Source organism: Phocoena phocoena, chromosome 10 (assembly GCF_963924675.1).
Source record: "Phocoena phocoena chromosome 10, mPhoPho1.1, whole genome shotgun sequence".
NCBI classification, from domain to species: Eukaryota; Metazoa; Chordata; class Mammalia; order Artiodactyla; family Phocoenidae; genus Phocoena; species Phocoena phocoena.
The window spans coordinates 72827344-72965491 of NC_089228.1; the positions used below are offsets into that span (position 1 = coordinate 72827344).

Below are 138148 nucleotides of genomic sequence, written 5' to 3' on the forward strand. Positions count from 1 at the left end.
GGAAAAGACTTTGGAGGTCATTTATTCCCCTCTCCTCCATTACATAAAAAGGCACGGAGCAAGGTGGGGCACGGGCACTGGAAATGAGAGGGGAACGGCCCGTTTTTGCCACATACTTTTCTTTCCTTTCTCCTTCCGCCAAAGGTTGTTTGCTTCTGTCCCCGCGGCCCACCCCCCCCATCCAGTATGTACCTCCTCCCTCCCCAAAAAACCAGAAACAGATAAAAATGGGGGCCATTTTATTAGAGTCCAGGGATATCAACTTTGGGCAGCAGCTGAGGGCAGCTTCACGTAACTCTTCATGGGGGGCAGTGGCCGGATCTTTCGGCCAGCCCAGCCCCCCTTGCGGTGCCATCGCCCACTGTTGGGCCTCTTTCCCAGCCAGCGGTTCCGCCCGGCTTTGCCGATGACCCGTTTGTTATGATCAACGTTGGATACTCGGCCCACTGTTGCTATGCACGTTTCCAGCACCTGACAGAGAAAGCAGATGGAGGGGAATGCACCATGGGGGGAAAAAGCCTGACATTGTTGAGCGCATGGACTCTTGGGAGACTTCTTACACTCAAGGAGGGAAGGGAGAGGAGAGGGGGAAAGCAAAACATAATTGAACCTGAGTGCAGGTCCTACAGTAGTTGAAAACAGAAGGCACTGTTCCCTACTCCATCATGGTGCCAGCCTGACAAGGCACGCCTAGTCACATGGCAGAAAAGGACAGACCCAGCTCGAGGCAGTTCTCAACATAAAACACCTGGGAGCTATCCTGGACAGGTTAGGTACGTTCCAAAAATTCCTCCCTCGCTGATCCCTCCCACCTGCACCCCCCACACACCTGCATCTGCCTCTTAGAGGGCAGCTGGATGATGGCTGTCCCATTCACCTTCCGTAGCAGCACACCACAGGTCCCTGGGAAAGGGAGAAACAGCTTTGCAACCCTCCACAGAGCAGGAGGTGGGGGGCAGATTTCCAAGGGACCACACCCCACACACTCTGAGGAGGAGAAACACTGAAGCAGGATGCATGTAAGGTTTTAGGTCAAAACACAAGCACCTCTTCAGCCTCGTTTTTCCTTCTTTTTCTCTGCCATTGGACCAGATGTGGGCCCATGGGTTCAGAGAGTTGCAACCTCAGGTACCCCTTGGCCTTCCAAACTGCAAGATCCCAAGCAGCTCCTTTCTTCATACCTGCGGCTCGGATATACTGGGCCCCCCGGCCTGGCTCACTCTCCACATTGTTGATGAGGGTCCCCACTGGCAAGGCCCCAAGAGGGTGTGCATCCCCTTCCCGAGCAGCAACTAAAAGACAGAATTTCATCAGCACCAGAACCCTTGCAGCCTCCCAGGCCACACACATCTGGCGGCCATCTCTCACCTGCCATTCGGCCTATGTGGTCAGAGTTCAGGATTGTATCTCCAGCTTGCATGTTTTCTGTGGCAATGATCCAGCGCTTCCGGTTGCCCCCAGCAACCAGAGCTATGTCTGCTGACCTGTTCAGAGTGAGGCACAGGTAAGCAGACCATCTAGGCAGCCTCACATCTCCTGAAAAGCCACAGAGCAGTCATTCAGCCATACCACCACCTCACATCCCAAACTTGCCTACAGGGATCATAGCGGACAGTGATGACCTTCTCCTCAAAGGGTCCTGGCTTGGATTGCTGCTCGGGCCGGAACCGCAGAAAGTCAATCATTCGATAACGTTGCTTGTGGCCCCCACCAATACCGTGCACTTGGATTCGGCCTGTGGTCAGGACAGTGCAGGGACATGACCCCGGTCAGACAAGTCAGTTCCCAGCACTGGGAACAGACCCATCCTAGGCAGAGAGAAGCGCTCCCCAACATTATGACACAAGCAGAAAATGATAAAAATTTGCATAGCACAATGGGGTCAGGGTGAACACCTACATGGAGCTTGGTAAAAACATAATTATGATATTGAAATTGTATAAAACATCCAGATAAAATCTCTACAAATTACTGAATTCAGTAAGTTTACTGAGAGCCATGTAACTCGTGTTCAATTTCAACTATTGTCAATTTTTGAAGGGTGTGAAGAGAAATGTCATATAACTTCCTGAGTATGTCCAGTTTTCTTCAACTACCTACATTATCTTTAGAAGCACAGACCACTTGTTTGTTGCTTTGTATTCTACTCTCCCACTCTTACACACATACTACATGCAGAAGGAGTCCAATAAATGCTTTTTAATTACATTCCTCTGCCTGTATCAAAATACAGGCCTAGGATCCTACCATGTTTTTGCCCTTTACTGCTGAAATCTTCTTGTCCTTGCTCCCACCTGTGTGGTTTCGGCCCCCAGACTTCCTCATCTTCACTGGCATAACGGTATACTTGGTACGACTCTTCCAGGACACAAACTTAGCACTAAGGGCCACAGAGGTAAGGACTGGGCGGCAGGGAAGCAACATCGAGGGAGAGGGCAGCGGAAGGAGGACATTGTTTGTCACCTAGAGATAAACAGAAATCTCTTTCACTGGAAAGCTAATTGAAGGAAAAGCTTCAGAGAACCAAGGGAGGGGGCACAAAGTTTAGCTTGTAGCCTCCTTCCTCCTGGAAGTCCCAGACCAGCTATCCAAAAACTCCACCCATCACAGCTTGCACAAATACCATTTCGGAATGTTCATCTAGGTGTATGTGTGTTGATCACCTCGCCTCATCTGATCCTCTCACCTCTCAAGTATTTCTTCAATGGAATGTTCTCCCCTTGGTGCATCTTCTTCCAAATTTGGCTCAAAACTCTTCTTCTCTAAGAAACTTTTCCTTCCCTAAACAACTCCCTTCTCCAGGGCTGGTAACTTCCATACACCCACGTACCACCATTGGCATCAATGCCTTCTGCCCATTTTGCTGCATGTTTCTGAGAGTTTTTCAGATATGAATGGAGGGGAGAGATCATTTATGTCTTGTTCCCTGCTGAATTCCCAGGCTGGTTTGGTTTTGAATTTTTAAGTATGCATCTGCCAAATTCTACCATAAGTCTGAAAGGTCTGGGGAGGTAAGACTTAACTTCTCTTTTCTGTAACTCACCAGTCGCCCACTAGGAACCTTGAGATATCTTCATGTTAGGCTCCTATTCTTGGTATCTTGCCCTGAATTCTCTAATCTCAGTAGTAACTCATTCTTAATGGTTATAATAATGGTTAAGAGCCTAGGCTTTGAAGCCAGATTACCTAGCTCCAATGGTTGGTGTATGACCTTCGACTACTTATGTTTTCTCATATGTAAAATGGGAATATAATAACTAATTTTTAAAGTGATTGAAAGGAATTCATTTATTTAAAACGTCTATTACTTATGCTTGGCTTATGAGAGACAATAAATGTTAGTTATTATTGAAACCTGTACATTTGTCTGTAAAGCACTTTCACCTCCAGTATCTTGTGTGAGGAATCCAGGGACCCTGTGAGATAGCAACACTTACAGAGGAGAAAGCTGAGGCTGAGAGTGACTTATCCAAGGTCACAGGCCGGCGTGACTCCTAACCAGACTCACATCCCCCACCTCGCTTCTCCTGGAGCCCCCTCTCCGGGTGCCCGAACGGAAACAGCCACATTCCCGGGTAAGGTGGATTACCTGGGCGGCCAGAAGCAGGCTTGGGCCGGGGACGTTGGCAATCCGGGGCGTCAGGCTCAGACAGCCAAGAGCGCGGGTCAGTGCCCGCAGGGCCATGAGTTGGGCCAGGCTCGGCTGGGCTCAGCACGCCACCATTACCTTTAGCCAGGCCGTCTGGTGCTATTGGATGACTCTAACAGGTCCCCGTTCTGTCGCTCCTTAATGACGTTAAAAGGGGCGGTCAGAGAACCCGAGACAAAGCTGGACACACACCTCTTACGCTCCCTGCTCGCGGTAGAGCCAATCCCCGGGTGGCTCTTAGGTCGCGTGACTGTGGAACAGGCCCCGCCCCTTTGAGCCGTCAAAACAATTGCCTCGAGCGGCAGCCATGATGGATTTAAAGGCGCAGTACCGGCAAGAGCGGCAGCCAGACCGACGGACTGCGGGTGAGTCTTTGAGGGTACCTATGGGGCTGAGAGTTGAGGTCCCGCTACCTCTTTCCTGCACTCCCAGACAAATGAACAAATGAGCCCCTCCGACCGAACTTACACAACTCCAGTCAGCCTTAAAAACTCCGCCCCCCCCCGCGATTCTTCCCGCCCCTCGGCGTCCAGACAGAGGGACAGACGGCCTGCCCCGCCCCCTGCGCTACAGACTGACTCAGTGACCTCGGGATTGACAGTCCCGTGTCCTCGTCCGTGACGCGGACCTCGGCCGTCCATCCGCACCACCTCCCGTCACCCCTGCCCATCTCACTCTATCCCCACCCTGGGCCTCAGGGCAGGTCGACAGCCTGGGACACTTCTCCACCGCATTCCCAGGCCCGAGAGACCAGCTCCCAGCGCCGCGTTTCCCTGTGATCCCCCAGCCGCTCGGCAGACTTGCCGTTCTTCCCTGCATCATCGGGCGTCTGGGAGGTACCCTAAGGTGACTCCTCTCAGAGCCTGTTAGTATGTGATCATGATAGACACAAAACCATAGAAATGACTGGGCTAGGAGTGACCAGGTCTTCCTCCTCACCCTTTCCCAGACACGCCCCTTGCCGCAGGTCTCAGATCAAATCTCACTCCCTTCTTGGGAGAAAATAGCTCCCCAGGCTTGGGGTGGAAGGTTGGCTTGGGGAAGGAGGAGGGACATTGGTAGTCTTTGAAGACCTGTAGGCAGGGGAGGGAGGGCGTTTGTCCTGGGTGGGGCTCCATGCCAGGTCCTCTGGGTGGCTGTGAAGCGGTGAGAGAAGGGGTGGGAACTCTGGGCTTCTGGACTTTGGGCAGGGCAGAGCCTTCTGAGTTCCTGGCTGTTTAAACAGAGTTTCTTCTGAGCTCCTGCCTGAACACCACATCCAAGGGCTATATACAGGTAAGAAAACTTCAAAGATGAGAAACAAGGCCCTTTTGAGGAAGTAGGAAGACTGCCTGAGACCTGGGGTTTCAGGCTTGTGGGGAAAGAGGCAGAGCTGACCAGGTTTGGAGATGCTGGGCTTAGCCCCGTGGGTGATGCAACCTGAAGACTTTGAGCCTCTAGGCCCCTCTCATCTGGGTCTTGTGATGAAGGCTCCTCTCCTTTTCTTCTCCCTCTCTTTCTTGGTTTAACTTTGAAAACTATTCCTTCCCCTTTTTTGAAAACTCTGCAGTATTTTCTGCATACCTCTGGTCTGCTTTAACTCCATTCCCTTTGCAGCTCTCTGAGACACCCTCTGTGTTCCCTATAGTGCTGTCTCTCCTCTCTTGATTCCTTTTCCTAACCCAAGCTCACTCTCCAGCTCCTTTTCTATTGTGTTCCTTAGCTCTAAATCCCTCTGCTACTTCTCAGCACCTTTGTTCTTTCTACAGTTTTTCGTTCAAGTCAATTTGTCTCCCTCTCTCTTTCCCACGACCTTAGCTTTGTGTCTAGTGTCATCACAGGCTGCCTCCCCACTGGTCACTCTCTCTCTCCAATTAAACCACAGGGTCCCCCCGCTACTGGTTCTCGTCCCTTCATTTGGCTCCCTCCCGCCCAAGGCGCTCAGCCACTCTTTCCAATCTTTACCCCGCCTGAGCTCTGTTGTTTCTCTGTAGCCCAGGCAAGGTCCCCCAGCCAGGATGTCGGGCCTGGTATTGGGACAGCGAGATGAGACTGCAGGGCATCGGCTCAGCCAGGAGGAGATCCTGGGGAGCACTCGTCTGGTGAGCCAAGGGCTGGAGGCCCTCCACAGTGAACACCAGGCTGTGCTGCAAAGCCTCTCCCAAACCATCGAGTGTCTGCAGCAGGGAGGCCATGAAGAAGGGCTGGTGCATGAGAAGGCCCGGCAGCTGCGCCGTTCCATGGAAAACATCGAGCTGGGGCTGAGTGAGGCCCAGGTGAGGGGGAGGAGGTGGCGCCACGTGGCCCAGGGTAGATGGAGGAGCAGTTGTCTGATTAGGGCTTTGAGGTCACTCGGGATCCCCTTGTCCTAGTAATTGCTTGCATTCATTCACCCAGTAAATATGTATTAAGCTTCTACCATGTGCTAGGCACTACTCTCCTGGACACTAGAGACACATCACTGAACAAGAACAGCATAAACCTTTGCCATCTTGGAGCTTACATTCTAGCTGGGGGAGGCAGACAATACACGAATAAATAAGTGATTCAGTATGCCACAATGATAACTGTTAAGATTAAAAGGATAAAAATAAAGCAAGGAAGGGGACTGGGGCGTATGGGGAGAGGATACAGTTTGAGATAGGGTGGTCAATAAAAGCCTCATTGAAAAGGCACCATTTGAGCAAAGATTTGAAGATGAGGGAGTGAGTCCTACAGTAAATGGGGGAAGAGCATCCTAAACAGAGTGGACGGCAAGTGCAAAGGCCCCGGCCTGGAGCCTTCCCGATGAGTTCACTGAGAGGCCAATGTGGCTGCAGGACAGTGAACGAGGGCAAGCAAAATAGAAAATGAAGTTGGAGAGCTGGTGGAGGCAGGGGACAGATCCTGTGGAACTGTAGGCCATTGTAAGGACTTGGCTTCCACTTTGAGTGAGACGGAAGCTATTGGAATGTTTTGAGTGGAGAAGTGATGTGGTTTAACGTTTTAAAAGGATCATTTGGCTGCAGGGTTGAGACCAGACTCTAGGGTAACAAGGGCGGAAACAGGGAGGCCAGTGAGGAGGCAAGTCTCATAATCCAGGTGGGACTTGATGGTGGCTTGGCCCAGGGCGGTAGCTCTGGAGGTGGTGAGAAATTGAATTCAGGGTATGTTTTGAAGGTAGAGTCATCACCACCCACCCCTTCCTCCTGGCCCCTGCCAGTCTTGCCGGCTTCTCTCCCGCCTATCCCTCAACACTCCTATCCAGAGCCCGGCGCTCACAGGATTGCCCACCTAGGTGATGCTGGCTTTGGCCAACCACCTGAGCACCGTGGAGTCGGAGAAACAGAAGCTGCGGGCTCAGGTCCGGCGGCTGTGCCAGGAGAACCAGTGGCTCCGGGACGAGCTGGCGGGCACCCAGCAGCGGCTGCAGCGCAGCGAACAGGCCGTGGCTCAGCTGGAGGAGGAAAAGAAGCACCTAGAGTTCCTGGGACAGCTGCGTCAGTATGATGAGGATGGGCACACCGCGGTGAGCATGTGCAGGCGAGGCCAGCTGGGGGGCGGACAGCTTTGGGGTGGGAGGTATCACCACAAACGTGTGGGCAGTTGCTCCATCATCCATAAGGGCCAGCAGCCCTGCCCAGCCTGCCCCCACCTGGCAGAATTCAGGTCCTGACACCAACTCCAGATGACAGCAAGGGAGAAACAAGAGTCACTCATTCAGTCAACATTTGATCAAATGACTACTATATGTCAGGCGCAGTGCACTCTGTTGGGGATGCAAAGTAAACAAGGCAGAGTTCCTGCTCTGACAATAATAGGTTTTTTGCGGGGGGGACAGATAGGCATTTGGACAATTCCAATTCAGAATCCTGAGCTCTGCAATTAGGGAAAGCACAGCCCAGTTGAGCAAGTCCTAAAATTTGCTCTCAAAATGTGTGGAATTTAACCCTCACTCAACAGGCATTTGTATATCTCTGTGCCTTAGGCAATGCAAGAAGATGTGTGGCAGGTAGATGTAAGGAACTACAAAAGAGAGTTTCTGCCTTCTTGAGCTTATAGTGTAGCTGTAGGAACAAGGCTTACATGTGAGAACACGTATGTGACAACACAAACAGCAAGTGCCCAGTGCTGGAGGAGTGGTTCAGTCAGTGTGGGAGGGATCCCAAGGAGATAGGTTCCTGGGGGCTGGAATGGTCTGAAAGATTCACAGAAGAGGCGGGGAACAGAGATGGGCAAGATTTAGGTTGGATTTTTAAATTTTTATTTAATTTATTTATTTATTTGGTTTAGGAATTGGGATGGATTTTGGTCGTCTATGAGGGAGAGGGAGGAGCTTTCTAGACCTGTGTGTGTGTGTCTGTGTGTGTGTCTGTGTGTGTGTGTGAGATAGATTCATAGATAAGGCACCAGGGCTGGAAAGGGGTCTGACTCAGGGAAAGTGGGATGATTTATATGGGACACATTGGTGAATCTGGGCAGGAGAGTTGAAAGTGTTTGTACAAGGCTGCAGTGCCTGGTGGGGTGAAGCATTTTTGCCTGGTGTGAAAGGTTATTCAGTGAGGATCGGGCACTACATACAGAGTGAGTGGTGGCAGATAAGGGTGTCAGGCTGAGCTAGACACTTTGGGTACGTGTCAATAAGACAGGACACACCCCTGCCCTCAGGAGAGACAGGACAGACATGTAATCAGTGTAAACACACAGGGATCAACACTGGACTATAATTACAAGAGTTGAGGGGGAGAGAGGTGGAGGGTGAGGGTGCTTAGGAAGGAAGGAAGCTCTCTGGATGTGAAGGAAGAGAAAGTCATGACATTTTGGCCGAAACATCTCTTGTTTTTGTTTTGTTGTTATTTTTTGTTTTTTGGGCTGTGCCGTGCGGCATGCGGCATCTTAGTTCCTGGACCAGGGATCGTACCTGTGCCCCCTGCAGTGGAAGCATGGCGTCTTAAACACTGGACCGCCAGGGAAGTCCCCATCTCTCATTTTTTATGAACAAGAGAGGCCTAAGCTTGGCGGGACAGATGCTGGCCTTCCCAGGGGCAGGGACATGAACAAGGGACTAGGCCCCACCTGTCAATGATTTCATGGTTTAGAGGGGGCTTGAAGAGGCTGCTGAGGCTATCTTGGCCCAGACATGCTGCTTCTTCCCTTCCAGGAGGAGAAGGAAGGTGATGCCTCCAAGGATTCCCTGGATGACCTCTTCCCCAATGAGGAGGAAGAGGACCCCAGCAATGGCTGTGAGTCTGCCTCTGGAGTTGGAGGGTGAAGGGGGGGCGTCAGGAGGCTGGTCGCAGCTGTGGCCTACCCTGAACACAGGATGCTCACCACCCAGGAATAGGTTTTCCACTTCCTCTGGAGATGGGCCAGGGACCAGTACTTTGATTTCCTCAGCTTCCCCCTTATTCATCAATATGTGTTAAGGACTTAGCCTATGTCAGGCACTGTGCTGGGCACCAGGGAGACGAAGATGAGCACAACACAGGTCTTGCCAGTAAGGAGCTCACAGTCGAGTGGAAGAGTGACCCTGGAGGGGAAGAGTATGAGCTCCTCAAGGGAAAGGACCAGGTCTTTCTTAACTTTGTATTCCTGGCAGCCCATGCCTCATGCTTATTGAGTAGTTTGTTGAATGAATGAATGACTGGGTGAACAAATGGGATTGTGATGGGCACGGGGCAAGGGAATGGTCAAAAGAGTAGCAGCTGAGGCAGGTCTATGCAGGGAGCCTGGTGGGGGGTAGGCACAGGCACGGAACAAGTCTTGGAGTGGGGTGGGGAGGGCAGACAGCAAAGGGAGAGGCAGCGTCATCTGAGGAAGTCTCCTGTCTTTTTCTGCGACGGTGTAGTGTCCCGTGGCCCGGGTGCCCAGCACAGTGGCTATGAGATCCCGGCAAGGTTGCGGACACTGCACAACTTGGTGATCCAGTATGCAGCCCAGGGTCGCTATGAGGTAGCTGTGCCACTCTGCAAGCAGGCACTGGAGGACCTGGAGCGCACGTCCGGCCGCGGCCACCCCGACGTGGCCACTATGCTCAACATCCTAGCTCTGGTGTATCGGTGAGTACGGCGTCCTCCTCGCGCGAACCTGCCTCCACGTTCCTGCCTTGATCCGCCTTTGGCTCTCATTCCTCCTCTCCACAGGGAACCTCTTCTCCCTCCCACCTGGGGGCTTTCTTCTATACCAGACTCTTATTCTTTCATACCTGAGCCCTTGGCCTCAGAGAATACTCATCCCTCAGGTTTTTTGCTTCTCTCATCTCTCCTCTGGGGAGGGTCTCCTTCTCTGTTTCTGTCTCTTGCATCTTATGCCTTATGGCCTTCTCTGGGCATGGCAACTCTCAGCGTGTGTCAGTGAACCCCTCTCACTGCTCCCACCAGGCTTCCTGTCTCCTCATGGGGGGGGCCCCAATCCCTAAATGTACCTCAATTGTCCCAAAGGGAAGGAAGTAAGGAAATGGCTTAGGGCCAGAGTTCGGGCTAACCCCTTGCCACTTTTGTCCTCTTACAGGGACCAGAATAAGTATAAGGAAGCTGCCCTCCTGCTGAATGATGCCCTCAGCATCCGGGAGAGCACCTTGGGCCGGGACCACCCTGCTGTCAGTATTCCTTGCCCTCCTTCCCCTGTGCTCTCTCAGCTTGTTCATCTGCTTCCCTCAGCCCACTCCCTGGGGCTTCTCAGGAGGGAGGCATGAAGACTCATTTCTCCCAGGCACTGTCTGCTGATCCCAGTGGTCTCAACTCTCTGAGACCCAATGACTCCTTATAATGAATATTTTCCTAAAACTTAACTCGTAGATAATGTAACCAACCTACCCGTATAATTTCCTCAAAAGTTGAATGATACCCTATTAATGTAAAAGAGAAACAAGGAAGGTAATTTATAATAAAATAATATGTATAATACATCACAGTAAGATGAAAATGCAAAACAATAACAGTTGTGTTGAGTACAACAATGTTAGAAGACATAATATAGTAGTCTGATATATAATGACTGAATAACTTTAGATTTAGAAGAAGTAAAACCGGTAAATCATTCTACATAAAAGTACGTATTAGAAAAATGACAGAGCAGAAGAATTGGCGCATGTAAGATTAAAATCCAGTGTTAGAATAAGTAATAATGGACCAGATTTATTTGTCTGTGATAAGAGAGAGAGAGAAATAACCTCAAGTAGGGATAGCATGCCAAGACAAATGCTAGATTTGTCAAAGTGGAGACAATGAGAAATAAGATATTTTTGAAAATGAGCTGACTGTGGAAAAAGAATTCCCTGTGTGATGATGCATGATAGGCAGCGATGATGTATCTCAGAAAACATAACTCCTGTCTTGATATCCCACCAAGCATCAAAGCTTACATTCAGCGTTTGAAAGTCTGGCAGGACATTCAAAAGTTGCCTGAGCTGTCCCACACAGGCAGTACATCTGTAGCATCCTTGCCTCCCCAAAGGCCCCCGATATTTATGGCAACCAAAAAAACCCCTGCCTCCAGAAATGTCTAAAAGTCTATTTAGAGGGTGATACCACCCCCATGGAGAACCTCAGAGCCACGGGGGTCAGTACTTCCCCCTCCGCCGCCTCTGGTTCGGGTGGCAGAGTCTGCTTCTCTGGGCGTTGTGCAGTGCGGGGCCCTGCTGTTCAAGGTCCTTTGCATCCGGTTTCTGATGGGGGCAGGCCTGTCTTCCTAGGTGGCTGCCACACTCAACAATCTGGCTGTGCTCTATGGCAAGAGGGGCAAATACAAGGAGGCGGAGCCGCTGTGCCAGCGGGCCCTGGAGATTCGAGAAAAGGTGCCTGTGCCCTCTGCCTGTTCTTCCCTGTTGTGGTGACCCTTCGTCCACCCTCTCTCTTCTGATCTACCTTGCCCCTCACTTCTTTTCGTCTCACCCCCCATCTCTGCCTTATTCCCTGTTCCATCATTCCCTTCCCCCTGCTCCCTGCATGGGCCCGTGCACACACACACAAGCACACACATAGTCACAGCCATCTGTCTGTCCTTTGTACTCCTCCAGGTCCTGGGCACCAACCACCCAGATGTGGCGAAGCAGCTGAACAACCTGGCCCTGTTGTGCCAAAACCAGGGCAAGTATGAGGCTGTGGAGCGCTATTACCGGCGGGCACTGGCCATCTATGAGGGGCAGCTGGGGCCGGACAACCCTAATGTAGCCCGGACCAAGAACAACCTGGTGAGGGCAAAGGTGGTGGGAGGAGGGAAGGGGAAGCATCATAGTCTGTTACACTGACCTCATCGCCTTTGTGCCCAGCTCTGGGGCTGCCTTTGGGGCTGAGGGGTCTGCTTCCTTCCCGTGGGAAGGCAGAAGTTCCGTAGCCTCTTGGGCGTGGAGTGGAGTGGGAACACCCTGGACCCTGCAGCTAGACAAAGAGGTGTGAGGTGGATCTCTGGGGAAAGTCATAAAGAGACCAAGAAGTGGAAATCCCAGGCCTGGCCGAGACCTTATCTCTACTCTACCTCTTGCTCCTGTGTTTTTGCCTTCCTGCCCCCAGGCTTCCTGTTACCTGAAACAAGGGAAGTATGCTGAGGCTGAGACACTCTACAAAGAGATCCTGACCCGTGCCCATGTGCAGGAGTTTGGGTCTGTGGATGGTGAGTGGTGAGGGCCTGGGCAGGGAGATGCAGGGAGGAAAGGAAATGCAGACCAAAGGTTGGGGGGTTGACCACAGTGGTTCCCAAGGGGGAGCCAGACCCCTTTAGTCCAGCCCTGTCGGCCTCTGGGTCCTGGCTCCCCCGTACTGTCCAGCTCCATTCTCTAACCACGCCACCCCATCCCATGTATCACCCCCAGACGACCACAAGCCCATCTGGATGCATGCAGAGGAGCGGGAGGAAATGAGCAAAGTGAGTGGGGGGCCCAGCCTGGGGAGCCCGAGGCTACCAGGGCCTCTGACTTACTCCTGCCCCAGCCCAGCTCCTCATTTCCCATCCAAGCACCAGCCCCAGGTGCATGGTGCCTTCCCCAGCCCAGCTTGCACCCCGGCCCTGTGCCAGCTTGTACCCAAGCGTCTCGGTACTCTCATCTCTGGCTTCACCTCCCCCTCTGTCCTCCTGCAGAGCCGGCACCGTGAGGGCAGTACGCCCTACGCCGAGTATGGAGGCTGGTACAAGGCCTGCAAAGTGAGCAGGTGAGCTGCGGGTGAACAGCCGGCTTGGCCTCCGGTGCCCTCCATCCAAGCCCGGCTTCCGGCTTCCTGGACCTTCCCCTTCTTCCCTTGGACCTTCCCTCGGCCTTAGCTCTGCTCCCTCTCTCTCCTGCTTGTTTTCTGAGTCCATCTTCTTTTCCTTCCCTGGTCTCCCCTGTCACAGCCCCACAGTAAACACGACCCTGAGAAACCTCGGAGCTCTGTACAGGCGCCAGGGAAAGCTGGAGGCAGCTGAGACCCTGGAGGAATGTGCCCTGCGTTCCCGGAAACAGGTCAGAGACCAAGAGGGGAAGGAGGTCTGCAAGGTAGGGCCCTGGGGACAGGATGGAGGACCACTGAGGCTGCTTGTGACTCTCTGAAGGGTAAGAGGAGAGGCTGAGGAGGAAGACAGGACAGGCAGATGAGACTCTTTTGTGACTGTGGTTGTTTTTTAAGTGTGTTCTTACCCCCTACCTGCCCTTTGTGGTCAGGACTCCAAGTTCAAGGTTCACTTCACTAAATGGAACTGTTATGGGAAGCCCTGCCTTTTGATAATGTGAAGAATCTTCTGAGGCGGGGCACGGGCAGTGTGGGTGAGAGGGTTGTGGTTGAGGGGAACCCTGAATCGGAGTTTCTCAAATTGAGGGTCTTGACTCAGTGGGTCCTGAAATCAATTCAGTGTGGGCCTCGGCTAAAGATGGATATGTATCTTTATGTAGGAACGCATTGCAAATAGAAAAGGTGAGTGTCTCCTTTCCAGTATGTGTGTACCGGGAAGTCTCAAAGAAAAATGTTTTCTTTGTTGCGGCTGATGGTGAGAAAAAGTTTGGAAGCCCCGTCCTGAGGAGTTCAGAAGTGGGAAGTCCCAGCTCCTTCCTTTTCCTTCCAGGGCACTGACCCTATCAGCCAGACCAAGGTGGCTGAGCTGCTTGGGGAGGGTGACAGTGGAAGGACCTCCCAGGAGGGCCTTGGTGGCAGTGTGAAATTCGAGGGAGGTGAAGATGCCTCAGTGGCTGTGGAGTGGTCAGGGGTAAGTCTGATCGTCGCCCCTTGATCTCTCCTGCCTCTCCTGCTGGTGGTGGTGAGAGGCTCTGAGCCTGTAGGATGCGTGTAGGATGTGCGTGTCGGAGGGGATGTTGTCCCCATCCCAGTTCAGTTAGCCCATCCCTCTCAGGGGTCTCTCTGCAAGCCAGCTGTTGACCAGGCTCTTGTTTTCAGTCGCTGGGCTTTTGCGGGGAGCGGGAGGTGTGCAGAATAAATGGCAGGAGTAGACTCAGAGGCCAGTCTGCCTGGGATCCCTTTAGCTTCTGTTCCCCATCCCTCTCTGCCAGGATGGCAGTGGGGCCCTGCAGAGGAGCGGCTCTCTGGGCAAGATCCGAGATGTGCTTCGTAGGAGCAGCGAACTCCTGGTGAGGAAGCTCCAGGGGATCGAGCCCCGGCCCTCCAGGTACACACTGAGACTGAGGTATGGCAGAGTAGGCAGGTGAGCCCTGGCCTCCAACTCCACTTGGCCCTTCACCTCTGGAGGAGAAGAATCTTGGAGAGAAACATGGAGGAGGTCACTGGGGTGGCTGTGGAGAGAGAGTGTGGGAAAAATGGGTGCCCCAGTGCGGGGACAACAGTACCTGAGAAGATGCTGGTGACTGATGAAGACAAGAGGGTGCGTGTATGTGTGCTGGGGCGGGGGGGGCGGGGTCAGATGGTGGGGAGGCAATGATCTGAGTGTGTGTGGGGTGCCCAAGAGTCCCAAGCGTTAGGGCCACCCATGGGAAAAGAGGCCTCGATTCTTTCTTTTCCATTGTAGCGGCAACATGAAGCGGGCAGCCTCCTTGAACTATCTGAACCAACCAAGTGCAGCACCCCTCCAGGTGAGAGCAGTGCTCGTGAGTGTATTGGTGGGTGAGAAAGAAAGGATAAGCCCAGTGGGGAGAGGGGAGAGTCGAGAGTCATCTGGGATGAAGGCTTTGCCAGGGAATTGGAGGTGGGCAGACAGGAATCCAGCCGCTTGTTGGGGGTGGTGACCGCCAAGGGACAGTTTTGGGCCAGAGATAGTAGCAGATAAATTAATCAGGAGGGGAACAGGAATGAATGTTCTCTAAATGGGTACTTTGGAATTATGAATAATACAGGAATGATTTGGGGATACTAATTGCTCTCTTCCTGTAGCCACCATACTCCTCACCTTGGGGACTCAGCAGTAGATGAGAAGGGAAAAAGAAAAAAAAAAGCATTAACTCATCTCCATTTGAGAAAACAGCAATGACATTTTTTTTTTTTGAGAAGAGTTCTCTGCTTTATTTCATTAGCGACGTCAGTGAGAAATTATGCAAAGGATGTATTGATGAGAATTAGTCTCTATAGGGTTACCCCGAAGCACTTTTACATCACGATATTGTAGAGATCGTACAAAGACTGTACAAGTTATATTACAAGAAATGAGTCTCTGTTAAAGAAGTAGCAATGACATTTTAATGGGAAATGACCACCTGTATCAACACATTCAAAGTATATGCCAATATTCATGTGGTTCTTCCAGGTATTTTCTCCACCAGACTGTGGCCTTCTGGGAAATCGTAGCAAAGACTAAACAAAGCCCAGAGCTTGGGGTTGAGGTTACAGGCTCCATCCTAGGTCCAGAGAGAGACTGCAGCCGTGAGATGGATAAGACTCCAGGGGACAGTCTTTGGGAGGCTGAGGTCCCTGGGCTGATGGCATGCTATTGTCTATTTCAGGTCTCCCGAGGCCTCAGTGCCAGCAGTATGGACCTCTCTTCAAGCAGCTGACATTCATCCCACCCCCCCCCCAGGTCTGCTGGGTCCCCCACACAGTCCTCACAGCATTCCCTATTGCTCCTGGCTCTTCCAGCCCCAAGGTGGGACAGTGAAGGGGGAGCAGTTAACCAGAAGATTGCTGCTGCCCTTAGGGTCTCAGCTCCCTCCTCAGGAATCCCCCTCAGGAAGGACCCTCAGGACATCCTCTCCCCACCCTGTGGTCCTCTAGAGTAGCTAGCTCTACTACTAGGGGCCCCAGAGTGGGTAAGGAGCAGGCCTGCACCTCAGAGATGCAGCCTGCTGCTGGCTTTTCTGTCAGAGGGTTTGGGGCTGGCCAGCCAACCTGCCTTGCCCTGGCCTCTCTTGTTCCCTCTGCTGCCTCACTTCAGGTCCGTGTATTTCACTTTACCTAAATAAAAGAATCAGGTAACCATTCAGCCACTTGAGTCCTAACTGAAGAGGGTAGGAAGCAAGGGTGGTGTTGGGGCCCCTCACAGAAGGGTGAGGGGCAGTGATGGATGGGGCAATAGGAGGAACGTTGCTTCTTGGATCTCTCCTCTCTTCCTTCCCCTGTTTGTATCCTCTCCAGCAGGGCCTGCAGGCAGGCGTCTGGGGGATGGGGGGAGGCCCACAACCCAAGGAGAAGGTGCTGTGGACTGCGTTGTCAGGGACATGTGGCGGCCATGTGGCAGGACCCTGGAGTCCTGGCGCCACTGCTCCTGGCCTGTGAGGCCCTCTGTGGTGGCCCCTCCTCCTCCCAGCTGCTTGGGGGAAGGGAGGTCTAAGCAGGCCTGGGGGGCCCTCTGGAGCCAGAGGGGGATGAGGCACTTACTATCCATACCCTCTCGGCATATCCTGGAGGCCCAGCAGCAGCTGGGGCCCATCTTCCAAAGCTTGACTCCTCCTGACCCGCCTCCTACACCCCTTGCTGCTTTCACAACAAAGAAAGAATGTGGGGGTGGTGGCGCTGGGGGTGGGGGGCGCCTGGAACAAGGGCTGTACTGGGCCTCCCCACAGCTGGAGACTTGGCCATGCCCTGACACAGCCCAGACTGCCTGGAGATGGACTTGGGATGAATTTGTCAGTTTAACAGCCTTCAGCCTGGTGTTCAGAGAGCCCAGTCTCTCTCTACCTTTGGGTTCAGATTGGTCCAGAGCCAAACCAGACCCTAGCCGTGCACTGGTCCTCCTCTTCTCCAGGCTACTTCTCTCCTGGGGCGCCACAGTATCTCCAGTTTACCTTGCTTGGGGACACCAAGGACACCCTTCTGTTCTGGATCTCCCTCCGAATTTCAGGTTGCTGAGAAGTGAGCCAGAGCCCACCCTTTCCCCTCCCACCCGGAGAATTTGGGGGAACCGTTGGTCACAGCCCTCAGGAAAGCCCAGAAACCACGATCTTCCCCAGGAGCCACGGAATCACAAAAGTCACTTTAGGTCCCCTGAGTCCCTGCACACTAGGTGGTAGGCACAGCATCCGCTCCCCTATCTCTCTCAGGTCCCCACACTCCCCCGGGGCCTCCTTCTCTCTGTCCCCCATCCGTCTCCAGACCCCTCCCCCAAGTAGGAGCTCCTCCCCACAACGGCGGGGAGGGGGGCGTCGAGGGGCGTCGCGGGGCGGGGCTTGGCAGCGGCGGCGGCGGCGGCGGCGGCGGCGACGGCGGCGGCGCGCGACGGCTCGGACGGAGGTACCGGGCGCGCGCGGCTGCAGCTCGGGACGCCTCGGGCTCTGACTCTGGTTGCGGCTGCTGCAGCGGTACCCGCGCTCCGGTGCGCTCGGCCTCCTGAGCCCGCCGGGGAGCGCTGACCGCTAGCCCGCCGTGCACCCGCCCGCCCCCTTTCCCGGGCCCGCCGGGATGGGAGCCGCGCGCGGAACCCCGAGCAGCCCTCGCCGGCTGCCTCTGCTCAGTGTCCTGCTGCTGCCGCTGCTGGGCGGTGAGTCCCGGCGAGCTGGGGGAGCGCGGGAGCCCCTAGGGCCAAAGGGGGCGCCGTGGAGGTGGGCTTGGACAACTGGAGCAGGGGAGACACACGGGCGTAGGGCAGGGGCTCGCTGGGCGGGGACGAGGTCCCGGCGGCCGGGAGATGGCGAAGCCCCCGCTTACTCGGCCGGGCCCCTCTCGTCCCCGCGCCCGCGAGGACGCGTTTCCAGCCTCCCAGGAGTTTTCCCTGCCCGAGCCGGAGAGTTTGCTCGGGAACTGCCGGGAGTTGCCGGCTCCCGGGCTCCAGTGGGGCGTTTCTTTGCGGGGGAGAAACGGCGCCGCCCCCCCACTTAGGGGGTGCAGCGCGGTGGCTGAGGGTGGGGGAGATGGAGTCCCCCCGGCAGGCTCAGCCTAGGTGAGGGAGGCCGGCCTGTGGCCGGATGCGGGACCGACCGGCGCGCGGAGCGGGGAGCTTTGTTACCTATGCCGGCCCGACGCTCCCGGCTTCCCTCCTCCAAGTTCCTGGGCCAGGCTGGGACCCAGACGGCCCTGCTGGTGAGGGCGGAAGAAGGGAAAGAAGAGTGAGGGTCCGTCCCATCTCCTCCAGCTCCCGGCCCCAGCCCTGAGCCCACTCCCTCCCAGGGTCGGATCTGGGAGCTGAGAGTCCCAGGCTGTCTCGGTGACTCATGTGTGAAGGCCGCTGCCAAAATCGGGCATGGCCGGCCTGCAAAGGTGCGGACGGGGTTGGTTCTGCTCCTTCCTGGATTTCCATCCTCTCTCTCCCTAGCAAGGAAAGAAAATCTCTCTTTCTACGGGCAGAAAGGCAAAAAGAGTTCATTCCGTCTTCTTGGAGGGCCTCAGCATTTTGATGAGGGTGTGGCCCCTATCTCTAGGGCAGACTGGACCCGAACCCTCCCCTCGCTTTATTTCCTGGCTTGGTCACACCTGAGAGTCACCACCGAGGTGTTGAAGTGCTTTAGAGGAAAGCCCCAAGCTACCCGCGCACCCCAAACACTCTGGACTGGAAGTATGCCCCTCGCACCCCGTGCCCCCTTCCAAAACCCACGATCTTTGGTGATGATCCTGGCAGCAGCCCTCTCTGGGGCAACTCTGCCCAAGAGACCTGGTCCAAGCTTATCACTTTCCTCCTCTTTTGAAGAGTGGCCATGGGGAGGGTGGGGGTAGAGAATTGCCTTTTCTGACATCTCCCTGGCCTGCCAGCTGTTGAGGGGTTTGGTGCTGATGGAATGGAACATCTCCCACATCCCTAGTTGTAAAAGGAGAGGTAATTGTAACCCAGGACCGAGAGGTAAGAACAAGTTCCTGGGATTCGGAGGAGGTGTTTCTGGAGCTGCCCCGTGTTCCTTCTGATGTGTGGGGTGGTAATGCTCACGGCAGAACCCACATCTGCTCCGGGAGGAAGTATGGAAGTTTTTTGCACAGCCAGCATAGGGGGCCCAGCCATATGGGCCGGTAGCCCAAGCTCACAGGCTTCCTAGGTCTGCAGGCTGTTTGGGTTTTGGTGTGTGGGGTGCCAGATACGGCTGCCCTCACTGCTGGCGTTTAGAGTTCTGGGGAAGATTCTGGTGGAGACGGGGCTCTTGTTCAACAAATGCTAAATTCCTAGATTCCTTCCGTGAGAAGACGACTCTGACTTAAGCGATGTTAATCCGGTGACTGGTGTTTAGCAAAGGGGTGGGTTCTGGTGGGGGGAGTTAGGGCAGGCTGAGGGCTGGGGACTGGAGGTCTGGAATCTCCTCTGGGGGTGGGGAGATGTCTTGTGCTCAACAAAGGAACATTTTAATGAGAGCCTTAAATCAGTTCCATCAAATGTGTCTTAGTGTGGAACCTGCCCATGCGCTGTAAACAGTTTCAGTCGAGGCTGAGGCGCTTGCTGTCTGTCTTCTGGTGAAATCCGGGGGCTCAACTCACCCCTGGATGGCATGACTTCAGTGGGCAATGATTTTTCAATAGAAAACAGTAGATTTTTCCGTCTCATTGTGTAATTAGCTGGATTTGTAGTGAGACCCCGCTGCTAATAAGGCAGGAGTAGGGGACCTAGGCCGGCTAGGTTTGTGGATTAGGCCATTTTGAAGTTTGGGTAATTATGCTGTAAATGGCTGAGGAACTTTCCGAACTTTGAGATCCCCGTTGTGATAAACATGGTGGAGGAGGAGGAAAGGGCTTGACGTTTGAAACCTGGGATTCTTCGCCTCACCGCTGGAATGGTTGGTTGGGGTCACCACCCATCCCTCTTCCCACCCCCGACTCTGGGTTCTTTCCTCCAGGATCTTGTTTCTTTGGGGAAATTGAATTGTCATGTCCTGAGATGGCTTCCGCAGCCTGTAATTCAGCCCTTTTATCAGTGATGGGCTTTCTCAGACGTTGGGAAGTATGGCGGGAGGGCTAGAGTAATTTCTGCTCATCACTTGCCAAAGGATCTAGTCAGACTCCTGGCGTTCAGAGCAGGGCTGAGTGGTGGAGAGAGCCCAGGCCATCGGGACGAAGTGTTTGCCAAAACAGCAACTCAAGGTTCTTTGACAGGCCCTGGCAGATTTCTTCACCTCACAGTTTGCCTCCTCTGTAAAGGGACTTACTTCCTGGAGTTGTGCTGAGGATCAAATGTAATGAAGTATATAAAGGGCCCCTTTCTTGTTCTTCCCTCTCTGGTGGTGTGCTGCCAGCATACCTTTCCAGCTTTACAGTCACCCCCAACAATAAACATGTTCCACTCACTGGAACCCTCCATTCCAGCCCAACTAGTCTCTTTCCCATCCCCTAAAACGTACGGGGTTTCGCAGACCTTTCTTTTCTCTCTGGCCGGTCTCCTGGTATATGCCGCCTTCCCCATCTCTTTTGCCCAGCCCCACCTCCACTTCCTTCCTGAAGCTGTCCCATCTCTCCTACCAGAAGGTGGATGTCTGGAGAACCTCTGGACTCTTAGGCCATCTTCCATATTTTTGCCCCACTTGGATTTTAACTTACTGAAGGGATTTAACTTACTGTAGAATTCATTATGGTGGTATCTTATTTATAGTAGATCCTTATCTAGGTTTATTAAAAAGTGAATGAAGCATTTGGGTACAGGGCAGAGTGACCAATGGCAAAGGTAAACAGCCCCTTTGCCTGCTAGGCAGTGGGGGGGTCTTTTGTGCCCTTTCCCACTTCTCTGGGTTGGGGTTGCCTGTCCCCTCTCCTTGTGCCTCTTCTACTGTGACCCAGTCAAGGGACCAGATCTTCCTTCCCTGTCTTCCTTCCCTGTCTTCCCTGTCTCTGGGCTGTCTGTCCTCTGCGGCGGTTTTCTGAGTTTTGATGTGGCAGGGCTTCTGGCTTTCTCTAAGAGTGCTGGGCATGGGCATCCACCTCTGCATATGGAGCTGACCTGCCTGGAAAGGCCACAGCTTAACCACCATGAGCTATATAGGGGCCTAGATTATCTACAACTTTGCCACTCAGAACGAGGGCCAGGGACTTCCCTGGTGGCGCAGTGGTTAAGAATCCGCCTGCGAATGCAGGAGACACAAGTTTGAGCCCTGCTCCGGGAAGATCCCACATGCCGCGGAGCAACTAAGCCCGTGCACCACAACTACTGAGCCTGTGCTCTAGAGCCCGCAGCCACAACTACTGAACCCGCGTGCTTAGAGCCCGTGCTCGGCAACAGGAGAAGCCACTGCAATGAGAAGCCCGTGCACCGCAACGAAGAGTAGCCCCCGCTCACCGCAACGAGAGAAAAGCCCGCGCAGCAACGAAGACCCAACGCAGCCAAAAAATAAATATAAAATAAATAAATAAATAAAATTATTTTTAAAAACCCCCAAAAAAACCCAAGTGCCAAAGACCAGCCTCATCAGCATTCCTCTGAGAGCATGAATCGGAGTTCCAGACTGCATTTTAACAAGCTCCCCAGGTGACTGCACCCAAGGTTCCAGAAGTCCTGCTCTAAGCATCCTTCCTTATATAGAAACTCGAGGTACAGAGCTTTCCCGTTGCAACAGTACGAATCAGGAGCCCTAGATCTTGCACAGTATTTGAAGACTTAGCTTAAATAACTTTTAGTTCATGTGAACTCTCCGCTGTGATATTATACACTTAAAAATGACCTCACTTCGGGTTGAATTTGAATTAGATTTTGTCAGGAAACTTGTCCATTAAAGGTGTGACTCCAGAGGATTTGCAACACTAAGGGTGGAGCTCTGTTCCTCTGGGAGCTTTTCCTAGAGGAGCTTGTGTCTCAATTTATAAAGAGAGCCAGTGGAGAAATTGGATTTGTTAGGAAGAAGTTTGGTCTGTGGACGACTTTTCAGGAATACGTTTGGTTCTTAAAGGGAGGCAATGTCTCCACTGGGCTGCAACAGTTGTAGTTGTTAAAGTTTTGGAGGATTTCATATTTTGGAGTGGGGCGGGTTTGGGTGAGTTGTGTGTTTTTAAGCCAGTACAGCTTCTGTGAGACTCATCTGGGAGGGAGGGTGGCCAGTTCAGACTCTAATATTTGAGCCAAGAGCAGTGTGGGACCAGGGATTCAGTCTTTGGTGTGTTCCTGATGGAGGAAAGGGTCATTAAACCAGGCTGGGTATCCTTGGCCTGCGTCCCTTAGCCTCCCTCGGCTCTCCCTAACCTCAGTACATGCCTCTCTGCTCTGTTGCCCGGCAGAGCCATGTGGTGGGACCACGGTTGCTGGCGTGGGCTCTGGCCTTGCCCTCGGGCTGCCGGCCTGCCTCTCTCCTTGAGTCCTGCGCTGCCCCCCACCCCCCAGCTGTCTGGTCCTTTGTCCCGAGGGTATGGGGGTTCTACCCTGTGGCTGAGGTAGAGTCTGGCCTTGGGGTTCTTGGCGTTCACTGCTCAGTGCACGGTCAGCCCCGCCGAGCCCCTGGCGCTTTGGTGGAGCTGGCGCAGGAGCTGCGGCAGCTAATCAGTGGTTTGAGGAAGCCCTCTGTAGTCTGTCACTTTTTCCATCCTCTTTTCTTCTCTGAGTTCAGGCCACTTCCCTCCCAGTAATGCTACACAGCGGCAGTGGGGCAGGGAGGAAGCTGTGCTGGAAGGGCTGACCTACGCGGGCGCCTTCCCCCTCTCGCAGCTTGGTTTGGAGTCCCGGAGCTCTTGTGTCCCTGTGTGCATTAACTGAGTGAACGCACAGGTGAGTGGAATGCAATCTACCGGCTGTCCTGCAGATCCTACATTCCCTGCCAGAAACTTAGACCCTGATGTGCAGGACATGAACTGGCTGGCTTTGGTGTGTATGTAACTTCTGATAACTGGGTCCTGAGTCTTTGGGGTAGGGTTTGTGAGTCACACATTAAGAAGACGTGGATTTGTGTTTCTCAAATACGTGGTCCAGAGACCATTGGGGAATATAGTGGGAGGGCAGGTAGCCAGAGGTACTGGTTAAAATTTGAGACGCCTGAGCCTTAACTGCAGGTCTGCCCGTCAGAATCGTTGGGGAAGGAGCCAGAACGTGTAGTTTATTTTCCCATTTGTTAGATTACATTGTATTGTTTGAATAGCCAGTCCTCTCACATAGTTCTAGTCTCAAAAGGAAACTGCATTTTAAAAGAGTTTCCCAGCAGATTCCTATCTACTCTCAAGTTTGAGAACCACTGTGTAGCCATAAGGAGAATTTGTCTGTCTAAAGTGGCGGTGTGGTGATGAGAAAGGTATTAATGCTGAGAGGTTGAGGATGGGCTCAATTCAAAGCTTTTGCGTGTCTTCTTTGGGTGAAGCTGTTTCAGGTGGCGCAGGAGGCAGGAAGGAGACAAGATGATGAGAATCAGATGAAGTATAATGGGAGGCAACACTTGGTAAAGTGCTAAATAGATGGAATAACATTCCAGAATGTATAGGAAGGTGAGTCCATGTTGCAGGAGCAACTGGGGGCAGTGGGAGGGCTTCAGAGAGGAGAAAGGATTCACTTTGCTAGTAGCTGTAGTCTGTGGTGACTGATCAGAATGATGGAAAGGCATTGGATCAAGAGTCTGAAAACTTGGGTGGCTCTCTGCTGATACCACACACGATAAAGGAAGAGAAGTGACGTCTATTGGCTCATTGCTGCTGGTCACACGACCCTGAACTGTTTAATTAACCTTTCCGAGCCTCAGTTTTCTCCTCTGCAAAATGCAAATGATGCTGACCCCTGCCTTGCTCGCCCCTGGGAAGTTAGGGTGTAGCAGTCGCAGCTGTGAAGGTGGTTGACTGGGGGAAGCAGCCCCTCTGGCCAGCCCTGCTGTCTCTTCCCAGAGACGGTCCTGACCTTCTGTCTCCCTTTAAGGTGTCAGCCTTTAATTCCAGTCTCGTCTCTCTAGAATGGTTTGCGAGGGCTTAACCTGGTCACTCTTGACCGATAGCTTTAGAAAAGGTTTTCTCATTCTAAAGCATAGATTTTCTAAACGGGTCTCAGTATTCCAACAGCAGCTCGGAAATGTGGGCACAGCCACTTCGCGTTTCCTGGTAGGAACTCTTCCTCCCTCTATCCCGGTGGCAGATTCTCCCCAGGGTGATGAATGCTGGTTCAGGGCCACCTCCCTCGGCCTGCTGAGGTTCTTCCAGGGAGTGAGTAGGAAAGTGTGCTTCTTGCAGCCGAGGCGGACTTTTATAATACCCAAGGGAGGGTGTTTATCATCACAGGATGGCTGTGGGGGTCTCCCCCGTCAGTTACTCTGTATAACTTGCAGGAACTCCTCCTATGAGAACCATGGGGAGGTTCCCGAGGTGCGGTGTGGTCTCCCTATGAGGGGCTTAAGGTGGCCAGAGTGGGCGCTGGCATGCACCGCTTCTCCTCCAGGAGACACTGACTCTTTTGTCCCCTTCTTGGGTTGGTGGTGATGGTGGTGGGGCAACGAGGAGAATGCTTGTCTGCTCTTGGGACTTCTGGGATGTCCTAGCAGCTAGCTCATAAGATGCCTTTGTGCAAATTAGAAATAGGCACCCTTCCTCCAAGTGACTGCAGCCCTGCACCAGGACACAGGGCTTTGGCTAGTGGAGCACAGACAGTATTTCAGTATTACCCCCTTGGCCAGGCATTTGAGCAGTGCACAACCTGTACGGTCGTACATGGCTGTGCCATTGGAATGAGAGCCTTGCAACTAGTTGCTCTTTGCTTCCCAGTTGGTAGGCCAAGATGATTTTGGCGACCTCTATTCTAATAATATGTTTCATAGGAGCCCTTTTCACTACTGTTCTCCTGTCTCCTGTGGTAGGGGTGTGGGGCACTACTGCTCATAACATACACTAGGAGAAGCCTGGGAGGCTGGGCCCCCAGTGCTGTACCCATTCCACAGTATATGTCTGTGGCTGCTGAGGTCTCGGCCTGTTTCTGGGCTCCTTTCCCCGCCAGAGGATTTTGCTGCCCTGCAGATTCAGGCATCTAGCCTGATGTGATCACTGATGTAGAAGACTGGCTGTCTTCAGGAAAGAAATGCTGCTCACAGTTTATTTCCCATTTCATTAAGGAGCTTCATGCTTACTTCTCTCCTGTGTCCTCTCTCTCTTGGGACCCCGGGGCCTCCCACAGCCCCAGGTAAAGTGTGTGGGCATTCCTGATTCAGAGGAATTCCTGCAGTAGAAGTGGTGTCACTTCAGTGGAAAGGATGGGTCCTAGGTCTTGCTGGACTTTAGTTCTGGGTACCCTACGGGTGTTCCTCCCTCTTGGCCTGAGGAGACATTGTGAGGAGCACTGGGTTGGGACTTGGGAGATGTGGACCCTGCTTCCACATTTGCCCCAGATTGCTCGTGTGACCTTGGGCAAATCCCACCTACCTCAACTTGAGAAGCCCTTGGAGGACCTTGCCTGTGGTGACCGTTGAGGCCAGCGCAGCCTTACCATCCACAACCCCCAGCTGTGCTTCTGCCACACCTTGTAAGGTTGTCCTCCTCGCCCTCAGTGCTGGGAGAGCACTTGCGTCTGAGGACTGCGTTTTATCCTGGAGTGTCTAGTGCATGGGCACAGATGCGTCTGGACTCGATCAGCTGGAATTAGGGTGTCATTCCCTGGGTGCCAAAGGGAATGAAACGTTTGGGGAGGGAGTTCTTACGAGAAAAAAAAAAACACGAGAGTTTTTATCTGAGTATGGGAAAGCAGCAGTCTTTACCTGGTTCGTTTCAGTCTCAGTATTTGAGGAACCAGTGTCCGGGTGGGGAACCCCTTTTCTTCTTTTGCACAGAAGGGAGGACAACTGGAGGGAGGCTTGGAGTTGGGAAGAGGGGTTGGGTGTGCTTTGGGAGAGCCTCGTCCGTGATAACCGACAGCTGTACTCAGCTTTGCAGTTTACAGAATGCTTTCACTTGCACTGACTTTCCATCCTGTCAAGCCACAGAGGCAGGATGAGGGTGGTTGGGTTTTGTTTGTTTGTTTGTTTCCGGAGGAGTGGGGGTGGGAGGCATTTGACAGGTAAAGAAACTGAGGCACAAAATACGATCCGCTCAGGACTGCAGAGCTGGTAAGTAATAGAGCTGTTTCCGTGCTCTCATATGTCCTTGTATGTATGTCATCACTAGAGGCTATGAAATGTTGCACTTACGCCTTGGAACCAGGTAAATATTGGGGAGTGGATTTTGCAGCCGAGATAACTCTCTGGGTGGGCTTAGAGGCAACCCTGCTAGAGTCAGAGGGAGTGTGTCCATAACTTAAACCTGGAGAGATCTTTTGGGACACAGCATTCAGGATTGCTCATTTTTCTCCCCCCCCCACCCCTTTTTGGTTACAACAGTCAGGTTAAAGTTTTCAATGGCCCATTCAGAGGTTTGTATACGTCTTAAAGTTTTTAGTGTTATGATCAGACTATATGTAATCTAGAAGTCCAGAACACTATGCCTGCATCCCCAAGATTTGAGCTTTTCTCATGAACCCATGAGTCCTGAGTCTCTTCCACCTGGTGCTTCTGGAAGGTCATGGGCAGTTACAGGCCCGGGCTTGCAGGTGTGCCGCCACATTCCAGACCGGTGTGCCTGCTGAGAGTTGCATACTGGGTTATGCTACGGTGGAGACTACGTAGGTGGTAACAGAATCATCTCTGCTCTCAGTTTACTGCCTCTAACGTCTTTTGTATAGATAGATGTGCCCGTGCCCTGGCACATAGTAGGGGCATGATGGATGTAGGTTTCCTTCCATTTCTGACTTTGGAGGCAAGTCTTAATTCTCAAGAGGTTTCGGAAGAGGTTGAACAATGACCTCGACATCCTGAGAGACGTAAGTTCTTTGGTGCCAGGTGTATCTCCCTTTGGCTCAGCCGTTGACCGCGCTTGGCAATCCCGCTAAGTTTGTTCTTCCGCTTCTGAAGTTCTCAGGTTGCAACACGGGAACTTACGCTCTATCATGGAGGGTGCAAAGCGACACTTCAGTGTTCTGATTCTTTTGTAGCTCATCTATTAAAAAAACCCACAAAGATGAGCTGTTTCCCAGCTGGGAGAAGAAAGAGTAGGCTCCTTCAGGCTGGCAGTTCCATTGAGAGGTGGTGTGCTAGGATGGCATTTGTGATCCCAAGTTCACTTCCAGCCACCTGAATAACAAAACAAATCACAGACAAAGAAAACGGTTGTCTTACAGTCTTGGGGGGGGTGGCGCGGGGAAAGGAAATGCTGTTGGTCTTGGAGCTGCAGCTACAAAGAGCAAATCATTCTGTTTGGTTAATTTAGCAGATTAAACCAATTGTTAAACTGACCAATTTAAAAAATGCCCAACTTGCCAGCAGTTTTGTAGCCTGTGATCTGGGCTCCTCCTCTACCGTAGGGGTTCGGGCCTCCTGCAGGAGGAGCTTGGAGGGGAGGGGGGAATGCTGTGCCTTGGAACAGCCCTGGGGGCCTGGAGGAAGATCTCTGTCTTTTCTTCCCCCCACCCCACCAAAAAAAAACCCTCCTTAAAACAAAAGGCTTTTATTTAGTAAACACCCACATGGCACCCAGCCCAATGCAGTGTCGCAAGGGGGATGGGTGGGGAGTTTGCCTCTTTATTTCTGTGTAAGAGGTTGGGGTGTTGTCAGCTGCTTCTCAGCCTCCGTGCCTTCCCTTACTCTCTTTGCCTTTGTTTCGAGGGCCTTTTGAAGATGGTCCGAGAGGTCCGCTGAGCTGGCCTGCTCTGTCTCTGGTGAGTCTCTACTTGAGCCTCCCCATGAGACTCACTTTCCCAGGCCCCCCGAATTTGCCACTGGCGACCCAGAAAGGGGGCAGGAGAGCCTGGGCCCAGCCGGGCCTGGGCTTGGGTGGCACCTCCCTCGGTCCCCTTCCCACCCGGCGGGGATCAAAGCAGCCTCCTCAGGGAGCAGGGAAATGCCTCTCCCAATAGCCCCACCAGTGAGTAAACAGCCAGGGCCTCTTGCAGCTTTTGAAGCGCGGAGCTTCGGCCCAGAGGAATGCAGAACATTTCATTTTAGGAGTGGACTTAGGTTTCCAGCGCTCTTGGTATTTGCAAATTTGAAACAAATGCCCTCATTTAGCAGCAGGCAGGCTGGGCAGTAAACGGGGGCTGTTTAAGGGCGTTTATGACGGTCACAGGTATTTGTGGGAAGAGGAACCCCAGCAAGTTTGGGAGAGGACAGAGGGTTTATGGTTAGGTGGGTTGTACAAAGGCCCCAGCCAGGTCTCCGGTGGAGGGTTGTTGTTAGGTGGGCTTTGCCATAAAAAGCATTGCTGCCTCCTGCCCCCCAGGAAGTATCTCCTTCTGGCAGACAAAGGGGTTTGGGATGGTGTTTAATCCCCAGGGTTGATGCTCAGGGCCTTGCCCCTCTCACTTGGCTGCCAAAGTATCAGATTTCCAATGAACCCTTCCTTCTCCCACTCCCAGAGCTTGAAAGGCTCATTAAATGTGCTTTATGTATAACAAGTTGGCTGAGAGCTTCCCCCCTTCATTTCCAGCCAGTTTTGTGAGGAAGGAGCTAGGAAAACCTGTTTTCCTTTTGTTGTTTTCGGAGGTAGGATCTGTGAAGGTGCAATTGCAAAAAGACCCTAATTTCAGGAATGAGCAAGGGTTGTTTGCCCTTGAAGGGGCGGGGCAGCTTAACCAAGGCTGGTCTGTCTGAGGCCTGGCTGCCCCGCGCCAGCCCCCATGCCCCCCGCCCCGACCCCGGAAATTCAGAAATCTGTTCAGGAACTGAGTTCTGGCTTTGCAGCTTGCTCCCCGAGAGACCTTAGTTCACTTCGCCTCTCTGAGCCTCAGTTTCTTCTTTTGTAAGATGGGGATGGTAATACCCATCCCATTAGAGGTCTCGTGAGAATTAAATGAGCTAGTACTGTATTTCACGAACTCTAAGATGCTCTCTCTCCCCCTCCCCAGTTTCACTTCTTTGGTTGTGAGATAATTATGTAATGTTGTGTCTTAGTTTAACTGGTACCATTTCCTTTTTCTGGAACATAAATAATGGTGCATCTTAAAATCAGTGACATCTTTGAAATTCAGTGTATGCAAAGGACTTGTCTGTCCTATTGTGAATACTTGATAAAAGGTAGTTAGAATGTGATTTAGTTACAGACCTGTTTTTGCTTCCTGTCTATTAGTAACTTCCAATTGAAGCTGTCTTCCTTTTAGTCTGGCACATAAATAACAAAGGATGTTTAAGACAGAAGGCCTCGTGCTAGGTAATGTGGGAGGGGAGGTCGGGGAACTTCTAAATCCTTAAAAAGCAAGCTATACCCAGAAGATGAGGTAGCTGTCCCTAAGAGGGCAAACAGTCTCTTGTGGAAAGAAAATACCTCTCTTACGGTAGAGTCTCTAGTTATTTATTTATTTATTTAGCCACACCACCTGGCATATGAGATCCCATTTCCCCAACCAGGGGTTGAACCTGGGCCTGGGCGGGGAATTCCCCTAGAGTCTCCATTTAAAAAGGCTAAGTTGAGGGACTTCCCTGGTGGTCCAGTGGGTAAGACTCCATGCTCCCAGTGCAGGGGGCCCGGGTTCCATCCCTGGTCGAGGAATAGATCCCGCATGCATGCTGCAACTAAAAAAAAAAAAAAAAGATCCCGCATGCTGAAGCTAAGACCCAGCACAGCCAAATAAATAAAATATTAAAAAAAATTAAAAAGGCTGAGCGGGGAATTCCCTGGCGGTCCAGTGGTTAGGACTTGCCGCTTTTACTGCTGGCACCAGGGTTTGATCCCTGGTCAGGGAACTAAGATCCCACAAGCCATGCGGCCAAAAAAAAAAAAAGACATAAAAAGGCTGAGCTATTCCATGGGAGAGACTGGAGACTCACTCCAGGAATGGATTGTCTGGTAGGCAAACTGAGACAGAACCAGAAGAGGGTAATGAACAAGGCAAGGACACAGAGAAGCACCAAAGAGGAGGGGACACAGTAAATGCCAGGTGCTCAGAGGATGAAGACCTGAGGGGGGCATGTGGGAGACCCACAGCGGGTGGTAGCATGGACTTCCGCTCACAGCCGTACAGTTGCGTGGGGTTGATCTAAGCTTTGTGGAGACAGCTGGTGCTAATCATTCTGCTTGGTGCTACCCGAGCATTGGCTGGGTGGTGCCGTTCCCCCTCAGGACACAAGTGGCCCAAAGGCTGGGGAGTTCTTCCTTTGCTTGAGTTTTGGTTCATCTGATAGTGGGATGGATTGGCTGTCAGGTTGGGATTTGGATGGCACATGAAAAGACAAAAATATGTCCCTTTTGTGTATGTGTTAGTGGATATCGAGAGCAAAGCTTTTTTTCTTTTTTAGTAGATTGCTGTGTAGATATGTGTTTTAGGCACCTCACCTTACAGGAGTTTCAGAATGCATTCTTTCTGTGTGGTTGCCCAAAACTTTAACCCTTGGTAGGTGTGCCCAGCTAGGAAAGGGGCTGATTAAGGGCTCGCCTGGAGGGCAAGAACTCAGAAGTCCCAGGGTCTAGAGACTCAGCCCCTCCATGGAGTCAGTGCTCTTCTTTACTTCCTTTGGGAATGTTTTGAAGGAGAATAAAGTGTTGCAGATGATGTGCCTTGAACAATCAGGAAGAAGGGCATTGAGGTTAAGAAAATTCCAGTGCTCTTTTCAGGGCGTTTTTGATGATATAAAAATGTATTTTGGTAAAACTCTGAAACTTCTGGGGAAGCTGATCTTCCCATCGTCTGTCCTGGGAGGCAGGGGTTCTTTTCAAACCAGGTCAACAAATTCTTTGAAGCCCTTTTTGTATCTCAAGCACCCAGAGCACTACCCGCGGGGCCCTCCATTGTCCTAAGTGTAACTAGTTGTCCAGTTTGAGAAGCCTTGAGAGGACCTGCCTGGACCTCTCTGGGGCTCCTGCCAGCTGCTGGCCTTGAGGGTGACGGCTGTGGCAGCTGCGTTAACAGCCGTCTGTTCTGGGCCAGGCCGCTGCCTCAGCCTTGGGGAGAGGTGTTGATCAGGCTGATGGGGCAACAAATCCCCCTGAGCCCCAGGTTGGAAGTACATTAGTTAAACGTTGCTCTCAGACTCCTGACAAATTGCTTTCAGTTTTTGCTGCCAAAAGAGAACTCTGAAAACGCGGTGTAAATTGGGTTGACACTGTCTCTGTTTTTGTTGCTTCCATGAGGTTGGTGGAGGAGGGCGCCAGTCCAAGGGAGCTTTTCAGGTTCCTCTGGTACCTGACATCAGGTGAAGAGGAGGAGGGGGTGGGCATGGGGGGTGAAGTGCCCTTGAATGCAGGAAGTGTGGTGACTGGACAGGCCTTTGAGGTGCCTGGGACTAGCCTCTTTCATTAGATCAAAGAAATACCTTTTGTTTTTCTGCTCACACTTTCCTCTGCCCTGGAGCCAGAGTTGTAAAGAGGTGGAGTTGTGAGGGTCTGCATCTGGTAGTTGGGGTGGTAGGTGGAGGCGGGGCAGCTGGGGGGGTGTCTTCCCTCCCGCTGTGCACTTCCTGCATCCTGCTCCCACTGTCCTGGTGTGCAGGGGTCTGCCTGGGCTAGCCTGGGCACCCCGGGCTGTGTTGGGCTGCCCTCCCGGTAGGGCCCCACCTGAGCTGGGCTATAAGCTGGAGGAACCAGGCGCACAGAGATGGATTTCACTGCAGGCTAAGTGTTTTGTTGCTGAATCATTTGCATTCATTAAAAGTAGCGAAGGGTGGGCTTCCCTGGTGGCGCAGTGGTTGAGAGTCTGCCTGCCGATGCAGGGGACACGGGTTCGTGCCCCCGTCCGGGAAGATCCCACATGCCGTGGAGCGGCTGGGCCCGTGAGCCATGGCCGCTGAGCCTGCGCGTCCGGAGCCTGTGCTCCACAACGGGAGAGGCCACAACAGTGAGAGGCCCGCGTACCGCAAAAAAAAAAAAAAAAAAGTAGCGAAGGGTGAGTGATATTGGAGGCTGCTGCCTTAGAGCCTCATTAAGAATTCTTGGGGCCGGGAGTGGATGGGCGTAGCTCATTCAGAGCTTACTTAACTTCTGACTGCCTTGGGCATGGGCCAGCTGCTAAAATATGAAAAATGTCTGCCCAGAAGCCCCCAGAGCTTGGCCAGACTGCCCTGGCCAAAGAAAACATACACTTACAATTCATTATTTAGCCTCCTCCTGCGAGTTTGCTCGTGTCTCTTCCTCCCCTGGGACCTTGCTGAGTTGGGGGCACAAGCGGGGGCAGGAAGGCTCCTACGTATTTTAAGGGGAAGCTTAGCCTAAAGCAAGTGCTGTCTACCTTGACCCCACCCACCCCCTGTTCCCTACTGATGGACTTTAGGCTGTCTCTGAGGGTTTGCTCTTGTAAACAGTGCCACCACAAATATCCTTGTATCTATCTGTACCCTTGTGCTTGTGTACCTGAAGGGTAAATTCCCAGAAGTGGAGCTGCTCTGTCAATGAATAGGAATATATCACAACTGGGTACAGCATTCTGTATTTATGTTATTTTTCTGGGGAGGGTGTTTATAGCTTTCATCAAATTTCTGAATCCCTGCTGTACAGTGGGCCTGTGAAAATCGCACGGTTTAAAGTGTGAAAACTAGTAAGCACGGTTCAGATGTGAGACATTGCTGGGGTGACTGGAGAATTTATCATCCAACCTGGGGCATTGTTAATAATTATGCGAAGACAACCAGCATAAGCCAGGGTTGTTCCAGGTAACTTGGGAGGATGGTAGCCCTTTGCCCACCAAGATCTTTTCCCCTGATCTCTGGGACCGTGTATGTTCTCTCTTCTACACCGTGGAGCTCTGAATTACCTGCTCCATTTTCTTTTCCATTCTGGCAGCTGTGTTCTTCTTGTTGCTTCCAACTTGATGATGAGCTTGGTAGGGTGGGTCCAGTTCCTGACCTTTGTTCTCCCAGATGCTCAGTGGTTGTTCAAGTTGTTCTTGGATTCCCAAGACCAGAATTTGAGTCCTGGAAGTACTGTAACTTCTGAATTCCATTTCTCTTCTTTTCTTTTTTTAAAAAATATTTATTTATTTATTTGGTTGCACCGGCTCTTAGTTGCAGCAGGCAGGCTCCTTAGTTGTGGCATGCATGTGGGATCTAGTTCCCTGACCGGGGATCGAACCCGGGGCCCCTGCATTGGGAGCGTGGAGTCTTAGCCACTGTGCCACCAGGGAAGTCCCTGAATTCCATTTCTTAATCTGCAGGATGACGATGATAATATCCACCTCACAGAGCTATGGTGAGGGTCTAATGAGGGAACGTTCGTGCAGGGGTGTTGCGGTGTGGCCTTTGTTTGTGGGAGGCAGGCTTCAGGGACACACATATTGACATGTGTTGTCACTCCTTATTGACATAGACTTGGGAGCCCTTGAGCATTGCTGGCTGTAGATTTGTGTTTTCCACTTCTCCAGTTATTACCATCCCTTTAATTGCTCTCGTATCTATTCCCTCCCCTTTTATCCTATTGTCTGTGGCTTTGCCATTTCTCCCTTGGAATACTGCTGGAAAAAAGAAGTGAGTTTTTGAAGGCAGCATCTTTTTTTCCCTCTCAAAAATGTCAAGAAGTCATGCACTTCATGAAACCTAAGATAAAAACATCCAGTGAGTCGCAACAGACTGAGATAAAAAGGAAGCTGACCGAGAAGGATGAAGAAGTAATAAGACGACTGGCTGAGATAATGAAGGAGTATGAGGAGACAAAAAATGCAATAGCAGAATTCCGTTTCCAGTATTCACTTTAAGGAGCTGAATCAGCACTTCAGTTAATCTAATCAATGTCATGCAGTTGAGGAGCTCTCAGATTCCAGAGGAAAATGTACAGTGAGATGAAAACGATGAAAAAATGTGATAATTAGAGAAATAGATTCAAGATTTTAAAAAGGAATAAACAAAGGATATACAAGTAGAATTAAAAAGCAGATCCTAAGAGGCAAATAAAACACAATACATAAAACAAAGGAAGAATTGTAGTATTAAAACATAAACCAGATAAAAGCAGAGGTAAATATAGCAGTTAGTATGATAAACTTCAGTGGAATATGTCTCCCACAGAGGTAAGACAAAATTAAGGTTGAGTTAGAAAAGTTTCATGTTCTTTACACGAGACAAACCTAAAATACAGACAGAATTCATTTTATGCTTTTTTTAACTTTAGACCAACAGCTTAATTTATTTCACTTATTATTTAGGAAAGAATTTTAAGGTTATTAATTCTCTTCTGAGTACAGCTTTGAAATTAATAAATTTGAAATGAAAAAATATAGAATTGGTAAGTTCCATTCTTCAGAAAAAACAAAAGAAACAAAACTTTGGCCAATGCAGTCAAGAAAAGGAGAGAAATGGTCAATAAGCAAAGCAAGAAAGGAAAAAGAAGCTTTAACCTCATTCCTGGCCTCACAACAATTTCTTGAGGCCAATTTCAACATACTAGGTACCTGGTAGATTCTGGGGACTTAGAGCAGGGAATGAGATGGAACTTACCATTTAGTGGAGAGGGCTTATGAAAATGTGTACTAATAATGACAGTTGTGGTAATTGCCATGGAAAAGATTTTTTAAGTTACAGAGGGTTACCATGTTCAATGCTGTGCTGAGAAATCGATGCTAGGAGAGTATAAATTATTGAAATGTAATGAGCCATTGGGATGACTAACTAGACCAGTAACTATTAAAAGCAATTGAAAGATAGTGAGAAAATAAACCAAACACCCCCCACCAAACTGTTGTATCAGAGGGCCTTGAGGGGAAATTTTGAAAAATGTAGAAAATCGAGCCTTTTAGTGCTTTATAGGCAGTCACAGAGCCAAGGAACAGATGGATGGCCACCCCGTGCATGTCACAGAGTTGATATGACCTTGATCCCAAATGCTGACTGACAGTGCGGAAGAGGAAAATACACTACTTAGAAATATTGGTATGAAAGTCTAAAGAAAATATTGGCAAATACTATGTTAAAGATAATGTACCATAAATAATTAGGATTTACTCCAAAAATGGCATGGATGGTTTATTTTAATGTAATTCATCAAAATAAGAAGTCAAAGGAGTCACAAAGTTATCTCAGTAGATGTGAAAATGACATTAGATACAAATTAACATCCATTCCTGTTTTTTTTTCATCTTAAACAGCAGCTAACGTATTTTAAAATGAAATTATAGGGACTTCCCTGATGGCACAGTGGTTAAGAATCCGCCTGCCAATGCAGGGGACACGGGTTTGAGCCCTGGTCCGGGAAGATCCCACATGCGGCGGAGTGACTAAGCCCGTGTGCCACAGCTGTTGAGCCTGCGCTCAAGAGCCCGCAAGCCACAACTACTGAGCCCGCGTGCTGCAACTACTGAAGCCCATGCGCCTAGAGCCTGTACTCCGAAACAAGAGAAGTCACGGCAGTGAGAAGCCCGCACACTGAAACGAAGAGTAGCCCCCGCTCGCCGCAACTAGGGAAAGCCCGCGTGCAGCAGCAAAGACCCAACGCAGCCAAAAAAATAATAAATAAATTTAAAAAAATGAAATTTTAATGCTATTCTCTTTAAAGAAGTCACTACATTAAAATAATAAAGTCTCTACTATTTAACATTATTCTGGAAATTGTAGCTGAGATAATACTGTAAGAAAACGAAAGTCAAAGTTAATGCTCATTGCAGGTGGTGCCATTATTTTTACATGTGAAACCCAAGTATCAACTGAAAACCATTAGAATCAGTAAGAGTTGAGTCACTTGGCCAAATACAAAACTACACAAAACCCAGAAGTTTCACTAGTTATCAGCAAGTAACCTTTTCGAAAATACAATGGAAATGTTTATCCCATTCACAAAATCAACAACAATAAGAAAACCCATAAAATACGCAGGCGTAAAGCAATAGAATGGAAACTGTATGTTGAAGGAGTCAGTAAATAACACACTTCTTTCCTCTGAATTTTAAACCAGTGGATGTAGGGAGGAAAGAAAGACAGACAGGAATTAGACAGATGGAAATTAGTGTATCACCTTTATTACAGATAAAGGCTAGGTTGAGGAACAAGGCTGTAATCTCAACAGGATAAGCTTGTCTGATTCATCCCTGAATTAGGGTGTGTGTGTGTGTGTGTGTGTGTGTCTGCAGGGGGTATATTCCCCCTCCCCCAAGTGGGCAGGAGAGGAAGGATCAGAGCCAAACATACCCGGGGAGACATCACGCCTCCCTGGAACTTCTGGGAGGAGATGGAGTGAGACTCCAGTGGTACCCCCTCCACTGAAATGGGGAAGAGTTATTCCTCCTTAAAACTTCCTTTGCTCTCTGAGCTCACCAGGGCTTAATCGTTGAAGGCCCTGGACTTCTAGGAGGTGTGGGTGCCTGGGGTGTGGCTCTTCCTTTCAAGGAAAGGGCACAGCTGTCAGCTGTTCCTGCTTCCACCTTCACTAACCACACTGCTCCTTTGTGGGTGCTTCCAGGACACCTGGAGAACAGAGTAGATTTCCCCCTATAAGGCTCTCGAAGCAAAACAGGACAGTATTTAAATGAATTCCAAGACAGCTTTGCACCCAAGGGTGAAAATTCACTTCCTATCTATTTCCAAGCCCAAATTATGTGCAAACACATTTTCTTCTGAGTAGTTAAGTAACATTTGAGAACAGGAAGCCTCACTGCCCTGTTCACTGCTGTATTCCCAACACTTAGAACAATGCCTGGCACTTAGTAGGCATTCAGTAACTTATTGACCATTCTCAGGGGGGAAAAGTGTAACATGAAATGCAGAGAAGGCCTTATATTAGTGATCTTATTGATTACAAATTAATAAGAAAAAGATAACAGTAAAAATAAACAAGGAAAAAAGTAGACAAGGAAGTTGAACCAGCTAACCAGCGAACATACAAAAGATGGCTTTATGTTGTTAAGAACAGACTAAATGTCTTAAATGAGTAGCAGAATAAAGCAAAGTATTATTTTACGTCTCTCAAACTGGCAAAGATTAATAAGTATCAGTGTTGGTAAGGAAGCATAAATCGGTACAGCCTTTTTAAAGAGCAATTTGTCATTTATCAAAGCCCTGAAATTGTGTTCTCTTTGGTCCAGGGGGAGTCCTGTTTCTAGGAAGTCATACTACAAGAAACATTCTCATTACCAATGTGCATAGGTGCCTGTACAGAGAGATTCAGCTGGGGCATTGTTTGTAATGGCAAAAAATTGAAAACCATCTGAATGTCCATGATTAGGGTGTTAGACAAATAGATTTTGGGTGAAATAATATACGGTGGTTGAAATGAATGGGCCAGAACCATGTGAACAGACACGGAAAAATACCTGTGGTTAGCTGTAGGGCAAAAAAAGCAGTTTGCAGAATAGCAGGTGTTAATAGGTTGAATGGTGTCTCCTAAAAGGATATGTTCAAGTCCTAAGTAAGCCCTGGGACCTGTGACCATGACTTTATTTGGAAATACGGCCTTTGTAGATGTAATCAAGTAAAGAGATGTCATTAAGGTGGGCTCTAATCCTATGTGACTGGTGATGTCCTTACAAGAAGAGAAGAGGCACAGATGCGCACAGAGGGAAGAAGGTCACGTGATGACGGAGGCAGAGTTTGGTGTGATGCAGCCACAAGCCAAGGAGTGCCAGGGATTGCCTGCAACCACCAGAAGCTGGGAGAGAGGCATGGAACAGACTCTTCCTAGAGCCTCCAGAAGGAACCAGCCCTGCCGACACCTTGATTTGGCACCTCTGGCCTCCAGAACTGTGAGAGAATAAGCTTCTGTTGTTTTAAGCCACCCAGCTGTGGTGATTTGTTACAGCAGCCCTAGGAAACTAATAGACCAGGTATGACGTTATCTCATAATCATGCCTTCTGTGAATGTACCATGACAAAGAGCTTCTTCAGTCCATTTTCTAACCTAACAGCCACCTCCTTGGAAACAGGGACTCACTGTATTGGTGACTTTTTTTTTGTCCGGGGACAGCCTAAGCAGGGTAAACTTGGATTTCACCTCCTTTGCCTTCTCCACCCCTCACAAACCAGTGTCCTAGTGGCCTTTTGCTGTGTTCCCCCTCATCATCCCTTAAACTCTGAGCATCCGGAATTACCCTGAGTTCGTGTTTTGTTTTTGTGCTTCTTTTTCTATTTGCCAAGCCCCGTTCCTTCTTTTTTTTTTTTTTTTTAAAATTTTTTTATTTTTTGGCCACTCTGTGTGGCATGTGGGATATTAGTTCCTTGACCAGGGATTGAACCCGTGCCCCCTGCATTGTAATTACAGAATCTTAACCACTGGACCGCCGGGGAAGTCCCCAAGCCCCGTTCCTTCTTAAAATCTTGTTTTGAAGAGCCTTCTTCCAGGATGCTTCTCTGCCCCCTTATACCCTCACTCTGAGTTAAAAGCCTGCCTTGTGTACCCACCCATCGTGCACCCACCCATCATGCTGTGTGATAATGTGGTAAAGCCTAGTGATCATGATAGGTTTTCCTTTGGAGCCAGATGACCTGGGATTTGAATCCTGCATTTGTCACTTACTAGCTATGTTACCTTGAGCAAGTGGCTTTACCTTTCTGTGCCTCAGTTTCCTCATCTGCATAACGGGGGTCGTAGTACCTACCTCACTGGGTGGTTGTAAGCATTAACAATGGGGTTAAAGCTCTCGCAATAGTGGCTGGCACGCAATAAGTGGCCAGTAAGCCTTCGCTATTGTAATTATATGTTTACTTGTCTGACTCCCCCACTAAACAGAGATACTTAAAGGCAGTAATTGTATTTTTCTCTCTCCATCCCCAGTGTCTTGCAGAGTACTTGGCACATGGTAGGCATTAAATAAATGTTTGTTGAATTAATAATGATAATTAATGTAATTGCCGACCAGGATCCCATATTGGGCTCAACTCTGTTTGGATTCACATCATGCAGGGGCCAGTGAACCCACCACAGATCAGCTGGTATTTCCCAACCTCCTCCAATGGGCAAGGCGTCCACAGTGGAGGGGATGGAAGAGTGGGCGTCCAGCCCCTGACCTCAGGGAGCTGAGGATCTGGTGGAGAAGAAGGTGGAAGTGCACGAAACATTAACAACAGCAATATTAGGTCTTAACCGTTTGCGGGAGCAACAGAAGAATGTGCATTCACAGTTAACTATTTCAGCCCTTGTTTTCCAAATTCTTTCTCGAGAGCTTCTCTTTTTAAAATAAATTTATTTATGTATTTTGGGCTACTTTGGGTCTTCGTTGCTGTGTGTGGGCTTTCTCCAGTTGGGGCGAGCGGGGGCTCCTCTTTGTCGTGGTGCGTGGGCTTCTCATTGTGGTGGCGTCCCTTGTTGCAGAGTGTGGGGTCTAGCCGCGCGGGCTTCAGTAGTTGTGGCACACGGGCTCAGTAGTTGTGGCTCACGGACTCTAGAGCGCAGGCTCGGTAGTTGTGGTGCAGGGGCTTAGTTGCTCCGTGACATGTGAGATCTTCCCGGAGCAGGGCTTGAACCCTTGTCCCCTGCATTAGCAGGCAGATTCTTAACCACTGCGCCACCAGGGAAGTCCCATAGAGAGCTTCTTTTTAATAATGAAACATAGATCTGGAGGCTTTGTCAGGGTCAGATTTGATTATTTTTTTCCAGGTATACTTTCTCAGTAGGCACGTAACATCTGGTTGTCTCTCTGGAATTAGCAGCCGTCAATAATCATTGCTAGATCCAGTATTTCATTAGGGGCTATAAAATGGTGATATTCTGTTTATCAGCTGGAGACTTCTATAAAGATAAACCGCCCCTTATTAACTGTTTGGTTACCCTGAGGTATAGCTGTTCACGAAAGGGAGAGTAAATGCTTCTTGACCAGTTTTTAAAATAATGAGCCTCTCGCCAGGTGTCCTCGAGTGAGTGACATCGTCTTTAAACCCTGCGTGGCAATCCCTGACGCACTGCCGTGATGTCCAGGGAAGACAGGGCAACCTGGAAGTCCAACTACTTCCTTAAGATCATCCAACTTCTGAATGATTATCCGAACTGCTTCACTGTGGGAGCAGACAATGTGGGCTCCAGGCAGATGCAGCAGATCCGCGTGTCCCTCCGCGGGAAGGCTGTGGTGCTGATGGGCAAGAACACGATGATGGACAAGGTGATCCGAGGGCATCTGGGAAACAACCCAGCTTTGGAGAAACCGTTGCCTCACATCCAGGGGAACGTGGGCTTTGTGTTCACCAAGGAGGACCTCACTGAGATCAGGAACGTGATGCTGGCCAATGACATGCCGCCTGCCGCCCTGCAAAGTCACTGTGCTGGTCCAGAACACTGATCTGGGCCCTGAGAAGACCTCCTTCTTCCAGGCTTTAGGCAATACACTAAAATCTCCATGGGCACCATCGAAATCCTGAGTGATGTGCAGCTGATTAAGATTGGAGACAAATTGGGAGCCAGTGAAGCCCCGTTGCTGAACATCTCCCCCTTCTCCTTTGGGCCGGTCATCCAGCAGGTGTTTGACAATGGCAGCATCTGTAACCCTGAAGGGCTCGACATCACAGAGGAAACTCTGCATTCTCGCTTCCTGGAGGGTGTCCGCAATGTTGCCAGCGTATGTCTGCAGATTGGTTACCCAGCTGTTGCATCTGTACCGCCTTCTATCATCAGTGGGTACAGGTGGGTCCTGGCTTTGTCTGTGGAGACTGATTACACCTTCCCACTTGCTGAAAAGGTCAAGGCCTTCTTGGGTGATCCGTCTGCACTTGTGGCTGCTGCCACCACTGTTGCTCCTGCTGCTGCTGCTGCTGCAGCCCCAGCCAAGGTTGAAGCAAAGGAAGAGTCGGAGGAGTCGGACGAGTATATGGGATTTGGTCTCTTTGACTAATCGCCAAAAGACAGCCGACTCAGCTGGCTTTATTTGTGAAACAAGGAAATAAACGCTTACGTCTCTTACCAAAAAATAAAATAAAATAAAATAAAATAATGAGTTGGTTTTCTAGCATCCTTCAAAGGTGACCAATGGAGGATTTGGGGCTCTTTTTTTTTAATTTTAAAAACATTTTTTTAATTTTTTAAATCTTATGATTTGGCATTACCGGTGTCTTTTTAAAAATTTTTTATTGGAGTATAGTTGATTTACAATGTTGTGTTAGTTTTAGGAGTACAGCAAAGTGAATCAGTTATACATATACATATATCCATTCTTTTTTTAGATTCTTTTCCCATGTAGGCTGTTACACAGTACTGAGTAGACTTCTCTGTGCTATACAGTAGGTTCTCATTAGTTATCTATTTTATATATAGTAGTGTGTATATGTCAATACCAATCTCCCAATTTATCCCTCCCCTCTGGGCTCTTATTTTTTTGGCGGTACGCGGGCCTCTCACCATTGTGGCCTCTCCCATTGCGGAGCACAGGCTCCGGACGCGCGGGCTCAGCGGCCATGGCTCATGGGCCCAGCCGCTCCGTGGAATGTGGGATCTTCCCGGACTGGGGCACGAACCCGTGTCCCCTGCATCGGCAGGCGGACTCTCAACCACTGTGCCACCAGGGAAGCCCTGGGCTCTTTTTTTTTAAACATCATTATGAACTCACAGATTTTAAACTTACCAGTGTGTTAAGGCCCTGTGGTTCTTACCCTTATGAAGATTAAAATGTCCCTTCTTGGCCTCGCGGGAGCCTCTTCAAGCTGGCCCTGAACCTTTTGATGCAGCCCTGCTTGTCTTTGCTCATTTCCTCGTATGATAAGATGTTCCAGGTTCATTTGGCACATTTCCTGCCCAGACCTGGAATCAGGTACTTCTCCAAGGAAGAAGGGCATGAATTTTTTAGGATACTGGTACAATATTACCAAACCACTTTCCAGAAGGACATTATTATCATTTACACTCCCATCTTCAAGGCATGAGGACCATTTTCTCCATATACTCAACCAGTGTTGAGTGTTATTTTAAAAACTTGGCATTCATTTGATAGGGCAGAATGATTTGCATTTCTTATTTGCATTTATGTTCCAATTTGCATTCATTAGGTTACTGGTACATTGGAATGTTTTCTTATCTTTATTAATCATTTATATTTGTTTTGAGAAGGCTTGCTGTTTTGACCATGTTACTATTAGAATTTTAGTAGTTATTATGATTGATTTGTAACTGTGTATCAAGGCTAGCAGCCCCTTTTCTGTCGATTGCTAGAAACCATTTTCCTAATCGGTCATTTACCATTGAGAGTTGATTACAGCTTCTATTTTATGTAGTCAGATATTTTCCTTTATAAAGCATTTTCCAGTCCTCTCTCATTGGGGACTTCCGGGATCAGAAAGCTGAGTCCTAAGAGTTATCTCCAGGCATTAGTTGGCACCCAAACATTCACTGTGCTGTCCTCACCTAACTACCATTGGGTCCCTTGAGGCCAGAGGCCTGCCTCCTTCCAACATGGTCTGGATCCATATTTTCACCCAGACAGACTCGCTCTGACTCTTCTTCATATTGAAGGTGGGGGAGTGACTGAATCGATGAGCAACTGCTAATCTGGGCACTGCCTGGAGGTTGCCGGGGCAGTGGGCCAGGGAGCGCAGAGGTCCCAGCAGTCAGCTGTTTCCCTGTGGAGACCCGCTTAAGTGACCCGCCAGCTCCAAGGCTCCATGGGGCAGCTGTGGGACAAAGTTTTGGACCCCAGGGTCTGTTCAGAACCTATACACCCACATGGCAGAGACTGAGTGGGCGGCGAGTCAAACAGGGCAGTCAGCAGCTGCAGATGGTCTGCGTGAGAGGGATGCCGACCAAGGCCTACACTGGGTAAGAGGTGGTTGTCATGGGACAGAGGCCCTTAAAAGATGAAAAAAAAAAATCTTGAACATAATAATGACGAGCAAGAATGGCTAAGAGCCCAAACTCTTATGATACTTAATACGTGCCAGGCACTGTTCCAAACACGCTACATTGGTTAACATGTGAATTTACTTTTCGCAAGCCTAGGAGGTAGATACTGTTATTAGCACCATTTTATAGCTACAGAAACGGAGACACCGAGAGGATAAACAGCTTGCCCAAGGTCATATGCTCGGTAAGTGGGAGAGGAGAATTGAAGTGCAGACAGTCTGACTCCGGGCTCTGAGCTCTTGTCGCACCTCGGTCCTGCCTGTACACTGTGAGCCAGGGCTTTAAAGTGGTGCAGCTCTTCAGACTTCCCAGGGGGCATTCCGTCCCTGCAGGATAAGGAGCAGCTGGCTTTACAGATGGGGAAACTGAGGCCAGAAGGACAGAGTGATTTGCTCAGAGCCGTCTGTGCAAGTCAGATGCAGGTCTTTCTGTAGGTGACACTCATTTGGCATCAAAGTCAAACTCTTTGAACCTCCTAGGGACAGAATTGCTCTTAGACAGGTACAGACAGTGGTTGCTTTTTCCCTTTGAGAGGGCTGACCCCTCCGGGGTCTGGTGAACAGGGGGCGTCTTACTTAGGACTTTGCTGGGCTCCTGAGGGCTGTGGAGGCGGGCCTGCTCTCCGGATCTCATGGTCTGAGCCCAGCCTGTGGCCGTTTCTGGAAGTTGACGTCTTTGCCCTTGTGTGAGGAGCAACAGAGTGTGTTCCAAGAGCACCAGGACCGCTGGGTCAGGGGTTCTGGAAAAGTTGGGTAGAATGTGCCCTGCTGTCTTCTTGCTCCTGGCCTAATGGCTCAGACCATTTTTAGATGTCAGGAAGTGTAACAATATGGTACATTTATCTTGGTGAATAATGGATGAGCGCAGGGAAGGTACTGTATTTTTCCTGGTTAATTATTTACCAGGAGCCTCTAATTCGAGGCTTTCCGCTATGAGTGGTCTGAATCTAGAGTCCCTCCTGACTCCTCTCACTCCCCCGGTCTCCCAGCTACAGGTTTGCTGTAACCTTCCGTGTCTAGTGTTACATCGGGCAGCCCCGTGGCCTGTACCCAGGGACTCTCTTGAGTTTGGAGTCCCTGTGGCCACTGGGTTGGGTGGCAGGAGGGAGTGGGGAGGACCCTCCCTACTAGAGATGCAGGGAAAGCCCTGTGGGGGGTTTACTTGGCCGGGGGTCGGGGGGGGGGAAGCTGGGGTCAATGTGGGGCTGGGGGCTGCTCTACAGGCGTGGGGAGCCTTTTGTGTGCTTACATGTGTGTGTGCACATATGTGTGCTCTGGGTCTTTGTTTTTCTTGTCCCTTTCTCTGGGTCTCTCTAGGACTGTATGTTACTCTCTGTCTCTCAGTTTGTCCGGGTCTCTCTGTTGTCTCTCTGTCCCCGTCCCTCCCCACTCCCTCCCTTCCTCTGCTCCTCCCTCCCTTCCCCCCGCCCACACCATCAATCTCCCTCCAGCCCCCTTTTTCTCATCTTCCTGTCTCCCTCTGTCTTTCTCCATCAGTGTCTGCTTCTCTCTCTCTCTCTCTCTCTCTCTCTCTCTCTCTCTCTCTCTCTGCGTGACTTTAGAGGCCTGTAAGAGGCACCTCCTGGGATGGAGGGGCAGCCAGTTCCAGACTTAAGTGAAGCCAGATCTTGGTACCTTCCAGACCCTGACTTCAAGATCGACAGAGTAGGCATAAAATAAACTTTAGGTCTTTGTCATTTTTTTGGCTATTCAGTTATTGCATCAGCCACTCCTAGGGGCTTTTTTTTTCTTCAGCTATTTGTGTGTGCTTTATGTTTTATAACACCACCCCGCCCCCCGGCCCCCAAAAGTCAGTTATCCCTAGGCTTTAAGCATCTGGTAATGTGTTGCAAGTTTTTGGTGCTTTTAAAAATAACTTACAAGGAATTGTTTCTGTCTGTTATTCATCAGATTGTATTTTTTTCATCTGTTGTTACTGATTTGGAGATTGAAATACATATTTTGCCATCTTTAGCCAGAATGCTTTTTCAGAACAGCTGATTTTTCAAAAACGACTCTCTTTTGGTTATGTTCTTTTAAACAATAAAGGAGCAAATCATCAGTGATGCAGTTAAGAAATAAAAGAATAAAATTGGTTTTGTCTTACTAGGGAGTTTATATTTTAAGCTGTAAAGTGAAGTTTATAAGGAGTCTGATGCTTTGACTCTAATTAAGCAGCTGGCCTGCCTTCCCCTCCCCCTCTCTGTCCCCTGACCACGCCCTCCCCCAACTGGGCAAGCATCAGTTACATCTGAGTGATGTCGGAGCAGTGACCATGGCCACGGTAGTCGATCCCCACCTCCAGATAGCTTCCCCCTCCGACATTTTTCCAGCCACACGTGGTAGCAGAGGTGGCTGAGGGGAGAGCCTTTGATGGCAGCAGCAGGTCTACCTTCAGAAGAAGGCAGCGGACACTGTGCAAAATCCTGTCCCGTCTCCCCCCACCCCCCGCAGCAGCCTAGAGGCGAGGAGGGCACCCTTGCCTCTTGAAGACACTGGCTCTTCCATACCGCCTCCTTCAGTCGGGATTCTTCTCTTTGTGTTTCAGATTGAGGCTTAAAGCCTGGAGCAACCCTTTCCCTGGAGAGAAGGGTTGGTTTCCAGAAGCAGCTGTTGGTCAGACAGGTGGAGAAGGAAAGAAAGGAAGGCTGGGAGAGGGGCACTTGGAGGACCGTGTGTGGCTCCGACTCCTGGGCCCTGCCTTGTGCCCTGGCCCCGAGGGGATGGCCAGGCTGCCGAGGGCCACGTTCATCTCCTGCACATGTGTTTGGCATCCCCGCGTGTCATCGGGTGTGTGGTACAGGCAGCCCATTGCTCCAGGCCCTGGGTGGCTCGTGCTTTCCACATCACACATAGCAAAGCGATGTCCTCACATTCCCCACTCTTGTCTGCTCCAGGAAGTGGTTTGCAGAGCACTTCTAAATATAAAAGTATGAGACTGCCTCTTTTTCTTATCCCTTTGGAACCAGCTGAGGACCAACCTCTTTAGTCACTTTTGGGGTTTGGTAGGAGGAGGAAGGGGCACGGGAGAAGCTGTGGGGGTGCGCCTGCATGCGTGTTTCCCCAGGCTCTGCTGATACCCATATGCGTGCCGGGGCACAGCGTGAGGCTAGGTGCAGTGCTGGAGGCCCGGGCAGGGTGCCGGGGCAGACAAGAGAGGAGGGTGTAGGCTCAAAGACTGATTTTCAAACTGTGGGCAGCTATGTTCAGCCACTTAACTTGTTTTCAAAAATTTCATTTGCTTCTTGCTCCCCCAGACCCAACAGTATGTTCTTCTACTGGGGAAAACAGCAGGATGTAGGTGATGGCCCCAGGGAAGGCACTTCAAAACATAGTGCTAAATGGAATAAAGTGAGAGGCAGAATGAGAGATCATGCAAGATCATTTATATGGGTTAAAAATAGCTGCGCTCCAAACATCACCACATTTGACCAAAGCACATACAAAGAGAGGACCTACCTTAAACAGGACAGAATGGTTGTTGGGGGGACTTGGATAAAAGGGAGTAAAGTGAAAGAAATGAAGAGCAGCTAGCGTGGCAGCGTGGAAAGAACACAGATGTGGGAGCCAGACAGATCCAGGGGCAGTTCCCGACCCTGCCATTACTGGGATAGCCTTGACCCCAGTTTCCTCCTCTGTGAAATGAGGCTGGTCCGTGTGGAGGGTTCTTTGGATGAGAAATAATGCGTCCACGTAATAAGGGCCGGCAAGAAACAGACGGTCAGAGTAGCTAAGGCAGCGCTGACTGATGGAACTTTTTGTGGGGACAGAACTGTTCTGCATCGGCGCTGTGCAGTATGGTGGCCGCTAGCCACGTGCGGCTCCCGAGCACTAACAATATGGCTAGTGGAACAGAGGCAATGAGTTTTCAGTTTTGTCTCATTTTAATTAAGTTACATTTGAATAGCTCCATGTGGCTAGTGGCTGCCGTATTGGACAGAACAGGCCGAAGAGATGTTTTACTGTCTTCAGGAGCCAGGGAGGATTTTCCCTCATTGAGCGCAGTTGAGGCCACTCCACCTAAAGGGCAGGGAATCGTGTTCTCCCTGCATAGGGAGTTTAGGGTGTGTGCCTCAGAGACGAGTAAAAAGAGCTCAGAAAACAGAGTCTCCCAGAGTTTTCTGAGCCTGTCTTGAAAATTAATAAATGAAGTCAGGTCCAACCAGTCCCCAGACTGTCATTTAGTTTGCCCTCTGCTTGCACCAGAAAGACCGTGGGAAGCTCACCCCCGGGCTCACCCTGGCACTGTTCTTGCTGTGGTGTCCCTGGGCCCCTCCCCACTGCACGTGGGAGGAAGACCTGGTTGGGGCCTGGGTCTGGGCCCGCCTGATGAATGGCTGTGGAACCTGCAGCGAGTCCGTTTCCATCTTTGGATGATGAGGGCGGACTCTTTGAGCACACTATCTGAGCATCCCAAAAGTCTTCCTGGGCCTGAGCTCCTGGATCATTTCCCAGTCTCGTGGTCCAGCAGCCCCACTGCCTTCCCGCAATGTAGAGTATTTCTGCAGGCCGCTCACTGGCATCTTCAGGAGACAGCTGGCTGCTGTCTCTCTCTCTCCTTGGAGCTGAGAATGGGCATAGAAGGTGCCCATTCAAGCTCACCTTGAGCTTGCAGTCTAGCTTGGAAGATATGGCTCTTGGTCACAGCACAGGCGGGCATATCAGGGGTGTCACGGGCAGTGAGCTGGCAGTGCAAGTGTGTGGCCGAGGCAGAGGCGTGATCTCCTGGGGAGGCAGGATGCAAGCTGAGCCTCAGGAATGGGAGTAGCTCATCAGCAGTGACGCTGGGTCCCAGTTTGCGACTCCCAGCTGCCTCTAACTGCACACCTGCCATTTATAGCATCACTTTTAATCCCTCCCGGGGCTGGCCCTACATGTGGTGTGTGGGCTTTAGGGGCCGGCTGTGCAGCTGGAGGCTGGGGGGCAGGAAGGGGACTCTGGGGAGTGAGCCCTTTGTTTCTGTAACTGCCTCTCAGGCTCAGTGCCAGCGAATCCAGGACTAGGTCTTGGTGACTGTCCAGTCACATCCTTTCAGTTCTCTAATTTTACATATAATAAAACTACCTGGTGTCGGGTGGTGGTGGTTGGTCAGGGTCGCCCTGCTTGTGAGGGATTGTATTGAGACTAGAACCCAGGCCTCTCTACCCCATGTTCCTTCTGCCCGACCACACCACGTCACTCTGGCTGAGCTTTTAATTTATTGCCGCTTCCTTGGAGACATCGCAGCCATCTGAGGGTTACTAAGGGCGAGAGATGTGTCCTAGGTGTGGCCCTCTGAGCCCCAGCAGAAGACAGGCTGGTTCGAGGATCAGGTGGCGTGGCTGCTGGCTGAGGAGCTTCTTAAAGCACATCTCCCAGCCCATGTATCTGCCCCTCTGGGCTCGGATGCCACGAGATACTGGACACGAGGACCCGCTTCTGCCGTCAGAGGTTGATCTTCCCCCTCCAGGGCCTCCCAGGAGTGGGCGGGGCAAGGCTGAGTTGTGGTTTTCATCTAAGGTAGAAGAGCTGGCCCGCTAGGTTGTTTCTGTGCTAATCCCTGGTGATTTTGTTCTGTTTCTCTAATCCGGACGTGGGAGCCTCTCCAGATATTTACAGTTAAATCCCAGGACAGGAAAACTCAGCTGGGTCCCTGGCTCTGCTCCCTCCCGCGTGGCTCCAAGCGAGGGCTGTGATGGCTTGTGGAGGGCTGCGGGGCTGCTGTCAGCGAACCTGGGGCCTTCTGTAGATACTCGGGAGATGGGGCCAAGGTGGGGGCAGCTAGAACTTTGTGCTCTGCCTCTGGGTCTCTGAGTCAGCTGTGGTGGATTTTCAGCAACCCTCTGAACCCTGATTTTCTGGGGCTTAACATCATACAGGGTTGTTGGTGCTAAAACCACATGTAGTATATTGGTGGTGGACTGGTGGTGGGGAGGGGGACATTCCAGATCCCCAGATTCACAAACCCCACTGCAGCATTTTGTGTTCCTGCCGGCCCAGGTGAACTGGGGAGGTGACTGGGCTTGCTGTTCATGCAAACGACTTGTTCTTACAGAGACTGAGATTTGTCCCTCAAAAAAATGACGCACGCCTATGAGACGTGGACCCTTGGAGTGTCCCAGGGCAGCTGAAAGTGCACCAGTTAGACCCTGAAGGCCAAAGTCCTGTGGTGCATTGGCCCCTTGGGGAGGAGAAGTGGGGCAGGGACCCTGGTACCCCTGGGGCCTCTCATTTGGTGTCCTTAGAGTTTCCACATGGAGGGGACCTGTGAGCAGGGCCATCCTCGTGTGGGTGAGGAGGCCTGGGGCTGCTCTCTTTCCTGGAACAGAGCATTTGTGCCTCTTGGGTTGAGGGCCGTCTCTCCTGGCCTGTGTCCTGATGCTGTCACCCCACATGGGACACAGGAAGTTGGCAAACCTCTCCCTCAGGGGACCATATGCCCAATAGGAGCTGTCTTGGCCTGTGCTCTCGAGGCCATCCGGGAGGCAGGGTGTCCCCACAGGGACGTGGGCCCGGGAACCAAGGACTGAGTCTCGGGTATGGAGGAGTCAGCTTCCTGCCTGTGGCTCGTTGGCCTCGTGCGTGAGAAAGGTCACAGTCACTCGTGATTACACACATCCGTGCAGAATGCCCATGCCCGGGCCACCCAGGGTCATCTTGGTACCTCTGCCTGGTCCCAAGGCAGCTGTCCGAAGGATGGAATTTCTTTAGTAGGAGGGAGAGAAGGTAGATGGAATCAACTGGTCAGGTTTGGCAGGTTCTGGGACCTGTACAGATTCAGGGGTTGTCTTTCCAAGACCAAGAGGACTGGTCTCTGGGAGACAGGTAGTTGAGTGGCCCAGATGGTTACTTGGACCGAAGTAGCTGAAATTATCGGAGCAGAAAAACTTCCTGCTGCTCTCTGCTCTCCACCAAATCATGTTTACACATGTGTGTGCGCAGACGCACACGTATATACACGTGGGTCGACTGGGCCTGGAGCCCAGAGAGCATCAAGGAAGGTGGGCACCAGACCAGCCGCTTGCTGGTGAGTGGGGGGCGGGAGTTGGGCTGCTGCCCACACAGCCCTTTCTCAGGGGGCTGGGGCCAGGGCGCAGGCAGAGTGAGTGTCTGCATGTAGATGGCTGTCGAGGAGCCAAGGAAATAGCTTGGAAAATGTCCTTATTGGGTATTTGCAGCGCCAGCTCTGTTGGGGTCGTGCCTGATGTGGGCAGATGACTCTGCCTGCCGGTCACGGTGCCAGTGCTTCCTGAGCCCACCATGCCCTCTCTGTGCTTCGGGCTTTGCATTTATGAACCCACTTAGCCTCACACAGCCCCTGAGTGGTAGGCTTGGGGTCCTCATTTCATGTCAAGGGAGAGGCCAGCAGAGGTGGCATTGCTAGGGAGCGGCAGGGCCACTGGCTGCTGCTATGCTGAGCGGCTTCCTTGAGGAGCACGTGGGCCAGGTGTTCCGTGAGGGTGTAGAAGGTGTCATGCACGGAGGTCCGGACTCTGAAAGGGGGGAGGCTTTGGGAAGCCCAGGACCGGTGTGCTTCCAGAGCGGGCCTTCCCCGGACCACAGCCCTGGGGGCATCCTCAAGTCAGGAGGTGCAGGGACAGGGATGTGCTGGGGACTGTGCCACCTCGAGGCAGGTACCACCTCGATCCCCAGAGCCTTCCTCCTTCCCTGTCATTCAGCTGAAGCTTCTGAAGAGTCCCTCACTTCCCAGCCCCTCCCTGTCTGGAGTCTGGCATATCTGCCAGGGGCTCCTCGGCCTGCCCGTTTCCCCTCAAACAAAACAACAGACCAGCCTGTCCTGCAGACCATGCAGATGGCCAGACTGGGCGCAGTAAACGTGGGTGCCACAGCACTGGGCCAGGCTCCTGTGTGAGAAGCCTGGTGGCCAGGGGTGTGCGCTCAGAGCAGGGGCCGGGGTCTTAGAGGAGGCCTGGTGGCTGCCCTCCCTGCCTTTTGTTACATCTAAAGTCTGCCCCAGCCAAGCACTAACCAGGACCTGCTGTGAGCTGACGTCAGGACAGAGGGCCCCACGGGGCCGGCTTTGATGTTTCCCAGGCCCTGTCTTGGGGGTGCGGCGGGGGCTCTGAGTGGCAGTCTGGGAATGCAGCGTCTCACCACAGCTCCTGCAGCTCCAGCCCCGGGACAGGACGGGATGCTGGAGGCTGAGCTGGGGTCCCTCTGAGTCATGCCATCTCTTCTCCCAGCTTAGGTTTCTGTGGCAAGTGGTCTGTGGTTCCTGCAACCCCACAGCCCCTTTCCCTCCATCCTACCCCCCACCTGATTATCCCTTTCCCATCTGGGGTCTGAGATGGTGCTGGGCCTTGCCTGGGGGGAGCTTTCTAATATCCCTAAAACTCGAGTCCTTGGGCAGGATGGGTGATAGTGGTGAGGATCACGGTAGCCGCCCGCCGAGCGAGCTCATCCAAGGCACTTCACATGTGTTACTGCGTTTTCAAGTCACGACAGCCTCATGGGAGAGGCAGAGGAAGCTGGGGCACGGTCTGTGTTCCTTACCCAAGGTCAGGCACACCGAGTGTGATGGTCAGGATTGAGTCAGACCTGACTGCAAATGCTTAACTAACGCTGCTGTGTATGGACAAGACTCCTGGCCCCCACTGTGTCTGGAGAAGCTGAGCTGGGAAGTGGGGAGTCGTCTACACTTTGAGGCGGATGATCTCTCTCTGGTCTTTGATGAGCATCTTTAGTTCCGGGTCGAGGGTCCCAAGATTTGGGTGAGTCACATTTGCAGAGGCCTGCTGAGGCCTCGGTGCGAGGCTGCCCATCTGTGTCAGGAGTGGGGGTCGGGAAGTGTTCCGGACGCCCCTGTGTCCGCCAGCTCTTGCCCCACACTTCCTCTGAGGTCACCTCAGTTCAGCTAGTGTTCGCTGAGTGCCTTTGTGAGCCTGGCGTTGTCTGCAGGAGGTGTGTCTATCTTTCTACCTGGCTGTGGGGAGTGAGACCCATTCTGAGATCAGATACTTCCAGGATTGGTCTTGAGTTCCTGGGCGGGGCTGGGAAGAGGGTGGGGTATGGAGTTGGCCTCCTTGGGTCATGGTCCTGGCTCTGCCACCAATTAGCTGTTTGATCTTGGGCAAATCCCTTCATCTCTCTGGACCTCAGTTGACCCACCCGTCTGTACTACACAGGGGTTGTACCACGTTGCTCAGCGGGGGCAGGACCGCACTCCTGTGTAGAGATTGGAACTGAGCGGGGTTGTTTGGATTGTTAGGGTGACTGGGTGCAGATTTGCTAACTTGCACAGTGGGTGGGGTAGCCCAGCGTGGTGGAGAATTGTCCCATCCAAAGAGCCAGCAGGAACCCAATGAGAAGTAATGCGGGAGCTCCCAGCCCCTTCCAGCTCTGTGTGTCTTGTGGGCCGGCCCCTCTGGAATGCTGGGAAGCGGACCAACATCGGGTCAGCCCCTCCTCTGGACCCAGCCCTGGGGGATCCTGAACTTGTCTTGAAACTGACTTTATGAGGAGACAGGTTCTTGTGCCCTAAAGAACCAAACCCCCCTCCCCCTGCTCCGCCCAGGGACTGGGAAGGGTGCTCTTTGGGCCAAGATCAGTCTCCAGTGGTTTGGGATGGGATGGGCAGGACCCCATTAGCCTCTTCCTTCCTGCCCTTGCTGGGCCCAGTTTGGCCAGAGGCAGAGCCTGCTTCTTCACATAGCAGCCCCAGGTGGCCTGTTCCTTCTTCCTGGAGGGGTAGCACATCCTCCTCTGTGCCATCACCGCCCGCCCCCCCTGTGCAAGCTGGTGTCCCGGGCTCTGCAGCTCCGGGCCTCTGCAGGGCGCCCACATGGACCAGGAACAAAGCCCGGTGTATTATTCCTTCTTGGTAACTATGCTACCTGCCTGGCCCTGCCCTCCGCCTCCCCAGCCCATCTGCCACTCTGCACAGGCTCTTCACTTTCCCCTTTGTTTGGCTATAGTTCCACATTTGATTGCAGGGTCCCTTCCTCCGAGGGTGCCCCCCTGACCCCTGCCAGAGCTGAACTGTAGTCATGCAGGAGGAGGAGTGGATTCCGGTGAAAACCTGGGGCCACTTAGCTCACCTCTCACTTAGCACAGAAGAGCCAGCCTTGGCCACAGACGGATCCTTAAGGATGGAGAGAAGGACGTGGGGGTGGCCCTGGCATGTCTTTGGGAATAATGCCAGTTCAAGAGAATATTGGAGAGAAGGACGTGGGGGTGGCCCTGGCATGTCTTTGGGAATAATGCCAGTTCAAGAGAATATTGGCTTCTCCTGTGATGGGATGGGTTCTCCCAAAGACGCCCCTGGGGAATGCTGGGTTGCAGAGCGGTCTGTGGATGGGATTCAAAGCCGCCTCCCTGACCTGTGGCCACCTCTGATGCTGGACCCTCAGCGGGTATGTGAGTGCCAGTAATCCTTCCAAGAAGCTCTTTGGATCATGATTTAACTTTGCTCAGTGTCCTGCATTCTGAAGATGGTGGGAGGGTTGCTTGCTAATGTTCCCCGCTCCTTGGTCTGGCATTTCCTATGATCTGGTCCCGTAGCTCCAAGGCCCTCTGCCTCTAGGGAGTGTCCCATGTGGCGTTAATCCCCTCCTTCCCCTAGCCCTTGGGGCTCCCTCCCTCTTCGGTGTTCTAGAGGCACCGACTGCCCACATCATTCATTTGGCACTAGCTTTGCCTTATCCTGGGTCCGCCTCCAGACTAGCGTCCTGGAGGGTACTGCATCTTTGTATCCTGCGGAGCGCCCAGCACAGTGTAAACGTTCCTCAGTGGACACTTGGCAATTGTAGTCTCATGATCCTTCTCACTTGCACTTACTGGATGTCTCCTGTGCACAGGACAGTGGGTGACCTGTGTTAGAACAGTGGCTGCAGCTCCCCCTGACCCTGCCTCTCCCGTGTTCTCCATCTGCAGGTGCCCAGGCAACCATTGTCTTCATCAAGGAGCCATCCTCCCAGGATGCGCTGCAGGGGCGCCGGGCGCTGCTCCGCTGTGAGGTCGAGGCCCCAGGCCCAGTGCACGTGTACTGGCTGCTGGATGGGGCCCCTGTCCGGGACACCGAGCGGCGCTTCGCCCAGGGCAGCAGCCTGAGCTTCGCAGCTGTGGACCGGCTGCAGGACTCGGGAGCCTTCCAGTGCGTGGCTCGGGATGATGCCACCGGGGAGGAGGCCCACAGTGCCAATGCCTCCTTCAACATCAAATGTGAGAGCCAGGAGCTGTGCCCGCCCTCCCTCTAGACCCTCAACTCCTGAGCCCTGTGGGACTCCTCCTTTGCCTCAGCTTCTCCCATTTCCAGTTGAATGGGGCAGGGAGAATGCAGTTGGGGTCAGCTCTCTGCTTGTGTGGATAAGAGGAAGTTAAAAAGTTTTAATTTTTCCAGAATTTATTTTTTTTCCCCTTCAAGTCTTGAACCCATTGACCTGCCAGATACTTTTGCAAATGGCAGGAGCAGTGAGGCAGTGTGCCCCAGTGTCTCTTGGCTCCAGAGCCTCCAGGTTCCATCGTTTCCTGCTTGTCCTCCTCCTCTGCTTTCTCACCCTTGCTCTGCCCCGCCCCTCACTCTGCAACCATGGCCTCTGCTCCAGGGATTGAGTCCGGTCCTGTGGTCCTGAAGCATCCAGCCTCGGAAGCCGAGATCCAGCCACAGACCCAGGTCATGTTGCGTTGTCACATTGACGGGCACCCTCGGTAAGGAGACATTGAGAGTGGGGAGGGAAAGGATTATTCTGGACTGATGTCAAGAGCTGTCTCCCCAAACTGTGGACTCTGCCACCGCCCCTGCCCCATGCTGCTCCACACTGGGCCCTGGTCACCAGAGAAGGGGCAGCATTGGGCTGTGGAGTGATCCTGGATTCTGGGAGCTGAGAAATCTAGAATCTCAGCCAGATTCTGCCCCTGAATTGTGTGCCTTTGTGCAAGTCACGGTCCCTCTCCAGGCCTCAGTTTCCCCATTTGTAAACTGAGGGGTCTAGCCCTGACCCTCTGATTCTGGCCCTCCCTGCCGGCCACCTGAGACCCCCCCTGCCCCCCCTGCTACTGACCCCCTCGGCCCCTCAGGCCCACCTACCAGTGGTTCCAAGATGGGAGCGCCCTGTCTGATGGTCAGAGCAACCACACGGTCAGCAGTAAGGAGAAGAACCTGACCCTCCGGCCAGCCGGCCCTGAGCACAGTGGCGTCTACTCCTGCTGTGCCCACAATGCCTTTGGCCAGGCCTGCAGCAGTCAGAACTTCACCTTGAGCATTGCTGGTGAGCCTGGGGTGGGGATGGAGAAGGTGAGTTGGGGATGGGGGAGGGGCCTCCCCACCTTGCCTGCTCATGTGTCTGTGCCTCCCTCACCCCAGATGAGAGCTTTGCCAGGGTGGTACTGGCCCCCCAGGACGTGGTAGTGGCAAGGAATGAGGAGGCCATGTTCCACTGTCAGTTCTCAGCCCACCCGCCCCCGAGCCTGCAGTGGGTCTTTGAGGATGAGACTCCCATCACTAACCGCAGCCGGTAAGGCATCTGGCAGCAGCTTTGCAGTATATGGTGGTAGAAGTTGTGTATGGTTCTCTAAAAGGGAATGAAGTTCTTATCACAGATATCATAGATCTATACATGTATTACTTCGAGTTTCCAGCAGATGGCAGTAGAATGTCTTCCTGTTACAAAATGATTCCAACAAAGGGAAGGGTCTCCGGGAAGGGCATCTTTTTCCAGTTCCCACGGACACACTGTGTGAGCCAGCGATGGCTCTGCTACTTTCTCCCCTCCCCTTCTGCCCACGTGGGTCCTCTGGGATGGAGGGTAGAGACCCAAGGATGGAGCGACACAGGGGACCTCGGGGATCACAGTCTGCACAGGAAGGTCCTGGAGGGCAAGGATACCTTACTCACACACATGCACGCACACGCACATTTTTTGGAAGAAGCGAACATTACCAGAAGGTGCCAGGAGGTGTCAGGCCCTCTATAGGGACTTCTGTCCTCATCCAGGCCCTATGAGAGCAGAGACCATACCACCTGTGTGGTGCCAGGTGTGGCCATGGTCCTTTGGAGGTGTGGCTCCCTAGGCTGTGGGCTGGGATCCCGCCTGGCTGCAGCCCTGAGGACATCATCAGTAGTCCATCTGGTGCGTCTGAGGGACTTCTGGTGCTGGAGTTGCTGCTTTACCAGCAGGCGTATCTTGACTCTGTCTCCACATTGATTGCTTGCTGCCTCCCACTTGCACTGCTGCTCGCCTGGCTGCCCCAAAGCTGCGTCTCTTGTAATTAGGATACACGCCTCCACATACACGCGAACAAGCGCACGCACACACGTGCACACACAGGCACACACACACGCACCAGAGTGGCGTGTTGGCTTCCTTCTCTCTTCCCTGTTCCTGGTTGATTCCTTCCTGCATATCTGACCTGTGCAGGATGGGGTTCCCCTGGCTGCCCTCCAGAAGGAGGCCTGTGGGCCACTCCTTTCAAAGAGCACTCTCTCCCCTCCACAGCCCCCCGCACGTCCGCAGAGCCACGGTGTTTGCCAACGGGTCCCTGCTGCTGACCCAGGTCCGGCCGCGCAACGCAGGGGTCTACCGCTGTGTAGGCCAGGGCCAGAGGGGCCCTCCTGTCATCCTGGAGGCCACTCTCCACCTGGCAGGTAGGTCCCTGGGTCTGGGGTGCCGAGGTGGGAGCCGCCTTCAACGTTGTGGGCATGTAGAGATTTAGGCTTCTGTTTCCACTCAGAGCAGCTTGGAGGGCAGAGGGAGGAAGAGGATGCTGGGGTTGGAAGAGGAAATGCTGAAGGTCACGGGGAGGGCTCGTGCTGGAAAGGGCAAGGCTTGCTGCGGGAGAATGTCAGGTACCCTGGGCCCCACAGTAACCAGGCTGTCTGCTCCCATCCCTGCAGGGATTGAAGATATGCCACCATTTGAGCCACGGGTGTTCACGGCTGGCAGCGAGGAGCGTGTGGCCTGCCCGCCCCCCCAGGGTCTGCCGGAGCCCAGTGTGTGGTGGGAGCACGCGGGAGCCCGTCTGCCTGCCCACGGCAGAGTCTACCAGCAGGGCCATGAGCTGGTATTTGCCAGCACTGCCGAGAGCGATGCTGGTGTCTATACCTGCCATGCAGCCAACCTGGCTGGTTGGCGGAGACAGGATGTCAACATCACCGTGGCCAGTGAGCACCTTTGCCCTGAAGGGCGAGGCGAGGAGGGGAGCCCAGGTCCCAGGAGGTCTTGGGCTCTGGGTGTGATGGATAGAGGCTTCCCTGGTGCTCACCTGAGGCCCTGCCTCAGCTCTGAGCCCTGCCGGCTTGGGAACCAGTCAGCCATTGGGAGGTGATATTGGAGTGGACAGTGGCGAGTCAGGCCCAGAGGTTGCGGTGCCAGAAAAGTGGTCCTCTGGCTGCAGAGGACAAAGCAACGGAGTGGGAGTCTTGAGACCCAGGTCCCACTCCGTCCCCAGTGCATGGAATGACCATGGCTAGAAAGTCACCTGCCTTGCCAGGGGTCAGTTTCCTCATCCATAAAATAGGGCTTAATAACTCACTACCTTCCCTACTAGATGGCCAGAAAGATCAGTGAAGTAGATAAAAAAGATTTTTCCTTTTCTTTTTGGGGAAGGTGATGTGTCAGAGTTATAGGTAGTAATTATTTTATTTGTTGTTGTACTTTTAAATTTCTACAGTGAACATATGACTTGTGAAATGAATGATAAAGACCTGTATACCCTTGCTACAGGCATAGAGATTTACTTATTTACACCATGCCTGTGTCAAGCGTTTATGATAATTTCAAAGGATATCCGAGGCAAATTCACACACACACGTACCATTTTGCAACCTGCCTCTTCCATGTACCTCTACATCTTTCCAAGTAGGTAAATTACAAAAATTCAAAAAGATTTCACACATGAAAAGAGCTTTGTACACTTGTAAGTTGTGACGGTATTATTCCCATTAAGATACTAAAACCTAGGAGACATGCACTTTCGTGCTCAGGTACCTGGTTCGGGTGGGAAGCTGCAGCATCCAGGTAACACGCACTCAGGACACTTCCACAGCGACGTGCAGACAAATGCAAGCAGCCATGATCAGCCTTTCTCCAGTCGGGGTCTGTTGTTCACCTGTTTCATTGGGGACACTTTTTTTTTTTTATTATTATTTTTAAATTTTGCGTTTTATTTATTTATTTATTTTTAATTATTTTTCGGCTGCGTTGGATCTTTGTTACTTCGTTGCTGTTTGCGGGCTTTCTCTAGCTGCAGAGAGCAGGGGCTACTCTTCATTGTGGTGTGCAGGCTTCTCATTGTGGTGACTTCTCTTGTTGCAGGGCACAGGCTCTAGGCATGCGGGCTTCAGTAGTGTGGCACGTGGGCTCAGTAGTTGTGGCTCATGGGCTTAGTTGTTCCGTGGCATGTGGCATCTTCCTGGACCAGGATCGAACCCATGTCCCCTGCATTGGCAGGCGGATTCTTAACCACTGCGCCACCAGGGAAGTCCTGGGGATGCTTTTAAAAATACAGAATCTGGGACCACACTCCACATCTCCTGCCCCCGGCCTCTCTGGGGGTGGGCCCAGACAAAGAGCGTTCAGCACATGCTCCGAGTGAGGCATATGCTTGCTGGAGGTGGGAGTGCTGGCTTTGATCAGTCTGTTGACAGGCACCAACAGTGTCCTGTGCCTGCACTGCTGCCTGAGAAGAAGACCTGTGGAATTAGAGAGAGTGCGTGACGCACGCAGGGCTGGACTGGTGCGAAGGGGTAGTGGGTGCAGTTCGGAGGAGGGAGGACTCCATCCCTGCATTCCATCAACAGATTTATCGAGTGCCTTCTTTGTGCTAGGCACTGCTCCCAGTACTGGGAATGCAGCAATGAACAAAGCAGACAAAAATCCTTCCCCTTGTGGAGTTTGTACTCTAATAGCAACAAAGCAAGCAAGGAAAACAATTGAATGAACAAATATATGATTTTAGGTGGCAGCAGGGCCATGAAGAAAAATAAAATAGGGTAAGTGACAAAGAGATGGCATGAGGGCCAGGGGGAGTTTAGAGAAGACTTCTTTAGAAGGTGGTATTTGAGCTGATGCTTAAATTAAAGAGGGAACCACGTGGACGGGCCCTGAGCAAGAAATGGGCTTGTAAATTGAAGGGATAGCAGTAGCCTGTGTGGCTTGTGTTGAATAAGTGATGGTGAGTGTGGTTGAGGTTGTCTGAGAGGCAGAGATTGGATCATATGAAGCTTTGTAAGAAAACGGTAAGGACTTTGGTTTGTAGTACAAGTGTACCAGTTAGCTACTGCTGTGTAACAAACCAGTCCAAAACTTGAAGCAGTAGCCACTGATTTGCTCATGATTGATTCTGTGGGTATGGTTCAGCTCCATGTGCTGTTGGCGGCAGCTGATACGTCAGCTGGTGGCTGGCTGTTCCCTGATGTCCTCCCTCAGGTGCCTCGCTCAGTCTGGCAGTTGAGGGAAGATATCGACCAGGGTGCCTTGGTTCCCTTCCACACAGCCACTCCAACAGACTAGCTCAGGCTTCTCACGTGGAGGCTGGGTTCCAAGAGTGCAAAAGTGGATGCTGCAAGCCTTCTCAAGGCATTAGCTTAGACATTGTCCACTATATTCTATTGGACAGGGCAAGTCTCAGGCCACCCAGATTCCAGGCAGTAGAGAAACAGACCCTGCCTCTTGATGGGAAAGTGGCAACGCCACATTACAAAGAGAAGCAAGAGATGGGAGGACTGTTTAAAGCCATCTTTGCTAAGTCTGCCCCACCAAGTCAGAGGATGAGAAGTCCTTGCAGGGACTGAGTGTGAGAGTGACATTTTCAAAAGGTGACTCTGGCTATTCTGAGAAGACTAGACTGTTAGGGGCAAGAGTCTAAACAGGAAAGCAGTTAATAGATGACTGTAATCATCTAGGGGAGGTGTTTAAGGGGCTTGAACAGAGGTGGTAGCAGTGGAGGTGGGAGGTGGTGAAATTCAGGATACATTTTAGAGCTGAGGTAGATGAGGTTTGTATAGAATGAATGTGATGGTGGGGGGAGCCGTAGAGAGAGAAGTCAACTAAGTTTTTGCCTTATACAGTTGGCTGGATAGTGGTGCTATTTACTGAGATAGAGAAAACTGTGATGAGCAGGTTTGGGGAGAAATTGAGCATTCTCTTTTGCATGTATAAAGCCTGGAGTGCCTATTAGATATCCAATTGGAAATGCCGGTAGGATTTGCAGGTCTGAAGTTCATTGGGGGGAGGTCAGGAGCCAGGCTGTGTATTTGGGACTCATCCACTTGGATAGTACTGAAGGCCGTGGACTGGATGAGATCATTCAGGGGATGAGCATGGCTAAAACGGAACAGAGATTCAGGGACCGAGCCTCGGAACGTTATGGTGTAATAAAGAAAGCAAGGATTTGGGAGTCACGCAGACCAGAGTTTTCAATCCTCTCTCTATCATGGATTAATAAATCACCATTACTTCTTCGAACCTCTGTTGTCTTATCTATAAAATGGGTATAAAAATAAATACCTTGGGGGTATATTGTGATCATTAGCTAGGATAATGTTCAAAAGGTACCGGCACATGGGCCTTCACTGAGGGGTCACGGCTGCAGTTATCGCCGGAGCAGACAAGGGTTTCTAAACTCAGGGCCGGGGTTGTGGGGGAGGGTATTAGAATTTCTTGGGATTGGATCTGTTGGTTTTGCAGATGTGTTGGTCAACCTTCTGTTTCCTCCCTGTCCCTCTAAGCTGTGCCCACGTGGCTGGAGAAGCCCCAAGACAGCCAGCTGGAGGAGGGCAAGCCAGGCTACTTGCATTGCCTGACCCAGGCCACACCCAAACCCACAGTCTCCTGGTACAGAAACCAGATGCTCATCTCGGAGGTGAGAACGGGGATTACTGCTGGGGGTGGGGGCAGGGACACAGAGTCCTCTATGCTCACCTCCAAGGCTCGCTTCCCCCCACCCCGAGGCTGTCCCCCAGGGAGATGATGGTGGGGGGCAGGCCGAGACCCGCTCTCAGGCACATCTCCTGTGCTGCAGGACTCGCGGTTCGAGGTCTTCAAGAACGGGACCTTGCGCATCAACAGCGTGGAGGTGTACGACGGGACGTGGTACCGCTGCGTGAGCAGCACCCCCGCTGGCAGCATCGAGGCCCAGGCCCGCGTCCAAGTGCTGGGTGAGCTGGCGCCTGGCCTCCTGGGCGGGAGAGGACCAGGGAGGGAGCAGCAGCGTCCAGAATCTTCAGGCCTGCCGCCTCAATTCCTCCCCTTTTCTCCTACTGAAACAGAAAAGCTCAAGTTCACACCACCGCCCCGGCCGCAGCAGTGCATGGAGTTTGACAAGGAGGCCACGGTTCCCTGCTCAGCCACAGGCCGAGAGAAGCCCACTATTAAGTGGGTCCGGGCAGGTGGGTACTGTGTGAGCATGGGGTGGGGGGCAGCAGGCAGTCCACTGGTCAGATGTATGCCTGTCTGAGGACCAGCTGAGTGCCCGAAACTTTGGGATAGACAAGAAATGTAGGGGCCGATTTATGGTCCAGTTAGAAAAAAAAAAAGCCAGACACAAAAGAGGTCAGGTTACAGCATTAGACAACATAAGACGACTCAAGGCAACAAATGATTGGATCGGTCCAGACAGGGCCGTAAAGTCCTTTCCCTCTTTTCAAAATAGTCATCCTTTCCAATGTAAAGGTAATCCTTTAGAAAATTTTGGCAGAAAATAATGCAGAATCCCACCATCAGTCACCTCTGGGTGTGTACCTTTTTCTGTGTACATCTTTTTGTTTTTACATAGCAGTTTTACTGTACATATAATTTTCACTTATTATACTTCCATGAGTTGAGTCATGCTTACTATAGAAATGGAAGATGCAGATAACTGTATGTAATTTTATCTTTTTTTACTTAACATTATCAAGCATTTCCCCGTGGTTTTGTACATAAACATTGGTTTTGATGATTGCAATAATATTCCAATGATTGGATTCACTGTAATTTACTTAAATATCCCCTAAATGTTGGACATTTGGGTTGTTAACCACCCTCCCTTCCTCCCTCCCTTTCTCTGCCTCTTTCTGTCTCTCTCTCTCTCTCTCTCTCTCTGTCTTTTTATTGCTGCAATAAACATCTTGAGGCAGAGTTTTTTCTGGACTTGGGTTTATTTCCTTTGGGAAAGATTCCCAGAAATGGAATAATTATGTATAAAAGGGTATGCACATTTTTACAACCCTTGATGCGAATGGCCAAATTGTTTTTTAAAAGGTTTTTACATTCCCATTAACAGTGAGAGAGAGGGGGGTTGTAGATTCTGAGCAGCAAGTGGGCTGTCTCTGCTCAGGTGTCTGGGGGAGCTGTCTCTGGGGGGTGGGACTCAGAATGGGCGGGACGATGGCAAAGAGCAGGAATGGGTTCTAGGAGTGGAGAGTGACAGGCAGTGAGGGTGAGAGCAAGGCAAATTCCAAGCCCAACCAGAAGTCCAGTTTGGTGGAAGTGGAACGTTACACAGGGCAGTAGAAGGACGTGAGACTGAAAAATTAGAAAAGGAGTAAGTAACAGGGACTCCCAATGCCTGGCTCAGGCGTTTAGATCTTGTCTGTGAATAGCCAGGAGCGATGGCGTGTTTTTCATTAGAGGTGAGTGACTGAGGGCGTTGCTGGCCACTCATGGGACTCTGGTCCATCCCACCATTCCCCAATGTTGCCTCTGTAGATGGGAGCAGCCTTCCAGAGTGGGTGACGGACAACGCTGGGACCTTGCACTTCTCCAGGGTGACCCGCAATGATGCTGGCAACTACACTTGCATCGCCTCCAATGGGCTGCAGGGCCAGATCCGTGCCCACGTCCAGCTCACCGTGGCAGGTGCGACCGTGCAGGGGGCTGGGGCTGGGGCTGGCGGGCCCTGTGGGGCAGCTGCCTGCACCCCGCCAGCCCCTTTGCTCAGTGCTCCCTGCCCCTCACCGGGCTCTTCCCATCCAGTGTTCATCACCTTCAAGGTGGAGCCGGAGCGCACGACCGTGTACCAGGGCCACACGGCCCTGCTGCGGTGCGAGGCCCAGGGGGACCCCAAGCCACTCATTCAGTGGAAGGGCAAAGACCGTATCCTGGACCCCACCAAGCTGGGACCCAGGTAGGCTGTCTCCCTCCCACACCCACCCTGCCTCTCCTGCAGCCCAGTCTCCCTGGAGCTGGCCTGGTGGGCAACGCTGTGACTTCTCTCCTGGCAGGATGCACATCTTCCAGAACGGCTCCCTGGTGATCCACGATGTTGCCCCCGAGGACTCGGGCCGCTACACCTGCATCGCGGGCAACAGCTGCAACATCAAGCACACGGAGGCCCCCCTCTATGTCGTGGGTATGGGACCCGGAGGGGTGTCCTGCACAGGAAGTGGGGGCACCTCACTTCTTTCTCATCCTTGTGCTCATCGGCCCCTGTACACAGAAGGCACGAAACCATTTTTGCGGTGGGCGCGGGCATTCAGCTGTGTCCCCTCCACCAGGCCACCTCACCGTCAGTCTCAGGTTCCTTGCCTGGACCTGGGCTCTCCCTTAAACAGTCCACGGCTAGTGGGTGTGTGCCTGTTCCGGGGAAGTCGGGATGGTGCCCTTGTCCTAAAATGCTTCCTCCCAGGTCTCCCTACAGGTCCCTGGGTGGGCAGGGAGGGGATCAGGCCAGGAGGCAGCGGCACAAGTTTCCTTTACCCTAGAGGCCCAGAGAGGATGGTGTGTCAGGGGAAACAACCTGACTAGGGTCAGGGACTTGGGGTTTGGGTCTGGCCTCTCTTGTTAACCACCTCTGTGCCCTTGCAGGTGTTATTTCCTCCCCAGGGGCTTTTTTCTCTGTCTGTAAGGTGGGCGTGGTTTAAATGAGCGGTTTCAAACTTTTTTTGGTTTAGCAGCAGAACTGGTTTTCTAGACAAAGTTTTATGTGGAACTTTAAATGAGTAAGGTGAAGTGACAGCCTCCTTGGTTGAAGCCACTGGGTGTGTGTGAGAGTTGGGGAATCCTGCATGGCCTCCCCCTTGGGCCTCTCTCCCTCCAGACACCTCTTTCTCCATGGGACCCGAGGCCACTGAAAGCCCCTAGACTAGAAGATCCCTTCTGCAAATACGTTTCTCTTTTTTTAATATTTTTTTTTTTTGGCCATGCTGCACATGAAAGATTTTAGTTCCCTGACCAGGGATTGAACCCATGCCCCCTGCAGTGGAAGTGCAGAGCCCTAACCACTGGACCGCCAGGGAAGTCCCTACCAATACTTTTCTAGAAGAACCACTCTGTGCTGGGCGATGGCTGGGATTCTAAACCAAAAGTTCCCAGATGCAGCTCTTCAGAGCCTGACTCATGATGTTAAGTCATTAAGGAAGCTTGTTAGCAAACAGTGTGGGTTTGTGGTGGGGCCGACAGATGTGCCTCTTAGGTGTGTCCCTGGCCTCGTGTCCAGATGCAGAGCCAGCTTGGGAATCACTGGCCTCAACTCCTGCACAGCTCCCTCTGGCCTTGGTGGGGCCCTGAGGACCTGGCCCTTGATGCCATTGCTGGTGGTGACCCTCCCTGGGTCGCTCTGGCTTGGTCAGGCCAAGTGTCTGGGAGGTTGTCTTATGTGTGCAATAGGGAGCGGCCAGTAGAGAAGTAGGGCTGGGCTTGCTTCAGCAGCCCCTGCTCACACCTATCTGTATGTCTCTCAGACAAGCCGGTGCTGGAGGAGTCGGAGGGCCTGGGCAGCCCTCCACCTTACAAGATGATCCAGACTATCGGGCTGTCGGTGGGCGCCGCTGTGGCCTACATCATTGCCGTGCTGGGCCTCATGTTCTACTGCAAGAAGCGCTGCAAGGCCAAGCGGCTTCAGAAGCAGCCGGAGGGCGAGGAGCCAGAGATGGAGTGCCTCAACGGTGAGGGGCCCTGGAGGAGGGAGGCCCAGGAAGAGGGAGGCGGTGCTGTGCGCAGGTGCTGAGCGCCCTCCCGTGGCCACGGAGGACAGCGCTGTGGCGCTGGAGGGAACTGCTGGAGCCAGAGCAGAGCCGCTCCGCACCGCCCCCCTCCCCTTCCCCCGCCGCCCCCCTGCCCCAATCCCAGCTGGAAGCCTGGAGTTGGCCGATTCCCTGGGCCTTGGCTTCTGCGCAACCTGGCTTACATCTTGCTCATTGGAGCCTCTTGGGCCAGCCTCCTACGTTTCCCTGCCTTCTCCCTGCAGTTCGAAACCACAGACATAATTTAAGTATATGTGTTCATGTTTCTTTGCACACCTTGTCTCCCCCCATTAGTCTCTGAGTTTCCCCAGGGGCGATCTGTCTGCCTGTTTCCCTCCTCCTGCCATTCTCTCCTCCGACTGGGAGCCCCCTGGGGACATTGCTGGGTCTCCCCTCTCAGTTTAGGAGTTCAGGAGCAGGGCCTGGGTTTCCCTTGTTGTGATTTTCCCTTTGTGCCTGTAGGAGACCCTATGAAAGCAAAAACCCTTATGTCACCATGCTGTCCAGGGACCATTGACTCAGATAAGACTTGTGCAGTTTTTTCCATTTCGAAAGTTGTAATCGGCTGTGTCAATAAGTGGTCATACCCTGAGGGATGCCTGTCTCCCTCGCCCCAGCCCCATCAGTTCATCGGTTGGATTGTGTGTGGATTTTGTGTGGGACCCCAGGATTGGACCCCTTTGGTGGAAGTGGGAGATTGTGGAAAAGGACTACAGTCCCCGCCATGGTGGCCAGAGTGTCAGGTCTTATCCTGACACCCTCCCTGCCCCTTCTTCCCAGGCGGGCCTCTGCAGAACGGACAGCCCTCAGCAGAGATCCAAGAGGAAGTGGCCTTGACCAGCTTGGGCTCCAGCTCCGCGGCCACCAACAAACGCCACAGCACAAGTGACAAGATGCACTTCCCTCGGGCCAGCCTGCAGCCCATCACCACACTGGGTGTGTTGCCTTGGCCATCATCACCCCTGCTTAACTACAGGCTCTGGTCTGTCTTGGGGCTGTGCTAGGGCTGGTGGCTCTGGAGTCCCTGAGGCCCAGAACATCAGAAATGGAGGGAGCTTTGGAGAGGCCCGGTCCAGTGTGTCCCCCACCTGTTGTCCACACCCCACCTCCACAGATTTTGTCATTCCTGTGTATTATTCACTTGATGTTTTATTTAGATTGACTCTCCCTCACCTTTAAAAAGAAATCAACTAAAGTTAGCTTTGTTTTAGGAATAACTCTGAGAAGTTACGGATCTGTGCTAGTTAAATGTTTTCTGAGCATAGGTTAGAATGTAGAACTAAGATCTGTTTATGGTGAATGACCTAAAATTCTCATACAGACCACCCTCTAGAAAGTACTATTAATCTGACCCCTTTATTTCACTGTTAGCATCTGCCAAGCCCAGGGCAGAAGGGGAAGTGGTTTGCTCGGGGTCACCCACACAGCTGGGGCCACCTGGCGGTCCAGGTGGGTGGGGCAGAGAGACTCCCTGCTGTGTGACACAGGCCAGGTGCCTCCCAAGTCAGGGGCTTTCTCTGCCCCGGGGAAGGCTGCTGGCCGACTCAGACGTGTGCCCGCAGGGAAGAGCGAGTTTGGGGAGGTGTTCCTGGCAAAGGCGCAGGGCTTGGAGGAGGGGGTGCCAGAGACCCTGGTGCTTGTGAAGAGCCTGCAGAGCCGGGACGAGCAGCAGCAGCTGGACTTCCGGAGGGAGTTCGAGATGTTTGGGAAGCTGAACCACGCCAACGTGGTGAGGCTGCTGGGACTGTGCCGGGAGGCCGAGCCCCACTACATGGTGCTGGAGTATGTGGACCTGGTATGCTGCTGGCCGGGGCCCTGCTTGTCTCGGGCTGGGCAGTGCTCTGACCTGGGGGGGCGGGGGGCACCGTGGGAACCTGCTGTCACCACCTTGAGATGCTCAGCCTCCTGTCCCCCCAGCTCTCCGACACCCACCTTTCGTTGACCCGCACCCCGTCTGCCAGCCCCAGGTCTCGGGGTGGGGCCCAGGCCCAGGTTCTTCCCTCTTCTCCCTCTGCCCGCTGCCTGGATGACTCTCGTTTTCTTTGGTTTGTCTTTTTTTTTTTTCCTCCCCAGGGCTTGTCAGCCCTTGAGAATAAACATGTCAGAAACTGGCTTTCCTTCTTTCCCTGCAGCCCGCACCACTTGAGGGACAGTGTTAACCCAGCCACTAGCCTTCTCTTTCCACCCTGCTTGGCACGCCCAGCTCCACCCCTCACCCTTCATTCCCTCGCCCATCTAGGCCTAATCCCCCTGGTCTTCGAGCTGCTACTTGTCAAACTCCCCAGCTCGGGGCAGGAAGGGGGCGGAGTGACCCTCGTCTTTCCTTTAGTGAGTGCTCGTGAGCACTTTGTGCATGTTTTTGCCGCTTATGTCCCCTCTTCGTTATGTCTGGAGGACACAGCCTTCCTGTCTGGGGTCCGTGAAGACCCCATGAAGACGGAGGGTTGGGGGCTGTGGGGTTTTCCTCTCCTGGCTCCCTCAGGGCAGGGGCTTCCTCACCTGCCCATCTGGGGCCTCCCCTGAGGGTCGCAATGACCGTTCTTCTCCCTTTCCGACGTGAGAGCTTCTAGGAGGCACTTCCTATAGTTTTTAATTCCCACTGGACACTTCCCATGGGATGGGGTCTGGGCTGGGGATTGGGCATTCAGGTCGGAGCTCCTCAACCCCCCCACCCACCCACCATCCCCCCGGGGCGGGTACCTTGTGAGCACCTGCTGGGTTGGATGTTTTGGAGATACCGGCTGGACTCTGACTTGACAGAGACGCTTGGCTTTTCCTCAGGGAGACCTCAAACAGTTCCTGAGGATTTCCAAGAGCAAAGATGAAAAGTTGAAGTCGCAGCCCCTCAGCACAAAGCAGAAGGTGAGGACGGGAGCGGGTCGAGGCCCCCATGGTGGGCCAGGACCCGGGGCAGTTACCTAACAGCAGTGCACTGGTTGAATGCATCCTGTGGGCCAGGCCCCGTGTAAGTACTTACCTCAGCGATCACGGTGATCCTCTGCGATACATGTCGCTGTCCGAGTTGTGGGTGAAGACGCCAAGGTTTAGAGAGATTAGGTGACTTGTCCCAGTCATGGAGCCTGTGAGTGCCTTTGTGTGGCCATGTTGCTTTCCGAGAGAAGAGCTGCCCTTCACCTTGGCCGCTGGAGCAGGATTTCTGTCACCTGCCTTGGATGCTGAGCTGGAGGAACAGCAGGCAGCTGGCGTCTAGGGGCCTTCGGGGCTGGGCGTGGCCCTGAGCGTCTTTCTTCATTCTCTGCGTGTGAACTGGCCTCCTGACATGTGCCCCTGCCTCCATCTCCGAGAATCCACAGGATTGTCTGCTATGGCTGTATATGGAAAGCCACAGGACAGGACGTGCTTCTCCAGCTGGGTGGGATGTCAAGACCCCAGAGCTCACAAATCAGGGCACGCGTGGATCCAGTGAATCTGGCATGATGGGCCCTTGGGGATGCAAAATTGAGACTGTGCATGTCCTTGGGGCACTTAGGATCTAGTGGGAGAGCTTGGGTAAGTGAGTATGGCGTGTGCCTTACAGACTTCAGGTAAGACACAGAAAGCAAGTGAGAGACATAAAATAAGAGACGTTGAAGACGTCCACGTCCTTTAGGTGGACAGACAGTGTGGTTAACAAAGAAGGTCTCCTGGTAGAGAAAGGCATTCGAGTTCAAGTCTCAAGGACAAGAAGTAGGTGAATGGTGGGAAGAAGAGGAGTTTAGGTATGTTGCTTTGGCTGGGACAGGGGCGTAGGCAGGTGACAGGAAGTTATTTCCATCACGTGATCCGAGGGACTCTCTTTGGCTGAGAGTCGTCGCCACTGTTGCTGAAGATCTCTCCACACTTTTTTGCCCAAGTGTCTTGAACTGGATGGGGAAAATTCGGTAAGTTGGGTTTCATACTCTCTAAGGACAATATTCTGCATTGGGTGGTGGGGGAAGGGCATTGCTTTAAAAAAAAATTGGAGATTTATGGACCGTACCTCAGACTTGCGGAATCTGTGAGAGTGGGGTCTGAGGATCTGCATTTTTTTTTTTTTTGCGGTACGCGGGCCTCTCACTGTTGTGGCCTCTCCCGTTGGGGAGCACAGGCTCCGGATGCGCAGGCTCAGCGGCCATGGCTCACGGGCCCAGCCGCTCCGCGGCATGTGGGCTCTTCCCGGACCGGGGCACGAACCCGTGTCGCCTGCATCGGCAGGCAGACTCTCAACCACTGCGCCGCCAGGGAAGCCTGGATCCGCATTTTTTAAACAAGCTCTCCAGCTGATTCTTAAGCTCATTAAGGTTCAAGGAGCCCAGGAGTAGGATAGTGGCTTTGTAATGGTTTTGGTTAAAGTCCCCTATAAGAAATGCATTTTAGGGCTTCCCTGGTGTCGCAGTGGTTAAGAATCCTCCTGCCAATGCAGGGGACATGGGTTTGTGCCCTGGTCCAGGAAGATCCCACATGCCACAGAGCAACTAAGCCCGTATACCACAACTAGCGAGCCTGCGCTCTAGAGCCCGCGAGCCACAACTACTGAAGTCCTTGTGCCTAGAGCCTGTGCTCCGCAACCAGAGAAGCCACCACAATGAGAAGCCCGCATACCGCAACAAAGAGTGGCCCCTGCTCGCCGCAACTAGAGAAAGCCCGCACGCAGCAACGAAGACTCCAACGCAGCCAAAAATAATAAATAAATAAAACAAATAAATTTATTTTAAAAAATGCATTTTACATCATGGCCCAGCAAACACACACATACACACACATGCAACTAAAATGAATCTTTCACAACCCTGTATTTGATGCACTTAATATTTCCTATCCTATCCTTTTTTTTTTTTTAACCCACTAAATTGGTTTTGAGACCCATATGGGTCTCGATCAGTAGTTTGAAAAACACTTCTTTGGGGGGATTCCATGAAAATGAAAATTCTTAGGAAAGCTATATTAAAATTTGTAGATGCTTTCTGGCGCTAATAATTTAGTGAGCTGCTGTGCCACTTTATATTCCTAGGGTTCTGGGGGAATAGAAGGAGAAAACTTTCAGGTTGTTTTTGTTTTTTTTGTTTTTTTTTTTTTTTTTTTGCGGTACGCGGGCCTCTCACTGCTGTGGCCTCTCCCGTTGCGGAGCACAGGCTCCGGACGCACAGGCTCAGCGGCCATGGCTCACGGGCCCAGCCGCTCCGCGGCATGTGGGATCTTCCCGGACCGGGGCACGAACCCTTGTACCCTGTATCAGCAGGCGGTCTCTCAACCACTGCGCCACCAGGGAAGCCCAACGTTCAGTTTTTAAAGGGAGGTGGAGTGGTAAGCAGGGTGCTCCCTGGCCAGCTAGAGCTGGAATGAGGGTGCTGTGCCTGGACGGGGAGGAGCCTCAGGAGGATTCCAGGATAGCTGTGGGATCGTGATAGCAATCAAAGACACAGGCCCTGGGTGGTGGCATAATTGTAGGTGATGCTTGTTAGAGTAGCTGATAAGATAATGGAGATTTTGAAGTTGGAGCACTGTAACCTGTGATTTCTCCATGGATCACCTGCAAGCTAATGATGGGACCAGGAGCAGGGGCAGCTTAGCACACCTGGTGGACAACGCTTTGCTTTAAGCAGTCAGATGCCGGATAGGAAGCAGCAGCCTGTTTGGGAAGAGCAGGGAAGCGTCACGGTGGCTTAGCCAGAACTCGGGCGAGCCCCCAGGGTGTTAAAGTTGGAAAGGAGGGGTGGATCTGGTCTTTACCAAAGTGCAGGTGTTTATAACAGCATTTGAAAATTAATCCCGTGGCCATCTGATGGCGGCTTGCCCAGCAGTAAGGAAACACTTAACTGGCTTGGGTTAACAGAATTCCCTTTTACTGTCTTCGCTTAGCCAGTATTTCCAGAAGCACTGCTTCTCTGGAAAGATAGCAAGTTAGTCACTGGGCCAAGACCTCTGTCTTCTATTCCCATGACTAGCAGCAGATTGTTTAGCTTGTGAGCCAGAGCAGAGAGGGCAGGCTGAGGGGAAAGCCAAGTCTGATGAGGGCTTGTTACAAAAGCCTTTGTCTGCCCCTTACAGACAAGGGGGCAAGGCTGGACAATGCCCTGGCGTTTCGGTTTTTTTTTTGTTTTTTTTTTTGTTTTTGCGGTAGGCGGGCCTCTCACTGTTGTGGCCTCTCCCGTTGTGGAGCACAGGCTCCGGACGTGCAGGCTCCGGACGTGCAGGCTCAGCAGCCATGGCTCACGGGCGCAGCCGCTTCGCGGCATGTGGGATCCTCCAGGACCGGGGCACGAACCCGCATCCCCTGCATTGGCAGGCAGACTCTCAACCACTGCGCCATCAGGGAAGCCCCTGCCCTGGCGTTTTGAAGACTGAAGTAGAGTGTGTCCGTTTATAACGCCTTTTACCACCAGTGCCACTTGGGGCTTCCTGAGGATGGCAGCCTGGGAGCTCTTTTGGGAGCATGACCTCTACTTTTCTTTGGAGATCCAGTGCCTGGCTCTGCACCCAGGGACGGCTCAGTAATCCTGGTGGACCTGTTCACCTGACCTCTTCTCATTGGCTCATGCATTTGGTTGGAAGCTCTCCGGAGATTTTGTGGCTTCACTTTTGATAAAGAAAATGCACCAAAAAGATGAGATTTCCCCTAACTCTTGGTAGTGGCCCGCGTTCAGCCCGTCTGCATATGCAGTGTCAGTCGATATATTGGATATGTAATGGGTCCAGACTGGTTGTGGTTGGGATCAGTGCTGCCTAATAGAACTTCCCAAGGTGGTGGAAACATTCCATACCTGTGCTGTCCAGTGCAGTGGTCACCAGCCCCACGTGGCTACTGAGTACTTAGCATGTGGCTAGAGAGACGGAGGAGCTGAATTTTTTATTTTATTAAGTTTTAATTAACTGAAATAGCCACATGGGTCTAGGGGGCTACTGTTTTGGACAGCGCAGGTGTAGACCATTGTTTTTAAACTTTTTTTGACTGAGACCCACAGTAGCAAAAAAAAAAAAAAAGAAAGAAAAGAGAGCACATTTTACATCACAATGCAACACAGACGTGCATATTTATTTTAAATATTCTAAAGTATCACTTTTTTAAAATTAATTAATTATTTTTGGTTGCGTTGGGTCTTTGTTGCTGCGTGCGGGCTTTCTCTAGTTGTGATGAGTGGTGGCTGCTCTTCATTGCGGTGCACGGGCTTCTCATTGCGGTGGCTTCTCTAGTTGCAGAGCACAGGCTCTAGGCGCATGGGCTCCAGTAGTTGTGGCACGTGGGTTCAGTAGTTGTGGCACACGGACTTAGTTGCTCCTTGGTATGTGGAATCTTCCCGGAGCAGGGCTTGAACCGTTGTCCCCTGCATTAGCAGGTGGATTCTTAACCACTGCGCCACCAGGGAAGTCCCAGAAGTGTATATTTAAAAAATGAAAAAAGTTCCATGAATGATAGTTATCCTTTCCACGTCTGATACACTCTGATATTTTCTATTCCTTTAAAAAAAAATGCTGGTTAAGATTCACTAAATGGGTTTTATGCCATACTAGTAGGTTGTGACCACAATTAGCAACTCTCCAGTGGAGGCAGTGGGACCTGCAGGGATCTCACTGGTCAGAGCACACAGACTGAGAAGATCTGTTTTTGGAATGACCCCTCTCCCAGTGTTTGGACTCAGCTCCTCTCCTGGCCTTTCCGTGACCCTGGGACCCAGGCCGGTGAAGCTGCTCGGAGCCAGCCAGGGATGCCGAAGGGCCAGTCCACAGCCAGCACCCCACCCCTGGGGTCACTGATGGCAGACAGCCCTTCCTGTGCCCCCATCCACAGTGAGGTGACCCAGGAAAGGCGGCTGCAGTGTTGAAGAAAGAGCCAGGCTTTGGCATTTGGCAGGGACTGTGGGCAAAGCTGAGGAGGAGCCCACCTCACAGAGAGCAAGAAGGGGAGCGGCTAGCTTGGCTCAGGGCCCGGGCACACAGTAAGGTGCACAACAAGTGTTCCCACCCCGTTCTCTCTGACCGCTTGGTCTCCTCCTTGCCCTGGGTAATGTGGGAGCAGCCCTTCTACCCCTCACATTCACCTTTGTTCCTTTTTGAAATTCAGGGACATAGAATCAGATAAACCATAATCTTGGTTAATCGGTGACATACTGTCATTGGTCCACACACAGGCTGCTTTTACTTACTTATTGTTATTTTTTTAATGTGTTTATTGACATGTGTATGTATGTGTGTATGTTTGTTTTCATTTTGATATTTCAAACTTAAAAGACTGTAAGAATGGTTCAAGGAGCTCCTACAAAACCTTTAGCCAGATTCGGTTGTTTACATTTTGCCCCATTTGCTTTATTATTCTCTGTGTCTGTATATTATTATTATTATGCATTTTTCTGAGCCACTGGAGGTAGGTTAGAGGCCAACTTTTGACCTTTTGCAATCAGATGTGTGGCAAATGATACCTTGTCGGGGCTTGATTAGTATTTTCTTGATCACCCATGATACTGATCATTAGCCACGTTTGTCTCTCCGTGATTTAGTATGTAGTGGGTGGCTTCTCCCTTATGGATCCTGAAAGTGAGTCTGTGTGCTGGAAGAAATACACAGCTGGCCAGTAACTTGTTAAATAACCTTCCACGCGGACCTCTTTGCATTTCTGTTTGCCTTGTTTTTATATACAAGGAAATGCTACATGTCCTATGTCCCTTGGTGTCACTCCCAAGGATTGGATAAGGTGACAGAGGCATAGGGACCATTGGTCTTTACAGACACTCTCCTGGTGCTCTGATTTTACCTCTGTTTGGCCTGGCTCACCTTCCCCCAATTGGTGGCACCCTTCCGCAGGTAAAATTCTTACCTCCCTTCTAGACTGCCTTCTCACCAGGAGCCCAGTCTTGCCATCCCTATTATATTCCATCAGCACCTAGTTGTATGTGGTGTATAGTAGATGCTCAATTGATATTCGTTCAGTGCATTGGTGTATATTTCTTAAATGTTAATATTTCTTAATTATAATTACATTTAATATGTTATATAATATATTATATGTAATACATTCACATGGCTCAAACACTTTTAAAAGGTATCAGTGAAAAATCTCCCCAACTCTCTTAAACTTTGGAAAATAGTATTGCATTATTTTGTAATGCTAGATCTACTCACAGTCCACGACCCCCCACGAGATATCTTACAGAAACTCATGCATGTATACACTCATAAGAACATTCATAACAGCACTTTTTTTTTTTTTTAAAGAGAGAGGGAGGGAGGGAGGAAGAGAGAGGTCATGCTCTTATTTATTTATTTATTTGGTTGTGCCGGGTCTTAGTTGTGGCTGGTGGGCTCCTTAATTGTGGCTTGTGGGCTCCTTAGTTGAGGCTTGCCAGCTCCTTAGTTGTGGCACGTGGGTTCCTTAGTTGTGGCATGCATGTAGGATCTAGTTCCCTGACCAGGGATCGAACCCGGGCCCCCTGCATTGGGAACTCGGAGTCTAACCACTGTGCCACCAGGGAAGTACCCAGCACTGTTCTTTTTTTTTTTTTTTAATTTTATTTTTTGCTGCGTTGAGTCTTTGTTGCTGCATGCGGGCTTTTCTCTGGTTGTGGCGAGCGGGGGCTACTCTTCGTTGAGGTGCGTGGGCTTCTCATTGTGGTGGGTTCTCTTGTTGTGGAGCACGGGCTCTAGGCGCTTCAGTAGTTGTGGCACATGGGCTCAGTAGTTGCCCAGCACTGTTCTTAATAGCGAAAATCTGGCGGGGGGCGGGGGAAACAAATTTCCACTGACATTAGAAGGAATAAATTATGATGTGTTTTTTTTTTTTTTTTTTTTTTTTTTTTATGATGTGTTTATGATGAGAAAGAACTCAGTACAATGATATCCCAAAAAAAAGGTTGAACCTTGCAATGTTAAGTGACAGAATCAAGGCACAAAGGAATATACGTGTTTGTATGCTTGCAGCCTTATCTGGTTCTAAAACAGGCAAAATGGAATTGTATTGTTTGTTTAGGAACATACGCATCAGCGGTAAAACTGTAAAGAACAGACAAGACATTATTTTCATACAAGTCAGGATAGTGATTACCTCTTGAGGAGAGAGGAGAATTTGTGATGGGGAAGGAGCCAGTGAGGAGCTTCTGGGGGCCTATCATTGGTTTCTTTTTTTAACTTGGTGACTGTTACCTGGGTGTGGGCGTTATAGTTATTCGTGAAAGTAGACATATTTTATGAACTTTTCTATATGTAGTTCACACCAAAATATAAACCAAAAGTTTCCCTGCCTTTTCTCTCTGGCCTCCAGCTACCCTTCTCAGAGGCAACCAGTGTGTGTGTGTGTGTGTGTGTGTGTGTGTGTGTGTGTGTGTGTGTGTCTCTATCTACCTTCGCTCACACATATATTTTATATATAGATATATATGGTTGTTTATTTTGTTTTTTATGAAATGCAACTAGTAGGAAATATGTAACTTTGAAGTAAAAAAAAAAAAAGAGGAGCAGCCCATAAAGATGTGAGCTATACTTACTGCCCAGTTATTTTTCACTCAGCAGGTGGTCACTATGTGGTCTCCCTACCCCACCTGCCACTCACTTAATCTAGCACCTGCTGTGCATGGGAGTGGGGCCGAAAACTTTATTTCATTCAGTTCAGTTCTCCAACAACCCAGGAGGTGCAGGTCCTGTTATTCCCATTTTACAGAGAAGGGAACAGGCTGTTGTGCCTTTGTTTTGGGGCTTCCTTCAGCATCACATTGATGGTGCTGAGACCCCACCAAGAGCTGTGTCAAGGGCGGTCCGCCAGTACCCCAGTCCTGATGTGCTCTGACAGCCCCCTTTCTCGTTCCAGGTGGCTCTGTGTACCCAAGTGGCCCTGGGAATGGAGCACCTGTCCAACAACCGCTTCGTGCACAAGGACCTGGCCGCTCGAAACTGCCTGGTCAGCGCTCAGAGACAGGTGAAGGTGTCGGCCCTGGGGCTCAGCAAGGACGTGTACAACAGGTAGGGGGCACAGGTGGAGTGGGCGAGGGGCAGAGGGCAGACAGAGCTGGTGGGGGGGTGGGAAAGGGCTTAGTCCAAAGCTGGAGGCCCCTGGAGGGGCAGAACCTTCCCACCCTCTCCCAAGGGTGCAGTAGGCGTCCCAGCCAGTGGACCACAGCTCCCTCATCTTACACATTTTCTCTAGTGATAAAAAAATTATAAACCTTTTTCAAAAGTAACTAGTCACACTTTATATAGAATTTAACTATTCATATGGTTCTCTCTGTAACTTCCTGAATTCAGTAGTTATTCTTAAGGCTAAGACTTAAAGCTCAGCACCCATAGCCAGAGATCGCGCTGGAATATACATTACCTAGTGCCTCCGGGAACTTCCCCTCGAGTCATCCCAGTTTTGACTCACCCTGGTTTGTCTGACTGTTGCTTTAGTCATGATTGGGTTATCACTAGTAAAGCTCTTTAAGATTTCTTTCCATTTAACGTGTTCATTTTTCACACTTTTAAACTAATATAGAAAGTATGTATGATTATTAGCTTTTAAATATTGACATTAGGCGAAGTCTGATTCTTAAGGGAATTTTTTAACCGTCAGACCCCATGTGGATGCCTCCAGATTTCATCCAGTATACAACCCCCCACCCCACCCCTTGCTAAGCAAAAATGTTTCCAATTTCCCTGAATGCCTTGATACAGAAAATCTGGGCTGTAGCTTGGGTATGAGACCCAGACCTGGGATGAGGTGGGATCCCAGGCTGTGCCCCTCACCCCCCCACCCCCATGCCTGTGTGTCCTCTTGTCCCACAGTGAGTACTACCACTTCCGCCAGGCCTGGGTGCCGCTGCGCTGGATGTCCCCTGAGGCCATCCTGGAGGGCGACTTCTCCACCAAGTCTGATGTCTGGGCCTTCGGCGTGCTGATGTGGGAAGTGTTCACTCACGGGGAAATGCCCCACGGAGGGCAGGCAGACGACGAAGTGCTGGCAGGTAGGCAGCTCTGTTTCCGAGAGACAGTTCCAGATGTTCTCTAGGTGAAGAGCTTGCTCAGGGTCCCGGGGCCAGTTCAGCCCCCGCCCTCCTCTCTCAGGGCTGGTATCAGCACGTACATGGATATGGCCACTCCACTTGTTAGATTACCGAAATACCTTCATACTGGTTGGTAAATAGCCCTTGTCCCCAGCGTTCACTCCAGCTACTCTGGTGCCTGCCTATTGACCCCACTTCAGCCCCTGTGTATTGGCTGCTTCTTGTGCTGCTTGGACCCTGCCCCTGCCAGCCAGAGAGAGCTGGGATCAGGGGAGTCCTCCCCTTTGCTTGCAAGATGCTTTCTATAAACTCCCTGAATCCTTGCTCATCCACACTGGCCAGTGTCCCTCAGAGTCTCCCTCACGTGGCTGCCTGTGGGAACTGCAGGCTCCACAGAGTATTGGACAGGTGGTTAAATATTTTGACTAACCCTCTTCCCACCGTCTTTCTGCAGACTTGCAGGCTGGGAAGGCCAGACTCCCGCAGCCTGAGGGCTGCCCTTCCAAGCTCTACCGGCTGATGCAGCGCTGCTGGGCCCTCAGCCCCAAGGACCGGCCCTCCTTCAGCGAGATCGCCAACACCCTGGGAGACAACCCCGCGGATAACAAGCCGTGAGGAGGGAGCCCAGGCAGGCTGTGCCTCAGGATGGCGTGGGCAGGGAAGGACCTCCTGAGGGGTGCCCACAGCATGATGGGCAAGATCCTGGTCCTCTTGGGCCCTAGGGGCCCCACCCGGGCACCACAGGCACTGCTGAGGTCAGGCAAGGCCTGGGCTTTCTTCCTCTTCCTCACCCTCAGCCCTTGGGGAGGCTGATTTGGACCCAGACTGGGTGACTGGGGCTTTGGGCTGGGCAGCTTTCTCTACCACCCCTTCCCCTATCAGGGGAAGTGTGGGTGCCTCAGGTAAACCCAATTTCTGGCCTGGGTCTCCTCCCCTCCACCAGGTCCAGTTCTGCCACTCACCTGCCAACTTCATTGGGGGGGGGGCTAGGCTGGAGGTGAGCTGGCTTCAAGGGGAGTTCCTTTATATACTCAAGTCCTGGATTGTTCTGGCCTCTGGGGACCACTTTGGGGTCTGCACTGGGATCATGGAGGACCCAGCCAGCAAGTCCCCCCCCACCCCCACCCCGCCATGGACATGTGCACGCTGACCCAGACCTGCGCCTCCTACCCACCCTTCTCTCCTTTTCTCATCCTAAGTGCCTGGCAGATGAAGGAGTTTTCAGGAGCTTTTGACACTATATAACCCGCCCTTTTTGTATGCACCGTGGGCGGCTTTTGTATGTAATTGCAGCGTGGGGTGGGAGGGCATGGGACGTAGGGGTGGGTGCTGGAGGAGATGGAACAGTGGGCCACCCCTGCCTCACACCTTTATTGTTGTTGTTGTTGTTTGTTTGTTTGTTTTGGTTTTTTTTTACACTCGCTGCTCTCAATAAAGAAGCCTTTTTTACAACCTGCTTCTGATGCTCATTCCCTACTTTTTGCCCATAAATGATGTGCCTTCTTCCCTCGCTTATCAGAAGGAGCCATGTCCCTTCCCGGAGTCTTGGGGGGTGCTTGGGCAGGGATAACTGGCAGACACTGGTCCTTCTCTCTGGTTTGTGGAGCAGTTGAATACTTTTTTTTTTTTTTTTGGCCACACTGCGTGGCTTGCGGGGTCTTAGTTCCCCAACCAGGGATTGAAGCCGGGCCACAGCAGTGAAAACACGGAGTCCTAACCACTGGACTGCCAGGGAGTTTCCTCCTGGGGAAGTTGAGAATGTGGGCTCAGAGGAGGTGAGGCCACCTCTTGTTCATGTGACCCTGTGTTGCTCTTTGATGCCAACTAATTATTCTCTGCTGGCTGGCCTGGTACTCACACTCAGGTATTGAGCATAGAAGTGTGAGGAGGGAACTAGTTAGAGTGGGATTGGAGAAGGAGTTAGTGACAGATTCAGGTCTCTGAATCCCTTTAAGACTCTAGGAAGGTGATGGAGGAGATAAGGCTGAGCAGAGATGCGCTTAATGCCTCACTGCTCCAGGGCTTTCAGCCCTCAGCTGGTTTGATTCCTGCCTCTTCATTACCTAGACCTTGTGTCATCAGTTACACTCTACCATATCGTAACTTCAGCATGGTTCCCCATCCTAAAGAGATAAGTCCTGATCTCTGGAATTGCTCTAGTTCCTTCTTTTCCTCACCAAATTTCTCAGTAATGAAAAGAACAGCTAATATTTATTAAATACTTGCTCTGTATCAGTCACTTTGCTAAGCACTTAGCATGCATTATCTTATTGAACTTCTGTGACCACTCTGTTAGCCAGATATTATTGTTCCCATTTCACAGATTAGGAAACCAAGGCTCAGGGAGGTCAGGTAGTTTCCCTAAGGTTGCACAAATGGTAAGTGAGCCACTGTTGTAGATATACAGTGTAGTACATCCCTCAGGTGTGTTGGAGTGTAAAAAAACAAAAACAAACACAAGAAAAACCCATAAGAACAATTTCTCTAGAGCAGTGCTTTTCAAATTGTGGGTTGTAACCATCATTTTAAAAATATGAAACAATAAAAATACTATCTGAGTACATTGTATACCTTATGGGTAAGTATTGTTTTACAAAATTTTATTATATTTGATATGTGTTTGGGTATGTTAGCTTATGTCAACTATGGGGGTGGTGCTGCGGCATAAAAACCCCAAATCTCACAACAACAATTTATTTTTCTCACAGATCTGCAAGTTGGTGAGGTTTGGCTGATCTTGGCTGGACTTAGCTGAGTTCAGGCGGGCTTGGCACCAGGTGGTAGGTCTGGTTTGGGTCTACTCTGCTGGCCCCCAGAGCATGCTCTCATGCAGTAGCAGGAGCACAAGAAGTCCCACCAGATCATGCCAGCACATTTAAAAGCGTCTGTCTATTAACATTTTATCAGCCAAAGCAAGTCACATGTCAAAACCCAACATCAGCACTAGTAGGATGTGACTGCAAAGGATGTGGATATCTTATTCCAACACAGGGTGTAAAAATGGGATACAATAATTGAATTCACTCGATGTTGTGATGTAAAAATTATTTCCTCCTGTGGGATGCACTCAGAAGTACTGGGAAGGCAGTACTGTAGAAGGTCATTTATCACTAAGCCTCTTCTTAGAGGCATCAAGGAAGATGCCTGGTCTTCCTTGACCACTCTGCAGTGGCTAACACTGCTGGCCACATCTGCCTTTTCAAATTCTCCTCTCTTGCCTTTGGTGATGGTACGCCATATCCACCTTCTCTGACCAGGCCTTCTCCATCCCTGGTTGTGGCTTCCTTCTTCTGCCTGCCCCAGAGATGGCTGTTCCACTGGCTTCTGTCCTTGGCCTTCCTCTCTCGACATTCTCACCCTCAGGAATCTTATCTTACCTCATGTGACTTTAACTGGCCCTTCAGTGTGGACAGTTCCCAAAGCATTAGCTCCAGTTCCAGCCTCTACCTCAAGCTTCAGACTCACACTCCCCTTTTTCTACAGGACATTTCTCTCTACCTGTTTCCCTGGGCCCAAACTGAACTTACCTCTCTCCCAAACCTGTTCTTTAAGCCAAGTTCCCTGTTCCCATTATTGGTGGAGAATAGTCACCCTTACTTAGAATCTCAACCCATCATGAGCCCTCTTCTCTGTGCACCCCCTTCCCATGCAGGCCATCACCAAGATCCATTTATTCTACCTCTGCCCTGTTTCTATCTTTGGTTATTTATTTATTTATTTATTTATTTATTTATTTATTTTTGGCTGTGTTGGGTCTTCGTTTCTGTGCGAGGGCTTTCTCTAGTTGTGGCAAGCGGGGGCCACTCTTCATCGCGGTGTGCGGGCCTCTCACCGTCGCGGCCTCTCTTGTTGCGGAGCACAAGCTCCAGACGCGCAGGCTCAGTAGTTGTGGCTTACGGGCCTAGTTGCTCCACAGCATGTGGGATCCTCCCAGACCAGGGCCCGAACCCGTGTTCCCTGCATTGGCAGGCAGATTCTCAACCACTGCGCCACCAGGGAAGCCCTTTGCTTAATTTTAAGAGAAAAATTTTCGCATAGAAGTAATACTGATCATGGAAGAAGTCAAGTGGTGCAGACTTGCATAAAGCAAAAAATACATTCCTCTGGAAGGAACACACCCAAGCTCATTCTACAAGACCACTATCACCCTGATACCAAAACCAGACAAAGATTTCACAAAAAAAGAAAATTACAGGCCAACATCACTGATGAACATAGACACAAAAATCCTCAAGAAAATACTAGCAAACAGAATCCAGCAACACATTAAAACTATCATATACCATGATCAAGTGGGATTTATCCAAGGGATGCAAGGATTCTTCAATATACGCAAACCAATCAATGTGATACACCATATTAACAAATTGAAGAATAAAAACCATGTGATCATCTCAATAGATGCAGAAAAAGCTTTTTACAAAATTTAACACCGTTTTATTATTAAAAACTCTCCAGATAGTGGACACAGAGGGAAACTACCTCAACATAATAAAGGCCATATATGACAAACCCACAGCAAACATCATTCTCAAAGGTGAAAAACTGAAAGCATTTCCTCTAAGATCAGGAACAAGACAAGAATGTCCACTTTTGCCACTATTATTCCACATAGTTCTGGAAGTCCTAGCCATGGCAATCAGAGAAGAAAAAGAAATAAAAGGAATCCAAAAAATGAACTTATTTGCAAAGCAGAAATAGAGACACAGATGTAGAGAACAAACTCATGGATACTAAGGGCGGAAGAGGGGGGTGGGATGAATTTGGAGATTGGGATTGACATATATACACTACTATGTATAAAATAGATAACTAATGAGAACCTACTGTATAGCACAGGGAATTCTACTCAATGCTCTCTGGTAACCTACATGGGAAAGAACTCTTAAAAAAGAAGGGATAGGGCTTCCCTGGTGGCGCAGTGGTTGAGGGTCTGCCTGCCGATGCAGGGGACACGGGTTCGTGCCCCGGTCCGGGAGGATCCCGCATGCCGCGGAGTGGCTGGGCCCGTGGGCCATGGCCGCTGGGCCTGCGCGTCCGGAGCCTGTGCTCTGCAACGGGAGAGGCCACAACAGTGAGAGGCCGGCGTACCGCAAAAAAAAAAAAAAAGAAGGGATATATTTTTACGTATAACTGATTCACATTACTGTACAGCAGAAATTAACACGACATCGTAAAGCAACTATACGCCAGTAAAAATTAAACACATTCCTCTTGTCTGATGGGAAGCACGATGAGTGTTTGCAGTGTGGCTTTTCCTGAAATTTCCTGGGCACACTGACTCATGACCTTTCCATTCCCCCTAATGCTGCCATCACCATTGAGACCTCTTTTCTTCTATGTGAAGTTAAGAATCCCTGTGTAGAATTCTGCTCAATCTTATGTGGCAGCCTGGGTGGGAGGGGAGTCTGGGGGAGAATGGATATGTGTATATGTATGGCTGAGTCATTTTGCTGTGCACCTGAAACTATCACAACGTTGTTAATTGGTTATTTCCCAATGAAAACAGTTTTAGAGTGTTACAAATTTTTTTTTTTTTTTTTTTTTTTTTGGTGATAGCAATTTTTTTAAAAGCAATCTTGGACTTCCCTGGTGTCGCAGTGGTTAAGAATCCACCTGCCAATGCAGGGGACAAGGGTTCGAGCCCTGGTCCGGGAAGATCCCACATGCCACAGAGCACCTAAGCCCGCGCACCACAGCTACTGAATCTGCACTCTAGAGCCCGAGAGCCACAACTACTGAAGCCCATGTGCCACAACTACTGTAGCCCGCGGCCTAGAGCCCGTGCTCCACAACAAAAGAAGCCACCGCAATGAGAGGCCTGCGCACCGCAACGAAGATTAGCCCCCGCTCGCTGCAACTAGAGAAAGCCCGCATGCAGCCACAAAGACCCAACACAGCCAAAAAATAAATTAATTTTTTAAAAAAGTAATAAATTTTTGTTCCGATTTTATTTGGGTGATAAAAATCAGGAGAAAGAAAGTTCAGGGTGGGAATGGTGCAGAATGAGGGGATCTGGCTGAAATTCTGATGCCCTTCTGGAGGTCCTTCATGGTCTGGATGGACAGGGGGCTACTGCAATTGAGGCCTTATCGGAGAAGCACCAAACTCACATTCCAGGGAGGCCAGGCAGGGGACTTATCTGAGTTCAGTGGGCTGTGCAGAGTCTATAGTGAACCTGGGAGCAGATGCCTCTTCTCTGGCCACCATTCAACTCTGCTCCATAATATTGGGCTCCTGCAGGCGTGTAGGCCCGGGGTTGCTAAAAATTCCAATTTTTTGAGAGAGGTCAGATAATCAGATTTCTATGTAAAATCTCCTGATTTTAAAATATTCTATGGTCCAAAGAAGACACACCTATGAGCCAGTTTTTGATTGTAACCATCCACGTCAGCAGTTTTGCTTCCTGAACCTGCAGTAATGTGGTGTGGGTGGGGTGGTGCCCCCTTCCCCCGCCGGTGATAAAGGGCTGTGAAGGAGCTGTGGCACTAATGCTGCCGTGCAATTGCCCTGGGGTTCGGTGAACTGGGAGAGACGGCAGCCTCTGTGAAGGGAAGCTGAGTACTTTTGTCATCCTGGACCCCCTTCCCTGCGGACGTGGCAGATGGCTGTCGTCCTCTGCTGAGTGGAGTGCCACCACTTAGGGCTGTCCACCCTGCGTGTCTAAAGTAGGTTTTTCAAATGGAAAAGTCTTTAGAAGCCAGGCAAGAATGAACCCCAACGGCTGTGATTTTGACTGTGCGGCTTAGACAAATCCCAAGCAAACGTTTGTGGCCCCTGAAGCCCGTCTGGAACCTATTTATCTATTTGACCTGTTCTTCCTCTTGAGCTAACACATTCCATATGTTTAACTACCTGTTGTGCAGAGTAAATTAGGAAGAGAGGAAAAAAAAAACCTCTTTAGAAAACTATTGGGAAAGCGGGGAGAGGAGGGCTCTTAATTCCTGTATTTAGGGGTTTGATGAACAAGCCATGTTTTTAGTATGTATGTGTATATGCATATATACACACATGATATCTCACAAATCACTTGAACATACTTTATTTCAGTATTTTTCAGTCTTTGGATTGCGATTCACAGCAAGAAATGCATTTGACGTTGTCATCCAGTATACACACACTGAATCATATGAAACACAGTATCCTACCCTCTTGACCTATAAAATGGCAATTTTTTACGGTTCAAACTAAAAATAATGCAAAGAAAAGTTTTATGCAACAATATTTACTCTTGTCTCTTTTTTTTGAGAGCCATTACTTTATTAATTTAAATGCTGGTTGCAGTATACTAAATTGATTTCACTATCACTACCACTTTATTCACAACTGACTGCTTTATTTAATCTTCATAACAATTTTTAAGGCAGGAATCATCACCCTCTGCCATCCCCTTAAACACAAGAGGCTGTTTATCCTAGGGACAAGGTGATTAACTCCCTAACCACTTACACCACCACTGAACTTTATATCTCATCTAATCTTTTTGAGGACCTCATACCGACAATGAGTAATGTGGAGTTTGGAGAGGTCAAAAACTTGTTTCCAGGCACAGGGCTGGGAAGAGGCAGCTTCCAGATTTTAATAATTTCTGTAATAGTAAAGCTCAAGCTATTTTCACTGCCTTGGAGCTAAGAGCCAGACCCAGACCCTGAACCTGGGTTTTGCAGCACTCCACTTTTTTTTTTTCCTCCTATGGGCTTCTCTTGGCTTTCAAAAGAAGGGCGCGCGCGCGCGCGCGTGTGTGTGTGTGTGTGACGCATGCACTTGCTTGCTTGAACTTTCTGTCCGGCTACACTTTTTCCCAGGCCTTTGCACTGGTTGAGGGGTGGGCTTTATCCCCGCGACCACCCCCTCCCCCAGCCCAGGCCGCAGCTGGAAGTCTTTACAGATCATCATCTCTCCTCCCTGCCCCCATTGGGGACCGGGAGGCCGACTGTCTCCCCCGGTCTTTTCCAGATGCACGTCTGCCAAAGATCCCCGCCCCCCCCCCAAAACCAGTATAGAGAATGATGAATGAGTACCGGGGAGCCGGCCTGGTGGGAAAGTGTCGTCGCCTTGAAAAGAGAGGGAAAGGGAAAGGAAGTGGTGGGGGGGGAGGGGAAGCGGTGGAGCAGAGAGGCCGCAGGGCGAAGAGTGTAGACAGCGGGGACACAAGCCCCCTTTGCTCCGTCAGTAACTTTGACTCCCTCGGGAAGGCGTGGGGAAATGCTCTAACCCCTGCAGTCCCTGGGAATTTGGGCTGCAAATCATTTACTGCAATCCGCACAATCCACTCAGGGACTATCCCAGTGTTAGCTTCCAGCCCTTCCAGCTCCGGGTTCCCAGTACCGCTCCCTCTCCTCCGCAAGACTGCGCTCCAGGGCTCTTCCAGGCTTCCTCTACCGCAGGTCCCTCCCAATTCTCTACCATTCTCTGGTCAGGGGGGCGGAGTCGTATCTCCTCTTCTGTTCCTTTAAGAGGAGTCGGCTCCTCCCCTTTCGGAGTTGCCGTCTGACGCGTGATGACAGCAGCGAGTTCGGTATGTCTATGCAAATAAGCGCTCCCTGTGGGCCAATGGGGAGCGGAGGTGCTGGAACCGCGGACCAATGGGGCGGGGGTGCAGGGGCTCACCATATAAGGAGCGGCCTCGCCATAAAAGGAAACATTGTATCTCTTTATATGGGGGGAAGGGTCGGGGGATCCCTCGCCACCAGCGCGTGGTCCCGGCCCCCTCCACCCGCCGTCTCGGCCGCGGCCAGCAGCCCCTGCCCCCCGGGGGACGCTGACGGCCGCCGGGCGCGCCGCCCTAGAGTACGGACAGGGGGCGCTCCGCGCGGCCTGGGGCAACCCGGGCCACAGGGGCAGGAAAGTGAGGGCCCAGGTCGGCCCGGGCGTGCAGGGGCCCCGGGTTCGCAGCGGCAGCGGCGGCAGCGATAGCGGCGGCACTAAGCAGCAGCGGGAGCGCCGGGTTGAGCCGGGAAGCCGATGGCGGCGGCGGCGGCACCGATTCCTCGCTGACTGCCCGTCCGCCCTCCTACTTTGAGCGCCATGTTACCGAGCCAAGCTGGGGCCGCGGCGGCGCTGGGCCGGGGCTCGGCCCTGGGGGGCAGCCTGAACCGGACCCCGACGGGGCGGCCAGGCGGTGGAGGCAGCGGCGGGACTCGCGGGGCTAACGGGGGCCGGGTCCCCGGGAACGGCGCGGGGCTCGGCCCGGGCCGCCTTGAGCGGGAGGCTGCAGCAGCAGCGACAACCACCCCGGCGCCCACCGCGGGGGCCCTTTACAGCGGCAGCGAGGGTGACTCGGAGTCGGGCGAGGAGGAGGAGCTGGGCGCGGAGCGGCGCGGCCTGAAGCGGAGCCTGAGCGAGATGGAGCTCGGCGTGGTGGTCGGTGGGCCCGAGGCGGCGGCGGCGGCCACTGGGGGCTACGGGCCGGTGAGCGGCGCAGTGAGCGGCGCCAAGCCGGGTAAGAAGACTCGGGGCCGCGTGAAGATCAAGATGGAGTTCATCGACAACAAGCTGCGGCGCTACACGACCTTCAGCAAGAGGAAGACGGGCATCATGAAGAAGGTACCGGGCCGGGAGGCTGGCTGGCCACGGGAGACCGGGAGGGTGGGGACGCGCAAGGGGAGCCCGGGAAGGAGGCAGAGCCGAGGCGGAGGTGAGAGGCGGCGAGTCCGCAGGAGGTGTGTGGGAGGGGATGGCTGTTGCCCCAGGAGGGTGAAAGGGGAGGGGCCGCCAGGGAAATGTGGGTAGAGGGGAGATGCCGGGAACGTCCGGAAAAGAGAGGAAAGGCGCCGAGGTGGGAGTGACGGGCGCCAGAGAGGAACGAGGCCCTCGTAGAGCGGAGGAGTGAGGAGTGGTAATGGGAGGCTGCGGGGCTGCCCGGGAGGTGGTTAAGGAGACCCGGGGGTCAGTAGGTCCAGTGCGCTCTGGTGTTGGGGGGAAGGCGCCGGAAAAGCAGGGAGAAGAGAAGGTATGGGGGTGAGGAGGTTGGAGCTGCATAACAACAATGAGCGAACATGTGTGGGAGGAAGGTGGGCATCACTAGAGTAGTGCAGGCTGGAAGGATGGGCAGGGCTGATGACCGAATGGGGCTTAAGAGCCCCAGGTAAAGGAGCAGGGCAGGAGAACTGATGCTGCCCTGAGCATCAGAAACCAAGTCCTGAGATGGCCATGTGTCTTCCGTGCATCCACTGGAAGCTGGCATACTCCCTGCAGGACAGGCTTCAGAACCATTTGCCCTTGGAACAAGTGGGATTTCCAGCCCTAGGGGAAAATCTGTGCATGGAGTTTGGGGAGAAGGTTTGCAGAGGTACCTAGAAATGCCTCCTCTTCTAGCTGATTATCCAGTGAAAAGGATGAGGAAAGGAGTTGTCTTGGAGTATAGAAGATATGGGAAGGGGTGAAAGCAGAGGAACTGGGAAACAAGAAGCTAGAACTCTGGGAACATTGGCCGGTGTTTATATTTATCCCATATAGAAACCAAGGCTGCTTCCAGTGGGTTGTGGAACTTTGTTGGGAGTGAGGATGCTACCTATGGGGCCATCCTTGAAGGTCTGTGAAGGTCCCCTTCCTGGGTTTATGGCAGGGTAGTAGCTGCTAATCTAGCTGCCATCTCCCCTCATTCCAGACACTGTTGAATCAAGACAAAGAAAGAGAAAAGGGGGAGCAGAGTATTATAGAGCAGGACAAAATGGCAACAGGTTAGTGCCTGTGCAGTTTCTGGGAAGAAACATGGGACATTTTAGAGCTTAGGTGGCCCCTTATCCCTAATATCTATGTGGCTTCCAGTGTAGTAGCGATTTCATCCTGGTCCCTGTGACAGTGAAGACGTAGTGGGAGCCATCTCTTTGTGAGGCTCTGGGCACCAAGCTGTAGTGAGGAGCAGCTACCTGGGCCCCTCCATGTCTGCTGAGGTGTTATATGTTCTGTCACCGGGAGCTGTGGCTATTTGCTTGGGGTATCTGCAGGTCAGTGAGGCTGTTCCTCAAAAGAGAAGCATGGGTTTTTCTACTCTTCAGCTCACCTTCAGATATCCTTCAGATAAGACCCCTATAGAGTCACTGGAGAGGAAGGTAATTATGGGAGTGGGGGCTTGAGATCACTGTGTACTTCCCTCTCTTTCCCACTACCCAAGGAAGGTAGAGATTAAAAGTTTTGCTGACCTACCCATCTCCCCCCCCTACCCCCAGGCCTATGAGCTGTCCACGCTGACAGGGACACAGGTGCTGTTGCTGGTGGCCAGTGAGACAGGCCATGTGTATACCTTTGCCACCCGCAAACTGCAGCCCATGATCACCAGTGAGACTGGCAAGGCACTGATTCAGACCTGCCTCAACTCGCCAGACTCTCCACCCCGCTCAGACCCCACCACAGACCAGAGAATGAGTGCCACGGGCTTTGAAGAAACAGATCTCACCTACCAGGTGTCGGAGTCCGACAGCAGTGGGGAGACCAAGGTGTGTTTGGGTCCCCTGTCTGAGGGGAAGGAAGGGGAGGGACTTGACCGGCAGAGAGGGGAAGGGGTCTCTCTCCCTCGCCCAGGACAGGTGGATAGGTGCCTACTGATGTGGAGTGGAGCCGGGTTAGTGCCCCGCATCTTAGGATACAGGTGTCCATCCTCTCTATCCTGACAGGCTAGATAAGCGGGCGGCCTCCGTGCCCATATAAGGCCGGCTCCGGCTCCACGCCGGCCTCCCGCCTGCAGCCCGCCTGCCTGGCAGGGCCCTTGCATTCCTCCCGCCAGCTGTCTCCCTGCTGGGGGCGGGGGCGTCGTTTAGCCCTGCCCTCCTGGCCGGCTGGGTGGCCGGGGAGTAGGAAGGGAGTGCTCATGGTTTCCAGGGTCCTGGGAAGCCAGCACTGTCAGCAGGCAGGCTGGCTGACTAGGCTGGAGACTACCTTACTAGCCAGCCGCCTGCCTCTTCAGGATGTCCGGGTCTGCGCACGTTAGGGAGTGTATTCGCCCGGCTGCTAGGGATGCCAGCCAGCCGTGGTTACGCCTCCCCCTTCCTTTTCCCGGTAAGGAGAGGGGGCGGAGCTTCCTCCCTTGCTGCTCTGGGGAGCTCCACCTTCTGTGTGGCCCTTCACTAACTGGCCAATCGGAGGAAGCAGCACTGTTTGCCTTAGCAACGCCTTCGCCAATCAGGGGCTTCAAGCTCTACTGCTTAGCAAACATCCCGCGCTGACCCAGCTCCAGTATCGGAGCCCCCTCAGTTCTCTGGGCCTGGTTCTCAGCTCGTGGCTTCCTCCTTCCTCTTCTAAGAACAAAGCCTCCCTGAGGGGCGAGTCAGTGCTCTAGGCTCCCCACTCTTTTAGCAGTAGGGCTAATTTATTCCCATGAAATTTTGCTGAATGAATAAATTCTTTTGGTGCTTCCTTGCCAAACCCCCAAGATCGCTCTCAAACCCTAAATTCCCTGAAAAACTGTCGGTCCCTGTCTCAGAAGCCTGGCAATTCAGATCTGGAAGGACCCTTTTAAGGATGACATAGTAGCCCAGCCCCCTCATGTTTACAGAAGAAGAAAACTGAGGCTCAGAAAGAAGAGGTTTTCCAAGGGTCACACAGGATATCATTGCCAGAGCTGGGAACAGACCTCAGGTGACATTATCATTGTCATCATTATAAGAGCAGCAAATACTGCTTTTTCTATGAGCCAGGCACTATTCTAAGTGTTTTACATATGTTAACCTCTTTAATCTTCACAACACCTATGGGGTAGGTATTATCCTTCTTTTACAGACAGAAGACTAAAGAGAAAAGCTCAGCAGCTCAATAACTTGTCTAAGAGTCAGGCTGCAGGTAAATGGTGGACTTGGGATTTGAACGCAAGCACACTGCTTCCATTCTGGGCTGTCAATCCACAGTTTCTTGAAGGGACAGGGTCTGGTAGAGGCTCACCACTCCATCTTTACTCTGGGTGTAGGATACACTGAAACCGGCCTTTACTGTCACCAACCTGCCGGGTACCACCTCCACCATCCAGACAGCACCCAGCACCTCTACCACCATGCAAGTCAGCAGCGGCCCCTCCTTTCCCATCACCAACTACCTGGCACCAGTGTCTGCTAGCGTCAGCCCCAGTGCTGTCAGCAGTGCCAACGGGACTGTGCTGAAGAGTACAGGCAGTGGCCCTGTTTCCTCTGGGGGCCTCATGCAGCTGCCTACCAGCTTCACCCTGATGCCTGGTGAGTCACAAGGGGCAAACTGAGCATGCTAAGAGTGGGTTTAGGGCTGACACAAGGAGAATGACTTTCCTCACTCAGGAGGAGGGTGAACAGGGGCCAGAGCCTGAGAGAAGCCTCTTATGTCCCATTGGTAGGCACTGGGTCCCTCCCCACTGGGACTTGAACTATCCTTGTCAGTAAGTTTCAGCCATATGCTCTGGCCTTGTCTAGCAAGCCAGCCCTGTGCCTCCATTGCCACAAGGACAGCAGACATTCTACCACTTCCTTACCTTGACTGGAAGGCAGATCATGTCCTTGATGGGTCAGTGCCTGCTCCTGTGTCACCTGAAGAGGGTAGAGTCAGGGCCTAGGGCAGGAGGAGGAGGGAAGGGCAAGCAGAGTGTGGAAGCCCCTGGAGACAAGATTCTGGTCATGAAGGGCCTCTTTGGCTCCCAGGAAAGATAGTGATGGGAGTCGGGGATAGAATGCCAGACCTTGGGCCTGGGGGTGTTTGAGGGTGCTTGGTGCAGGTGGTGGCTGGGTAGGACAGAGCACGAGTAAGTCTCTGTGTCTCATAGGTGGGGCAGTGGCCCAGCAGGTCCCAGTGCAGGCCATTCAGGTGCACCAGGCCCCACAGCAAGCGTCTCCCTCTCGCGACAGCAGCACAGACCTCACGCAGACCTCCTCCAGCGGGACAGGTATAGCTCGAAGCTCTGTCACCTCCCTGCTCTGCCTCCTTCATGAGGCCTAGCAGCAGGTGCCCAGCAGTATCCATCCCATAACTAAGGTCAGAGAATTTCTTAATGTGGAGACTGAGGCTTTTGGGTTAACCCTTACCCTAATCCTTATGAGAAAGTCAGGTGAGGATGGTTGGGTTTTGACTCCTGCCCTGCAGTAGGGCTGTGGATTTCAGGAAGAAATTAGGGACCATTGAAGCTACACTCCTTACTTAGGTGAGAAGCCTGAGGCCCAGAAAGGAGAAGTTACTTGCCCAAAGACATGTTTGCTCAATTACCAGGAAGGACTTCTAGAGTAGTTGTCTCCTTGTGGGAGGGTGTTCTAGGTTTTGAGTAACCATAATTCCCCTCTGTGTCTCTAGTCATTTCAGAAATGACGAGACACTTTCAAAATAAAAGTACTTTTAAGTACTTTAAGTTATTTGCAACCTTGTTACACGAAGTTTGGTCTGTGGAAAGAGGACCAGTATCACAGCATCACCTGGGAGCTTGATAGAAATGCAGACTCTTTAGCCTCACCCCAAACTTACTGAATCAGAATCCACACTTTTAACAAGTTCCCCCGGTGACTGTATGCACGTTAACATTGGAGAAGTGCTTATTTAAAAGCTGAATCTGTTAGCCACATGTTGAGGAAGAGGGAAGAGGAGTGAGAACAAGTGAAAAATGGGATGAGCGAGCTCTCTAAAAGAAGAGTATCTGAGTTTCCTTGGGTTGGGTCAGTCATTGTAATCTTTGCTTTTCCCAGGGCTTTGGGGTCTTGGAACAGAGCAGATAGATAATGGAATAGAACGATGTGATAGGATACACTTAAAGGTTGGTGTGGTTGTGTTCAAGAAAAAATAAGGATATTCTTAGTTGATGACAGGGAACCGAGGAATAAGTTTTATCTAGCTTTTGACCTGGGAAATGGCAAGAGGGCTCCGGAGGCCTGGGGTTCCCGGGGGTGGGATGGGGGATGTTAATATGGACGAGTGCCGACCTCCCTGACGGGTGTTTGTGTTTGCCAGTGACGTTGCCCGCCACCATCATGACGTCATCTGTGCCCACAACTGTGGGAGGCCACATGATGTACCCCAGCCCCCATGCAGTGATGTATGCACCCACCTCGGGCCTGGCTGATGGCAGCCTCACCGTGCTCAATGCCTTCTCCCAGGCACCATCCACCATGCAGGTGTCCCACAGCCAGGTCCAGGAGCAAGGTGAGTTTTGGGGGGGCAGGGCTGCCGAAAGGAGGGCCATTTCCTCCCTTACACACACACACACACACACACACACACACACACTCAAATGCCTCCCCCAACTCAGATGCACACACTCACACATACCCAAACCAGGTGCTCACACATATACCTACACATTTACACACACTTACAGATGCTTGCACACATACTCCAGCACCCAGGCTGTCCACTTGGACACTCATGCACACTTGAACACCCACACCCACATACATACTTAGACACATTTGGACACTTACCTTTGGGCACTTACATCTGAGACTCACCCAGTCACTTGTGCATTTATCACCACACCTCCAAGATCTAGAAGTTTCTCTTGAGCAAGTGATTTGAGTTTCTCCTGTGGCTTTTTAATGCAGGTGGCGTCCCCCAGGTGTTCCTGACAGCGCCATCTGGGACAGTGCAGATCCCTGTTTCTGCAGTTCAGCTTCACCAGGTAGGTGGGGGCACCTTTCACCCCAGTCAGCCAGCCCCTTTATCTTGATCTCAGGGATTCCATTACTGGGTGGTCCAAGCCAAGATCCTTAGCCGAGAGGCCTATTCATTTTCCTGGTCAGGCCTGTGTGGTGGGCAGGCAGGCAGGTGAGCAGGGGGCAGCCTGAGCTGACTGGTCAGTTCCAGCCCCCTGCGTCCTCCTCACACATCCCCTTCCCTCCAGATGGCTGTGATAGGGCAGCAGGCCGGGAGCAGCAGCAACCTCACCGAATTACAGGTGGTGAACCTGGATGCCGCCCACAGCACCAAGAGTGACTGATCCGCTGCCGCCCTGGACAGATGGCCCAAGGGACGGCACCACTTATTTATTGTTGCCTTTTCACGTTTTCTTTACACACATGTTGACGGGCCGCAGGAGGGAGGCGGGGAGGAGCAGTGGGCAGCCACAGGACTGAGCCCTCTCACTCCAGCCAAAGAAATGGGCCAGCCTGCCCTCCACCCCATCCTCCCTCACCCTCCCCTCCTTCTAGCTCCACCTCCCATCTCTGTTGATGGTGGGGCTGTCCTGCCTCCTCAGACTCCCCTTGCCAGCTTGGCTCCGTGTTTGCCATGAGTATTAGCTTACCCAATGGGACCGTGCTCCCCCTCCCACACACAGGTCTCTGTGGGACGAGGCACTGTGTCCCCCTGAGGAAGCAGTCGGGGTCCTCTCCCCAGCCTCCTTGCTGACCGCACGTCAGCTCTGCGTCTGCCACAGGCTGGGTCAAAAGAGCCCTAACCCTGCCCCTCAGGGAGCCAGCTGGGGAGATGGGGCTTCTTCCCTCAAGACTTGCCCGTGCCTGTGGCCCCTGCAGCTCCTGAGTAGCGGGGCCTGTGCACGGAGCAGATTCCTGGGGTGACCTGCCCTGCCCAGCTGCTCCCCTCGGAACTCCGGGGGCTACTGGGTTGGAGGGAACCACCGGTGTTCCCTCTCCCCCTGTCTTCCCCCCCGTCCTCCCAGCTGCTTTACTTAAAGTTGATTTTGAACTTTTTATTTGAGGAGACGAAGTGAAAACAAATCTATAAATATATATTTTTAAAATATTTAACTTTTTTTTATGGCGTTTTTCTCGTCCCCCTCCCTGCCCGAGCTCCCCTTCCCTGGGGAGCCCTGGGGCTCCCTGGAGCTGGCTGGGCTTCTGGGGACAGAGCTGCCCCATGAGCTTGGGGCCCGCCAGTGTATGGGGGAGATGCTGGGATCACCCGGTCCTGGGTTGTTTCCAGGAGAAACCCCGGGGAGGGGCCCTCAGGCCATGCCCCAACGGGGTGGGGAGGGTGACCCACAGCTCTGGGTCTCTTTTTGTCCTTCAGGGCTGTTGCTAGGGAGAGGGAAAAGGGAGACCAAATGTGGGGATGGGGGTGGGAGGGTGTCAGAGGCAACCGACTTCATTTGTGCCACACGCATGGGCATTGCAGCCTTGTGTGCCCCCAGGCCTGCAGCTGCCTGGGGCCCAAGTTGCAGTGAGCAGGGTGGGGTCTGGGAGGGGGCGGAAGGCAGGAATGGGGGGGCAGAAGAAATGGGAGCAGCTTTTGGGCTGAGTGTGGGGATAGGGGAGCCAGAAATGGCAGCTCTCCCAGGGAGTGAGCAGCTACTGTAACTTTTTAAAATTAAGACAAAAAGCCTTGAAGAAAATGACTTTATTTTTCTAAGTGTAACCTCAGTATTTATGTAATTTGTACAGGGGCCGTGCCCCACCCCCTCTACCTGCTTTGGGGTAGACCTTGAGGGTGGGCCAACATAGGGGGAGGGTCTTTTACCCTGTGTCAGAGCCTACCTTTACCACCTGTATCCAGAAAGGGAGCTTTTTCAGAACAGGGCAGCGGTGGAGTGGAGTTTTATTAACCCCTTAGGACTGCCTTCAGTAGGAACAAGCCTGCTTCTGTGATTAGGTGAAGGGGTGGGGGAAATTTTTACGCACAGCCTAGTTATCAAGGGGGTGATTTGCCGACATGTTTGAGAACCTCCGAACCTCTAACCCCCGTTGCTGTCTTGCCCCAGTTTGGAGTGCCAAGATGGAAGTCATCTTTCTGGCTTTCTCCTGGAGGTAGCTGGGGGCTTATGGGTGGCTTACAAGATTGGGGCATGGCAAATCAGGGGCTAGAGAGTGGGGGAGCTTGGGACTCAGGTCTGTAACTGCCCAGCCCCTTTTCTCTGCTCTTGTTTTCACTCCACCATCACTCACTCACTCCCCCCTCTCACCCAGGGGAGGAGACCTTGATGAATTCCTCCTCTCCTTCCCACAAAAGACAGACCCAGTGAGTGAATCAGGCAAAGTGCTTATAATGTGTGTTGTGTGAGCGTGGCCTTGGGAGAACATGTGTGCGTCAGGGATGAGGTGGCATTTATATGTGCAGCGACCCTTGGTGTTTCCCTTCCTTGGTGGCTCTGGGGTGTGTGTGTGTGTGCCTGAGTGAATGTGTGTGTGTGAATGTGGGGTGTGTATGTTAGTGGTTTCTACTTCCCTGGGATGCTGACCCAGGAATAGTGGACATGGTCACAGTCCTATGTACAGAGCTTTCTTTTGTATTAAGAAAAAATACTCTTTCAATAAATGTATCATTTTTGTGCACAGACTGTGGGGTCTTTGCCTTTGTTTTCCCATATTGGAGGGAGGGAGGCGTGAACATGAATCAAACCCCAAAAGTTGCTGCTCTGAGAAGCAAGCCTGTTTGATGAAATGCTAAGGGGTGCTTTGGGCTGTTGAAATTCTAGGATTATACTTGAGGAACATTTCCGGGGGGGCTCGGACATTTATCTTTGGCCCCAGCTGTGCTAGGTGCTTAGGTCAACACAGAGAGGAGCAATTTTAATTAATAGGAAAAGTGACGCAACCAATCCAAAGCATCGGGTTTGGGAAACTCAGGGCCACGTGACCTAGTGCAACATAAGAGGAAAGCCCTAGGGTGGGAGTGTGAGTTTCAGTGGGGGATGAGGAAGGCAGACCTAGTGAAGGGGAGGGAGGGCTTCAAAGTTGATATTGGATGGAAAGGGCTGCCTACGGCTGCTGAGAAAGGAGCAACGTGACCACTACCCCGGGCTCCGCGGGCAACCGCCCACTCACCCCTCCCCCGGCCGCTCGCCCCAACGCAGCAGCCCCCGACTACTACGCATGCTCCGCTTGCGCGCTGCGCTGCTGCCGCGCTCGGCTGTGGGCCGCGGTGGGACCCGTAGCCGCCCTGGCATTGCGTGCACTCGCGACGTGACCCGGAAGGGAGCTGCTGAGGAGGCGGGGCCAGGACGGCGGGGTCAGGACGGAGGGACCAGGACGGCGGGGCCAGGACGGAGGGACCAGGACGGCGGGGCCGGGACGGCAGGACCAGCGCTGTGTCCCAGCAGGGCCGAGCCGGGCGGTGGGAGGTGAGAGGAGAGTTCTGCGACGACCCGGTCCCTGTCTCGTTCCCTCCCCGGTCCCTTGCCCACTCTCCGTGGGGCTGACGACAGGAGCCAGGTCTTGCTGAGATTCGTTCGGACCAGTCAGCCTCCTGCGACCGCGCCTCTCCATCCTCACCCCGCCCCCCAAGCCCGTTCCTGTGGCGATACGGGCCTCCTCTACGGCCCCTGGGCCTGCAAGCTCGGGCCTGATCTTGCCACCTACGCCTACCTGCTGTCTCATCCCCGCATCCAGACCTCGACTCCACACCTCAGTTTATTGCTCCTGTTCTAAGCCCTCCCTCTCCCGCCATTTAGGCCTTTCCGATGGTGTTACTTCACTCTGCTCATCAGTTGTCCATCGCACATCTCTGGTTACCTCCCTGTCCTGCCCCCCATGCTAACTGGACCCCTACCCCCATCGAGGTCCACATCCCATGTTTCCCCTCCTCTTCACGCCTTCTATTCTCATCTTCTATCCCTGTACCCCAACATGACCCCTGCCCTGATCACCATTTCTTCATCTTGGTTTATCCTCCGTTCTTATCCTCATCATTCCCTGTTGTCCCCCACTGCTTCATAGTGTTCCCTGACCACTAGCATAGCCATCACCCCACACGTATTTATAATCCTTTCTGGCTTAACAGCGTTCCGTTTATCTGGGGACTGATCCTACCTTCTCCTCTAAGAATAATAACATTAAATTCTGTTTACTAAGCGCTCACTGTATGTTAGAGGCTGTTCTAAATGCTTTATGTAGTGATTTTAGTTTTTACAACAACTTCTTGAGTTGGGTATGAATATTATTACCATCTTTCAGAGGAGGGGACTGAAGCGTAGAAGTTAAGTAATTTGTCCAAAAGCATGCACACAATAAGTGAAAGAGCCAGAATTCAGAGTCCCATTTATCTGACTCTGAATCTGTACTGTTGATATATTGCCTCTCTAGAATCTCTACTGTCTCCTGACCTCATTCCCTAGCCTTCAACTCCATGATTACTACCTCTGTCTATAACTACCTGACTTAGAGCCTCACCGTACCTATTGCATAAGTGCAGGGTGGGACCTGGTTTTTTTCTCCCATGATTTTACTTGGCCCCCTAGTCCCCTCCCCCTTTCACAATATTCTCATACCCCTTTCCCATCCAGCCATCTGCACGTGGGGGCCTCCTTTCATCTCTGTTCTCTGTGTCTGCCGTGGCCCACCCTTTTATATCCACAGTCCAGTTTTACCCTGTCATTTATACTCCCTGTCCTGCCACTTCCCCATCCTGACTTTCCTGGCTTGTTCTGGCCCCACTGTCTCACAGGCTGCTGTCCTACTTGCTCACCCGTGTCATCCTTCTAAGTCCTGATCTGTACCCCTCAGCCACCCTACTGTTCTGCCCAAATTGTCCTGATTAACTGTCAACTCTTCTTGTTACCTTGCCTTTTATTCTTCTCATCCTCTTTTGTAATTTCTTCTATTTCTTAAATCTTTTCATTTCCTTCTATTGCCGTTTTTCACTCCATTCTCCTTCTCTTATAAATCCCAAAGTGTGTTCAAGTTATTCATTCCATCCTATTCTTGGCCTTTTCTCTTTGGCCTCTAAATTCCACACAACCTACCAATCACCACCCACCCTGTGTACGCCTCAAGATTCCACCCCCTTCACGTAGCCTTTTCCCTTTCCAACACAGCCTCTGTCTTTCTCCTTGTGTGTCCCAGGAAGTCAGGATGGTGGGGGAACGGCGCCCTGGGGACCTCATGGTGCCCTTGGGGCCCCGGCTGCAAGCATATCCTGAAGAACTTCTTCGACAGCGGCCTGGGCATGATGGGCGTCCTGAATACCTGATCCGATGGAGTGTCCTGAAGTGTGAGGAAGTGGGAAGAGTGGATGTGGAAGAGGGCAAGGCAGAGCACATCCTCATGTGGCTGTCAGCCCCCGAGGTCTACGCCAACTGCCCCATGTTGTTAGGTGAGCGGGCATTACCTAAGGGACCTCAGCATGAAACAGCTGGGGGTTCCGGAAGCTTTCCCCGAGATCCGGGAGGCCTGGATGATGTGGCAATGGGAGAGATGGAGGCTGATGTGCGGGCGCTGGTGCGCAGGGCTGCCAGGCAGCTGGCAGAAGGTGGGACCTCGAGCCTCACGGCCGCTGTGCTCCACACCATCCACGTGCTCAGCGCCTACGCCAGCATCGGGCCCCTCACTGGTGTCTTCAGGGAGACAGGCGCCCTAGACCTGCTCATGCACATGTTGTGCAACCCTGAGCCTCAGATCCGTCGGAGTGCGGGCAAGATGCTGCAGGCGCTGGCAGCCCATGATGCTGGTAAGAGACAGCCAGGGGAAGAAGGTAAACACTGGGGAGAATGAGGCTACAGGAGTAAGAACAGGAAGAGGAGGGATTTCCCAGCTCTGTAAGAATACCTAGTATTTGGTGGACATCAGTTTCATTGCAAAGGGAAAAATATAAACTAAGCTATCACAGGTGCGTAAACAGGATAAAATGATAGCACCTGGTTTATCTGTCCATTCTCAGTGCAGTGGCAGAGAAGAGAAGGGAATAAGTTTATATTTTTAAACTGGTTTGAGATTTGTTAGTTGGTTATAAAATCAGTTTGGTGGGTTATAACCAACATTTTTTAAAATGTAACACATCAGTACATGGCACTTAGTAGTGTAGGTTTTGTAACCTGAAATATATGTTTCGGTTTCATATGTGTACACTTGTATTAGGTTACCATGTAAAATGTGTGTGTTCCTGTGAGTCTCAGTCACAGAGAAGTTTGAAAGCCTCTGGGGGTAGGGGATAGAGAGTCTGGGGGAAGGCAGTGGGTAAGTAGTGGGGATTGAGGAGAAAATACAGATTGGGTGTGGATTACAGGGAGTCGGGCTCACGTCCTTCTGTCACTGAGCCAGCAAGATGGCATCGAGCAGCACATGGATTTTGACAGCCGCTATACTTTGCTGGAGCTGTTTGCAGAGACCACGTCTTCTGAGGAGCACTGCATGGCCTTTGAGGGCATTCATCTGCCTCAGGTACCCTGGCAGCTGTGGGGGAAATGCTGTGTACAAGGCCTATGGCATCATTTCTGAAAATGTGGTACAGGACTGCGTCAGCCTGGGGAGCTTATTAAAATGAAGGTTCGTTTTACCCTCCCCACTCAGAATCTCTGAGATGAGAATCAGGAATCTCTGTTTTAGGGTACTCCTTGTGTGTTTCTTCTATAAATCACAGTTTGAGAACTACAGGTATGGGGATGAGGCCTTTATCTTTTTCTGGAGAGGGTGATATTGAGGGGAAAGGAGAGGGGCTAAAGCCAGGAGAAGAGGAGCCTACACCATGGACTGTGTCCTCCAGATCCCAGGAAAGCTGCTCTTCTCCCTGGTGAAACGATACCTATGTGTCACTTCCCTGCTGGATCAGCTGAATAACAGTCCAGAGCCAGGGACTGGAGACCGAGGCTCCCGACCCTCAAGGGAGGATTTTGGCCGCGAGAAAATCCGGGGGCAGCGGGAACTGGAGTTCAGTATGGCTGTGGGCAACCTCATCTCAGAGCTCGTGCGGAACATGGGCTGGGCCCGGAACCTCAGTGAACAGGCCGCATCGCCACCCCGGCCAACCCGGTCCATCTTTCAGCCCGGCATTTCAGGCCCCAGCCTTTTACTCCCCACCAACGTCGCCACCCCTAGGAGGCAAGGGCGGGCCTTCCGCCAGCGCGCTGGATTCTCTAGCCGTAGTGGCTACGGCGAGTACGTGCAGCAGACCCTGCAGCCGGGCATGCGAGTGCGGATGCTGGACGACTACGAGGAGATCAGTGCCGGGGACGAGGGCGAGTTCCGTCAGAGCAACAATGGCGTGCCCCCTGTGCAGGTGAGCAGAGCGCGGTGGCGTTGGGGGTCTGTGTTGGGTGGGGCATAGCTGGGGCTTCCACACAGGGGACTACTGCAGGCCACCCAAGGAGAAAACCCCAAGAAAATTGGAATGGTTTAAAGGGGGTCAGTGGTGGAGAGGGGGGCTGTTTGGAAGGCTGAGGAAATCTGGCAGGAGTGGGTGGGCTGTGAGGTCAAGGAAACAGTTCTTCCTTCCCACCCAGGAAGCAGAGCTGACATGTTCACACACCCTGACCCCTACCAGTGGAGCTGGCTAGGAGGGAGTGTGGGCACGGAGGCCATCCGGATTAGGAAGAGATGAGAGGCAGGGCCTGCCTGGTAGGGGAAGGGAGCCTTTTGCTGAATGGAGGTTTCCCAAGCCTAGCCAGGTGTGCCCCTGAGGACTGTGTGCCCAGGTCTGGGTCCAGCCATGTCTTCTCCAGCATGCACAGCTCAGGGTTTCACAGGGCTGAGCCCTCTTGTCTTCTCTCTTTCTTTCTCCCTCCATGCTAGGTCTTTTGGCAGTCAACGGGCCGTACCTACTGGGTGCACTGGCACATGCTGGAGATCCTGGGCCCCGAGGAAACTGCTGAGGATATGGCCTCAGCAGCTGTGGAGAAGGGGGCGGGGACCGCTGTGTTGGGCACAGGTGAGCCGTGGAGGGAGGGGACATGGACGTCGTGTCTCTGAACAGAGGAGGAGTGGCTGGAATGAAGCCCTTCCCGACCAGGAACTGCCCCACAGATTCAGAAATTCAGTCTGTTCCTGGCGGAGCTGAGGCCCCTCATGCCTGTCTCCTCAGCACTTCCCTCCTGGGACTGGAAGCCGGTGGATGGGCTCTACTCTTTGCCCTACCTCCAGCCCGAGCCTCAGAAGAACGAGGAACTGGGATACCTGACCCAGGCTGAGTGGTGGGAGCTCCTCTTCTTCATCAAGAAGTTGGATGTATGTGAGCAGCAGCCAATTTTCCAGAATCTTCGGGAGAACCTGGATGAGGTATTACAGGCCTGCGATACCTGGGGGGTTTGCAATGGCATTGGAGGCGGGATCCTCTAAGGTAGTTTGCCATATGGGACTGCCTAGGGGAAGGCTGAAGCGAGAGGTTAGAGAGCCCGGTGGGCGGTGGGGGGGGCATCCTGCTGGGGGAGGAGGCAAATGCTGGGAGGGTCTAGTATGTAGCAGGTGTGCAAGGCACGGTGGGAGGTGGCCGCCCTTCTGTTCCTGTCCCCAAGGCCTTTGCGTCTGCTCCTTCCTAAAAAATACATACCATTCTGTTGCCAGACGCTAGGTGAGAAGGCCCTAGGTGAAATCTCCGTGCCCATAGCGATGGCTGAGGGTCTGCTGCAGGTTCTCAGTAATCGGTTTGAGGGCAGCGCCCTCAGCGACCTGCTCAACTCTCAGATCTACACCAAGTATGGGCTGCCACCCAAGGCACTGAGCAGCTCGTCGTCTTCACGAAGTCACTCCAGTTCTCCAGTTCTGGAAGAGGAGTCCAAGTCAGAGGCCAACTTCTCAGAGGAAGAGGCTGAGTCCCCCAAAGCAAAGCCCCTTAAGTTAGAGGCAGAGCCTGCCAGGGGGAAAACTGAGCCCCCCATGGCGCAGAGTGATTCACAGCTGTTTAACCAGCTTCTGGTGACTGAGGGGATAGCTCTGCCCGCCGAGATGAAGGAGGCAGCCAGTGGTGAGTCAGGTGCTGGGAGGGGAGGGCAAAGAGGTTGGAGCAAGTCCCGGGTGGTCCCCAGAGAAGTGGGTAGTCAGGGCAGAGGGCAAGCCGTGGAGGGAGGTCACTTTTGTATGGGAAAATGCTTTGGAAGCGTGCATCCATTTTCCTTCCTTCGACCTTGATTATCGGTAATTGATCACTGCTCCCTTTCTTCAGTATCCCTGGAAAAGGAGGGTCCATATTCCAGAGTACTGTCATCTTCATTGCTTGACTATTAAATCCCTCACACAGAATTGGGAAAGTTCTAGGTGCAAGCTACAGTAGTGAACAGTGTGTTAAAATGTCAGTAGGATAACTGGACCTGACCTTTAAAGACTTCCAACGTGAAGGTGCCACAGTTTTTTGAAGGCACTGCCTTTCCCTCACCGCTTTCAGAAATGGCTAGAGCCTTGCGGGGTCCTGGGCCACGTAGTTCCCTGGATCAGCATGTGGCAGCGGTCGTGGCCACTGTGCAGATATCCAGCTTGGACACAGATCTGCAGCTTTCGGGACTCTATGCCCTCTCTCAGGCCGTGGAGGAAGTCACTGAACGGGACCACCCTCTGGTCAGTCCCGACAGATCCCTAAGGTTAGAACCGTGGAGAGGTGGAGGGGGTTATGGTTTAAGCTGTCAGTGGGGGAGGATGGTTGGGGAGGGAAGGAGCTATGAGATCAAGAGTTAGAAAGGCTAGGAGGAAAGAAGGGTCAGCCTGAGGGGTAGCTGAGCAGGAGGGTGGAGTATTAACAGTGGTTAATATTCTTGGAGCATTTGTTCAGTGCCAGGCCTTGTGCTTAAAATTTTGTAAGCATTCTCTCATTAAATCCTTCTATCTCCAGAGGAGAACTTGATGCTGCTCTTATCCATTGTGTGGGTCAGGAACAGAGGCTTAGAGAATTTAAGTAACTTGCCCAGTTTCACAGATAACAGAGCCAGGATTCAAATCTAGGTCCTTTTGGCTTTTGAGCTTGAGTTTTCTTTTCTTTTTTCTCCCCTCTTTTTCCCCCCTCCCTACTTTCTATCTATTAAAAAAATTTTAAATACTTCTTAGTTATACAAATAATACACAACTGCATTCTTATTTTAAAAGATCTAAAGCGTATGAAAGAACAGAATGAAAAGGCAAGGTCCGTTTTTACCACTGTTGTCATGTCCCAGCACGTATCCTTCAGACCTTATAGAGATTGACATTTGTTAGTGTGTTTTCTGAGTTTGTGTTTTCGTATATGTGATCTCACTCTTCCTGTTTCTGCAGCTTTCCCCCTGCACGCAGTAGGTCTACACTCAGTATGTCAGTCCGCATGTCGCTACCTCATTCTTCACTACTGCCTCGGACTCTGTAGTGTGATTATACCCAAGTTCAAATATAGCATTCTTTTTAAAAATTTTATTTTACTGAAGTATAGTTGATTTACAATGTTTTGTTAATTTCTGCTGTACAGCAAAATGATTCAGTTATGCATATATATGTTCTTTTTCATATTCTTTTCTATTATGTTTTATTACAGGATATTGAATATAGTTCCCGTGCTATACAGTAGGACCTTGTTGTTTATCCGTTCTATATATAATAGTTTGCCTCTGTTAATCCCAAACTCCCAATCCTTCCCCCCACCATTCTCCTCCTCCACTTGGCAACCACAAGTCTGTTCTCTCAAATAGTGTTCTAATCGATCTGTTTTTCCTCACATCTGCCAGTACTGGATATTAATCATTTTTTAAATCTATCAGGTTGGGAAAATTTGAAGTGATTGGTACCTCCTTGTTTTAATTTCTTAGTTCTAGAGAAGTTAGTCATATTTGCATGCATTGTATTTCTTCTGCTATAAATATTCTTATCCTTTGCCCACTTTCTTATTGGGTCTTAGTCTTTTTTTTTAATGTATTTTTCTTAATTAGTTAATTTATTTTTGGCTGCGTTATGTCTTTGTTGCTGCTTGTGGGCTTTCTCTAGTTGCGGTGAGCGGGGGCTAGTCTTTGTTGCAGTGCATGGGCTTCTCATTGCCGTGGCTTCTCTTGTTGCAGAGCACGGGCTCTAGGTGCACGGGCCTCAGTAGTTGTGGCGCACAGGCTCAGTAGTTGTGGTGCACGGGCTTGCTCCTCGGTATTTGGGACCTTCCTGGACCAGGGATCGAACCTGTGTCCCCTGCACTGGCAGGCGGATTCATTTTTTTCTTTTTTTTTCTTGCGGCACACGGGCCTCTCACTGTTGTGGCCTCTCCCATTGCGGAGCACAGGCTCTGGACTCGCAGGCTCAGTGGCCATGGCTCACAGGCCCAGCCTCTCCGCGGCATGTGGGATCTTCCCGGACCGGGGCACGAACCTGTGTCCCCTGCATCGGCAGGTGGATTCTTAACCACTGTGCCACCAGGGAAGTCCCTGGTCTTAACCTTTTTTTAAATTTACAGATATTCTGGATATTAATCCATTACTTCTGTTTCAAATATTTTGCTTGTCTTTTTCTTTCAAAATCATATTAACTTAATTTTCTGAATATAAAATACATGCTCACTGTAAGAAAAATAGAAAATTGTGAGGATAACAATCATCTGAAAACCCTTTATGCAGAGATAGTTACTGTTAACATTTTAGTAAACATCCTTATTTATATTTATTCATGTTCAGATGCATTCATATGTATGTTAACTTGTTTATAGTAAATCGTGGCTACAGAGAGGGATATATATCTAAAGCACTTTCGATTCACATTGTAGTCATCATAAAGCTCATGAGAGAAGACAGAAAGCATCTCTACATGGGGAGGGGCTGTTAGCACTCTGGCCGCTGGTCCCCATCGGCACCTGGTCGAGTTAGGGCTCTATGGACCCCAGGACCTCTGGACCTCGAGACCCCAGTACAGTGACAACAAAAAAGACAGAGATAAACACAGAACTTTCTCAGTGCTTTTATTTGCCTTATTTCCCAGAATTTCTCTTTTTGTCCTCCTTTCGTTCCTATTTCCCAGGCCACCTCCTCAATATACATCTCTGTCACTGTGGAGAAAAATGTCAGTCCCGGCTTTTTTCCTCTTGTGATGCTCACTGTGATCTAGGAACTCTGGAGACACTTCCTCCTTCCCTTCAGATCAGCATTTCCACTGGACCCTTTCTCTAGCTTATGTGGCTGGGCTCTTAATTTTGTGGGTAGTATCTTTCATTATGCTGAAGTTTCAGATTTTCATGTTGCTATATTTTCAACTTTTAAAAAATGGCTTCTGGGTTTTAAGAGGGTCTATTCCATTCTAGGATTATAAAAATATTTCCTTTTACTTTCTAAAAATATTTATGATTTTACTTTTCATGTTTATTTTAAAATCTGTTTGTGGTTTATTTTTGCAAATGGAGTGAAACAGAGCTCCAGCCTTCGTTTTTTCAGATAGATAGCCACATGTCTCTGCCTCACGTTTTGTATGGTCCTTCCTGTCCTCACTGTCTTGAGATGCTACCCTTATCTCTCTTCTCATCTATTCATCTGTTTGGCTACCCTGTATTGTTTCCAGAGTTTTAATTATTGTAAGTTTATATTTTGATAAGTAGTAGGCAAGTCTACAATTACTTCTTTCCAAACATTTCTTGACAATTCTTACATTTTCTCTTCCTATACCTAAACCTGCCTGTCATTTTTTTTTTAAAACCTTTTGGGCATTTTGATTAGCATTATACTAAATTTATAGATTTATTTGAAAAGATGAACCAGAGTTCATAACCTTTTTGCAGTACTCCCTACTTGATGAGGTGAAGAGCCTGAGACAGACTGCAGAGGAGAGGGCAGCAGGACTGGGACTGAGGCAGGGAGAGTAGGATGGAGGGGGGTGGGGGGTGATGGACTGGATCTTGGTGGACAGGGTTGGGCGGGCAGTCAGACATGACTCTTGGGATGGGGAACCCCGATGTCTCTTTCAGAGAGAAGCTAGTGAAAACGCTGGTGGAGCTGCTGACCAACCAGGTGGGAGAGAAGATGGTGGTGGTGCTGGCCCTGCGCCTCCTCTACCTGCTCATGACCAAGCACGAGTGGCGTCCACTCTTCGCCAGGGAGGGTGGCATCTACGCTGTGCTGGTTTGCATGCAAGAATATAAGACTTCTGTCTTGGTGCAGCAGGCAGGGCTGGCGGTGAGTGGACCGGGCCTGGGGGTAGAGAGTGATGGGCAGGGTGGGCAGGTTGGGGGCGTGGCTGATCTCAAGGAGGTTCTCTGGTGATTCGGACAAGGAGGAGACATTGGGATGGAAAGATGCAGGTGGATGGAAGAGATCCAGCTGGACAGTCTTGGAGGTTGAATGCGTATTTGGAGCAAGGGAGAAGGATGTTTTTGAGAATGACTCCCAGGTTGAAAATTGAGCAGCAGGGATGGATGAGGTGGTCACTTGCCAAGGGGGAGAATGTTGGAGGGGGAAGAGGTGTGGAGAGAAGATCAGGTTGAATTTCTAGGTATGCTGACTTTCCCATGGCTTTTTAGTTACAACTAGGTGTCTGATTAAAGACTAAATTTCTAGATGTGACAGAGTATTTTTTAACCCTTTTGTCTGAGTGGTACCGGTACACAGAAATTACCTCCTCACCAGATGTGGGTAAAGCCCAGCCATCACTGCCATTGCCTTGCCCCGCCCCCCACCCCCTCCCCGGGCCCAGAGAATGGTGAAAGGAGGCCCTCGTTCAGGGAGGAAGAATTGGCTTCCTGAGTACTCCAGACAGAAGGGCTGGCTGGAGGGAGGTATGGGCAGGGGACAGGTAGGCCTCGTCCAGAGCAGTTCTGAGAATGGATTCCAGCAGTGTAACGGCAGCAGCATGGACTGGAACACAGGTGCTCTTAGGGCAGGCTTCCCAGGGAGAGGCCGGGAGGCTCGTCCTTTATGGGGCCAGCCTGGTGCTGCTCCTCCCAAGAGCAGCCAAGCATTCCTAGTTGAGGCCGTGTCTGCTCAAAAAATTCCCTGATCCTTTCAAACCGCATGACCAAAATGCGACATTTGCCTCTAAATTTGAACTCTTGCCCTATAACAGAATTGCATCTTTTTGTATATAACTTAAGGTCTACAGAATTCAGCTTGGGGGAGGGGGAGGTAGCTAAAGGGAAAAAGCCTCATTATGAGGCAGCATTTGCTTGAAGGGTCCAGCCCTCACAAGGGGGATCGTCCTGAGAATTATTTCTAATTTACTTCATCCTTAGAAGGTTTCTTCTCAAGAGTCAGCCCTTTCACCAGCCAAGACATTCTCCACCCTGATGGTTTAGTGTTCATCCTAATTTAAGATTCTCTTTAGTACCAGCAAACAAGTTGGCATATTACCAGTATTTTTTCCTATAATTCCAGTTGCTCTGCCTGTGAGTCAACACAAGTAGCCTCGTCCAGGCAGGCTGGATACTGCCTTTGGACACCAGGGGACATAGGGGTGGGAGTGTTGGCACACAGGTGCTAGCGGCAGTTGTGGGAATGGCCGAGGTTGCATGGGGAGGGGGTGCGGGGATCGAGGAGAAGGGGGACAAGGAACTTCTGTATTTGGGACCTGGCAGCAGAGAAACTCCAGAGAGGTAGGATGACCAGGAGGACAAGAAGTTATGGAACTCAAGGGAAGAGAGGTTTTTCAAAGGGAGGAGTGGCCAAGCGAGATGGAAGACAGCTTAAAGGAAAGCCTTGAAGGCAAGTAGAGGCTGTGAAAGGGCTCCGTCCTGAGGGGAAGCTGCGGAGGGGTGGCCACCCCAGCACTCGGCGAGCCTCGGTGCTGGCAGAGAGAAGTTACAGGCTCACATTACCATGGAGCCTTAGGTTTTTTGGTTGGCTTTCTTTTCTTTCCTTTCTTTTTGATGTCCCATCACTACCTCTTTCATTTCTATTTGCAAACAGCTCAGCTGCCCCAAAATTTGAGGCCTAGAATGATGGCCCGGCTCTCCCCTCCTCTGCATGATGGCTTTGCCCACTCCTGACTCTGCCTTCACATCCCCTCGCAGGCGCTGAAGATGCTGGCCATTGCCAGCTCCTCGGAGATCCCCACTCTTGTTGCCGGCCGAGATTCCATCCACCCTTTGTTTGATGCCCAGATGACCAGGGAGATCTTTGCCAGCATTGACTCGGCCACACGCCCGGGCGCTGAGAGCCTGCTCCTCGCCGTCCCTGCTGCCGTGATCCTGATGCTGAACACGGAGGGGTCAGGACCTCCCCTTCCAAACTCCAAACTCCTGCTAAGCCCCAAGCCCTGCTGCTCCCCTGCCCAGGTCTCATGCATTCCACAGAAATTCCCCTCACATCGTTGCCTCTGGATGAAATGTGGTGGCCCTCTCTGGCTGTTGTTAGAAGAGAGGCCAGTGGTTGAGGGTAGAGAGATTCCAGAGAGATCAGAGACACCTGATCTTCCTTCCTGGAGTTGGGAGGAGTGACCTGAGGTCAAGAGGCCAGATGTCTGGCCTCAGGGGGACCCCCGGAGCCCCTCCTTCCCCAGCTGCAGGGCTTCTCTCTCCAGGAGGCTGGATTCCTGCTTCCATTGCATTCACTCTCTTTCAACTTCTTTCTGGGTCACCTCCCTCCTCCCAGGTGCTCCTCCGCGGTGAGAAACGGCCTGCTCCTCCTCAACCTGCTTTTGTGTAACCACCACACTCTGGGAGACCAGATCATAACCAGAGAGCTGAGAGACACCTTGTTTAGACACTCAGGGATAGCACCGGGGACAGAAGCCATGCCCACCACACGCACCATCCTCACGATGCTTCTCAATCGCTACTCGGAGCCACCGGGCAGTCCCGAGCATGCAGGTACCATCAGGGAGGTGGTGGTTGTGCTGAGGAATCGGTCCCCGCCCGCGGCCAGGAGGGCTCAGGTTTATGTCCTAGTACCGTGCTGGAAAGACACGATGAACCTTCAGGAAATGAGTGAGGGTTTTGGTGCTCAAGTTAGGTCTCAAGTAGAACTTCCTGACCAAGAGGAGAGGGGGACTGTAGAATAGGTACAAGGAAATTGCCTTCTCTAAATGGCTTTAAACATAAAAGGGAAAAACAAAACAAAACAAAACAAAACATAAAAGGGTTCCATCTCTCTGGGCTGGGTTTGGTCCGTTCTTATTGGACACTGGAAGGTTGGTTGAAATGACTTCTAGAGGGGCCTTCTGTAGAGGAATTGTAGCTTATGGTACAGAAAGTTGGTGACTAGAATGTGAAGTACTGATGCCACAGGGAAGAAACCTTTTGTATTTAACAAACAAGTGAAACCTGGAAGTATGGGGGCAAATCAGAATAAGCACTGTGTGTCTTTTAGTCTGTACATCTGAAGCCACCATGCTAGGTAGTATAGGGATGTGACTGTAGTAGCTAATAGTTATTAACTTGTGTAATAACAAAGCTGATAGTTAACAATAAAAGGTAGTTGTGTGACTGTATGAGATTAAAACTGTGCTCTTTAACTGGACAGTTTTTGCCATACTGATTTTTTTTACAGATGTAGTTAGGTATATATTTGGTGCCAGAAAAGAAAATGCCCCACAGTTGAGTAGAAACTTCAGACATCCTCACAACGGGAGGAAAAGTGGGGGGCGGCGGTTATTTTCTGCACCTGCCAGTTTCTCAGTTTGACCAATTTGTATGACTCTCCTTCCTACCCATTTTTGCCCCCTGTGTGTCTGAGCAGCAGCACTGGAAACGCCTGGCGCCCAGGGCCAGGATGGGTCCCCTGAGCTGCTGATCCGGTCCCTGGTGGGGGGCCCGTCTGCAGAGCTCCTCCTGGACTTGGAGCGTGTGCTGTGCCGAGAGGGCAGCCCGGGGGGTGCCGTGAGACCTCTCCTCAAGCGCCTCCAGCAGGAGAGCCAGCCCTTCCTCCTGTTTCTGCGGACTCTGGACGCCCCCGGGCCCAACAAAACTCTGCTGCTGACGGCGCTGAGGTGAGAGGCCAGCTCGGGGGCACCTGTGCGTCGGGGGCAAGGGCAGCTGGCAGACTGCAGGGACTTCACTTGTTTCCATCCCTCGCCAGGGTCATGACCCGGCTGCTGGATCACCCGGAGGCCATGGTCCTTCCCTGGCACGAGGTCTTGGAGCCCTGCCTCAACTGTCTGAGTGGCCCTAGCAGTGACCTTGAGGTACCAGAGCCCTGGCAAGGGTGGGGGAGAGAAAGGCAGCTTCTGGACACCAGCTACCTAGTGAGGTTCTGGAGGGCACAGCACAGCCTTCCTGGATGAGTCTGGAAACTGGGAGGGGTGTGTAGGAAGGAGACCAGCGTCATCTGAGCGTCTCCAGAACTGAGGCCTTCTGGCTGCACCTGAATTTTAAGATTCTGGGTTTAGGAGAAGCCCACGTTCACCAGTCCACGCAGTCCTTGCACTCCGCCTTTGGAGTTTGTGCCTTGTGGAACAAGGCTCAGACACCGAGGTTGGCTCCTGAGATAGCTTGGTTCTGGCAGGAAGAAGCCTGGGGAGCTGCGCCTGAGCTCTGCCCCTGCCACCTCACTCTGGAGTCCTGGCACCCCAGTGTTCTGTGCCAGCCTGGCTTTGGTACTCTGCTTTCAAGTTCTCCAAAATCTCAGCCACCACATCCCCATTTCTAAACCCACCCCTCAGCCTGTACAGCCTGCCCTTTGTTTCCCTACGTTAATCTCTGTGGCTCTGGGCCAGATTGTTCAGGAGCTGCTGTGCTTCCTGTATCGCCTGGCCTCCATGCACAAAGACTATGCCGTGGTGCTCTGCTGCCTGGGAGCCAAAGAGGCCCTGGCCAAAGTCCTGGACAAACACCCAGCTCAGCTGCTGCTGGCCTGTGAGCTGCGGGACCTGGTGACAGAGTGTGAGAAACACGCCCAGCTCTATAGTAACCTCACCTCCAGCATCCTGGCTGGCTGCATTCAGGTGAGGAGGTGTGTGGGTCCGGAGCTGAGAAGTAAGCCAGAAGCAGGGGAAGGTGGTTCAGTGCATGTCCCTGTTTGGCATAAGTAGTAGCAAATCTAGGGCACTTGTTCCCCAACCTTTACCCCACATGGTTCTGTTCTGCCAAACTTTGGGAAGAAAGGGATTGAGTGTTCTGTTGCCCCTTGATTCTTTCTCCACATGTGTTTCCATGTTCCTGCCCCCTCCCCGCACCCCTTCTCTCTGATGTCCGGGCTGCAGATGGTGCTGGGCCAGATCGAAGACCACAGACGAACGCACCGCCCCATCAACATCCCCTTCTTTGACGTGTTCCTTAGGCATCTCTGCCAGGGTTCGTGCCCCCATCTACTTTCTCCTGCTGCCACCCCAGCATCTGTTCCCCCCTTCCTTTCGTGCTCCCTAGTCCCCTTCCTTTCTTCTCTCTCAACTAACCAGGCTTCCCGCCTGCCCGCAGGCTCCAGCGTGGAGGTGAAGGAAGACAAGTGCTGGGAGAAGGTGGAGGTGTCCTCCAACCCACATCGGGCCAGCAAGCTGACGGACCGCAACCCCAAGACCTACTGGGAGTCCAACGGCAGCACCGGCTCCCACTACATCACCCTACACATGCACCGCGGTGTTCTTGTTAGGTGTGGGCGTGCCCATGTCCATGTGTGCATGTGTGCCCTCACGCGAATGTGCACACACACGAATATTCTGATATGCCCCAGTACACATCCTCAGAGGGTTGCCCACATACACACCTGAACCCCTATGCCTGAGGGACACACTGAAACCCATTTTGTGCAGTGAACATAGACACGTTGGCCTCATCTCCCTGAGCTAAGTGTAGACCTCCCCTCACTCCCCAAGCCTGTGCCGTACTCCCCCTACAGGTCACATGTCACTGCCCTGTGGTTTTGGTCGAGGGAGAGCAATGATTCACTTATCCACTCCTCCCATGGGCATTTGTTTATTGTGTACTCTGTGCCAGGCACCCTGCAAGGGTCTGGAGCTGTGTGGACAGTAAGATAAGGGGCCTGTCTTCAGGGAACTTACAGTCTTGTTGGGGAGCCAGGCTGGAAAATCAGTAAGAAATAGAGTAAGAAAAAAGTTACGGTTGATGTGTGCACTGGATCCTGATGCCAGCTGAGAGCTCAGAGGAGGCTGCCGGAAGGGGGGGCTGACTGGGTTAAGTTTGCAGTAGAAATTGATGTAGTAAAGAGAGGGCAACAGATACTCCAGGTCGAGGGACAACGTATGTGCAAAATGGAAGCAAGAAACAATGATGTATTTGGGGGAACCTTAAGTAATTGTGTCTGGCTGGAGCGAAGGGTATGTGTAGTGAAGTGGCAGGAGAGGAAGCCAGAAACGGAGGCAGAGCCGGACCACAGAGTTCTGATCTAACAACTCTGAGCTTTATTCTGAAACTTGAGGAGCCACTGAAGGATTTTAAGAGGGAAAGAGACAAAAGTAGGCTTTTTAATTTAGAGACCTCTGGCAACTATGCGAGTTCGGGTGGCAGGCTGGGAGAGAGTTGGAAGGCATACTGAGTGATGAACGTTCAGTGAGGCAGAGGGGACGGGAATAGATGGCGAGGGGGCGGTGGACTGGGGGAGCTTGAGAGGTGGCATCTACAGTGCCTGCCACTGACTGGATGAGGGCGGCCGTGAGGGAGAAGTCATGTGTTCTAGTTGGAGAACTAGGTGGATGGCAGTTTTCTTTCCCAGGAGAGAGAAATAGGAAGAGGAGCAGGTTTCTACAGACAGACGACCGGTCTGTATAGGCATGTAGGCTTGGAGGTGCCTGTGGGCGCGACATAGAAATGTCTGTTGGATGCATGGCGTGAAAGCTCAGGAGAGCGGTCTAGGGTAGAGATGTGGATTTGGAGTCATTAGGGTGTGAACTTTCAGCTGAAACTATGGGTTTAAATGAAGCCACTTTGGGAGAGGATAAATGTAAGAGCTGGGGTCTGGGGAAAACTGACGCTTAAGCAGAGGACAGGAGTCTGAAGAGGAAGTGGTGGGCTGAAGTTCTGAACCAAGACCAGGGCCCTGGTTCTGACTGATTCCTTTTTCCTCTGCCAGGCAGCTGACTCTTCTGGTGGCCAGCGAGGACTCAAGTTACATGCCGGCCAGGGTGGTGGTGTTTGGGGGTGACAGTGTCAGCTGCATCAGCACGGAGCTCAATACGGTGGGGATCCTGTGCCCCGCTTCCCCTTATTCTCCATCCTTCTGTTGGTCCCGGGGCCTTGTCAGAAGGACCCAGTTCGTGGGGAGCTCCCACATCCCTTCCTCCCAGGCAGGCAACTGCCTCGTAAGCAGCGAGAATAGAATTAGGACTGTGGAGGCGTGTAGATCCATGGGCGCAGGGTGGGAGAGGTGAAGGGCACACACTGTCACAGACTCGGTTGCTGTCAACAGCCCTTCCCGTTCCACTTCTGCAGGTGACAGCTCTCTCTCTACCTCTTCTCCCCTGCGCCACCAGGTGAACGTGATGCCGTCCGCCAGCCGGGTGGTCCTCCTGGAGAACCTGAACCGCTTCTGGCCTGTCATCCAGATCCGCATAAAGCGCTGTCAGCAGGTGGGGCGAGGGCAAAGGCTGGGGGCTGGGGACCAGGAGGAAGCGCAGGGTCTCCGCAGCGCCTGGATTCTCCAGCATTCAGGCCAGGGTCCTCCTTGGTCTGCTCGTGGATGGCCCAGGAACCTGTTGAGTTCCAGAGATGCGGGAATGTCTCCAGGGAGCCGAGGGTATGAGACCTGTGCACATTGCAGGGCGGCATCGACACCCGGGTTCGGGGCGTGGAGGTCCTGGGCCCCAAGCCCACTTTCTGGCCACTATTCCGAGAGCAGCTGTGTCGCCGTACATGTCTCTTCTACACAATTCGGGCGCAAGCCTGGAGCCGGGACATTGCAGAGGACCGCAAGCGCCTCCTCCAGCTCTGCCCCAGGTGAGTGGGCGGGAGGCAGGCAGGGAGGAGAGGGGATGGTTAAGGGAGCAGGAGATGTGCTTCAGGGGAGTCTGAAGGGTAAAGCAGCAGCCGGGATCGGGGACAGAGCAGAGATGAGAAGTGTGTGCTGAGGCGGGGAGCAGGGTAAGGGACTGGCTCAGCTCCGGGTGATTGGGAGTTGAGCGTGCTTGAGTGGGGGCCTCAGGGAAGTCTTTAATCCTTGACCAGACACTCTTTGTTCCCAGACTGAACAGGGTTTTGCGTCACGAGCAGAATTTTGCCGATCGATTCCTCCCTGACGACGAGGCCGCCCAAGCACTGGGCAAGACCTGCTGGGAGGCCCTGGTCAGCCCCCTGGTGCAGAACATCACCTCCCCGGGTAACCGTCCCCACCCCTGCCCCAACTAACCCGCTCCTTGTAATTATTCCCAGGGTTGACCTGAGTTAATGCTCTTGGTTCTTTTGGTTCCTGTCTTTATCCCTGAAGGCTTGTCACCTCAGTGTTCCTCTCCTTCCTGCCCCAGGGACTGCTCCCTGAAACTCTGGTATTTGAATTCTCACCCCCACCCCCACCCCCACCCCCACCCTGTTCCCATGTCCCCAGACTCCAGCTGAAGCAAACCTTGGTGAGGGGAGGACGAAGGCCCTGCTGCCCCCAAATCCTTTTTGTACAGTCACTCCTTCTCTGTCCTTCTCCTGGGCTCTCCCTTCCCCATCACCCATGGAGACCTGTTCCTGACCCATCTTCTTTTAGATGTGGAAGGTGTGAGCTCCCTGGGGTGGCTGCTGGATCAGTACTTAGAGCAAAGAGAGAGCTCTCGGAACCCCCTGAGTCGAGCAGCAGCCTTTGCCTCTCGAGTCCGTCGCCTTTGCCACTTGCTGGTGCACGTGGAGCCTCCTCCTGGGCCTTCTCCTGAACCGTCCACTCGGCCCTGTGAGTCCCAGTCTGGCCAGTTGAACTAAGAATCTGGGCAGCGGTGATATCTGACTCCTCTCTCCTGGGTTTTACTCATCCTTTCTGCTTTGCCATGGGCCTTCCAAGGGGTCATTTCCCAGGATGCTGGGACTCGCCCAGGGACTGAGATGAACCCCGTCCTTTGACCTCTGTGTCCACAGTCAGCAAGAACAGTAAGGGTCAGGACCGGAGCCCTGGGCCTTCACCAGTTCTTCCAAGCAGCAGCCTGAGGAACATAACCCAGTGCTGGCTGAGTGTGGTGCAGGAGCAGGTGGGCAGAGGGAGCTGAGGTCTGGGCGGGACCGAGGCTGCTGGGCTGCCCCTTGGATGCAGTTTCCCCTTTCTCCTCAGGTCAGCAGGTTCCTGGCTGCGGCCTGGAGGGCGCCAGACTTCGTGCCCCGCTACTGTAAACTCTACGGGCGCTTGCAGAGAGCAGGCTCGGAGCTCTTCGGGCCCCGAGCAGCCTTCATGCTGGCCCTGCGCAGCGGCTTCTCGGGAGCCTTGCTACAGCAATCCTTCCTCACCGCTGCCCACGTGAGTGCTGGGGACCACCGGCTTCCCAGTCCATTTCTGCTCTGCCTTTTCACCTCCTTCCACCCGCCACCCTTCCACTCCACTCCCTCTTCATGGTTTGCTGCTGCCCTTCGTGTTGCCCCCAGATGAGTGAGCAGTTCGCCAGGCACATCGACCAGCAGATCCAGGGTGGCCTGATGGGTGGAACCTCTGGAGTGGAAATGCTGGGACGGCTCCAGTGGCACCTGGAGCCCATCATGGTCCTCTCTGGCCTGGAGCTGGCCACGACTTTTGAGCACTTCTACCAGTGAGTGCAGGGCTGGAGAAGTAGGGCATGGGAGGCATAGAGTCTAGAGAAGGGGGAGACTTGAGTCTTAGAGGGAAGGTGAGGGAGGAGCAGTAGGGAGGAGAGATTAAGATGCAGAGATGGCCGTGGCACTGGTGGGAAGGACAAGGTGAGGGATGGCCTGTGACCCAGGCAGGCTACAACAGAGGTAGTACCTACGTTCCGGAGTGGGGGGGCCATGCCGAGCCCCCACACTGAGGTTCGGCCTGGGCTGTGTGCACTGCAGGCACTACATGGCGGACCGTCTCCTGAGCGTGGGCTCGAGCTGGCTGGAGGGGGCCGTGCTGGAGCAGATCGGCCCCTGCTTCCCCAACCGCCTGCCCCAGCAGATGTTGCGGAGCCTGAGCACCTCGGAGGAGCTGCAGCGCCAGTTCCACGTGTACCAGCTCCAGCAGCTGGACAAGCTGCTCTTGGAGCAGGAGGATGAGGAGGAACAGGGCCTGGAAGAAGAGGAGGTGAGAGCAAGGGAAAGAGTGGGAGAGCAGGGGAAGACTAGACCAAAGAAGGGAGCCCAAGAGCCCTTGAAATCCTTCTGTCTCTCAGGAGGAAGAGGAGGAAGAGAAGGCTGAGAAAGAACTATTTATCGAAGATCCAAGTCCAACAGTTTCTGTACTGGTCCTGTCACCACGCTGCTGGCCCGTCTCTCCACTCTGCTACCTGTACCATCCCAGAAAGTGCCTTCCCACAGAATTCTGTGATGCCCTTGACCGCTTCTCCAATTTCTACAACCAGAGTGAGGAGATAGGGGCAGGCATTTGGAGACTGGGGTGAGATTTGGGGTGGCATCTCAGAGAGGAAGAGGAGAGGATCTTTGGACAGGAATGTGTAGATATGAAGAAAAATAGCCTCTAGAGAGAACCATCTCCTAAGGAAGGGTGGAAAAGTGTGGATTAGATCTTCATTAATTTCTCTCTTATTTTCTTCACCTTTGTATGAATTTGTTCTATTTTTCTTTTTTTAGCTTCAAGTTGCATGCTTGCTTAATTTTTAGTCCTTTCAGACTTCTGATTTTCAAATGAAACTATTTAAGGCTATTCATTTCCCTCTCAACATTACTTTAGCTGCATTCAGTAAGTTTTTTGGTTTTATTTTCTTTTAGAGTTTTTTTTCTGACGTATAATTAATATTCAATGAAGTGCACAAATCTTAATTATAGCTTAATGAATTTAATGTCCATATGCCCTCCCATAACCACTCCCAAGATCAAGATACAGAACATTTCCAGCACCCCAAAAGGCTTCCTCCTTCATGTCCCCTTTCTAGTCAGCATCTTCTTCCAAGAGAAATTATTCCTTTTCCCTTTATCATCATAGATTTTTGCCTTTAAGCATCAGGTAAGCGGAATCATAGAGTATGTATTCTGCTGTGTCTGATATCTTTCAGTCAACATAATGTCTGTGGGAGTTATTCAGGTTGTCAGTTACGTCATTACGTTGTTCTTTTGCATTACTTAGTCATATTCCACTGCATGAATGATGGACATTTGGGATGTTGCATAAGTTTTTATCATGTAGTACTTTATTATTGTTTAGTTCTAAGAATTTTCTAATTTCCATTTTTATTTCTTTGATTTATTAGTTTCTTTGAAGTATATTTTAAAATATTTATTTATTTGGCTGTGTTGGGTCTTAGTTGCAGCATGCGGGATCTTTCCTTGAGGCACGTGGGCTTTAGTTGTGGCGCACGGGCTCAGTAGTTGCAGCGTGTGGCATCTCTAGTTGCGGCACGCAGGCTCCAGAGTGTGTGGACTTCGTAGTTGTGGCATGTGGGCTCTTTAGTTGTGGTGCGTGGGTTTAGTTGCCCCGTGGCATGTGGGATCTTAGTTCCCCGACCAGGGATTGAACCTGCGTCCCCTGCATTGGAAGGTGGATTCTCAACCACTGGACCACCAGGGAAGTCCTGGAAGTATATTTTTAAGTTTCCAAACTTTTATTTTGCTTAGTTATCTATCTGGTTTAGATTTTAACCTTCATTCCCTTGTGGCCAAAGAACACGATTTCTATGATTCTGAATCTTTGCAATTTATTGAGACTTCCTTTACGGCCTAGTAGATGGTCAGATTTTATAAGTGTTCTATGTGTGATTAAGAAGAATGTGTATTCTTCAACTGTTGGATATAGATTTCGGTATATTGCACTAAATTGACCTTATGTTGTTCAAATCTGTAACCTTACTCATTTTTGTCTGTTTGCTCTGTTACTTAGAGAAGTATGCTAAAATCTACCATTATGATAGTGAATTTTTAAACTTCTAATCATGTCAGTTTTGCTTTATATATTTTTTGACTGTATTATCAGATACAAGCTTAAAATCATTTAACAGTGCTGTCCAATAGAGCTTTCTGCAATGATGGAAAAGTTCTTTTCTGTGCTGTTCAGTATGACAGCCAATTGTGTCTGTTGAGCACTTGAAATGGGACTAGTATGACTGAGGAGCTCAATATTTAATTTTATGTACTTTAACCAGTTTAAAGTTAGAGAGCCACATATGGCTAGTGGCTACCGTAATGGACTATGCAGGTTTAGAATCTTCATGGTCAGTTAAGCCTCATTATTGTGAAATGACCATCTTTCTTTCTAGTAAAGTTTTTTCTCTTAAGATCTACTTTTATCTGGTACTAATAGTATATCAGCTTTCTTTTTCTTTTTAATTTTTTTGGGCACGCCACACGGCACGCAGGATCTTAGTTCACCGACCAGGGATGGAACCCATGTCCCCTGCAGTGGAAACGCGGAGTCTTAACTCCTGGACCGCCAGGGAAGTCCCTATACCAGCTTTCTTTGATTAGTATCTTTCTAATATATCTTTTTCTATCCTTTTACTTTTTTTTTTTTGAATTCATCATTCTTTTAGGTGTCTTTTATTGTGGTAAAATATGAATAGCAAAGTTTGCCATTTTAACCGTTTTAAGTATAAAATTCAGTTGTTCCTTTACTTGAAAATTTTTTTATTTGGAAATTCAAATTTACAGAAAAATTGTAAGAATAATACAAAGAGCACTCATATATTCTTTATCCAAGTTTACTTTTTGTTAACTTTTCACTCATTTGCTTTTATCGTTTGCTCTTTGTGTACATATACATATCTATAAATGTGTATATGTATGTATATGTGGTATGTGTGTGTGTATACTTTTTTCTCATGAACTGCTGCATATATGCTGGCTCTTTGCCCCTAAATAATACACATTTCCTCAGAACAAAATATTCTCTTATAAAACCGCAGTACATTTATTACTTTCAAATATTTAACATTCATATAATACTTTTAATCTACTTTCCATATTCCAATTTTGTCAATTACTTCAAAATCTTTTTTTTTTTTTTTTCCAGTCCAGGAGAGGATCCAGTCTCGGATCACCCGTTATGTTTAGTTGTCATGTCTCTAGTCTCCTTTAGTCTGGAACAATTCCTTGGCCGTTCTTTGTCTTTTGTGATGTTGACATTTTGGGAGAATATAGTCCTTTAAAATTTTCTAAGTAGTTCCTATCTTAAGTTGGTATATTTCCTCATGATTAGATTCAAGTTATGTATTCCTGGCCAGAGTACTAACTGATATTATATACTTCTCAGGGTATTACATCTGGAAGCACAGGATTACCATCTGCCCCTTGTTTGTGATGTTAATTTTGACAACCTGGTCAAGAGGTTGTTTGATTTCTCCACTGTATAGTTAATATTTTTTCCCTTGCTACTATTAATAAGCAATCTGAAGGTCCTGCTGTATAGCACAGAGAACTCAATGTTATGTGGCAGCCTGGATGGGAGAGGAGTTTGGCGGAGAATGGATACATGTGTATGTATGGCTGAATCCCTTTGCTGTGCACCTGAAACTATTCACAACATTGTTAATCGGCTCTACTCCAATATAAAATAAAAAGGTAAAAAAAAATAAGCAATTTAAAACATGCCAATATTCTACTCTCATCAGAATTTCCCCCAGTAGCGTTTTACTTTTTTTTTGGCTGCCTCTGTGGCTTGCAGATCTTAGTTCCCCAACCAGGGATTGAGCCCGGACCCCCGCACTGAGAGCATGGAGTCCTAACTGGACTGCCAGGGAATTCCCTCATTTAACTTTTAACTTTACCATACTCTTATATTTTAGGAATGTGCCTTATAAATACCTAGAATTTGTTTTTTTAATCAACCTAATAATCTCTTTTTGAATTGTCAATTTTTGCCAATTTATAATTATTATGAGTAATGACATATTTGGCTTTTATTTTTAACCTCTTAGTTCACCCTTCTTATTAATTTTAAATTTTAGTTATTTCATATACACAAAAGAGTATATAAAATGTACAGGTAAAGCAAAAAAAAAAAAAAAAAGGAACACCTTTATTGATGTGATTCTGCCCTGAGGTTTTACGCATTTTATTATTTTGGATTTTAAAAATTCCTTTTTTTGTCTCTATCAGTTTTGGAAGTTATGCATTCTATTTCTATAGTTGATTGCCCTTATATTTTTAATGTAAACTTAACTTGTTACTATCACTTTGCATCTTCCTGAACAATAAAAGGACCATAGAAAATCTTAATTCCAGCTCTAACTCCCATCTTGTATCTTTTTTTACCTTCCAGCTAGTCATCATTATTGTTTTATTCAGTTTGGATTTGCCATCTTAACAATTGCTTTAGTCACCATTCCTCTTGCATTTTTGAAAAATATTTATTTTTTTGGCTACGTCAGGTCTTAGTTGCGGCATGCAGGATTTTTTTGTTGTGGCATGTAGGCTCTTCATTGCAGTGCACAGGCTTTTCTGTAGTTGCGGCGTGAGGGCTCCGTAGTTGTGGCACATGGGCTCTGTAGTTGTGGTGCGTGGACTTTCTCATTGAGGCGTGCAAGCTCAGTAGTTGTGGCGCACTGGCTTAGTTGCCTTGCGGCGTGTGGGATCTTAGTTCCCCAACCAGAGATTGAACCCATGTCCCCTGTGTTGGAAAGCAGGTTCTTTACCACTGGACCACCAGGGAAGTCCCTTCTTTTGCATCTCGATCCTTCTTTCTGAGTTCAATTTTATTCCTAAAGTACATCCTTTAGAAGTTGTTTTTTTTTTTTTTTTTTTTTTTTTTTTTTGTGGTACGCGGGCCTCTCACTGTTGTGGCCTCTCCCGTTGCAGAGCACAGGCTCCGGACGCGCAGGCTCAGCGGCCATGGCTCACGGGCCCAGCCGCTCTGCGGCATGTGGGATCTTCCCGGACCGGGGCACGAACCCGTGTCCCCTGCATCGGCAGGCGGACTCTCAACCACTGCGCCACCAGGGAAGCCCAAGTTGTTGTTTTTTTTTAAATTTTTATTGGAGTATAGTTGATTTACAGTATCATGTTACTTTCTGCTGTACAGAATTAGTTATACATACACATATATCCACTCTTTTTTAGACTCTTTTCCCATATAGGTCGTAACAGAGTATTGAGTAGAGTTCTCTGTGCTGTATAGTAGGTCCTTGTTAGTTATCTATTTTATATATAAGGAGTATGTAAATGTCAATCCCAATCACCCAATTTATCCCTACCCCCCTTCCCTCCTGGTAACCATAAGTTTGTTTTCTACATCTGTGACTCTATTTCTGTTTTGTAAGTAAGTTCATTTGTACCAGTTTTTTAGATTCCGCATGTAAGTGATATTATACGGTATTTGTCCTTCTCTGTCTGACTTACTTCACTCAGTATGACAATCTCTAGGTCTATTCATGTTGCTGCAAATGGCATTATTTCATTCTTGTTTATGACTGAGTAATATTCCATTGTATATATGTACCACATCTTCTTTATCCATTCCTCTGTCAGTGGACATTTAGGTTGCTTCCATGTCCTGGCTATTGTAAATAGTGCTGCAGTGAACACTGGGGTGCATGTATCTTTTCGAATTATGGTTTTCTCTGGGTATATATCCAGGAGTGGGATTGCTGGATCATGTGGTAGCTCTGTTTTTAGTTTTTTAAGGAACCTCCGTGCTCTTCTCCATAGTGGCAGTACCAATTTACATTCCCACCAACACTGTAGAAGGGGTTCCCTTTTCTCCACACCCCCTCCAGCATTTATTGTTTGTAGATTTTTAAAAAAATTATTTATTTTATTTTATTTTATTTTTGGCTGCGTTGGGTCTTCATTGCCACGTGTGGCCTTTCTCTAGTTGCAGCAGGCGGGGGCTACTCTTCGTTGCGATTTGCAGGCTTCTAATTGCGGTGGCTTTTCTTGTTGCAGAGCACGGGCTCTAGGCGCGCGGGCTTCAGTAGTTGTGGCTCGCGGGCTCTAGAGCACAGGCTCGGTAGCTGTGGTGCACAGGCTTAGTTGCTCCATGGCATGTGGGATCTTCCCAAACCAGGGCTTGAACCTGTGACCCCTGCATTGGTAGGTGGACTCTTAAACACTGTGCCACCAGGGAAGCCCTGTTTGTAGATTTTTTGATGATGGCCATTCTGACCGGTGTGAGGTGATACCTCATTGTAGTTTTGATTTGCATTTCTGTAATAGTGATGTTGAGCATCTTTTCATGTGCTTTTTGGCCATCTGTATGTCTTCTTTGGAGAAAGGTCTATTTAGATCTTTCACTCATTTTTTAAAATGTAATAATTATTTATTATTTACGGTTATAGGAAACAAATTTTAAACAAATTTGCATACATGTTTTGTTGCTGTGATATATGAGACACTGATTAGTAAAAGACTGTCAAGCATAAAAATATCAATGTGTTACATCAGGATAAAATTCTGTGGGGGAAGTGAAATGGAAATATAATTTCAAGGAGTAAAAGGAATGATGTAAAATGTCTGATTGTTAAAGAGCTTGTCTTGTACTTTTTAAATGGATGATGGTGGCTGTCACAGCATAATGATTTTTTTTTCAACATCTTTATTGGAGTATAATTGCTCTACAATGGTGCGTTAGCGTCTGCCATATAACAAAGTGAATCAGCCGTACATATACACATATCCCCATATCCCCTCCCTCTTACGTCCCCCTCCCACCCTCCCTATCGCACCCTTCTAGATGGTCACAAAGCATCATTCTGCTCAGTTTTTGTATATTTTGGAGATTAATCCTTTGTCGCTTCGTTTACGAAGAAGTCTCTTAATTGATGGAATATTGTTGGAAGACTTTTATCAGTTTTTATTTCAGAATGGCTTATTTTTACCGTCATTTAAAAAGTCATTTTATTATGAGAAATTTTATTTAATTAATTTCTTTTTGGCTGCATTGGGTCTTCGTTGCTGCACATGGACTTTCTCTAGTTGCGGCGAGAGGGGGCTACTCTTCGTGGTGGTACGTGGGCTTCTCATTCTGGTGGCTTCTCTTGTTGTGGAGCATGGGCTCTAGGCATGAGAGCCTCAGTAGTTGTGGCTCGCGGGCTCTAGAGCACAAGCTCAGTAGTTGTGGTACACGGGCTCAGTTGTTCCGCGGCATGTGGGATCTTCCCGGGCCAGGGCTTGAACCCGTGACCCCTGCCTTGGCAGGTGGTTTCTTTTTTATTTTTTTGTGGTACGCGGGCCTCTCTTGCCGCTGCCCCTCCCGTTGCGGAGCACAGGCTCCAGATGCGCAGGCCCAGCGGCCATGGCCCATGGGCCCAGCCGCTTCGCAGCATGTGGGATCCTCCCAGACCGGGGCACGAACCCGCGTCCCCTGCATTGGCAGGCGGACCCTCAACCACTGCGCCACCAGGGAAGCCTGGCAGGTGGATTCTTAACCACTGCACCACCAGGGAAGCCCTATGAGAAACTTTAGACATACACAAAAGTAGACAGAATAGATAAACTTCAGTATACCAACATATATCAATTCATGGCCGATTTTGCTTCATTTGTACCCCACCCGCTTTCCCTAGCCCTCAAATTTAAGGTAAGGACTCTCTTTTTAAAAGCAAGGACACTACAATTATCAAACTTACAGAAATTAGTAACAGTTCCTAATATTATCAGATATACAGTCAATATTCATATTTCCCAAATTATCTCGAACTTTTAAGATTAGGGTTTTTTGTTTTTTTTTTTGCCTGTTGAGGATCCAAGCAAAGCCCACGCATTACATTTGATGAATTCTATCTCCTGTCGCCCTTAATGTATAGGTTCCTGCCTCTGTTTTCTTCCCCCTGCAATTGTTTGTAGAATAAACTGGGTAGTTGTCCACTGGCTGAATTTTGCTGGTTGTGTCTACACGGTGTCCTCTAGGCACCGTATTCTGTCTGCTTTCCCGAAGACCGATATTTAGACGTAGGAGCTTATTCAGATTCAGAGTTGAGATTTCTTGGGCAAGGGCACTTCATAGGTAGTATCGTGTACTTCCTCCTGGAGGCTGTCTCTCTCTGTGATGTTAAAGTGGATCAGTGTATTTCATTGTTGTCTGTCCAATTTATACATATATAATATATATATATATATATTATATATATATAATTTCCCATTAGCCGTTTGCTAGACGCTCATTCATTCTCATTGCCATTAGGGTTAGGAACTAGTGACATTCTGCTTTTGTCATTCCCTCTCCATGTGTTAGCCAGAATGCTTCCTCTATAAAGAGAAACGTCCTCTCATCAGCTTTTTGGTTACCCTGAAGTACCGTTTATACAGGAAAGACTTGATTCTCTTCTCCTCCCCCTTATTTTTAACCAGTTTTCAAAATAATGTGTTGGTTCTCTAGCTTCCTCCAAAGATGACTGGTGAGGTCTTTTAAAAAATATATATCATTTTGAACTCATGGCTTTTAAAACATTTCATGTGTTTCAGTTCATCGCAGGTGTTATTTTTTTTTGATCTTCACATTGTCCCATCTTTGGCCAGAGAGCACCTCTCAGGCTGGCTCCTTTTGATACCCTCTCCCTTTGACAGCATCCTTGTTTTCTAGTCTGAGCAAACAGCCCAGGCTCACAGGAGAAGGAAGAGACCCAGCCCAGCGGGTCTTTAAAACTGTCAGCTCCCTGGGAGCAAAACCCAGCTCTCCTCTCTGGTGTTTCTGCTGTGGAGCTCGCCTGGCGCAGGGCTAGGCTCAGGGTGGGCTCCCAGGTCCCTGTGGCAGACACAGAGGAGGCTGAGCCCTGGATGCTGGATGAGGCACCTCTGTGTCTGTGAATGCTGAGCCCTGCTCCCCACAGAGACTAGCGAAGTTTGGTAAATGGTGCACCCTCACCTCAAGGCTGACCCCTTGTTTCTCCTACTCTGTCTCCACATTTTCCCTCAACACTTTCCCAGGTCAGAACCATCCAGTCCTGGACATGGGACCACATCGGCGACTGCAGTGGACATGGCTGGGCCGGGCTGAGCTGCAGTTTGGGGACCAGACCCTCCATGTGTCCACCGTGCAGATGTGGCTGCTGCTGAATTTCAATCAGACGGAGGTGCCTCAGCTCCTTGGCCTCTCGCTATCTTCTTCTCTTCTTTGTCTGTCACTGTTCTTCTCAAGTGTCTCCCTCCTTCCTTCTGTCCTCCCTCTTATTTTCCTTTCCCTTGACTGTCTTCTCCTGACTAGCCCTGTTTCTCCTGACCAGGAGGTGTCAGTAGAGGCTTTGCTGAAGAATTCTGACCTCAGCCCCAAGCTGCTGCTCCAGGCACTCCTGCCCCTCACCGCTGACAGCGGCCCTTTGACCCTGCAGGAGGGTCAGGACTTCCCATGTGGGGGTAGGTCTGAGGGGGACTGGGCTGAGCCTCTGCTCTGAGGGGGCGGGGCTCTCCGGGTGGGGGTGGTGTAGGGAATGAGAATGGGGTCCCCTCTGCCCCCACTTCTCTGTCCCTTCCCCTCCTCGGGCACTGACTGGGAGCGGGTTCCAGGTGTGCTGCAGCTCCGTGAGCCTGGGCTCTGGCCCCAAGGGGAGGCCCTGTGGCTGCTACCTCCCCAGACGTACCTGAATGTAGAGAAGGATGAGGGCCAAACCCTGGAGCAGAAGAGGAACCTCTTGAGCTGTCTTCTTGTCCGTATTCTCAAAGCCCACGGAGAGAAGGGCCTCCACATCGACCAGCTGGTTTGTCTGGTAGGCAGAGGAGACCATGATGGTGGTGGGAGAAGGAGGGAGTCGTGCTTGGGGGTGGGGTTGGAGGCAGGGGTCATCACAGGGAAGGTGAACTGTCTCAGCCCGAGACCTGGTAGGGTGACATTTCCATTTGGGTTTTCTATTCCCGACAGGCAGTTAGACAGAAGGTAGAGACAAGACATGAGTGCTGACCATGTGCCAGGCTGTATTCTAAGAGTTTACGTGATTAAGTCATTTAATCCACACAAAAATACTATGAGATAGGTGGTGGTGGAGTTATTATTATTATTACTATTATTATTATTATTCTCATTTGACAGATAAGAAAACTGAGGCATGAATTAGGAACTGATCCATAGTCACACAGCTAGTAAGGGCAGAGCTGGGCATTAAACCCAGGCAAGCTGGCTTCTCTGGGTAAAAGCGTCCCGCCTGTTTCCTCTCCTCCCGTCCAGGTGCTGGAGGCCTGGCAGAAGGGTCCAAATCCCCCTGGAAGCCTGGGCCGTGCTGTTGCCGGGGGCGTGGCCTGTACCAGCACCGATGTCCTCTCTTGCATCCTGCACCTCCTGGGCCAGGGCTACGTGGAACGACGGGATGACCGCCCCCAGATCCTGATGTATGCCAGCCCAGAGCCCATGGGGCCCTGCCGAGGTCAGGCAGAGGTCCCCTTATGTGGCAGCCAGACCTCCGAGACCTCCAAGCCTAGGTAGCCACCCCTAACTCTGTCCCCTTACTGCCACGCAGGGCGGACGGCACTGCAGTGACATGGGAGGGGTCGTAGTGCCAAAGTCAGGCTCCCAGTGGAAAAACATTTCTTTTTTTGTCTAACCCCATTTTCCCTGTCCCTGTTATCTCCCCCATTTTGCTAGTCTTCATTCCCCTTCCCAGCACTGTCATCCCCTTCTTTGCCTCCTTCCCAAGCAGGGGCCTTGCTCTCCTCAGCCTCCTAAAGCCAGCCCTTAGGCAAGGAACCCAGACATGTAAACTCCTTTCTGGGTGTCTTTCATTCTAAGCAAAATTGAAATATTACGCAGATATGTATTGAGTCCTAACCATGCACGTTGCTCAGTGAAATATACAAATTCTAGCTTTCAGGAGGTCTGTTCTACAGAGGAATTTGCCGTAGGATTCCCCTAAGTAGCTGGCACCCCTAAAGCATTTTACATCAACTCCAGTTCACCAGGAGTTGTTACGGCTCTATTTTTATGCCTGCTGTTCACAGTGTGTAAAGCAAGTTCTCTAGAGTAATCTTTTTCCAACTTTCACACGCACACACGTTCAAATTCAGTTGAGCTCCCAGTGACACTTAGGCTGCTGGTCCACAGACCGCACTTGGAGGCATAAAGCTGTAGATTGTTTCTCACCAGACACCCTGGTAGTATTTTGGGCGGGACCTGCAGTAGGGTTGTCCCATCCACTGTAGGTCAATTAGCATCGTGACCCTTGCCCACTAGATTCCTGTAGTGCCCCCAGTCATTGCAACTGCCAGCCCCCCCTCTTACAAATGCTCTTGTGGAGGCTGTGCTCTGACGGTTGGATGGTTATCCTCAGGCTGGTTAAGCAAGTGTGGATGGAGATGTGCAAGCGGGGACTGGGGGACCAGGGTGGGGTTCAGCTAGCAGGTTGGATAAGCAGGGCAGCGAGACTGACCGCTGACTCTTCTGTCCCTCAAGCCCGGAAGTTGTGGCTGCCCTAGCATCCCTACAGCTGCCTGCGGGCCGCACCATGAGCCCCCAGGAGGTGGAAGGGTTGATGGAGCACACGGTGAGGCAGGTGCAGGAGACGCTGAACCTGGAGCCAGACGTAGCTCAGCACCTTCTGGCTCATTCCCATTGGGGCGCCGAACAGCTGCTGCAGCGCTACAGCGATAACCCCGAGCCACTGCTGCTGGCCGCCGGGCTGTGCGTCCCCCAGGCCCAGGCTGCCCCTGCACGCCCGGACCACTGCCCTGTGTGTGTCAGCCCCCTGGAGCCCGATGACGACTTGCCCTCTCTGTGCTGCATGCACTACTGCTGTAAGGTAAGGCCCTGCCAGCTGCTCTCCTGCCCCGGCTCTCGCCTGACAACACAACTCCTTGGGAACTTCTGGGCTTCAGCCCCAGCACTGCCAGTTCCCATCCTGGGCAATGTTGAACGAGTCTCTTAGTCTCCCTTAAACTGGTTTTGTCCTCGTAAGTGGTGCCTTGACACCCTGCAGGTTGTTAGGATCTGGCGGTACGTGTCCGTGGTTCTCTCTTTGCTGCATATTGTAATCACTGGGAGGTTTGAAAAATCCCGATGCTCAAACTATGCCCCAGACCAGTTAGAATCTCTGAAGGTGAAACCCAGTCATCTGGAGTTCTAAGAGCTCCTCAGGTGATTCCAGTGTTCAGCCAAATTTGAGAACTATAGGTAGATAGGTAGGTTGGTAGGTAGGTAGATAGATAGATATACACACACATATACAGAATCAAGGTACTTTCTAAAGGAAAAGTGTTATGAAATTGGTGATGACTGTAGTTTATGGTTTCCTTATCACCATTCAAGGCTCTTTATCCCAGAACATCATCACTTATTTTTACCATACATACTCTCATTTAATACAAAAATAAGAAGGAATGGTTGAAACCAAAAAATAGCACAAAAGCAGAGGGAAGCATGAGAAGTCAGGCTGCTGGAAAGCTGAGGCAGAGAAGGCTGTAGATGGAGAGGGAGTAGTCCTCAGAGGGGGAGGGGCTGAGGCAGGAAGCCGGGTACTGAGTGCCTCATCTTCCCTGCCTCACAGCTTGTGGGACCGGTGTCCACACCCACCTACTTAGCAGGATGAGCTCCCTTGTTGCCCTGAATTCTAGTCGCCTCTCTCAGCAGCGCTGCCCCAGTGGTGGGTGACCGGGGCTGTGTGCGTTTGCAGGCATGTGTACTTGTACTTTTTTCTCCTTCCCTTTTGCTCGGCTTCAGATTACTCTTCTCACATAGTTGCCTCTGCTCCCTTTTTCCAGGTTCTTAATTATTTCCTTTACACTTTCACTTTTTCATTCAACTAATACTTGTCATGGACTTACTACGTGCACAGCTCTGGGTGCTGCGTGAGGGAGTGGGGAAACCCCAACTGGCAAGGATCCGAGAGCTAATACTAACCGCAGCTCATATTTATGGGGGACTCACTCCAGGCCATCGTGCTGTTTTACACGCATCATCTTGCTTAATTCCCAAAATAGTTCTGTGAGGTAGGTGAGCAAACTGGTGGGACAGTGGAAGGAGAGGCGATTTGGGAGGTGGACAGGGTCCCAGATGGGTTGGGTTGGTGGACAGTGGCCTTTAATTTATGGGAAGCCCTGGTGGGTTTTAAGCAGGGAGATGATTTCCATTTTTGAAAAGATCACTTTTTGTGCAGAAAAGACTTGGATGGAACAAGAGTGGAAGCAGGGACACTGGTTTGGAGACTGTTGTACAAAGAGGCAAGAGTTGGTGGCAGCTGGGCCTAGGGACAGTGAAGAGGGGAGTGGACGGATTGGGACGCATTTGGAGATAGAGCTGACAGGTTTTGGTGGCTTAGGACAAGGGAATCAAGGCAGTTCCTGGGTTTTTTACCTGAGCATCTGGGAGGAGGGGATGTGTCATCTTTTACTGAGTTGGGGAAGAGGTTTGGGCTGAAGGGCAGATTTTTGAGGGGAAATTCCATCTGTTTCGGCCAAGTGAAGTCTGAGCTGCTTTTGCTTTGTTGGACACCTGTGTGGGACTGGGAAGCAGACAGTGGATCTTTGAATTTGGAATTACGTGGAGAGGCCTGGCTGGCAACACCCAGGGAGAGAAGAGCAGGCCCAAGCTGTACCCCGAGCCTGTAGAGGTGAAGAGACGGGGAGCCGGAAAATGGGACTGAGGAAAAGCAGGCTGATGGCAGAGGTCCCAGCCAAAGGGGAGCCAGTGGCAATGCAGGAGCGATCAGACGGGAAATCCTGGGGTCTGGAGCAGTCGGAGGTGGCTTCCCAGGGTGAGGCTTGAGTGGCAGAGGGCGGGAGGGGGAGTCCAGTCCACCTCTGGTGGGAGTGGAGTGGGCTCTGAACTGAGATGCTGGCCTTCGTCCTACAGGGCAGGGCTCCCACCCCATGGTGGTGAGGGGCCCTCATGGCCTGTGTGCTTGCAAGCGTGGGGGTCTGAATTTGGAGAAATTTCCCCTGTATGATCTCAAAAATGCAAGAATTTTGCATTCAACTTCCCAGTTTATCTGGGCTTGTGTCACTATAGAAGGGGTTGGTTTTGTTTAGTACTTTGAGTGAAAATAGTCCAGTGAAGTGTTTCTTATTTACCCTGGAGCTTTGAAACCACCTGGGGGACTCTCCAGGGGTTGGATGCGTCATTTGGGGAAGCTTGGCCATTGGCAGTGTGAGGGAAAGGGTCGTTAATGGAGTCTTTTGGAGGCTAGGGTGCTCATGGTGTCAAGAGCGATGGGGGAAGGAAGCGCACTGATGGGACCGGCTCCCGCGGCAGTTGAGGGGTGAGGGGATGATGGCCTGGGTTGGCGGGGGCAGTGACGTGGAAGCAAGAAAAGGATTCAGGAGTTGTGACAGTTCCAGCACTGGGGACTGGGGGAGCAGTGGGGTGGCTGATTAGGATTTGGGGGTGCAGCTGGCAAGGCTGCTTTGTGGAGAAGGCTGAGTCTGGGGAAGCGGGAGCATCGAGACAGGCACTGAGGTGAGCAGTGGAGCCGGGAGGCGAGGCTGCAGCTGCGGCGCGGTGACCCTGGCCAGCCCCTCGGGCCTCCTTTCTCTCTGACCTTCTTGCTGTCTCCAAATCTTTCTTAGAACTTGAATCTTCTCCTTTTTCTTGATTCTCTTTTCCCATTCCCTTCACATCCATCCCAACAGTAATTATAATTACATTACCACGGCCTGCACATCCTCAAAGTGAACTGTAATTTGGGCCAATCTCAGGAGGACTCACGGAGGCCGGAAAGCTTAGGGTCGGTTTCGGGGTTGACGTAGACGCAGGCTTGTCTCTGGCCTCGTGCGCCGTCGGGGAGGGGCGCTAGGTGAGTCGCACTTGAGCTGCTCCCACGCTGCCCCTGAGCGGCTGCTCCTGTGTCCCTCCCAGTCTTGCTGGAAGGAGTACCTGACAACTCGAATTGAGCAGAACCTTGTGCTGAACTGCACCTGCCCCATTGCCGACTGCCCCGCCCAGCCCACGGGGGCCTTCATCCGCACCATCATCTCCTCGCCAGAGGTCATCTCCAAGGTACCGCCGCCTCGGAGAGGCTCCAGTGCACAGCCCCAGGGAGTGGGCTGACAGGCGGCATGCGGGGGGCCCGGAGGTGTGGCATCCGGAGAGCCAGGCCCTCACCTCGTGACACCTGCGTCCCCACAGTACGAGAAGGCCCTCCTGCGTGGCTACGTGGAGAGCTGTGCCAACCTGACCTGGTGCACCAACCCCCAGGGCTGCGACCGCGTCCTGTGCCGCCAGGGCCTGGGCTGTGGGACCAGCTGCTCCAAGTGTGGCTGGGCCTCCTGCTTCAACTGTAGCTTCCCTGAGGTGGGTGCCCACCCTGGCTCTGCCCTGGAGCCGGGATCCGCACCTCTCCCTGCCACCCACAAGGACTCTTCCCTGTCCTCCCCACACTGCCGTCCTCCAGACCTGGCCTCCCCCTCCCTCCCCGCAGTCAGGGCTGGGCTGCATCCTCACCGCCCCTCCTGCTCTAGGCACACTACCCGGCCAGCTGTGGCCACATGTCTCAGTGGGTGGACGATGGTGGCTACTACGATGGCATGAGCGTGGAGGCCCAGAGCAAGCATCTGGCCAAGCTCATCTCCAAGCGCTGTCCCAGCTGTCAGGCTCCCATCGAGAAGAACGAGGGGTGTCTGCAGTAAGAAGGGGGTACTGTGGGCACCGGCAGGGTCGGGGGGCATGGGAGAGGGTGGGAGGCCTGGCGGAAGGAAGGGGCAGGGGGCCTACCCGAAAGCTCAGCAAACAAGGGCAGTTACTCAGCCACCTTCGCTGCACCCTCGAGTGATCCCTGGATCTGAGTGTTCCTTCCCCCACTTTGAAGCCCACGCTGTATAGGGGAATTCAGAAGCCAGGGTGTGGTCAGTAAGGATTGGTAAGGTTAAGGAGACTAAGAGGGCATGAGAGGGACCAGGGCATCTTCAGTGGTGAGTCCAGGCCCTGGGCATTCCTGGTGTGGCCCTGGCCAGAGGCAGGAGCCCTCTGACCAGCTAGCTTCCTCCACAGCATGACTTGTGCCAAATGCAACCATGGATTCTGCTGGCGCTGCCTCAAGTCCTGGAAGCCAAATCACAAAGACTATTACAACTGCTCTGCCATGGTAAGGGGCCGGCGCCGGAAGGAGGGGCAGAGGCCCGAGGGCAGTGAGGATGAGGTGCTGCTGCAGGGCCTGGGCACAGACATCTCTGTGTCCCAAGCAGCCGAACAGCTGTTGGGGCGAAGGCTCAGTGGGGAGAAGACAGAGGCCACCTGGGCCTCCGGGTGCTGAGGGTTCCATCTTGGGAGGTCTGTGCATGAAGACCTTCAGCTCCGGAGTCAGACGCCTCACACCGAGGTGGCTGCAGAGAGGCCGGGCAGGCTGGGCGCGCCCAGGAAGCACCAGCCCAGAGCAGCGCAAGGACTCTGAGTCAGAGCCTGGCTCCACTGTGCACTCAGTTAACCTGTCCAGGCCTCAGCGCCCTTGTCTGTAAAAGGGGATGATAGTCTGACCTACCTCACAGTTACGAGAATTGAGTGAGAAAACCTGGGCAAAGCGTCAGAAGGCCTCCATGAATGGTAGTTGGTCTGATTATTAACCTCATCCTGTCCTGCCAAGCACCCGACAGCCCTCTCGACCTGTCTTTACCAGGTAAGCAAAGCAGCTCGCCAGGAGAAGCGGTTCCAGGACTATAACGAGAGGTGTACTTTCCATCACCAGGCCCGGGTGAGCAGCGGGGCAGACAGCTGGGTCGGTGAGGAGGTCAGAGGGCTGCGCCAGACGGCCGGGCAGAGGCTAGAGGTCCCAACGGGACGAGTGCTCTCCTGACTGGGTGGGGCTGCGCGTGCTGGCACTGACTGCCTTCCCTGCGCAGGACTTTGCTGTGAACTTGCAGAACCGCGTGTCTGCCATCCATGAGGTGCCCCCGCCCAGATCCTTCACCTTCCTCAGCGACGCCTGCCGGGGTCTCGAGCAGGCTCGAAAGGTGTGGGGCGGGGCGGGGCGGGGGGGCGATGTGCCCAGGGGTCTGGTGGGCTGGGAGAGGGAGGGAGGGAGGGAGGAAGAAGCTGGCGGGAGGCGGCCTCAGCGGGATTGGCGGCCTGGGCTCCGCAGGTGCTGGCCTACGCCTGCGTGTACAGCTTCTACAACCAGGACACGGAGCACATGGACGTGGTGGAGCAGCAGACCGAGGCCCTGGAGCTGCACACCAACGCCCTGCAGATCCTCCTGGGTGAGCCCCCTGCCCACTCAGTGCTCTCTCCTGCCCCCTCTCCCCCAGCACCCACCCCCGACACACAAACGGGTGGGTGAGCAGAGCCAGCTGCCCACCTTTATTCTGTCCCCTTCCTGTCCTTCATAGCCTTATCACCGTTACAAAGTTCCAGTCCTCAGGTACACAGTACACAGCCCTTCACCCGACCTTCGCTTTGGTTACGACCTGTCCCCACCTGTAGGCGCTAGGCCCCAGTAGATGTGGGCGGCACATAGTGGGAGTCCAGTATGCATCTGTGGAGGGACGGGAAGAAGGGAGGGAGCCCCCGTGCCCTGCCCCCTCTGCAGAAGAGACCCTGCTGCGCTGCAGAGACCTGGGCTCCTCGCTGCGTCTCCTGCGGGCAGAGCACCTCAGCACGGGCCTGGAGCTGCTGCGGCGGATCCAGGAGCGGCTGCTGGCCATCCTGCAGCACTCCACCCAGGTAGCCGCCCACCCGGCCCGGCCGCCCTGGGGGATCCTGAAGGAAAGGCGTCAAGGGCAAATGGACCTGGCGTGCATCCCAGCTCCCAGGCCTGCCCCTTAGCTACCTGGCGTTTCCTGGAAAATGGAGTTGGTTATCCCAGATCAAGGGTATTTGGCCAGTTGCTTGCTCCCCAGAATCACTTGGGGAGCTTCTTCAGAAGATTCTTCGCAGATGGGGATTTAGAATCCTGGGACTTGGGGCAAGGGACTGGCATCCACTAGAACAGGGGATCTGAGGTTCTTCCTGCTCTAACACTCTGCTGTCGAGTCTACACTAGGAATCCCACCCTCAGGCAGCTTGTGGACTGGTAGTAACTTGGGCAGAAAAGGCATGAACATACATGGGAAGTGGGGGTGGTGCCTCACCGCAGTATCCTGGGTCCCTGGAGACCACCTCTGAGTCACATTACACAGAGGCAGTGGCTTGTGGAGGGCGGTGCTGAGCGGGGGGGCATTCCTGGCAGGGGCCGGGCCCCTCTCGGCCCTCAGAGGACGCTGGGTGAAGCGAGCCTGGGCACAGAGGCCCTGTGTCCTCTACTGTCCTGCTCCCCGCATCCTCCCGTTTCCTTTCCAGGATTTCCGGGTTGGTCTCCAGAGCCCATCATCAGAGGCCCGGGAGGCGAAAGGATCCAACGTGCCCGGCAGTCAGTGAGTGGAGGGGGCAGAGCCACGGAGGGGGCGTGGGAGGCGCTAGGCTTCCTCTGGGGCTGAGCGCGGCGCTCTCCCAGGCCCCAGGGCTCCTCGGGGCTGCAGGTGGAGGAGGAGGAGGAGGACGACGACGATGAGGACGATGTGCCTGAGTGGCAGCAGGATGAGTTTGAAGAGGAGCTGGACAATGACAGCTTCTCCTATGACGAGGAGTCTGAGAACCTGGACCGAGAGACTTTCTTCTTTGGTGACGAGGAGGAAGACGACGAGGGCTACGATTGAGGGGTAGGATGCAGGGAGCGCTGGAGCCGCCAGAGTCCTGGGGCCACGGGCTCAGGAGTGCACCCTTCCCCCTGTCGTGAGGGTAGGCGGTTACCAGTGTCTGTGGCACCGTCTTCTGTTCACTGAATAAACTTCTTTTTTTCATATACTTCTCTGGAAGCAGACCAGACAGCTTCCTCAATGGATCACTTCAACTTCCCCCTCCATCGCACACACCCAGCCTTCCTCCTCCTTTACTGTTTTCTTTAGGCGTCCAGACTTGCATCCTCAGAGAAAGCCCACGGCGGACCTGTGTGACTTACACCGATACAGGGAAATAAAGGTCCACGTGATAACAGGGCCAGGTACAGGCTGGCCCACTTGCCCCAGACCCAGCCCTGCATCAGAGACAGAGAGGAATGGCCACTCCCACGATCGATCAGCTTCCTCCACACTCCTGAGTGTTCCTGGGGGGAGCTTGAGGGCGTTAGGAAGTATCCTCGTCTTGGGGGCCTGTGGATCTTTAAAGGGTCTCTACATCTTGAAGTGAAGTGGGGTGTTAGGATATTATGGGGGACCTGCCCCCACCCCACTCTCACACAGACGGAAAGTTAGAATTGTAAATGTGCCATGAATCTGGTACTGGGGCTAAGGGGTAGGAATGGTACTAGAGCAAGTCTGGGGTCAGGAGAATTTAATAAGCTGGGGTGAAGTCAAGTGGTGGGGTCAGGGGAGCAGCCACTGCTCAGGAGGATCCACCGCAAAGTACGCATCCAGCATGGCCGCCGCCTCTGCCGCCTCGTAGCCCCACACCTGGACCTGCGAGCCTTCGGCTGCTCCCCGGATCGTGGCCGAGAGCACTGGGAAGGAGGAGGGAGGTGAAGGTGGCTGCCTCCCACACTCCCCCCTCCCCTCCCTTTCCTGTCCCTTTTTGGGTGGGCACTGTGCTCAGACCCCCCCCCCCACGCAAGGAAGGAGCGGAGGGTGGGGTCCTCAGCTGGGGAGGGAGGCAGGGGCGGCCATCCAGGGCTGGGGGTGCTCACTTCGGTCAGACTGCGGGCGGAACAGGCACAGGACTGGCTTACTGCGGGCCACGGCCCGGTCCAGCTCATAGCCTATACCCAGAGAGGGCTGGGCCACTTCTACACAACCACTGGGAAGAAAGAGGAGACCAAGGCTTACTTGGGTTTGTAAGGGAGACATGAGAGTCTGGCTGTAGTGGGGAGGGAGCTCTAGAAAGTCCCTTCTAGGTGGGGAGGCCAGGCGTGTCCAGGGGATCTAAGACCCCAGGGGAGTTTGCAGGCGGGGCGGGGGGGTGGGGGGCGCGCCACTCACCCTCTGCCTGCTGCAGCCAGGCCAGGTCCTGCTCATGGATGAGCCTGTCGCCCCCAGCAGCCTCTTCCCCTGTGGTTGAGGGAAAGCTGGTCAAGGGCCCGCCCTGGTCCTCAGTTCCTCTCCTCTGATGTCGACCCCCTGCCCAGCCCCACCCTGCTCATGGAAGCGGGGAGACAGAAGAGATGAGCTCCAAGGGCCCACCCCACCCAACGCTAAGATTCCATGAAAATGAGTGAGGAAATGAAACAGCCCGAAAGAAAAGTTTACTCCTGTGCAGGGGGATGTGTGATTAGGGCCAGGGGAGTGATACAGATGAGATGAAGGGAAGGAAGGACTAATTCACCGTGGGTCCGTGATTGGGGTGGAGAGAAGGAGGAATCGCATCCCAGGTGGGGGGAAGGCAGGCAGTAGCAAGAGGCTGGCCCCGTGCAGGGAAACTAGGGCCTCATAGGCTCTCAAACTGTGCTGGGTATGAGAACCACCCGAGAACCTGACCAAACTACAAAGACCCAGGTGTCGATGAGCCCAGGCCGACCTCCAGGTGATTCTCATAGCCAGGTAAGTTTGAGAACCAGTGCTGGAATGCAGAGTGTAACCAGTAGGGGTGTTGGCAAGGAAGGCAGGAGAGGCACTGGGGTCACAGGGCAAGGAGCCCAGCTTTCCAGCTTGATTAAAATCCACTAGGAGCACGAGGCTCACAGCCCCCCAGGTCAGAGCAGAATAACTGGAGAACTTCTTCAAAATAGACTTTAAGGCTTTATCCCAGAACCTGCATTTCCACCATGCTCCTGCAGATGACTGCTGAGCACAGTGAAGTTGGAGAGCCACCAGGCAGGGGGGCACAGACCCTGAAACCAAAAAGACTTAAGCTTCAGGGTCCCTGGCTTGCACAGGCCCTTCCAAAAGCCCCAGCGATTGTGATTTGGTCTCTTTAAAGAGGTTGCCCAGAATTGCATTGGGTCCCTCAGATCCTGGATCTGCCCCTGGTGGGGAAAGGGGAAAACACTTAAGGTTTTCTGAGAAGTACAAGAGTTCTGGCACCATTTCTAGAAAGTCAGCCAGATTCCGGGCCAATCACGCCGCAGGAGCAGCACATACTGGTAACAGTCTGATCGGTGGTCGCGGGAGCTGGGGTCTGTCGGGTCTGAGGGAGGGCCGATACCTCGGCCCAAAGAGGGGTAGCAGGAGGGGAAAGCTTTAGTCCTAGGTGGGAGAGAAGATGCCAGCGGGTGAGGCATCTCGCTGAAGCAGCCCGGCCCACTCCCGTTCTGCTCCTCTCTACAAACGCCTCCGGAAAGAGCCCGACAAAGTTTTCCAAAGACCCAAAGGTCAAGATAGTAACTGAATGCGGAGAGTGGGCTCACAGGTCGGACGCACGCGGGCAGCCTTTCCTTATCGGGCAGGGGAGGGGCCCTGCCGGGAGCTTCCCCGCAAGAGAGCGGGCCTGGGCCGCGGAGGCGGACCTGCCCTCGCCCTCCCAGCCGTCCGCGCCCCGCGCCCCGGGAGCCTCACCACCCGCGCCCTGATCGGCGGCCGCCAAGTGCTCGGTGAGCTCCGCCCCAAAGCGCCGCAGCCGCGACACGATCCTCCCGTACAGCTCCCGGTCCTCGCGTCCGCCGGGGATACTCCCGCCGACGTACAGGGTGGGGCGGCCCGGCTCCCCGCGCTCCGGCCGCAGCCGCCGCACTTCCCTCCCCGCGCCAGGGGGCGCCCGCCTACGGCACGTGATGCGGCCAGCCCGCGGGGCTCCGGTGCAGGAGTGTCCACACTTGTGAAATGGAGACGTCAACTGTACCCACGTGTGGGAAGCCACCGCCTCCCGGACTTCTTTAACTCGTCCTGGCAGAAGGCGGGGTCCTCCCGATCTTATACACTGCTCCCCGCCGCCCCCAGGCCACCCGTCTCTGCCAAAGGCAGCTTCATCCTCCCAGCTCCTCAGCTCCCAAAGCTTGGAATCAGCTTTGACTCTTCTCTTTCCATCAAACCCTACCTCCAATCTATCGGCAAACCCTATGGGTGGCTTCTCCTTTCCAAATAAATACAGACTCTGACGCCCACCTGTTGGGGAACCAACCTTGGGTCGCCCCCCGCCCCCCCCCCCCGCGCCCCCAGTAAAGCCTCTCTGCAGACACCTGGTTGTGGTGAAGGAAAGGGCAGAGATTACTGCAGGGCTCCAAGCAAGGAGTTCAGGACAGGAGTGCTCAAAAAACCCAAACTCCCCTTTGGGGTTCAGGAAAGCATTTTTAAAGGCCAGGCGAGGGAGGGGAGTCCCAGGGTAGGAGATTAACTCGAGCACAATTCTCTGATTGGTTGATGGTGAGGTAACGGGCCGTGTCACGGGGGTGGACGTATCAATCCTCAGGTTCCCTTAGGTCTGGGGGCTACGAGCTCATGGTCCTCAGGTAGTTAATTTCTTCCATTTGGTGGTGGTTTGAGCATCTGCCAAACAACTCAGAAAATGTGCAGATACCGTTACCTATAGGTACTTCAGAGAGCAGCGAGAGCAGAGGATATGGGAGAGGGGTCTGTCCCAGGAAGACCACATAAGGTCCTGCGTGGTTACACCTCCACCACCTCTCAGGGTCACCTCACTTCCCTGCTACACAGTCTGGTCTCCAGCAGGGGAACCCTGTGAACATATTTGTTAGGTCATGTCCTCCTCAGCCAAACCCTCCAATGGCTCCCACCTCACTTGGGGTAAAACCCCAAACCCCTGCAGTGGCCCACCAGCCCCACGGGAGCTGGTGACCGCTTACCTCTCTCATCCCAGCTCCATTACTCTCGCTGGGTGTTTTGCAGCCACGTTGCCTTTCTGGCTCTTCCTCAAGCAAGCTGGACATGCTCTTGCCTCCGATCCTTTGCATTCGCTGTTCTCTGGAGCCCTTTTCTCCCAGAGAGCTCCCTGGTCACTCCCTTACCTCCTCCAAGTCTGTTCAGGTCACCTTCCCTGACCACCCTCTTCAATATGGCAGCCTCCCATCCCTATCACCTTCCTGTGCCTTGTCTTTCCTCCTCTCATTACCACAGAACTGATTAATTTTGTTGTATGTCTTTCTACACTCAGTAGAATGTAAGTCCCCAGAAGGGCAGGCATTTTTCTCTGTTTTTTTATCCCTAGCTTCTAAAACTGTGCCTGGCACATAGGAAACACTTATCAACTATTTGTTGAATGAATGAGTGGATTAAATGAGCAGCTGCATTTGATAGCACTTTGTAATCTGCTCAGCCCTAGACTAAGCTAATAGAAGCAGAGTCTGCAGGGAGCCAGGCAAACACACCATGGCTCACTGGTAATAACAATGATTTCTCCCTCATTTTATTTTGAAAATTACACAAATATAGGACAAAAACTTCAAGTGGAATGAGAGAGTACACAGTGGAAAGGGAGACCTGAGACCCCAATCCCATTCCCCAGAGGAGCGCATCATCAGAGGTTTCTTCTGAATTCTTCCTGATTAACTATGAAATACCAAAGCGTGGGGTGACACAGCAGACACAATAACCTTTTTTTTTTTAATGCAAAGACACAAAGAGAAGGCAAAGACATCTTAGGCTATCTCTGTCCTCTGATGGGCCCAGCTCCGAAGGTACATGAACCATGGGGCAAACGTGTGTGCACAGCTGTG

The 138148-nt window shown here is 51.8% G+C and overlaps 5 protein-coding genes and 1 pseudogene across 10 annotated transcripts; 5 read left to right on the plus strand and 1 right to left on the minus strand.

Moving 5' to 3' along the window:
• Positions 1-225: 225 nt before the first annotated feature.
• MRPL2 (mitochondrial ribosomal protein L2) lies at positions 226-3803 on the minus strand. Of its 2 annotated transcripts, XM_065885695.1 has the most exons (7): positions 3590-3803; positions 2295-2463; positions 1594-1735; positions 1369-1484; positions 1182-1292; positions 830-903; positions 226-471 (listed from the first exon to the last, which is right to left on the minus strand). In XM_065885695.1, exons 1-7 carry the CDS (start codon positions 3683-3685, stop codon positions 259-261), a joined length of 921 nt encoding a protein of 306 aa, XP_065741767.1. In that variant the 5' UTR covers positions 3686-3803; the 3' UTR covers positions 226-258. The 2 variants fall into 2 exon arrangements, with proteins under 2 accessions (XP_065741767.1, XP_065741768.1); XM_065885696.1 differs by lacking the exon at positions 830-903 and having other exon boundaries at positions 425-471; positions 3590-3685.
• Positions 3804-3935: 132 nt separating this feature from the next.
• KLC4 (kinesin light chain 4) lies at positions 3936-15954 on the plus strand. Of its 4 annotated transcripts, none has more exons than XM_065884892.1 (16): positions 3936-4014; positions 5623-5904; positions 6906-7136; positions 8769-8850; positions 9456-9666; positions 10118-10205; positions 11301-11402; positions 11625-11798; positions 12118-12217; positions 12417-12469; positions 12683-12753; positions 12935-13043; positions 13640-13780; positions 14082-14197; positions 14555-14618; positions 15483-15954. In XM_065884892.1, the coding sequence occupies exons 2-16, from the start codon at positions 5647-5649 to the stop codon at positions 15531-15533; spliced, it is 1851 nt and encodes a 616-aa protein (XP_065740964.1). In that variant the 5' UTR covers positions 3936-4014; positions 5623-5646; the 3' UTR covers positions 15534-15954. The 4 variants fall into 4 exon arrangements, with proteins under 4 accessions (XP_065740964.1, XP_065740967.1, XP_065740966.1 ...); XM_065884895.1 differs by lacking the exon at positions 3936-4014 and adding an exon at positions 4552-4574 and having other exon boundaries at positions 5628-5904; XM_065884894.1 differs by lacking the exon at positions 3936-4014 and adding an exon at positions 4880-4924.
• A 1261-nt stretch (positions 15955-17215) lies between these two features.
• Positions 17216-77780, plus strand: PTK7 (protein tyrosine kinase 7 (inactive)). The gene is made up of 20 exons (XM_065884677.1): positions 17216-17452; positions 53379-53666; positions 54050-54152; positions 54522-54712; positions 54808-54958; positions 55940-56088; positions 56338-56604; positions 60172-60305; positions 60465-60600; positions 60712-60831; positions 62132-62281; positions 62399-62549; positions 62647-62774; positions 64105-64308; positions 65167-65322; positions 65949-66181; positions 67168-67248; positions 75158-75309; positions 76111-76289; positions 76783-77780. Exons 1-20 carry the CDS (start codon positions 17374-17376, stop codon positions 76941-76943), a joined length of 3213 nt encoding a protein of 1070 aa, XP_065740749.1. The 5' UTR covers positions 17216-17373; the 3' UTR covers positions 76944-77780.
• On the plus strand, positions 39596-40510 carry LOC136129148 (large ribosomal subunit protein uL10 pseudogene; annotated as a pseudogene). Its single transcript, XR_010656267.1, has one exon. The product of XR_010656267.1 is annotated as a large ribosomal subunit protein uL10 pseudogene (transcript).
• A 7575-nt stretch (positions 77781-85355) lies between the features above and the next one.
• SRF (serum response factor) lies at positions 85356-93296 on the plus strand. Its single transcript, XM_065886093.1, has 7 exons — positions 85356-85874; positions 87500-87766; positions 89230-89491; positions 90049-90168; positions 91218-91409; positions 91808-91884; positions 92107-93296. The coding sequence occupies exons 1-7, from the start codon at positions 85356-85358 to the stop codon at positions 92200-92202; spliced, it is 1533 nt and encodes a 510-aa protein (XP_065742165.1). The 3' UTR covers positions 92203-93296.
• Positions 93297-97009: 3713 nt separating this feature from the next.
• On the plus strand, positions 97010-133208 carry CUL9 (cullin 9). Its single transcript, XM_065885871.1, has 40 exons — positions 97010-97604; positions 98160-98314; positions 98637-99149; positions 99662-99797; positions 99951-100144; positions 100430-100829; positions 101247-101439; positions 104751-104958; positions 106788-106984; positions 107368-107585; positions 108457-108703; positions 108793-108898; positions 109430-109657; positions 109916-110006; positions 110130-110301; positions 111739-111844; positions 112139-112234; positions 112426-112601; positions 112847-112980; positions 113356-113535; positions 113718-113827; positions 113908-114090; positions 114216-114376; positions 114642-114870; positions 114959-115148; positions 123597-123742; positions 123893-124022; positions 124173-124372; positions 124828-125078; positions 126046-126391; positions 129442-129582; positions 129712-129876; positions 130044-130207; positions 130573-130666; positions 131195-131269; positions 131418-131528; positions 131657-131774; positions 132104-132237; positions 132853-132926; positions 133007-133208. The coding sequence occupies exons 1-40, from the start codon at positions 97010-97012 to the stop codon at positions 133206-133208; spliced, it is 7569 nt and encodes a 2522-aa protein (XP_065741943.1).
• The last annotated feature ends 4940 nt before the right edge of the window (positions 133209-138148 follow it).

Coding starts and splice junctions, on each gene's coding strand:
- MRPL2 (XM_065885695.1), bottom strand. CDS start 3,685: ATGGCCCTGCGGGCACTGACCCGCGCTCTTGGCTGTCTGAGCCTGACG. Junction 2,464..3,589: donor GCCTGCTTCTGGCCGCCCAG/GTAATCCACCTT, acceptor GTTTATCTCTAG/GTGACAAACAATGTCCTCCT. Junction 1,485..1,593: donor GTCCGCTATGATCCCTGTAG/GCAAGTTTGGGA, acceptor CACTCTGAACAG/GTCAGCAGACATAGCTCTGG.
- KLC4 (XM_065884895.1), top strand. CDS start 4,552: ATGACTGGGCTAGGAGTGACCAG. Junction 5,905..6,905: donor TGGGGCTGAGTGAGGCCCAG/GTGAGGGGGAGG, acceptor TTGCCCACCTAG/GTGATGCTGGCTTTGGCCAA. Junction 11,799..12,117: donor CCCGGACCAAGAACAACCTG/GTGAGGGCAAAG, acceptor TCCTGCCCCCAG/GCTTCCTGTTACCTGAAACA.
- PTK7 (XM_065884677.1), top strand. CDS start 17,374: ATGGGAGCCGCGCGCGGAACCCCGAGCAGCCCTCGCCGGCTGCCTCTG. Junction 56,089..56,337: donor GGCCACTCTCCACCTGGCAG/GTAGGTCCCTGG, acceptor CCATCCCTGCAG/GGATTGAAGATATGCCACCA. Junction 75,310..76,110: donor AGCAAGGACGTGTACAACAG/GTAGGGGGCACA, acceptor CTTGTCCCACAG/TGAGTACTACCACTTCCGCC.
- SRF (XM_065886093.1), top strand. CDS start 85,356: ATGTTACCGAGCCAAGCTGGGGCCGCGGCGGCGCTGGGCCGGGGCTCG. Junction 85,875..87,499: donor AGACGGGCATCATGAAGAAG/GTACCGGGCCGG, acceptor CCCTACCCCCAG/GCCTATGAGCTGTCCACGCT. Junction 89,492..90,048: donor CAGCTTCACCCTGATGCCTG/GTGAGTCACAAG, acceptor TGTGTCTCATAG/GTGGGGCAGTGGCCCAGCAG.
- CUL9 (XM_065885871.1), top strand. CDS start 97,010: ATGGTGGGGGAACGGCGCCCTGGGGACCTCATGGTGCCCTTGGGGCCC. Junction 109,658..109,915: donor TCCTGGCTGGCTGCATTCAG/GTGAGGAGGTGT, acceptor TCCGGGCTGCAG/ATGGTGCTGGGCCAGATCGA. Junction 129,583..129,711: donor CGCCAGAGGTCATCTCCAAG/GTACCGCCGCCT, acceptor GCGTCCCCACAG/TACGAGAAGGCCCTCCTGCG.